The 144,179-nt window shown below is 42.2% G+C and overlaps 1 protein-coding gene and 1 long non-coding RNA gene across 9 annotated transcripts; both read left to right on the forward strand.

Annotated features, from left to right (window-relative positions):
- Positions 1-17,324: 17,324 nt before the first annotated feature.
- On the forward strand, positions 17,325-72,916 carry pcdh19 (protocadherin 19). 8 transcript variants are annotated; one of them, XM_053878496.1, is made up of 5 exons: positions 17,325-20,285; positions 23,292-23,637; positions 47,597-47,655; positions 50,837-51,009; positions 70,290-72,916. In XM_053878496.1, the coding sequence occupies exons 1-5, from the start codon at positions 18,139-18,141 to the stop codon at positions 70,841-70,843; spliced, it is 3,279 nt and encodes a 1,092-aa protein (XP_053734471.1). In that variant the 5' UTR covers positions 17,325-18,138; the 3' UTR covers positions 70,844-72,916. The 8 variants fall into 8 exon arrangements, with proteins under 8 accessions (XP_053734471.1, XP_053734470.1, XP_053734475.1 ...); XM_053878495.1 differs by having other exon boundaries at positions 47,597-47,654; positions 50,824-51,009; XM_053878500.1 differs by having other exon boundaries at positions 23,292-23,424.
- A 5,885-nt stretch (positions 72,917-78,801) lies between these two features.
- Positions 78,802-82,729, forward strand: LOC128767533 (uncharacterized). The gene is made up of 4 exons (XR_008416130.1): positions 78,802-78,963; positions 79,047-79,091; positions 81,284-81,350; positions 81,794-82,729. It is a non-coding gene; the product is annotated as an uncharacterized LOC128767533 (long non-coding RNA).
- The last annotated feature ends 61,450 nt before the right edge of the window (positions 82,730-144,179 follow it).

Here is a 144,179-nt window from a genome sequence, read left to right on the forward strand (position 1 = left end):
TAAATACACAATAAGACACACATCCCTGAATTGTTCTATTAATTTATTATTTTATTAAAAAAATATATTTATTTGAAAAAAGAAACCATAACAAAAAAGGTCATAATTCAAATTTTGTGTTTTTTTTATGATTTACATTGAAAAGACATCAAATCATACTTTAATTTTGATTTTATTAAAACAAAGCAAACAAAGTGGAAAATTAATATATAAGTGCTCCTCTCTGCTCGTGCTACTCGACTTCTGATGTATCTTCACTCCTCACAAAGTGAACTCACAAGCCACCTGAAGAAGAACATGACCTGAGAAATACGCAGTGCTTTTACGTCTGTAGATATTTTGCCTACCCGCGAGTCAGTAAGACGGTGGTTACTGTGCTGTATATAACACAGCGCAATACTTCCCCATTAGAGTAGGGTTCAGGACCTCCTCATATTGCTCTTTCCACCACTCATTTATGTTGTCAGTTTAGATCAAAAGTAGAGTAGAAACCTGTTTTTCATGTCACTGCTGTTGTGTATTTCTCAACACATGCATCTGCGTGTCTGCAACAGCTGAAGACTTTACACACAGGCATAATCGTGCGTGTTACATGGACAATAACAAACTATACAGAGTGTCTTTGTAATAATTAAATGAGTTACTGCCTTGTTTTATTTGTGGAACCCAGGGAAATGGAAAAAGGACTTTGGATAATAAGCCTAAAGAGCAAATCAAGCGGTGGTTTCTAACAAGTGTGGACGTCACTCATGCAAGCTCCCTTCCCTGTGTTTATCTCCGTCTGCAGCCGAGTGAGAGCTGCACAGGGAAATTACCCAGAAATGAAACAACTGTTGACTCAAAGACAATAGTTCTTTCTGCTCTTGCTCGACTGAACAGGCATTGGATTATGAAATCTTGTGATCCATTCTCAGTCCTCGGGCATCAGCAAACATTAACTGACACATGGGGGAAAGGAATCCCCACAGCCTCAGGGCCAGATTGCCTTTTGCCAAAATAAGCACCAGCACCAACGCACTGAAATAGTGAGACGGGGAATGCATCCGAAAAATGTGAGTTGAGTTGGCAACAAATATTTCTCAGTGAAGTTTACATCAAAAAGAGATTTTATTAATTTCCTTTATAATGTAGGTACAGATACATAACCAACACAAGTCTGGTGAAGTCACTGTCAGCGCTTTTACCATGGAATATGGCAAAAAATGGTCAATATTTACGCCAAGCTGCTCTTTAATTTATCCAAAATGCTTGAATGAGGTAGAGTCTGCTGTGTTTACCATGCAGGTACAAGCTTTGCCTTATCATAAAACTAAATCAGTTGTGCATGTTCTCAGTGAAATAGTGTTTTTAGGTATCAGAATAACCATAATTTCCGGACTATAAGTCGCTACTTCTTTCACACGCACAGAACCTTGAGGCTTAAAGAGCATTGCAATAGTATATGGATAAGATATATAACATATGGATGTCTATTGGCTACAGAGCTTCATGACGCCAAGATTTTTCGCACTGCATTTTATTTAGATGAAACACAGTTTGCTTTCAGCATTATTCAGTATTTCTGCTGGACCCCAAATCCAAAACTAGTCATGTGTCCTTGCACATTTTTGAACCGGTACAAAGAAATCACTGACCTAGCTGCCTATATTCAGGTGAGGTCAACAGTCCAGAAGTTATGATACTTTCTGAGTGGCATGTACCGGATGGGAAGAAGTGCAAAGCCATCCCTTGTTTTTATGAGCACCAAAGCAATAGCAACAGTACCATGGAGATACCGTGTCACATCTCATTCGTAACTCTTTTTTTTTCAGCTCCCATCTCACCTGATCACAAGTCATCCCCACAAATATGCATCACACTCATGGGGCCAGTCTCAAATTAAAATGTGTTAGATTAATGTGTCCTTAGTGTTGAAGCATCCCATCATGCATTGCAGGACAGAAAACCTGCACTGTTTTTCCTTCACTGTGGTTGTCAACTTATCCTACTGCGACTCCATACATGCCAACATTCGCGTGTCTTGGTGACAATAGACTTTTAAGACAAGCTTTGCTTGCATTTGAGGCTCAGTCTCGGGGCCCCAAATGCAAGTTTGAGACTCCTGCTTTTCATCTTTCATATCAGTTAATTCACTCATTCTCTTCACTCCACCCATTTCTGGGATAAAACCCATTTTCAGCAATTACAGGTGTAAAAAAAGACACTGAATAAAGTGTCTTTGTGCTGTGTAACAATTATGAAAAATCCGAATATGAAATTTAAAAAATGTATAAATTGAGATCAGGGAGCACATACTTTTTAAACATAGCTCGTGGCATTGAAAGTGTTTTAAAGCCCCCACAGGGTGCTGGTCACTGAGTGGGTGGACCAGATGTATAGAGAGAGTTTTGCTGAAAGTTCAGAAAGGTTTGAAGTTTTATCGTCAGATGGAATCTTCTGCGTTATGCTTCCATCAGGTAGCAATGGTCACATACTCCACAATATTCTTCTAAAATTCAATAGAGCAGCTGGTCGGATAAGAGCTAGTTGATGTGTTGGAATTCATTTTGCTTACGGCAAACAACTCCGTACAAATATTTCTTTGATGTTTCATTTCCATAATCCTGCATTGCAGAGAGGGTTACTGTTCTCCCCAGCAAGCCAACCTTCATATATCCCTGCTTTTCACTTACCATGATCCCAGTGAAGGGTACCGCCACCTCCTCATAGCGCCGTCCGCCACCTCTAACGCCAACGGGATGGAAGAGAACTAATTTCCATACTAATTTCTTTCATTTCTCCCTCACGAGACGGCATTTCCTGACCAGGCGCCAGGTAAGAAGACGTGTCGCTTGATCTAATGGCTGGAGACTAATTGCATTCTGGGATACCTCCTCTGAATGGGGAGTATTGTGTTGTGCACACAGCCCACATGCAACATTAGGACAATTCATTGCGTTTCCTTCCGAGCACAAATTTCGGCTGTTCACTCAGGAGACAGCGCTGCTGCTGCCTTTATTGATATCTGTGGCTGGAGAGAGACAGACTCCACCAAGGCTCCACTGTGACTGGACTGTTACGAGGCCACCGATCATACAAAACAACTGCCGTAAATACTATTCTTCACCAGCATCGACAGCGGTTTGGCAAATTAGCAAAACATTTTTTCCCCCCTCCTCACGCTTAGTATCTCTCTCACTCAGCTTCGCCATCAATGTCTCGCTCTCCCTCTCTATTTCTATCTGTTATTTGGAATTCACAGCTCTCAGAGGAGGGAAAAGGCATTTCAACACATGCTGACAGGCACATTGCATCCATACATAGCAGCAAGAACACAAATACAGCCCAGCACTTACACCTACACTTACTCTCACCTACGCTCTTCTCCGAGTGCAGGCAGAAAATCATTGTGAGTTGTGGGAATTGCGTGTTTTGTTTCGGGGTTTTATATTCAGGGCAAAATGTTTAATCTTTGGCTCTAAACTAATTTCTACTCAGGCTGAAGGGAAATATAAATTTATTTATTTAATAGGCTTGAGGCATGTCGTCCATGATGAATACATGATACTATGAATACAGTTAGAACATTTCAAACAACACGTTTGTCTGTTGGAATCACACTTACACCCACAAATGGAACCACAAAAGAAGCAAAGTAAAGCAATAAACAAGTGCATTGGCATAACATGAAGATGGCCTTCACATAGTTTTGTCTGTTTCCACCCACTTTACCGACATAAAAGAGTGCTGTCGGCTTTACTCCTGGCGCTCCAGCTGTCACAGAGACTTCAAGAAAAGTCGTACAAATGATTGCATCTGTCACTTCCAATCCGGCTTTTGCATTACCTGAATCAATGTTTTTGTTTTTGTTTTTTGTTTTTTCCAGCGCTGCGTCGGATGGATTTGATTCTCCTAACAAGCATAATTACAGTGAAAAGGTTCAAACATCAAAGTGAAAAATCCTCATTACCATGACGACCCTGGTGACACTTTATGAAAAGCCATAAACACGACCCAGAGGCAGCGTGGCAGCATCTATCCGACAGCATACGGTGCCCACTGGGGTGCCGCTGCCTGGCGTTGCCTAACAACAACACTGTCATGGTCAGTCTCAAAATGCTGATGCAAATTTTTGTACACAACATTATTTTCTTCACCTGTTGGAGCAAATAGACGGATGAAGGTGTCTGTTTACTCTTGATAGTTTCTTACTTTACAGGGCAAATTCTGGTCGTGTCATCCCCTAAAATTAACCACCACCATCGAGAACAATCTACTTTTTTCTCTCTCAGTTGCGTCTGTTGAGAATTCCTGTCGCTGCAGCGCCGCTTCTGTAGCTGCCGAGGTAACTATGTTAGCTACGTAAGTTCAGTTGTGAATAGCAGCTACGGATTATTGCACGATCTGGAAGTGACTGACAATGTAAATTTCAGTTCTCTTACATGTACTGTAAATAGTCATCGCGAACTGTCATTGCTGTGTGTGTGGTGATGAGGGCGGAGCTGGCGATGTTCACTTCAACTATGGTTCGGCTGCTTAGTTCAAGTTACGGAGCAGTGCAGTCCACATTGCTGTGTTGCGCTGTGCTGTTATGTCTGCGTCCCGTGGAGCGGGGTGAGACATCTGCCGCGGTCAATATCCTATTCACCAGCAGTCACAGGGTTAATGCCCAGCTCAGTTAATGCAAGTTTACTCTGCCTTACAACATCACATATGATTAAGAAGCCTCCCCTTTCCACAACAATTTGGAACATAAAATAAAAACCAGACATTAGATAAAAGAGCGAGGTGAGACAGCACAAAGTGCCAGTCTGCCAGATAAAAGCAGGATAGCAGCAGTATAACTAACAATGAAATAACTGAAGGAATAAAACGGCCGTCCGCTGAAAGCCAAATGACAACATCACATAAAAACTGGTCTGACAATACTTGTTTTTTAAAGGGAATTAAAGAAGGCACAGACATGACGGCACGATTCGGGACAACTGCCTCAATTCTGGAACTGAGTTTCTGGGACACCTGCTCCCCTTTATCGCACGACATTAAAGGGGCCCCATCGTGCTCATTTCATGGGGTTTTAAAATGATATTGGACACCAGTGATTCTCTCAAAATAAATACACGACAGATTTCATAATGTGAAAGTTTGGAAATAGCTTTCTGAGAAAACACACTTGATTGACATCTTTCTCTGCTCAGATAAATGTGGAAAAACTGAACAAATTTTAAGGGGGCTCTTCTGATTTAAAGCTTGTCACTGATCCCAATTGTTGCCCACATTGTGTGTGACTTTTGGTCGCATCACCCCTAAATCGGCATGAACCATAGAGTCTGCTTTCTGTAAAATTTATTTCATTTCATATTTTTATTTGGGGTAAAAATACATTAGAGACCAAGATAAGACTGAGACCCTAAAAAATTGGTCTTGAGACCAGTCTGGAGACCAAGACCAATCTTGAGCACTACAACGATAGCTGAAACAATAAATAACATTCACTCCACCATATTTATTGACTTACTACATGACTGCCGCCAGCTGATAACTCTTCTTTCAATGCATGTTTTCTTTAACTTAAGGAATCAGTTGCGTGATCTTCTCATGGAACACGGGCTGCTGCCGATGTGCGAGTGGTCACACCACTGTCAGCATCAACACTCACAAACGTTTCAAGCGTTTTCATGCACTCAAGTGAGCTGGTTCCTTGGGACACAGTCATGCAGCAGCACCCACAACCCTACATGAAACTGGTGGGTGGTTTTATGTTTGTACTTCATGAGAGCGTGAAGAAGACCACTGCACCTTCATCACATTCGATGAAGGTGCAGGTTCAAACGGGCCGCAGCCACCTGCCCTTCATTCAGGACATACCCACCAATGGACTGAGAAAAAAGGGCAGGTGAAATCTCTCCAAAGGCTGCTGCTGAACTGTCCATCCCATACCAACCATAACCAACGCAATACACACTGAACATTCTTTGCACTGGTATGCAATGTTGTGAATGCTGTCAAGTGTAAAGCCACTCGGTCGACTGCCAGGTTTGGGGTTCCACTGTGCCCATGACTCAGGGCAGGTGTCGTATAACCACCGCCATACAACAATATGTCACTATAAGGTACTTCAGGAGAATGGCGTCATTTTCAGGGTATAAGAAGCTGTGTATATCTGGGCATTATTTAATGGCCATTGTTGTTTCCCTACGCCGATCTCGCCGCGTAAGAAAGACACCTGATTTTACACACTGAGGTAATCAGATCAAAATGAAAGGGTTTGACAAGAAGACATCATGCGTCCTTTGTAGTCCATGTATTAGAGGCCGGAAAACATGGCTTCATGGCACATTGAGTTCTAATTTCCAGAAGTGGAGCAAGTGTTTTTCAGTTATAATATTGTTTTTTGGCTTACCTTGCAATTTGAGTGGATCTTAGAATGTCGCAAAGATGCTGTATATTTCAAACTACAGGCGTCAGGCTGCATTCACATCTTCTTCAGGGTGAAACCGCTGCGTGCATGAGCAGTTCATCCTTGACATGTTGACCACACACCGTCTCTCTTCCTCATGAACAAACATAATCGCTCCACGATTTCAGACCAGGGATATATTTGAAGGACGGTGAATCATTTCAAACCTTTCTGAAGGTTTAAAATGAAAGTCTGTTTAAGTGGCAACCTGGTGGCACCAAGTGTAAAGGCTGATGATTGTTCTCGGAAAAATGGTCAATTAGATTCAAACGTATGAAAAGAAAGTCACAGTCGCTCTTGTGCCTCCGAACCTCATGAGTGATCGAGCAGCGATTTTTGCAAGAGAAAATCATAAATCACACAACAGTGTGTTCATGATGTGTTACAACCTCCATGACAGAGCAAACAAAGACCCTTTAGATTTCGTTTTATAAGAGCCAAACAAGAGAAATCTGCAAACAAAATCTGATAATTGCCCTCTCGCAGCATCAATAGCAGCACCCATTATGCTCAGGCTTAAAAAAAAAGAAAAAAAGGTGGGGGGGGGGTCTTTTAAACATGCTTCGTTTCAGAAGCAAATGGGTCATTGGTTGACTAATTATTAATTGTTTCAACATCAACAAACTGCATTTTAAATCAGCGCGGCGTTTGATGATCAGGGTCCCCACCAACCATGCAACTTTAAACAGCCACTTTCAACCGTCGCCTAAATCATTTGCATGTGAGAGCGCATGAGGGACCACATCCACTCAAGTCAAGACCATCTGTGTCGATCCATCGTTCCTGTCAGGAGGAGCCAGTCGCTACAGGAGTTTGAACTCAATGGACGAGAAAAAAGGGATAAAGAACATCATTAAAAAGAAAAATAAATAAAAAATACAGATGCATAATGTATCATTTCCCAGTGCTTGGAAGCACAATGCTGAGAGAGTTCAGGTTTAAGGTTGATCACCAGTGCTTGTGAATATCTTGCTCCACCAAATCCATCCATCCAGACAATACTGGTTTATTTAGAACAATATGAATCCATATGATTCAGTGTCCTGAAGTCGATTCTGTGTCTTCTAAATTCCAAATTCAATGATGTTTAAGTCTAAAACTGAATTATCAGGTTTATCCTCAACTTCAGTTTTTGTTTTTACAAGGTAAATACAATACAAATATCAAAATAAAGTGCACGATTTTTCAGGATGAATTGACAGTGACGCTGCTACTACTCTCACTTTAATGAATAAACAACAGAATATGAATATCATATCTGAATATTGAACAGCAGTCACGCTGCTGGAGGTGCATGGATAGTTTGTGTTGCCACTGTATTGTACTTCACATATACAAATCCAACACACCGCAACCCATTTAGAACATCTCTGTTCTTGCAAAAGCCAAACATTTTCCAAACATTGGAGCGCAATGATTCCTTGATCCCATCTCACTTCACTGCTTCCACTCCGGACCTGCCATGCTGCTTTGTTTTCTGTGACCACCAACGTTGACTGAATGGAGAGAAGTCTGAGGACTGTATCATGACAAATGTGCAGCATAACACACCTATGTAAAGTCTGCCGTGTTGTCATGTAATGCATCATTTTCTAATATTGATACAATTGAATGATTGAATTTCAAAACAATTTCAGGTCGATATATGATGTTCAGAAGGCCCACCTGTTAATGTAGTTGGATGAATCATTACACCCATAGCATTCATTAATCAAACCATATTTGCATTTATCAAAGCTAAAATGATGACCACGCCATCTTATTAAGTCTTTTTTGGTGGCTTATATCTGACCATCGGCTTTATCTTATGCATCTCTTGATCTGCCATAATAAGAAGTCCGAGTCCTAAACCCGCTAAACAGATCAAGACTGTATACCGTGGAGTCTGGTAAAGCAGGCTTGGATGGTTTCCCGGACACAACTAGTTGGAAACCCGACCAGGCAGTGGATTCATTTCCATGTCTTAAAGAGGCCACACACATAAGGATTTTCCAGATTATAAGCATTTTCTATCTGTTAGAGACGACACATGAAGATAGAAACTCTACTGGCCGGACAGCGGGAGGAACAGACCAGGTGAGGACGGCTACAGATTCGAGTGAGACTCACTTCTCATGAGGAAAGACTTACTTTTATATTGGCATCAGTTCAAAAAATGTCAGAACTTCTGTATTTATCATGTCTTCATGAGATACATTCTGCTCCACATCGCAGTTCAGGTTGGGAGTGATCAGCTCTCCCCTCACATGGAGATTTTGGGCCCTAAATATTAAAACTCTTATGAGTTTGAACTTAGATATGTTTAAGAGTTGCCAATCGCTTGTATGACCAAAAGCCCTTTGACTCCCGATAGTTGTTATTCGGCTCAGAGAAGCCAACCCCAGACCTCGCACCGCAGTGACTCATGCCCGAAGTTTAATTCGGTCTGGTGTGTGATCAGGCGTCCACTGTCATCAAATCACAAATACACTGCAACACCACGGGGCTGTTGATGCATTTAGAGAGACACTTGTGAGAGAAAGAATGTCCATTGAATGTGCGATGTTGATGTATGTGTGAGTGAGGCGCAGCTGCGCGTGTGGCGAGAAGAGAGAGGTGGTGACCAGTCATGGGAATTTTGGCTCTTTTAAGGGAGCCGGCACTTTTTGCTTGGCTCTCTCTAAAGACCCGGCTCTTTTGGCTCCCACGCGGCTCCTCAGATATTTACCAGGTTTAAATGGATTCATTACCAAATTGTGGGTGAAAGAATGATCAGGATGGGGCGGATAGCTTTGTAGGAAACAATTGGATTCTCATTCTCACAAGGAAAATCGTCGATATTAATGGGAAATAAAAGTAGATTGAAAAAAAAAAACTTTTGAAATATTAAATAAAGCCTTTGAATTGTTTGGACAGAAGTATTAAACATGTTTTCCACGCAATAAGTAGCGGAAACAGTAAATGTTTGTGTATAGAAGGTTCTTCACGAAGAAGGTTAGGTAAACTGGCACCATCTTGATATTACAGTCACCTCTCAGCTGTGCATTATGATTGATGCTGGTGACTATATGTCAAGTTTGTTGGCTCTCAACTGAAATAACTGAAAAATATGACATACTTAATCCAGTCATATTTGATCATTGACATTGGTCTCAGTTGTCTGTGGAACATCCTTGGTGTGACATGTTAACTTGCATTTTCCACACAGAGTCCAGGCTTTTGCATCATGTTAGTTTCATCATTTTCTTCACTTTTCCATCCTCAAGCCTCTGAATCTGAGAATCTTAGAGGCGAAAAACAACAAGAACCAGGATACGGCTGCACACTTTAATTATGTGTTCACACACCGACCATCAACAACCCCACAGTGATGTCTGCTCCCCTTTTATCCTGGTCCAAGACCCTTAATAATTATTGGACCTTGCCAAAAATATTTCAGTGGAGGTGTAATCCACAACCCAAACCCTCACAAAACATTTAATTACATGATGACTATATATGTATAGTGTCAATAACATGGAAAAATAATGAACCAGCTCAAAGAGCGGTGACAGAGTTGCAACAGTTTTGTATTTAATGTCTTGAATTTTGCATCTCTGTTACACTGAAACCAGACAATAAATCAATATATGCCTCAAAAGCTCATCGCGCTTCTGCTTCTGGAGCACTGAAACAACAGGAGTTGAGCCCTGGAGTCCACAATCCCATGTCCACCCAGCCTCCTGTGTCGTACAACTTGGTGAAGATGATGGTTCCATGACTGATGTCCCAGACAAGTCTTTTTCTGCCATACTTTGGACATGAATCACTCTAGATGTTGTTTTCAAAAGTTGTTGGAAATTGTAATGTGACCTTGGTACGTGGAAACCACCGACCGACCACTGGTGTCAAGCCAGAACTGAGATTCAGCTGACAGTCCTTCAAGGGGAGATGATACAGTAGTTCAAAGTCGGAAAATAGTGAATTAGTTTCATCCATGAACGAGGCCGTATACTCCGATTTAACCGTCAATGCTGCAGCACGCAGCAAAAATCTGACTTAAACCTATTTTATGTGGTACGGAAGAGGCGGCGAGGGATATGCCGGATTTGGTGAGAGTGCTCCGATTGACTTGCATTCATTCTATTCCCCACGGTACAAAAACAGCAACAGCTTTTGGTGTGAGTCTGGGGTAAGTATGGGTATTGGAGTTTGGTTTGTTTATAGGAATCACAATCAGCAGTTGTGGCTTTTAGCCATGCACAAAGTACTATAACAGGGGTTGGACAAAATAATGGAAACACCTTAAAGCTAAAAAAGATTTCCATTATTCTGCCCAACCCCTGTATCTTCACCTGAGAGCCAAAGCGGGAATCTCAAACATCTAGATCAAACTGGAATGGGCCGAACCTCCTGTATGTCTTCCTCAGGTTTGTAGTCAATGGTAAATCCAGCATTCCTACAACTCTAAGTCAACATTTAAGGTAAAGTTTTGCAAAAAAAAAAAAAAAAACTTCCTTAGAGAAGCTGTGAAAAGATGACTAGATATATACAGTAATATGGTCTCCAAGTCTGACTATTCTTTTGGGACGATTATCTATGCCAAGTAACTGAACTATCTTCCATGGTGCAGGCAGTATATCTTTCAGAATATTTGACACATTGAGTACCTGAATTCACAGTATACCAATGAAAAAGAAATGGAACGTAGCACTTATAACAGGAGGCCATACAGCCTTCATGAAAGAGCCCCAGCACTATGGCAGCATCTCTGTCGGCTTCAGAGCCACAACTTCCTCTGTAAACACCAAAATGCATGTTGCCGTGTTGTTCAGCTGTTCTTCAAATGAACAAATGCAGGCTGAAAAATAAGTGACGCGGTTTTTCATTTACATGGAATGAAGTCTATTAAGATAATGTACAGCATTTGTCTTTCCTCCGCCACAAAAGAAAAATGGCGCTTTTGATTTGCATTTGTGGCCATTGGAGTGAGCCCAGGGGACTGTGCGAAATGATACCGAGCGTTGATGTTAATTGATGTATCATGGACAGGCGCACTGTGTGGAATGAAGTGGAGGGCGTATCGTCATTGACTAGAGGCCATACATTAAGCCTGTCAGTTCCCCTTGGTTGTCAGCGCCTCTGGCCAGGAGCGTGCTAGAAGAATGGCCTTCTGGGAAGTGTAGATGAGGCTCATACGACTACTTCTACTACTACTCCTACTACTACTAACACAGTCATCATCAGCCTGAGCCAAGATAAGCCCGGCCATCTTGATCCATGTCAGTGCAAAAGCCAGGAAGCACGACTGGCCAGGACATGGGGGCGATAACGCCAGCATCTGTCAAAGGAGCTTTAGATATTTCTTTCCAAGCAAGCAGCAGGGACAGACTTCAGACGTGCGCTATTCCTTGGCAGCAGAGGAAAAAAAAAAAAAAAAAAACCTTAGAAATAAAAACAGCAATTCTCTGTGTACTTTCAACCCCCTGCTTCAAGCTTTCTGCGGCAAATGTTCTGAATATTCTCTAAATCCGGAATTCAATGGCTTTCATTAGCGGTGCTCCAGACGAACAGCAAGAAGGCCCACGTTTCTGAAGTCAAGTTTCAGATGAACACCTACATCCCTAGTGTGGGAAGCTTGTCTGTCGGTCAAACAGTCCTGCAGCCTCGACTTGCCCAGACAGTTTGGTACTTTGCATTTCATTTCATCGAGAGAATTGACTTGGGCCCAGACATCTCTATGCTTGAGATGTTTGTATATATACATATATACAAGAACCTTTTATATATACAGCCTTTGCACATGGAGTGCACCGGAATATGAGCCACACCCGCTAAATTTAATAAGGAAAATTGATGTTGTTCATACATTAGCCGCACTGGTCTATAAGCTGCGGGTGCAGTGGTGCTGTCTGCGCTGTAGTTTTGAAAACTGGGTCCTGCATCAAGACTGGCTCAACTGTTCTGAACCTGAATCATGAACTCTTCACATCTTTTACTTACATTTAAGCACTCAAAATGGGCTGTTTTCGCCTGTGTGTCATAAGTTCCGACACTACTGTCGGCCTCAGATGATGCTTCCTCTTTCCTGTCCAGCGCTGCGAAAACAGCTCATTTTGAGCACTTTAAGGTCCGTAAAATGATGTGACAAGGCTCAATGTTTTGGAAGCATGACGCTCTTTACCTTGTAAAAATCCATATATTAGCCACGTTGTTGTATAAGGCACAGGGTTCAGACCACGAGAAAAAAAAGGAGCTGTTCATAGTCTGGACATTATGGTAATTGTGCAGTCACCTCACCCTGTTTTTTTTCCTTTTAACTGACTAATTTGTTGAGTCCCACGAGACTGGAGTGTCAGTATTCAGTTTAGGTCCTTGTTGTAGTCATGAATTACCTTGTTATTGGTTGGTTTATTTGTTTTGGTTTTAATTCTGTTATTTCCATGACTCAGCTGCCAGTCAATAATCCTGTGCTTCAAAGTGCTTAGCTGGGTGCAACGGTCCATATTGCTGACTTACTCCACTTGTCTCTACAAGCTCATCATCTTTCCAACCAGTGAACACCCACTCGCCGATTAAATAAAACTTTTAATGGCCCATAATAACTTGGAAAATCACCTTTAATTCATTGCGCAGCTTTTCATGCTGAATTGTGAAACTGAAGTGGATCGACCACTTATTTTTGGGAATGTCTGTGAATGGATTTGACTCCCGACTTCGTGGATTATGAAGAGTTCCCCAAAATGTGTCCGGTACTTTAGAGGGCAAGAGAGGACACCGCTAAACACGGAGAAACAAGAAGGATGTTCGAAAACCATGACGCTGTGGCGACCCTTTATTTTGAAACTTCATGCCGGTGATTCATCATAAATGGAAAGGAAAACAGTGGCAATCTATTTAAGTTATTTGGCATGTGCTCCACTTATTCATGCTTTTCCAGCTGTGACACTATTAATCATTTTTTAAAGTGGGCAGTTGAAAATGTCACATTATTTTCTTAAATACTAGTGTAGCTAAACTCACTCATGCGTTCAATTGAGCTCACAGAGTGAATATAAAAGATTTCTCTGATACGTTTCTGTCAAAACAAACATCCTTTGTGCGACCAGTCTGCAACACAAAAAAAAGGTATTTCAACAATGATGCAGTCAATATTACACTCAAGGTAGCGTCTACAGCAGGATGTTAAGCTTGATTGTGGCTCATAACTAGAAAAAAAAATGCCGCTGTTCTCTCTGTCTCTGCGAGAAAGAAAGACATTGTGGTGAAATTACTGCACTAGTTTGATCAAGTCTGCAGCTTGAGGCGATGCTGCCGCCTTATTTTCACACTGAGCTCAACTGCAGGGGAAAGTACATCTGCAACATTCTTAACCCTCCGAGTTCTCCACTTATATGCAGCATGTACAAATTCGAAGCAAACTTTCAGTCCCAAACTGGCCGGAGGATGTTTAACTGTGGGCTGGTTTCATCTCAGCCCATTTTCAAATATATTAAGGCAATAATTGAAGTGTATTATGCATGGGGATCATTAAGTATTTATTCTGTGCTGTTGCTGATGCACTGATATTTGACGATGATGCCTACTTGATCCACAATTTTCAACAAGGTCAGAAGAGTTCAAATAAAACGACGATGGAAACAGGCTCGGGGAGAGTCGGTCAGATTTGATGGCGTGTATAAAACATGCGTCAGGAAATCCCATTTCTTTCTTTTTTGATTTAATAAATAGGAGAAGCAGTGCTCACACTCATCTACCTGTCTGCAGTTCTCCGCATCCCTGTCACTGTTTTCCCTTTCTTTCTGTATTTTCCATCAGGGGTCGCCACAGCAAGTCACGTCTCTCTTCCACAATGACCTATCTTGAGCTCCCTCCCTGGTCACGCCGATCCCCTTCATGTCCGCCTTCAGCACGTCATTGTAGCGCAATGCTTCCTCGTCCTTCTTCATCTTTTTCTGGTGCCTCCATTTCTAACATCTTCATCCATCATGTCCGCTGTCTCTCCTCTCAAATGTGTCTGAACCATCTGAGGCGAGCCTCCCGAACTGCTCTTCTCCAGAGTACCTCAGATGAGATGTTTTCACAGTGAGCTGAGTCTGGGAAGGCAGTATTCACTTGTAGCCTTCAGGGTACACGGTTTTCTGGGAATCACAGACAAACACGAATAGGCTAAGTTTAAAAAAAATAAAAATAAAAAATGGAACCCACAAGTACTGGTGCTCCATGTAATCTAGTGGCGCAATGGAAGCCGTGTTCTGTTTTATAAAGCTTGACACAGTTTTCCGCATATCGGAAAAAAACAAAACAATTGCTTGTTTGTTTGTTTTATTTTATTTTCACTCATCCTGACAACTAATCCAAAAACTGGCACTACTTATTCCTAAAGAGCCAAGAAGACCCCACGGTCAGTCCACAAGACAGCTGTCAACTGTGTGTGTGTGTGCACTTGTTTATCCCTCCTTGTCAAGACCAGTTCTTGACAAAACACTTGTAGGGACTTTATTGTGACCATTTGGCACGGCAAGGTTAAGCCTGAATTTGAGGATAAAGCCTTCAAATGAGGTCTGGTTAAGTTTATCCTTTTGTTTTAAGTGGTTAGGTTTAGGGTGAGAGGCTGGGAAGAGCATTACGTCAATGAGAAACCTCACAATGTCACCACAAGGATCGCAATACATGTGTGTGTGTGTTGGCTAAAGTGTCCAACACATAATCATTCATTTTAATATCGACGCTTGACTAACTATTGCAAAGTGTTGAGCAACAAAAAAGAAGCAACGTGGAAAAAAAACAAAACAAAGAGTCTTGTCTTCGCCTACGGTTGTTTAACTTGCTGGCATTAAAAATGGATGAGCTTAAAGATTCGTCTCTGGCTGTTGTAGTGCAACTGCAACACGTCTGGAGAGGAGGATCCAAAACTGCTGCGTCTTTGATTCACTTCTAGATCTGCTATTATTGAATCTGACTTTCATATTTGGTGCGTGCGATTAATTGGCTTGAATGAGATGTCACTCTTTCTCTATCGCCGACGAAATCCACGACAGTCACCTCATTCTTTCCCTTCATGTCCATAAATAGTTCAATACTCTCTCATTCATTAGGAATAATTGTCTATGACTCTCAGCTAATTCACCTCTGGACAGCACATTAAACTCCTGACTTCTATTTCAATATAAAGAGGAAATTGATTTGCCTGCGTGTGTGTTCCATTGCCGTTCCTCTGGCACGCGTGTTTTTAGGGAGTGAGTGTGAGTGGGTGAGCTGCAGGTTTGAGCTGCAGATCCGGACACTAGGTGTCACCCTTGTGACTGGGAAAGCGTCTCGCCCTCCTCGGGATGTGACTCTCCGCACTCAGACGTGGTCGGGAGGAGGAGGAGGCGCCTGCATGTTCGGTCAAAGATGTGTGAGAGGAGGCTGGAACAAGCCTTCAGTCATATTTGGAGTATATGAAACGTCTTTAAACGCCACCTAATCTTTCGGAATAGTCAGATTATGATTCAGATTTTCAACCTGATGCCACAGCATTAACTTGATTCTTTTGTTAAAACCTCAAAGGGGATGAAAATAGAATTTAAAACGGCAGTAAAAACTGCACAAACAAACGGACAAAAGAGGCTGCTCACTTTCTGAGAATAAATTATGGACAGAAAATAATGCCATTGCAGTCAAAGACAAAGCAAATATATTCAGTTTCAATATTCATAGAAGGATAAATTAGATGGATTAGTGATATCAACAATGCTGAAGTGTCATTGATAACTGACGAAATGAGGGCTCACCCAGATATAACTTGTAACACTTTTTTTTCAGCCATCATTGTACACAAGCTGCTTCAAAGTTCCACTTGAAGACGTCTGGCTAGAAATAACTGTTAAACGTCTAAAGTCCTTTAAGTACAATGAGCTCCAACCCTCATTGTGGGAATAACGTTTGCTTCGTTGGCAGATAAAGTTTTGGAAAAATAATGCCAATTGGTGTGATTCACGGACCACTTTTCCGATTATATTGTGCTTATGTCAGCTTTTAAAATGAGCTAATATGGTGGTGTATCCAAAATGTCACCCAGAAAAAAAGCAACTGGTTGTATAAGAATGTACGTGAATTCACAGCATATTATCAAAACAATATTCCATGAGGCTCAAATACAGCTGGCATCGAGTGTTTCACATGCATACAAATATTTTCGTCACCATGAGAACACAATATTTCACTATATAGTTCCACGTTTATCATCCTTGAAATGGATATTACAATTCAAAGTCTGTTATTATGAGATGTTGCCTCACCCATATGTTGCTGTAGGGAGACCTATAGAAGGCCATGATGCAACATAATCGGTTCAGTTGCATGAACTCATGGCATATACGTCCCATGCGCAGAATATGATTATTAATTCATCAGTAGCTATTTCATCTTTACTTATTGGTGTATCAGAAGATGTTCCTTAAATTTAAATTGAGCCTTTCTAATGTGTTGCTTGTGTTAAAAATCAATCTGCCTTGTTGCATTTTGGAGATGCACGTGGAGCACATGAAGGCACCACCTGGACCACACTCCCCGCAGCTTGCACTTGTATGCATTTTAAACATAAGTTTTGCTATGTTTAAGAAGGAGAGTCTCATGTGGGGGGGTCATTGTTGTGTATGAGCAGCTGATCGGGTGTTCCGCCCAGTTATTTCCCCTGAAATATTGTGTTTCATTTTGTGTTTTCAGAACCCACATCTAATTCCGCGCTCCGCGTTGTGACTTGTAGACTGTAATTGCCCGTTGAATCATCCATCTGCAGGAGAGCAGGTACTCTGGCTGTGTTTCATTGCTGCGCATTGCCCCGCCTCCGGACTGCTCGGCTTTCCTCATTGGCTGGCTGGATTGCGGGTCCAGAGACGGAGCTCCTCGCTTGGAGCTGCGCCTCCTCCAGTGTGCACCAGTGAAGCCTAAGGAGCGCTCGTTTGGAGTCAACTAGGAAAGTGTGTGTTCCGTTTTTCTCCTTCTCTGCACCAGACTGGATACTGGCTCCTGTGCACTTAGTTTGCAGCAGATTTCTCACCACTGCCTCCGCGCGTGCATCGGATTTTTGCTTGTTTTGGTCATCCACAAGGAGCAGCTTTCTGGATATCTACTGCTTTTTTTTTTTTTGAAAGTGAAACAAGGAACTTATTTGCCGGAGATAAAGCCAGGACACCGCCGATGTGCTCAGAGATACCGATTCAATCAGATACACTCGGACTTGAAATCGTTTTCTCAATGGACTTCTGAAACGCACCGAGAAAGATGTTGATCCAAGAGAGCGCAGCCGATTCTCTCCAAGCACCAAGGCGGAGAATTTGACTTCTTTCATTTTTCTTTAAGAAGACTGACAGTCGCAGACTGTGGACTCGCTCTTCGGATTTTATATATTTTTTCTCCCTCCCTCTATCGGACATATGAACCTGTTCGGTGCGCGCCCGGAGGATTTCTCACGCGTAAAATCCGAGTTCTGAGAAGGTTCAGCATGTTCCTCCCGATTCGTCAGCCCCAGTCTGTGTCTCCCTGCAGCGGATCGAAGACAGGAAAGTCTAATAAGCAAAGGGCACTTGTTAGAATGATCTAATCGAGACGGCACCGATTGTCATTCGAACACTTTTTCTCCCCTGAACAGTCAGACGGCGCGGTTCTGTCGGAATATTGATCTCTATGAGCCCAACCAGCGTGCGTAATTGTTAAAAATCTGTGTCTACCAAGCGATTAAAAACTCAACAGGTACTATGTTTGCCAAGGAGATGGAATTGATACACTTATTGTGTGTTTTTGTCCTGACTTGGGTCGGGGCGGAGGCTGTTATCAACCTAAAATATGGAATTAACGAGGAGATGAAGCCCGGCTCCGTGATTGGAAACGTGACCAGGGACGCGCTGAAGCAAGGATTCCAAATCGCACCGCAGCCTCCCTATCTGAGGGTCATATCGAATTCGGAACCACGGTGGGTGGAACTGAGTCCAGCCGGAATCCTTACAACTCAAATGAAAATCGACCGGGACGTAGTTTGTCGCCAGAACCCGAAGTGCATTATTTCTCTGGAAGTCATGTCCAACTCGATGGAGATCTGCGTCATCAAAGTTGAAATCGAGGATTTGAACGACAACGCGCCCCGGTTCCCGACGAGCCACATCGATATTGAGATCTCAGAGAACGCCTCCCCTGGTACCAGGTTTCCCCTAGAGGGGGCAAGCGATCCGGACTCCGGGATCTTCGGCGTGCAGTCCTATTCCATCACGCCAAACGAGCTTTTCGGGCTAGAAATCAAAACAAGAGGGGACGGATCCAAAATAGCAGAGCTTGTTGTGCAAAAGTCACTGGACAGAGAGACGCAGTCGCACTACTCCTATGAGATCAGCGCGGAGGATGGGGGAGATCCTCCTAAGATAGGAGCAGTCCAGCTGAATATCAAAGTTATCGACTCCAACGACAACAACCCTGTGTTTGACGAGCCGGTCTACACGGTCAACGTGATGGAGAACTCCCCCATCAACACATTAGTGATCGACTTGAACGCGACGGACCCGGATGAGGGCACGAATGGCGAGGTGGTGTACTCATTCAACAGCTATGTCACTGAGAAAACCAGAGACGCGTTTAAGATCGACCCCAGAACCGGCATCATCACCGTCAACGGCGTTCTGGATTACGAAACCACCCAGATATACGAAATCGACGTCCAAGCCAAAGATCTGGGTCCAAACTCCATCCCGGCTCACTGCAAAGTCACCGTGAACGTGATGGACACCAATGACAACCCGCCTGTCATCAGCCTGCTCTCGCTCAACACAGAGATGGTGGAAGTGAGTGAAAACGCTCAGCGTGGATATGTCATTGCATTAGTGCGGGTGTCTGATAAGGACTCTGGGGCAAACGGCAAAGTGCAATGCAGGCTCCAGGGTAACGTTCCCTTCAGACTGCAAGAATATGAGAGCTTCTCCACTATACTTGTCGATGGCCGACTGGACAGAGAGCAGAAGGACACTTATAATCTGACGATTCAGGCTGAAGACAGCGGCATCCCGCCTTTACGGGCCACTAAATCTCTGGTGGTGAAAGTCACGGATGAAAACGACAACCCTCCTCATTTCCTGAAGCCACACTACCAAGAGATGGTGATGGAGAACAACCTCCCTGGCTCGTGTTTGCTTGCTGTGTCTGCTGAAGACCCAGATTTGGGGATGAATGGCACCGTTACTTACTCCATAGTTCCCGGTGAGATCAAGCACATGGATGTAAACACGTACGTGAGCATTAACCCAACAGGCCGCATTTACTCAATGAGATCTTTCGACCACGAGTACACCCGAACTTTTGACTTTAAAGTCTTAGCCCAAGACAACGGGAACCCCTCTTTGTCAAGCAATGCCACGGTGCGGATTGTGGTGCTCGATGTCAACGATAACACTCCGATTATGACCAACCCGCCTCTGGTCAATGGCACCGCTGAGGTGTCTATCCCTAGAAACGCAGGTGTAGGCTACATGGTGACCCAAGTGAAAGCTGATGACTATGACGAGGGCGAGAACGGTCGCCTGACGTACACCATCTCAGAAGGAGACCGGGCTTTCTTTGAGATCGACCAAGTTAATGGGGAGGTGCGTTCCACGCGGATGTTTGGAGAGAACGTCAAGTCCACCTATGAGATCACCGTGGTGGCCAGAGATCACGGCAAACCCTCGCACTCCGCCTCGGCCTACATCGTAGTGTATCTCTCCCCGGAACTGAACACCCAGGAGTCCATCGGACCGGTCAACCTCTCCCTCATATTCATCATCGCCCTGGGATCCATTGCTGCAATTCTTTTCGTCACCATGATCTTTGTGGCGGTGAAGTGCAAGAGGGACAACAAGGAGATTCGTACATACAACTGCAGGTACTGACTCTCTCTACTCCTCCCTCCCTCTCTGTATGTGTCTGTGTGTGTGTGTGTGTGTGTGTCTCAGAGAGAGGAGAAGCAGACCTCCATCTCTGTCACTTGCTTTTGTCATGCTGCTTTTGAGTGCTTGAATGTCGTAGCCCCAGATTCGGCTTTCCAAAAAAAATATCATTCATAGTCCTAAATCTTATTTTTATTCAAATCGATGGACCCCCCTGTGATTCGTGGCCTCAAAATTCAGGGTCAAAAACTCAGTTTCCCTCGAGAGTACAGGCTGGAAAGGCTACACAATAGGAGATGAGCTGATGTGTGTCACAAATGAAAGCTTTGTTTTGTAAAAATGGACAGTACAAGTGGTACAAATAAGAACACTGCACATCGGAATATAATCCAATATGCATTGAAGTAAGGGCCTGACAAAGAAGCTACATGTGTATGAGCTTGGACACAAAAAGGTGTTTAATATGGCAGGTTTGTTGTTTCATTTGTTGATCTTCCCATGCAACAACTGCACCTTTGTGTTGTGTGAAAGTCTGTGCACAGCAGCATCCTATGATTTGAGATGAAGTCAAGAGTCAAGAGTGGTGCAATGAAAATACATACAGTCTTCAGTCCGGCAAGCAACAGTGCCAAACGGATGCCACAGTTGTTTACGGCGAATCACGGACTGTGAGTTCAATAAATAATGACGATAAAATCCTCATTCCCTGTTGCCTGATGTGGCCCTCCCATTGTAAGCAATTGCCCCGTAAATAGAACGGTTCAATTGACTCATAAATATGACGGTTCAACTGTCATGTTCAATTTGCAGAGTGTATTGCTGGACAATTAACGTCCCGCTGGTTCACCATCTACCAGACATTCATTCCTTAATATCCGTGGCTGATTGACTCTTATCAACATTAATCTGCGGTGAATTTGTCGCCGTCCTGATTACCCTTAATTCTCCACTAAACAACGGCTCAAGACGTTTGGAGTCTAGCGCTGTGGCGTGTCATTAAAACGTGTTGATCAACCCACTTCCCCAAAAGTGGCTGATCATTTTCATTATCATTCTGTTTTGCTTCATTTATGAGGCCGGCTTTTTATTTCCCCGTGCTTCATTTACACCGACACATTTACATATAGATTGGATTGGAGAGTTTAACCTGCAGCTATAATCGCGTTTTGCTGCAAACATAATTTTTGTTGATTCCAATTCTCCCGGTTTTCAACAGACATATTCTTTAAATGAGTCATCGTGGTTGTTTACGTTGCCAACTGAAGGCACAGGAACTTTGGGACTGACATTTTAGTCAGACGCTTTGATGCAATGATCACATTATGTTATGATAAATCTACTAATCTGGAACCCAAGAAGCCCACTTGGGCTGAAATGGATATTTATATGGCAATTTTTAGCTCGAAAACAAGCGGTAATGGACAGCAAACGCACTCCAAACTTCTCTCAGCAAGCCACTTTTTTCTGCTGTCGTAAGAGACTCCTCCTGCTGTGTTCTTTAATCAGCGCTGATGTCTCCTCCACTGTCACCACCTCCAATATGAGGAGAAGTAATCTACAATTTATTGCACGTCCTCCATCATTCTGTCTGTCTCTTAAGACGTCTTGCTCTCAAGTTGGACCCTAGAGGTCAGAGACAACATGCTAAGCTGATGAAAAAAAACAGACTTTTCTTGTAAATGTGCAGACATGGAACCTGGTGGTTGTTTTAAATGACAACAAAAACACTTATGGTATATGTTGACAACAAAATTGAAGGCAAGCAGGCCAACCATTGACTGCATCGACTGTCAGTGGTAACCAGAAATGGAACATCTGCGCCATGCTATGCGATTATAAGGGGTTTCATCTAGAGTTGAAGCTATCTCACGTGGGTAAAAAAAGAGGCTCAAAATATGAGAAATACGTCTCGTAAAGTTTGTAGTCATCACTATCGAGCACATAGCATCTGTTCTTCCTTGGAAAAAAAAAAAGTGGGGCTGTGCAATGAAGAGATATTTCACTCAGCCTTTGATAGAAAAAAAAAAGTGGCCGTGCTGCTCATTTTCTCTCATTTAAGTCAAAATACTCAGTGTGAGTTTGCAGCAGCCACAGAGAAGAGCTAAGTAAATGTGAATCTGCAGTTCCTCTGCACTCCTTATTGCTGTTGGGCTTCCGTGGAAATGAAAGGAAAGAAAATGGATGAGTGTGGAGAGCGTGCTTTGAATGCGATTGCATATACCGGTAGTAGTGATGTGTACCAGCGTCTTCTGCTTCGCTTCCGTGGTTTTGGCATGTTTGCATTCTGCTTGTTTGTGACATGTTGATTGTTGAGCATGCAAAGATAAACAAATGTGAGGTGACCACTCCATCGCAAGTGTATGGGTGTCGGGCCGGGGTGGTGAGACGTGAAATGAATATCACATTACAGTTCAAACAACGTTGTTGGAAGAGCTCATAAATAGGTCTAAATATAAGGCCTGTTACAGTCAAAAACAATGCTCCATTCCTAAGTGAGGAGTATGCATTCGAGACTTGCCACAACAGAATGCTAGTGTCTTAGCATTGAGGGGTAAAAGACGTACAAATGATAGCGCCAAGAGCCAAATGCATCAGAAAAACACTAATTTCCGTCATGATCTTCCAGTTTTTAAAACGTTTTCAGTTAAGAGGCATTTGATTGTGCCATTTGGTAGAGTACAGATTCTGATTTTAACATCATTTTGAAGAGGCACTGAACCAACTGTGCATTAAAAAAATAAAATAAAGATATTAATAGTGGTGGAAAATGACGATTAACAATGACAAAATCTATCTCCAAGATGCACACAAGGGGATTTTCGATGATCACAAGTAGGTCTCACTGGTATTTAAGTATGAGTCGCACCACCCGCCTGTGGACCCAGCATGTCATCTGTGCAGTACTCATGGTCGAGGAGCGCCCAGGCTGGCATGACTGGGCAGCTGTTTGACCACTGAATCCGGAAGCAAAGGCAGGACACTGCTTTATTGAGTCTGTTCAGTTTCTTCTACTTGCGCAGGGTGGCCGAGTACTCATATGGCAACCAGAAGAAGTCCAGCAAGAAGAAGAAGCTGAACAAGAACGACATCCGTCTGGTACCACGCGATGTCGAAGAGACAGACAAGATGAATGTGGTGAGTTGCTCATCTCTCACCTCCTCGCTCAACTACTTCGACTACCACCAGCAGAGCCTGCCGCTGGGCTGCAGGCGCTCTGAGAGCACCTTCCTCAACGTGGAGAACCAGAATTCACGCAATGCAGCTCCCAACCACGGCTACCAGCACCCGTTCACCGGGCAGGGCCACCAACAGCCAGACCTCATCATCAACGGCATGCCACTGCCAGAGGTGAGACTCTACCAAGCTCTGTCCTAAAACTTTGGCTGCAGGTTTCAATAGATACATCAAGTGAAACGCATGACTTATAAGCGGAAACTTTCAATGTCAAAGTCGGATTTCTTTCATGGCTTATTCTCAATGCATCCTTTTATTCATGAGTGATGTATACTGATTCCATTTCAAAAAGCTCTTCAAAGTAAATATCACTCCCCTTGTCAGGTGAAATTTGCCTCTCCATCACTCCCCAGTCACTGTCAGTGGAATGTCTATCTTCCGAGACAAAGCTAAGTTATTAAGAATGGCGTATGACTTTATGTCAGTCAGTCTGAGATAAATCCTTCAAGACATTTGGGGATCTATTGAAGCCGAACACGAGCACAATTGACAAGTTCAATACAATTCTTAACTTATTTAATAAACTTTTTTTACGTCCTTGTCAAGGGCTTTTGAAGATGACATCCTTTTTATTATTTTTCATTCAGATGAGTGAGGACTGACTGTTTTGGTTTTTTTTTTTTCTAAGGCCAAGGAGGTCAATGTTTTGGGCCTCATTCATCCGACTGTCTTCTCATTCTGTCTCAATTGTTTCGCAGTATAACTCAAAAGGTTTTGAATATATTTTTATTAAAATTTCAGGAATTGTTGACGAACAGATGATTACCTTTTGGTGGTGCTCTGAAGTTCCATCTGCTGCTACTAAGGTTTTGATGGTCACTCAGACAACCTATTCCGTTCAGAATGACCAAAAAATAAAATCAGAAAATGAGACTTAAGACACAATGTACAATATCATGTGTCTTCGCTGACAAGATGTGCTGTTTTGGGTTAATATTTTTGGTCGCTGTAATGACAGCTCAGCTTATGCCAAGCCAACACTATTCTTGGATGTTGTATGAAATGGGTTTGTCAGGGAGGTCACTATTGTAGTTATTTAATGGGGGGTGTGATATTTTTTTTTCTCTCTCACCATTAGATTCAAAATCGATTTTGCAAATCCAAAGGATTTATGATCTGATCAGATGAAATGGAGACAGTTAAACCTGCTTTTACTGGTGTCTGTTCTTTTAGTCTCTAAGTAAAGACGTACCGTGGCCGTCTTTAGGTACAGGCTTGCTGTGTCTCAGATCTCCGGGAGATGCCTAGCAATGGTGTTGTCGAATTGCTGGATCTTAGTTTTGCAGCGCTTGCACACTGTTTGCGTCGTCCAGCTCGGTGTTTCCGGACATTCGGTAAAATCCGAAATTACGTCAAACTTTAGTGAAGACAGAGGTAGAATTTTCTGTGTGTCCAGAACGGGCTGCGTGGTGACGTCAGGACGTCGGACGCATTTACAAAATAGCGGACAGCAGCAAACATTTTGGGACAATTTAAATGAGTTATGTATGGAAGCAAATGAGAATCTCAATTCTTCCACCTTTTTGGCACTACCTTTTATGTAATGGTTTGTCTGTAGTCATATGCCATGAACCCAAAGTTATTCTGAACAAGTTACGTTCAGAATATCGTAATATTTTTTTCAGTGAGAGAGCAAACGTGATCAATGACATAATCTATGCACAGCACATTTGGCAGTTACCAAGTGTTGGCCGCTCAGCACAGTCAACCGCTGGATTGATCTGACGTAGCATGTAGAGGCGCTCGGCCAAAAAGGAAGATTCAGGCTGAGTGGATGTGGACCAGCTGATCTATATTTTATAGATTTTTGGATGTATGAACTGGGCTATTGGATTCCTCCTGCAATCTCTGTCCTTCGCTTCATGACCCACTTCTCCTTGATCCCATGGGCGGAAGGGGCACTTATTTTCATCCTTCATGTGTGTACGCGTGAGGAAAAAATAACAGAACCAGGTCTTATGTAGACCAACGTGTTGCTGCATTTGACAGAAACAAATTGCAAATGCGTAACCGAAGGCTCCTATTTTCTGTTGACGAAAAGGCTCTACTGAGATGTGAAGTCTTAAAACAGGGAATTGATTTATCCGGTGGCACCAAATCATTCATACAAGACGCAGCTTCAGGCTTTTTATGGCTTGGTTGTGAGTGACAAGTGTGTGAATTACGTGAAGGCAGACAGGACAGGTTGACCTGTGGACAGGAGCAGTGGAGGCACGTGGAGAGTGCTCTTACATTTTTCTATCCTGGTCAGCCGCTACATTACATCAGCCCAAAAACAGGGATGAGAATGCTCATAAATCAATGTATTGAATCAAAAAAGAACATGTCGAGGTGGCATTACGGACCAATAAAAGCATGTTTGCCACAGAATTACTCAACGCTTGGCTCAGCTAATGAGAATGTGGATTGAGGATTGATTGAATGTGCTCAATGTTTAAAGCTGGTATATTGGTGATGCTTCAGTGCAAATATTGAAATTTACCCAGAACAGAAAAAGCATTAACGCCTCTTTTGCTGCTGTTGAAAACCATCTGTCTGCCTCCTCTTTTGCTTGTTTAGAAAGAGAGTGTGCGATTCGCTTTTAAACAACAACAGACGTTTTGGAGGAATACATTTGTTCAAAAGATATGGACGATTAACTTTTGCTTTTCGACTGTTGAGGCTACTGACCGGTCGCGTAGTTTTACACTGAAGCCATTACCATCTCATTGGAACAATGGCGAATCATAATACATTCTCATATTCATGAACACATCAAAAGGCAACCTCCAGCTGACTGATAATTGTGTTGTTACAAGCGGCTTTGTAATTTTTTTAGATCATGGTGTACAACGCCACATCGACGCGCTCAAAATTTAGATGCAGCAAGTCAAGATCAAGGAAGGACAGGAGGGATTTTTGACATTTATTGAATTGGAGACAATAAAAATGCTAGTTTTTAATCTTGGCAAGTAAACTGGCAGCCGTCCTCACACATTCTGCCTCTTCATATTCACACAACTTCACTTCCATGAGCAACATATTTGAGTTTTTATGATGCTCTGTTGGCGATTTTCCTTAAAAAAACACACCAAAAACCACCATAATCGTGTCCACCTCCATGATGCATTATGCGTTTTCTGCTTTTTGCAGTGTTTTCATCTTTAAAGAAGATGATTAAGAACATTATTCTGAAAGCATGGCGGCTCTGTGCGGCGCACCACAATCGTTCACATGTAGCGGAAAGCCTGATATTGCCACATACCTCTGTGCCTGCTGAGGAGTGTCTCCACTGTTGTGATTACCTTGGTATGTTTATTTTATCCGCCAAAAACCTCATCAGTTATGTGTAATTCAGTCTTGCCTGGTGGAGCACGTGTTTGTATGACCCGGGTGTGGGGATATACTTGTGTTTATTGCTCCACAGAAAATCGCAACCATTAGTTATAGAGATCTGTTTGACCACCAGGAAGAGCTTTGTTAATCGACAATTTATCTTGCTGTCAAAAGACGCTAAATGCTCTGAATTGTTCATTTTTGAAGGGCAGCGAGCGTTGTGCTCACGTCAGAGTGGCAAGGATAAAGCTGTTCCTGCCTCCAGACAAAGCATGCTTTAGCAAAAAACACACATTCTCTAAAAGCGGACTGAACAAAGATAACAGTGACAGGTCTCCCCACAGGCCTTAGACCTGAAATCGCGTTGTGTATATTGTGTTGTCCCCAGCGAGAATTCCTATACCTCCTGGAACATCCCTGGCCATTGTTTTGAAAAGCCTCAGCTGCATGATATTTGCTAGACCTGCTTATAGCAGCACTAATGTGAGGGGACACATGAGACTAGAGCTATGGCTTCATTATCACATGGTGGTGAGGCAGTTACATAGGAGAGGAATGGCCTTTGGCTAGAATGTGTTACATGATCGTAACCAGCGAACACCTGTGGTTCCTGGTCGTGATGAACATAGCAGGGAAATAAGTCTGAATTTATTGATAAACATCGTAGATTATGCCTTAAACCTGGTGTATTGAAAAGAAATCAAGATGAATGATTTATAGTGCAGGGCTTGTTCCGTGCCAGGTCGAGCGCTGGGTCGGGTTCATTCTATTCAGCATGCTCTCGTGTTGTGAGTAGCTTCTCTTACTGCAGTAAAGCGTTTCTGTATATCGATGAATGGCGAAAATGAAAGTTGATGTCCATGTTTTGTTTGTTTATTCGCCGTTCAGCTTCCATCAAAGCAGCCAAAATGAGAAAATTGGAACAAAAGAACTGTCAAGGTATCGCGTGGTGTCAGTTGCTCATTCCCTCAGGAACACGTTTTGATATCATCAGCGCCGGAGAAACAACAGGGAGTGGTTCCGGCACAGCTTCAAATACGCTGCTATCACTGCACATCAGGACAATATGCATGGGCGCATTCAGACGTGTCATATTGAGCATGCAAAGTAGATGTCATGCTGTCAGTGCATAGACAGATCTGTTGAAACTGCCAATCTCCCCCGTGGATGTGCTGATGAATACCAACCCTATTTCTCATGGAATGCCACATTTATTTGAAATATGAGGTGTGACATTATCATCTGCATCATTATGAGCCAATTGTGGATTTCACAGGAGGACTGGAAATGAGCGGGTTCGAGTATCGTGGAGCAGTCTGGCGCTTTTTTTTGGGGGGGGGGGAAAGGTGACGCTAATGAGACATTTCACTGTTAAAATTCTTTAATGACTCTGAATCAACTGGGAAACAAGAACGGATGTCAGGCTACCTTTTTATTGTTTGAGTTTTTTTGACACGCAGAGAACAGTAGATCTACGAATGAGGGAAACGAACAAAGGAAGAGAATGGGCTTATGGATTCTACGGTCCAGTTTGGCTTCCTATGTCATACCAAGCTCAGAAGCGTGCCAGGCTCCCGTCCTTGGATTCATGTTACACCTCGACTTTAAAATGATGACGCCTGTACTCCAGTATTCTATTCATCCCAGTCACAATATTGAAGGCAATGAAGCAAAACACTCCTTTTTCGGCGCTTTAGCAGTCTTCCTTAATACAACTCTGGATGCTGAGAGGGAAAATGACAGGCTTTTAGATCCATTGTTGCCTGCTCGCCATGTTTTGCAGGATTCAAATGTTTTCTTTGTACTCATATTTTCAATGGCATTTTGCATTTGAAAAGTGTAAATGGGTCGGCAAGGCGGAGTAAATAATTAATTAGAAAAGTGTCCTGACTCATGGCTTTTCTATTTGAATGACAAGAAGGGACTGCCATTAAAAAGCACCTATTTTGCATGTGAAGTTAAATCGAAAATCCTTGGGCACCACACATTCTTCAGTGAATTTCTCATGGAGCACAAATTAAATAATGTTCCACCATGGTTAAACATCGCTGTTAATGGCTTATCTATTTATCACCAGTGTTTTGGAAGCCGCTCTTCTCCTTCTCGAGGAGCCGTTTCATCTCGTAATGCTTTGAATGGGCACTGATGGAGTGACAGTTGAACCTGTTAATTACTTGGCAACAGTATTAACTTTCATAATACTCTGCTTTTCAAGTGTCAGTGTTCATAAGGCAGAGTTAAACAAAGCCTGTCAAGGCGAAATGAACATCATGACAGTGCTATTCTCAATGCCTTCATGCAATTTGTGTCTGTTTGTTCCTTCACTGGATGGTTCCCTCCCACCAAAGATGGCCGTATCAGAAGCTTCCGACCGACCTCTGTTGGTTTTAGCGGTGCGGTAAAACAGTGATATAACACAACAGCTTCAGGCAGAAATAACCAACCTCAGGGCATCAATCAAAACAGACCCCTCGCACCTTGGCTGATGGCTCAAACTCGATCTCAAACCCAGTCCCATGTCCCATACTGGACGTGTTTACTGAGCTTGGGGAAGTATGAGCCCCTTCAGTGCCTTTTAGTTAAGTGAGCATGAAGCGTCTCTGTGTTTAAACTTCAAAATCCAAAACATAATAATTAATACCCGTCAAAAACGCACCGCATCATGGCGTGAAACAGAGAGGCTGGTGGATGGATCTGCAAGCTGCCAGATAATAAATAACCCTGCGGGTCCAACTATGTAAACAATGAATGTCCTGATGTGAACTCTGGCTCCAACTAGTTAATGAGAAGTTATGCTTGAATTTGGGCCAGTTAATTGCGCACAACTTGGAAAGTCAAATTCACTCTGGAACGGCTGGAATGCATCTTTTTAAAAAAGAAGTACAGGCTTGGATCCTTAGTATGCTATTTTTTTGTTCGAGTACACCAATAATTCTGACCAAAAATAATGTTTAAAGCAGAAAATAAACCTAAAAAAAGGCATAATTACAGAGCCTGCTCGGCGAAAAGTAGTTGTTTGTCTGTTCGATGTGTTGATGTCTGAAAGCTCAGAACATCACTCTGCCCTCTAGTTAGACCCTGTGATCTATATAGTGCTACCAGTATTGTCGGCGCTGGTTTGTTGTGTGCTCGCTGCTAGTCTCAAGGCAGGCAGTTAAAAGTAAAGGTTGTATAATGTCTGTGAACCTTTATGGTTGGGGCGACACGTAAATGAGAAAGGGCTAAATGGGGTGAATCAAAGGGACATTTGGATGATGTTTATGGCTGGGCGACCAGGACATCATTATGCACCTTGTTAAGCCCTACAAGAAGTGCATGGCTGTAATTACCCATTTAAATGAGTTTCCAGCAGTGTTGTTGTTGTTTTTTTAGCCCTCAAATTAAGCTCTCTGACTCAAATATTATTCATCATAAAATTGCGTTTTCTTTTATGTAAATATGCGGAGGCTTTGAAGTCATCCCCAACTCCAAATTGTTATGTAGGTCTCTCGCCGTCATATGGAATAATAAGCGGCGGCACATTCCACAGAAAACTGAGGGAGGCGAGGGAAATATGAGCAGCCAGATTAAGCTCTATATGTATTTTAACATAGGCTTTAATAGAAAACACATTCCATTATATTTGTTCATCCTTGCAGAAGTGTAATATCAGCAGCACATTCCTGAGCATTTTATAGCTAATATTTAATGAAACTGAGTGCCGGCTTATACTTGGACGGCTGAGGTCACGGAAGTTCCAAGGGCTTTTTTATGTGTGGTGCCGATCCTGCGCCTTTTTTCCATGACAGCAGGGAAGTGGGGGAGAACTCCGTCTGACACAACAATGCTCAGTGAGAGGGGAAGCTTTTCAAAGACGCTAGCTCCAACACCGGGGAAGAGTGACCTTTCTAAAGGACCTAAAACAAAGAATGGGCAGGAAGATGTTAGTTAGCATTCACCCGCCCCCCACACCATCAGATTAAATGTCAACTTCTGCATGCGTAATTGTGGAAGGAAGGGGGAAGACTTGGAGTCCACCAATTTGCTGGTGGATAAATGACCCGCATTGCAGTTGTGCAACTACTCCTCGAATCATTGGTCAATGCAGTCAACAAACAATAATCCAAAGTGAATCCAACGTCTTCTGTTGGTGTCACCTGTTGCCTCTCTTAGTCTACCGCCATGCTTGACTGAATCCAGCACAAAGAGTTGCACGTTTGAATGTCTTAAATGAAATCGCCTTTTCGTCTCATAATAATGTTGTGTCTCTTCAAAACCATAAATGTGTCAAAGGCATTGGTCTAGCTTTGGATCCTCTTTTCAAAATCTCTCTACAATTAAACAGGTCTGGAGATGTACATGACAATCCTTCTTTAAAAATCCGACCATGTGTGTGGAAAAAAAAAAAAATTACAGGGACATTTGGAGACTTCTTTAAGTCCTTTCTGGATTAAAACAAAAAAGGATTACGCAGGACATGCGTGGCACTGTGTAGTTGGATGAGTCTCTGACATGTCTTAAAATATTTCTAATGCGGAACTAGAACGTAGCGGGGGATTTGACGGATAAATCTGGAAAGTAATTGTAATTATAAAAATAACCGCAATTGAAATATAAAAGAATCCCCTTGTGTCCTATTTCAAGGAGGCGAAAACAAGAACTTAAAGGAGGCAGGGAAGACAAAAGCAGCCAAACATTACATAGACAATTGCTGTTTATACCAGTGGATCTGCTTCTCCTCTCTCTTTGATTTGAGCAAACTCCTACAGCGCTTTTGTTCTCGACATAAACCTGGATTTGCAATAGGGAGTAATGTATGGGATGTTTGATGAGCGCCGAGACTCTTGGCAGGCAGGCGACTATAGCAGCAATATCGGCTGCCTCTGAGGCGAACACAGCGGTGTGGCTGAAGGAGCAGCAGGGTAGCGTAATTGTGCATTGTTCATCCACAGAACAGAGGTAGAGCATGTAATGAGCTGTAGCGTTTTCACCCAGCCAGCCTAATGGGCTATGACCGAGTATAGGCTTCCCAGAGCCCCCGTGCTCCCTTTGCCCTGTGTGGCCACTGTCTCAAATCCTTTCTTTTCTTTTTCCCCCCATTCTGCCCAATTTCTCTGTGTCAACCATTCCTTCACCCTGTTATCCCCCTTCTTTATCTCGGAGCCCTCTGCTTTTGTCCCCCTGTCTAAGGAGACGGTGGGACCCCTAATGTGTTCCCTGTGTGGCTCTTTTTTCATTCATGATGTCTGCAAATGCTCTAAGCAGTCACTTCGAATTCAACCTGACATAAATCAGAGCAGCCTATTGAAAGGGCTCCGAATGCCAAGTGATTACACATTCAAAATCCCCCCCCAAAAAAGATCATAAAAATAAGTTTCAGCGGAGAATTGCTGATGTTAGGTGTCGGGGATTTGTCGGTAGAACTCATTTTTCAAGCACCATGCTATTTTGCATTTTGATTATCTAGGTTTTCTGGAAACTATTCAGCTAGAAATGTTTTGTTCAGACTTGTTTTCCTGGAATCAAGGCTTCCCGAGTATATTCTTCACACCTGTATGTTGCTTCCAGCATAGCATTCCTTTGCCTGAGCAACATTAGGTCAAGATGGCGATACAAGAGCCGGGGAGTAATTTAGATATCTCCCAAAAAGCCGAGCAGCGAATTTGAAAAACATAGCAAATGATAATGACTGCAGGGGAATTGGTAATGACTCCACTTAGATCCCTTGGTTCTCACATAGCATCAAAACACAATATTCAGCCGCTGTCTGGCTGAGAAGCACAATGGGACGTCCGTTTTGACTTTCTCCTCACGTCCACCGTTTGACATAGCACAGCCCAGGCGGCCAATTTAATGAATGAAAAGCACTTGGCCTCTGTAAGACTCCTCCTAGTGCACTACTTCCCTTAGTAACCTCTTTAGTTTGAGATTACTTTGCTGTACCTCTATTTGAGATTTGTCTCAAGTTCAGTATACGGTTGCGGAAGGTCAGCGTGTCTGTACTTTTGTAGGCATGTTGCGTTTAGTCTCTAATGTGGGCTGACTGCTTCTTTGGTGAGCACACCAGGGGAGAAACAATGGAGTTCACATCACGTTCATGAGGTTCCGACACTGAAGCAGGTGGTGAGGACTGTTGCGAGACAAGGCGGATGTGTTGTGCTGCTATTTTGTGGAACGCCTGCAGTGGGGACAGAGCCACCCTGTACTACAGTACAATTGCATGTCCATAGTGCTGTTGACATGTGAATATATCATCAGTCAATACAATAATTCTTCATGAATGACCAAAGGGTTTTAGTGGAAATGGCAGAGTGCGCCGCTATAGGATCATTTATCTCGGACCAAACTCCCCCATTTTGGCGGTTTATTTTAAATGCATTCTTTTCAACCCTGGCCTTTCAGCAAGAGTATATAAGCTTCTCCATTCAGCCCCACCTCCGCTCGGCATCCAGCTGCAGGCTCTGATAAGGGGAGGGGCGGGTTATTTGCTCATCACCCCCCCGCCCCCGATTCCAGGCCCCTGACCAGATCCAAATACCTTTCACAGGGATTGATGTGGTCAAACTCTTATCACTGAGGAATAAACATTCCCATGCAAGTCGAAAGTAACATGAGATAAATTATTAATGATCATCGATCCAGGGCCGCGGTAATTCAGCTGATAATGTCAACATTACAGGCCTGGAATTGCATTTGACATCCCCCCCGTATCGGTAACACATGTATGATAAGGTTGATGAATGTCACTCTAATTGATGTCTATTGACAAAATGCATTCGCTTTTCCTCCCAGATGCTGGCTTTCAATGGCTCGCAGTTTGAATGCAAGGCAGTTTCACTGTAGACTGTAGAAGATTTATAACTGTAGCAGCTGCTGGGCAATAAGAAAAACTAAATATGGCTAATGAAAATGTATTTTGGAGTTTAAAAAAGGCAACTATTCTCTTCTCTATTCTCTAATCTTTAAACTAGTGCTGTAATTTTATAGCAACGTCATCATATTCAGGGCAGAGGTTGAACTTTCCAAATTTTATTCCGAGCATTTCTGGCCAGCAAGGACTTTTGCGCCTAATAAACATTATTCTCCAGTCTTGTTGAAGTATGAGTTCGATATTTGAAGTTGAATAAATGCTGCTTTCTGGTCCGAGCATTGTCCATTTTCGATGTTAATGTTTAGCTCACCCCCTGTGTGTTTGTAGCCGCTCCAAAGAGTGTGGGGGTTGTTCAAACACAGAGTTGTGTCCTGGCCATTTTATTTGTTTGCTACCCAGTAATGATTATTTTAGCCTCTAAGCTCCAGATCTGGCCTTGTTTTGCTTTGGGACACAGTGTCAGTGGGGACTGCGCTTGTCCTGCCTGAGAAGCTTGTCTGCAGCTAAGCTGGTTGGCTTTCACAATCAGGTACATGAAATGGAAAAACATTTTTAGTGCGGACAACAAGGCCAGTGTAGCGGAAGTGATAAGGAGGGTCATATGGATGTGCAACACCCTTGGAAGCGCAACGTTCAGATGTTGCCTCTGTATATTTATTGGCTCGGTGGACGATGAGGAAATGTTCTAATTATAGACCGCATTTGTTCGCCTTGTAGCATTGGTAACAAGCCAGTCACCAGCCTGCATGAGCAACTGCAGAAAGCTGACTTTTGGTTTAATTTGGAAGACTAGCTATAATCCAGACTAAGTCTCTTAAAGCTGAAGCCCCCTCCCGCCTCCCACCACCGTTGGATTACGGGAGTGTCTTTAAAAGGATAAGGACTTGCTTATCACTGCTTCCCTCAACACTGGTTTGGGAGTTTAGATGTGGGGGAGGATGATTCATTGTCACCCAGCGTGACCAGTGTAGATATGAGTCAAGGAGATTAGGCATCTGACAAGCGATATCTGCGGCGATCATGATGTTCGCTTTCTCAAACCGAGTCAATCAAAAAAAACCGACGTGGATGCCGAGCACAGACGGTGAGCTTGAAACATCCAAATCATGTGATCGCTTGTGAGTGGTTGTTTCCATTAGTCTCTTTCAGTCGGGCAATTTTCTGTAACTCAAGCAGCTGTGTGGGTGTGGAACTGCCGTCTGAGAGTCAAAAAAAAAAAAAGTTTTCAGGCTCGTAACTGTAAAAGCATTGTGGGTTAAAAATGTAGCTGGCTGTCTGGTAGGTAGACTGGCCTGATACTGGCTGAACTATCCGACTCCGTAAACTTTCAAAGTCTTCATTTATACCGCTTTGACTGAACTCAACCCGTCAATCTGTTTTTGAAAGTTCAAAGCTAGCGGGAGTTTTGTCACGTAATGGGCATAAACTAGCATGTGCCTGCACCTAGAAAAGCCCTTTAATCTGAAAGGGCAGGTAAACTCATGTTAAATGAGAAGACAAGCTGGTACGATGTCCTCAAGTAGAAGCAGTCCTTGCTTGTTATTTTCATAGGGAGCCGGTGTCGCACCAGGGAACAACAGATCACCAAAACACACGCTTGTGTTTGCGCTGCCGTTTGTTTACGTGTGGCTATTGCTTCATCTGTGTGACAGTGGCGAGGCTGGGGAGGTCTGAATTCCTCAGGGGTCGAAACTGTGAAGCCCTGAGCTCCCGATTTAGTCCTGATCTGGGAGTTGCACAAAGTTCCGAACATCAGGGGAAATGTTGAAATCGAAGCGGCCTGGTGTGAACACTTGTTTACCACGGTGTCGATATCCCTGTCTCGGCTCGCTAACTAACGTGCTGGGCTGGAGCAGCAAATCTCTCCCTCTCTCGCTCCCTCGTACTGCTCTCGTCGCAATTAATAACCAGCAGTAAGCGTTAACACGTTGGACACATGATAATGAACAGATGCAGCGTGACGGAGAAACTATCACACAACGAACGCCAGTGAATCGATTACAACCAGTTCAGCCTCCAGCACTTTTCTCAAATCTAATCAGGGATCTATGTCAATGACATTACTCTGCAGTCTACCACCATTGGAAGCTGCTCCAAACCCACACCACAAGTAGATTTCTGTCATTTTTCTGGGATGTCAAAGGGGCATGGACAAGTTTTTTGGTTTTACATTGAGACAACCATCATCCATGTTGCTGTTTTATAAGCATTATCGAGCCAGTTATCGTTGATCAAAGCTCACCTACACAAAACAAACATCTGACGCCTGGAGGCACATGAAAAGAGCCTCTGACTAACAACAACAGAGCCACCCTGAAACATGGGAGTGGCTATTGTTTTTTGCCTCTTTCACTTACACATGCAGCCTGCGTCCTGGGACCTTTGCTACTGTGGCTCTTATTATGACCATGGAAGGCACACGGCTAAGTACGCCGGATTTATCTGAGGGGACAGCAGGGCTGTCTGTCACTGCAGGTGATCCGAGCAAACAAAAAGGTTAATTTAGATAATTCCGTAATAGTCATTGCAATACCAGTAATTACAAACATAGATATAATAACAGCAGAGAGCAGCCTATTAGCACCGAGGCCCCAAATTAACTTGCTTAGGCAACTTGTGTAATTGAGAGGAATGAGCTGTGCCGCGCAATTAAATAGACAATTTGTTGCAACGTTTCTCCCCGACACTGCGAGTGCATGCTGACAAGAGTTGGTCAAAGATGTATATATTTCAAGGCACCGTGGGATCAGCCATTAATGGCCGTCGTGGGACCTCCAGTCCGTGCGTCTCAGAAGGACTTGTTTCCAGAGGAAGTGATGGTTTTCAAAGCTCTGACATGAATGAAGCGGGGCAGCTGGAGCCATCTTTCGGCTCGCGAGCAGCCCGTGTAATGAGCCTAAGAGGGTTCCAATTATTCCACTTGCCATCAAAAAAGTGATGGAGATTACGCTTTTTTTTTTTTTAAACGCTTGACACTTTACACACTGATTGGGGCTGGAGTGGAAGGGGAAATGTGAGTGAGTCCATGATAGTGTTTGAATGGGTGTGTGGCATGTGTGTGAACTTTGGTTTCGCACATTTATTCTAAGATTGTTGCTGACCAGGAAGTGAGTTTCCTTGCACTGAACCAACACATCTACTGCCAAACCAATGTCCCTTTGAAGGATTAGTGATGGAAGTTCAGACGTGTCTGTCACCCAATGCGGGTGTTTCATTTAGATGCAATTGCAGTCGGTGCAGTAGCTGAGCAAGCTGTAGGTACAAAAGGACGCTGATATTGAAATGAATTTTCTCTCAATCTTTACCGTTAAAATGTAAGTATCACTGGAAAAAAAAGCAATTTCTAAGACTCAAACAAATCCTACTTCCCCTTTGAAATGCGACACATGTTCTAATCTCACTTATAAGAGATACTGTCTAAATGTTTTATGTGTCTCAAACTGATAGCACTTCCTTTACGATCACAGATGCTTTTTATTTCCGCGGAGACACCTTCACTCATGCTGTGGCTGCTCTTGTTGCGAGCTCCCTCTCTACTTGTTTGAATGTGCGGCAATAAAACAAGTGCTGTAGTTCATGGTACATTAGCTTTGTCCCAAACTCTGTCACCTGCTCAAGAAATAAAGGAAGATTTCACATGACTGCAGGCGACGGCTACAGCAGACGAGATGGCTCACTGCTGCCATATTTCTCCGCAAAGCTTTTTTAAATGTTGTGTGGCGTTGCCGGGTGCTCGCTCACACAGTGGAGCTGTTTTTTACTTTCTACTTAACAGTGTCAGTCATGCTCCAAGACAATACAAACGTTGAAGTTGAATCATTTGATTGCACACAGATTAATTCCCCCTTGTTTTCCTCTATCAAATTCCCGGATTACAAGTAAATACCCAGCGGCTCCCCGGGGATAACTAAAAGGATTTTTTTTTTCCACAGTTTATCAGCCTTGCAGGAATAAATGATGAAAAAATATTATTATGTCGCTCCACTAAGACAATTCCAATCTGTATCAAGCAAGATAAACATCAAGTCGGAAGATAACATCTTGGCACGCTTTGAGAAGCGCAGACAAGTATTCCATGTTGTGAACGAATGGATTCAAGGTCTCCACATTAGCCAAGGAAAGGTAGATGTTCAACCGTGGACGCGTCGCAGCAGGATGGATTTGAATAGAGACGTAATCACCGTGAGTGTGTGTATTTATGTGTCAGCGCTCTGGGAATCAACTGGCTGGCCTTTCCCTGTGGATCCGCTACCGAAGTGGGAGGCGGAGATCCACCGTCTGTTCCTGTTTTCCATGACCCCATATATCCCCCCACAGTGAAAAATTATGTTTGCCCCGAAAGACAGCCCTAATACAAATTCAATTAAATGAAGTCAGTGCGGCTAATCCCTCTGTGTTTCAGCGGCTGAACCCCCTCCGCGCTCCCCTTGCCTTCCTTACAAGCCGGTCAAGCTTGCTGCATCTGGCCCTTCTCACCACTGACTCTGCACTCAAACTGCCAGACTCCCACTCCCTGTTGGAGATGACGGAAGGCCTGGCGCCAACTTTTTTTTTTTTTTTTTTTGCTCCACTGTGACTATTTGCGTGTAACCATGCGCTTCTCGCTGTACATTTATGTCAACCTCCCTTCGTCGCCCACTCTCATCTCATGTCTGTAGAAGGGTTGTGACCTTCCTTTTTGCTGATGGCGGACCAAACCTAACCTCAGATTTAGGAATGGTTTCTATCTCTTTGATTGTAGGACACATTGACGTCTCGTATATCCCATTTTCTTCGGTATTAAATGGCTAATATTATTGCATTAAAAGACTGCACTTGTTAAAATGTATTTTTTGGTGATATAAAGAAAACATTGCTTTACATGAAAAAATATTGAAAAATATTCCGCGTAAATTCTGACATTTAAATCAAAGAAATGAGTGAGATAAATTAATAAATACACAACACAGGAAACAGAAAATAAATTAATAAATCCCATTAGTTTTCAAAACTAAGTTTCAAAACAAGCAACATAATTATTCATTTATTTATTTATTAAATCTCATTGCAAGCTGCATGCAAATGTGTGCTGACACATTTAGGACTTCTGAATCACTTCTGGACTACAGTGTGTTTAATATTTCTTCCTGTTAACAAACAGGCTTTACGGATGTCATGGTAACGTAGCAGCAGTTAATGCTCGGCTGTCAATCCAGGCAGTGACATCTGCAGAGGGAAAACAATCCCAAATATCTGCACCAGATGTACAAATCATTGGCACGCCAGCAAACAGGATCAAAAGTGAGCCATACATCCGTGGCCGGGTCATTTATAGGATCTCATTGGCCCATCTGTTACAATAACAAAAAGCCTTTTCTATAATTTACACTTTGGCTTCAAGCCAAACCAGATTTGAACGCCGACTCTATTTTTATTCAAAACATTGACTTAGTTTTAGCAGCGGCTTATAGGGGTAGTGTGGGTTTTCAACAGAGGGGTTGTTTTTATCATCACCCGTAGTGAAGATGGTATCACAACACAGATTTGTGACTTGCATCATGGAGTCTGTGTGCCAAGTGTGTAAAACAATGAAAGATTTTATGGAAAGCATGTATGAAACTAACATGAGAACAAACTGCCCCAGGAAAAATCTGGCAATACACACATACCTTTGCGCAACATTTGCCCACACGGCCTTTGACTGGCAGTGTAGCTTCTCCATCCAGCCAACACAGAGAGTAAACATGGTTTGTTTGAGCAAGTGGCCTGGGGTAGTCGGATTAATGAACGCTGATGAAGTTCCACTTGTATCCTAGGCGCTTCCTCCCTATTTGCTGGAGTGGCTGCGATGTGCTAGTATGTCTGGAGGCGGTGACTCATTCCCTTTACCCACTGTCAGATTAAGGCATGTCAATAAACAGACCCTCTCAATCCATCTCTGAGCGACTGCATCTGCTCACAGAGCTTCCCTCTCTGTAATGAGCTGCTGCGAATCTCCATCCAACTAAAATGTCTGCAAAGTCGGCTTGTCACTGGGAACAAGAGAAGAGAGGCGGGAGGCAGGCACAGTGACTCAGAGGTGACTGCAGCTTGTCATTAAACGGCCCGAAAAACTGATTTCTGATCCTTCTAACGTCTAATTCGGATGGAGTTTGCGACGACGCATGGATGCAAATTTGGTTTCCGTTTGGAGCTCAGCATTGTCAGATTGTGGGTAGAATGAGCTGAGCCATAAGACAAAGCTTTCAGTGTACAATTGAATTTCTTGTCTTCTCTTCAGGGCAGGGGTGTCAGACTGTATCACACATGGGGTCCAATTTTTTTGGCCCAGTCCGAGTCATAAGCCAACCAATACATGTATTTGCGGTATCGTAGTCGAGTATGTATTGTCACTCCTTAAACAGAATGTAAAAGTCCCAAAATACTATGGATATGTTTCTTCATCTCCGCTCAAGATCCAGTGTCTCCAGCTTGTATTGAATTCGTAGCATTTAAAACTGTAATGTTAGTCGGTCCCAAAATGAATATTGAATTACATTTTTGACCCCCATATGTTTCTGATGCTTTTGCGGGCTGCGTAATATGACATATCACAACCTGGATTTGGCTCCCGGGTGTCTGTCCTTAGAAATAAGGAAGCCTGTGGAGTCGTCCTGTAGATACTGTTAGTCATCACTCTGGAGTAATGTCATTTAAACTTAATAGATAATAGTGATTTGGGAGTCATAAGGTAGTGAAAAATGTCTTTAGGGACCTGCATCACAGGATTCTGGATGACTCCAAAATCATTTTCAAAATTTCTTCCCAATATTGTAAGGTGTTTTGGAGGTGTCCACATGCTCCACGTGGATATTTTGACAGAGCAAATCTGACTCCAGTTTTCGACCACTGAACTTTCAAATCAGCAGATATGAGGGCAGGCAGTCATTGGTTTATTAAATCAGCTCTCCTCGTGTATTTATGAATCAGTGGTGCTTCTCCATGTGTATTCTTTAAGCCCAGCCCAGGGGAGAGGGAAGGAACCTTTGAGATTTTCAGAGCGCGCTAAATGAGTGCGCCTGCATCTCTCCCCAACGCTGGCCGATGTAGGGCAGAAGCAAGAAGAGAACACGCTTTCTAGTAAGTCTCCTCAGAAAAAAAATAAATAAATAAATAAACGGCAGCTAAAAATATATTTGTAATGCTTATTCTCCGAGGAACAGAGGAGAGAAAAACACACAATCCAGCTAAATTAGATGCTTTGTCCTCAACCTTTCCGGAGAGTGTTTAAATGATCGACGCCTACCTCTCTCATTTGACGGCGTATACACATATTAAAAGATTTAGGGATGTGAGGAGTGTGAACACTCCTAGGTCTGACATCCAAATTAAAGGCAATCCCTCAAGACTTGCCCAAAGGGGAAGTTCCTGCATTTTCGGTTTGATTAGGCTCTGCAGGCTTTGAGGAAAATAAGCCGATTTCTGCCGGAGTCAGAGAAGATAGAGGAGTCTTTCTCTCTTGCCTTTCAATATGTAAAACCAGGAATCTTAATCTCCAGGCGATACTCAGGTTTCTTTTTTGTCTTGAAGATAGAGTCTGAAGATAAGCGCGTGTAGACAGGCCCCCGCTGAACAGGTGCTAAGTGAAACCCTAGCCACGCTTCTGTGCTCCTTGACCTCGCAGACCCGTATTCATTGATGCACGGTGACACTATAACTCCATTTGAGATGCTTAAAAGCACCGGCTTTGTCTCTTAAGACGAGACAAAACAAAAACAGCGACTCAGGAAGTCATACGGTCGCCAAAGTTTAGAGACATGTCAGGACCGGGCTGTGATTCCCCGCAAAGACAACGGCTCCGGCTTAAGCCTCTTAAGCGCCGGTCGACGATGGTGGAATGCAGATGTCTGCAGAGGGGGCCTATTATTTAAACCCTTTTCATCATGCTGAAAGGGAGGGAAATAGCTTTGACGTTGAGGAGCTCATGAATAATGAATGCCATTTCTATCAATGTATGTATAATTAATCACAACTCTACTAACTGGACCTGCGTGGAGCCTGAAGGACTGAGTGACATGGAGACTCGTGTGGACTTTTTTTTGAAAGAAAGTCTCTTACTGCTTTAATGGGGTGCCATTCAGTCTACGCTGTGACACCTATAACAACCTACATTAGCGGGTCGACCTCCAGTGACTGTGCAAACAAGAGGGCAAAACGTGAAATTCAGTGGACTATGGAAACACAATTGCAAATTTATAAGCAATATCTATGTTGCCATCAACTCCAAATAATTTAGATTTAATACAAAGCACATTCACAACCTGAAATCTGTTGTGTTGCTCGAGTTTAATGTCCTGGGGATCTTCATGAATATAGTGCTTATTGAGAAGTATTGATCACCACTCAAAATTATGCATGAAAAACGTCGTCTCCAAAGCGAATATAAAATTCCACACACACACATTCGTGGCATCTGAAAAACAAAAGAGAAAGATTTGTGTGAATGACAAAAAGGCCATGTGATAAACATGTTTCCTGTGGGGGTGATGCACAGGTGGTTCACCTCATGAGAAGCAAAGTCATTGTTACATCTAAAACGGACAAGTATTTGTCCCCGTTCACATGGGAACCTAAAAAAAAAAAATAGAGGGGGAAATGCAAGCAGGAAGTCACGTTTACATGTCATTGTGTTTACGAACGTCGTTCAGCTCTCTCAAACAATGTGAACGAGTGTTCAAGGTTTTTACTGCTGTTTAATCCGCACTGCTCCCGGTCTCAGTCCTTGCTTTTTCGTGTGAGAATATTCCCTTCCAGCGCAGGATTGATTCTCAGACCAGCTATGGGGGTAAATTGATAGGTGATAATGTGGAATGATGTTGAGAATTTGGCAGGTAATTTGTCACGCACACGCTCCCCCACTGTGTTTCAGCTGATTGAATATAACTTGAGTTCGCTGGGAAGCCGGTTGATATTAAATGGAAATAATGCACATATTCATCATGGCCGCCTGCTTTTACCAGGCAGAAATAGAAAATGTAATCTCATCCACAACTGTGGATGCGCTTAGGGCACTCATTCACCCCTCTTTTTTTACCAGTGATCCTCCCTCAGGGGCTCTGCCCTCGATGAAGAAAGATGAATCTATAATCTAGCAGATGGCAAACGATCTATATGAAATTCTGTAACACTGAAAAGGGTGTCCATTTGACTGCAGTGTTGAGGCCTGTGGGGCAGGAAGAAAGGAGTTGTAAGATTTCCAGATATAATGCATGTGCCATTGCTAAACAAGTTACTGGACAAGCCTGCTGTGTGGCGCTGTGCTTCTCTAAACCTCAGCTAGCATTTCCACTGTGATAGCTGATCTGGCATTTTTGTGAAAAAGAGGAGGAACATGCTATTGGTGAACCAACACACTGATGTTCTGCTCTGCTTCTGTTAATACATTTAAATAAATAGCCGTAAAAAGTGAAGCATCATAACAAAATGATGTAAAATAATAGACCTAAAGAACAACTTAAGTCATGCCCGATCATCTCACTGGTTCATTTATGAAGCCATGTATCTGGGACGGGTCAGTGTCGAAGGTTGCGGCGGGGGGGGGGCATTCCCAGATGACGGCCAAGAGCCAAAGGTTACACCACACGAGTCCCCCATGCTTTTGTAGGTCAACAGTGATAAATGATCAGATTTCTCTGATAACCATTAGCTGTGTGCAGACACCGAGCCAGGTTCGATGGTAGAAACCTTGTCGTCGATGAGACTCAACATCACTTGGTTTTATATCATGCGGTGTTATCAAAGTGACAGTCAGGTTGCCTGCCAAGAACCTGTCACGGGGATTCAAACTCACAACTTCCTTTGCCGTGACTGCCACAGCCCGAGGGCTTATCACAACCAGGTGGCATCTGGGTGGATTTATAGTACTTCATTGATCAGTTATTGTATGAGAATCAGGCTAAAAAAAGTTGTTTCACTGGCATGCGTTTCCAAGTCAATCCCTTCCATCCTGGAGCTCCGACCATTGGCGCATGCCACGCCTTGGCATTGTTTCCCGAACTGACAGAAGTCATTTGTACCCGCGTACATCTGCAATCGATTGTATGTATCTTAAGGCGGACAGACTTTTCATACAAAGCAGTACATCCATCTGAGAGTTTGTGGTTCTTTCTGACCCGACTCCCACTGTATCTCCAGTTTCCTTTTCTCCATTCTATTTCTTCCAAATTGTGCCGCTCTTCTTTTAGCTCAAGAAAACATTGACTACTGAATAATTGCAATTGACTTGCCCCTATAAACCTCCTGCGTCTCCTTTTGCTTCAGCCCAATGGGATATCAATAACAAGGAGTATTAAGTGTTACATTTCTTGCCAGCACCGAGGGGAGGCCAGGATGGCTCTGTGGCGCAGACAAACAAAGACATAGCAGAAAGCGTCGGCTGTTCAAACACAGAGCGAAGCAGCACAATTTGATCTGACAGTTTTAATTGATTGTGTCTTCTCTGTTGTTCTTTGGGTTTAAAATGGAGCAGTTTAGAGCGTCCGGGAAAGCATTCTGTTTCCACGGCAAACATGTCTGTGAAGTTTTTGTCATCTAAATTGATCACGTTGAAGACCTGTGTCCAGGACAGGCAGTCTCTGTGGTTGTCGTTGTTTTGTTGTTGGGTATTTTTAGATGCTTGCGCTTCATCTTAAATGTTTTCCTCGTGCAAAAACTTGATCTTATGCTTCTGTGTTTAGAACAGTGACAAATAAATTACTATCTTTAAATATGTCAGCCTTTTGCCCAGTCAAAGACGCTGCCGAAAAGAAGTTGTCATTTCACCCTATTTTTAAACTCGGAATGGACAAATACAAAGCTGGCGATAACTATTAATGAAGATCTGCCTTGAAAACAGCATTTTATTTTATCTTTTTGTCAGCCACAGAAACGTGTGGCGTTTTGGCTCTTCTCTTCTGTGTGACATCTGCTGGGCTTGTCGGGTGTTTGCTGGTGTAACAACTGGTGTCTTCACTTCCCCGGCCCCTCCTTATCGTCTGGTGCGCCCCTTACCCTCTGAACACAGTGCATACACTTGCATCCAGGCTCAAGAACCAATTGTCACGCTGGTAGGAAGGCAAATCAAATCTTACGGCTGCAACTAGCCGAGGAGATTGCTTTTCCTCTCCGTTGCAGAGTAGTGAGTCCATCCTCCGTAAACTGCAGGCTTTACAGGGGAAAAAAAGGGGGTGGTCGTAAGGAAAAGCTTGTGCTAGTGTGGGATACTTTGCCTGTCCATGCCAACCTGTAGTACCGTGTGTGTGCCTTTTTATTTACCCAACTTTAGTTCAAAAGAATGGATATATATATATATATATATATATATAAACTCAGAGTCTCACCGTGCTACTGGTCAGGTGGATGGCAGCGAGTCAATTCTGCCCCCATTTCCGCTCATCTTCCGCCTCCCTCTCCACTGATCTTTCCACCTTCCCTTCCCACACGCTCTGACACTACCTATCCGTCACTCGCTGACACCAGAGACAGCATTCCCGCCTTCAGTCCTCCAGATGAAACAGAACAGCAATTAGGGGGATAGGGTGGCGTTGGTCGCCAAACTGGGGCCGCTTGGATCACAACAACACATTGCCCAACCTGATTAAGTAGCCATTTGCGGCGTCCTAGAAGTAGTTAAGCTGTTCCCATCCTCTCGGTGTAACGTAACCCCTCTGGTAAGACATATTGACATGTCCTCCAATTTGAGGTCGGCCAGCACTGTGGAATCGGATGTTACATTTCTTTACAGGAAGCCGTTCTTTAAGTGACACATACGAGCCAAGGTTATACCCTGTTATGTGTTCTTTATGTTCCGACATGCAGATAGGTGAGGACATAAAGAAGGCCTTGCATTCATTAAATCAACATCTAGCAGTGTAGATAACGGAGGTAAAAACCACATTTGCTGTGAACAAAAACCCAAAAAGAAAGAGGGCTGGAAAAAAAAGTTTAGGTCTTGAGCACCATTGCTAATGATGGACACAGGTTCCACAATTGTTCTATCATGTTTTGATGGAGTTCATCTGCCGAAGCCTTGAATTCCCATTACACTCTTTGTGGAAGTGCATGTATTGTATGGTGACATAATACTAAATTACTTTTTGTATGAATGGAAATAAGGAATTGATCATAGATGGTGCAGAGCTTTTGCAATGTGGCTTGTATTTAGTGTCCAAGGTTGGAACTTTATTCCTACTTCAAAGCCTCATCGCACAAAGCGCTTTCAACTGTTAAAATGGAGAAAACCTTTGGACACACGTCTTTTTGAGACTTGGATAATGTCGTTGTAGCATTGTTACAATTGGAAATGATAGTCAAAGAGAAGCATCAATAGGATTTTCAAATATTGACCAATTATCAACAGTGTGCTAGATTGTGACCATTGCCTTCAGATTGATAGCAACCTTTTTTTCTTTCTTTTTTTGTCCTTCACAGGAAGACAACCTCTTCTTCAGTTCTCCTTTTTTCTCTTGTATGTCATTTGTCCACATTGTGGTGAATGCAACCATTTTTCTTATGACTGAAGTGTGTGTCCTGTTGCTGTTGTTCATGTACTAGTTGAGGTACAGCAGTAGAGTTGGGAATGCTCTCAGGTGTTTCCCGGGGAAAGGGCCGCATGGTTGTGTTTACTTCATGTTGGAATGTCAGGATGAAGTCGCTTCAGATCAAGATCATCTGGATAGTTCAAATCACAGACTGAGCTTAAGTCTGGCTAATTGAATCACAATTCATTTTGTTCTTACCCCAAGTCAGCATTGCAAGTATTTGCAAGGTACACAATGTTAAATCCAATTTCTATTGTAATTGGATAAGCACAGATCCTAGTTTTAATCCAAATCCCTCAGTTGAGATTTTAATAAAAGATAGCCTGCTTCAATCAAGTGAACTGCTTGCTCCACATCAAGCCAGTGTTGCTACAGTTCCTTCATGAACCTTTTCCTTATCAAAGCTCTGGCTCTTTTTTTCCCCCTCCAAAGGCTCTGGGTGTTCACCAGAGCTCTTTCAGAAGACAACCAGTGACTCGCAGCTGTTATCAGCTACAGCATCTGCATGTTGTGGAATGTGAAGTGGGGGCTAAGTCTTCCTGCTAAAGAAAGCACCTGGGTCTTATCAAATTTTATCAGAGCGATTGTATTCCGTTTTTTTTTTCCCAGAAGTCCTTTGATAGCCTTTGGCCAAGTGACATCTAAGTGAATGTAAGCGGGGCTTTGTAGAACTACCTGCTTGGCATATACATGCTGACATGCAGGCGAAGACTCGCCTCTTTTCTTTAAATTATTTTGAAAAAAAAAAAAGAAATGTTAATGTGGTTCCTTTGAACTGTGTTCTCTAATGTGGGTCAGAGATGTACCGCATGCATATTCTGAAAATCTTTTCATCTGCAATTGCAGAGTTAACATTCCCTGGGTGCGCTGCTAATTTCATCTTTTCTCGCAGTTATTTATTTAATATTTGCCGGCATTAACATCTCCTCGAACCATGTAAGAAGTGAAGAGTTCAGGAAGGGAAACTTCTCCTCGCCCTCTGTTTGCGTGATTTTTCCGTCCTCCCTAATGATTCCGTTTTTAAAGATGGTGGTCTGAGTGGCTGTAGAGGGAAGCGAGGCAGGGAGGAAGGAGTGGAAGGCACGAGGGAGGGTGAGGAGCGGGGAGGCTGAGCTCACTGCAGTGCTGGGCTCAGCTCTCCAACTCCCAGTCAGTCGCTCGGTGTGTGAGCTTTGTAAGCAAAAAGGATTGAACCCTTTGAAAGCCAGGGCGGCTCACCAAGTCCCCTTGTCAAGAGTACCATTCCCTGTAAAAGCCAACTGTGAACAGCATTGTTTTGATTCCCCGGCAAATGAATAAATATCTCTCTCTCTCTCTCTCTGCCCCCCCATCATCTTCACCCCCACCCATCTTCCCCTTTCTTCTGTTACAGACGGAGAATTATTCTATCGACACGGGTTACGTGAACAGCAGAGCACACCTCATTAAAAGGTATGTGTTGATTAGGAATCCGTGCAAACACCTTGTTACCATTGTTGTGTGTAATTGTGCTATCTAATTAGACTTGGAGTTACCTTTGCTGTGGTCTTTGTTTTGCTAATGGGGACGGGAGGATAAAGCGTTGGAATTAACTCGGGTACTTGTAGCTTTTAGGCAACAAGTTATGCTTCGGAAAGAGCGGTTCGATGGAAAGAGCCTTCTCCGCTCATGTACAATGCAATTTTTTTAAACTGTTAAATGCAAATAACAGGCGCCAATAAAAGCTACCGAAACATACTGACACCTTAGTGGATAATCCATCATAAACCCGCAATATACGAAGATCATAGCACAATAATTTAGCTTTAAACAGGCCAAACTGAAAGCAGTTGACAGCAGGATTAAACTAGAAGGAGCTAAAAATATCTTTTGAAATAAGCACCACGTGAGGCAAAATTGAACGCTAGCGACCCCTTTATTTTTGTCCACAATGTTTTGCTAGTTGTCCACAAAACCACGACTCGATGTTCGTGCTCATCGTGTGCACAGTGGTGGGCAATTCACTTTCCCACGAGGCCACATTATATACTGTAATTGTTGTTAAGAGCCATTAGAGTAAAGACAGAAGAAAAATGTTAATAAAATATGATAAACCAAGGACAAAAGAGAAAAACATCTGCCAACTCCACAACAAAACATGTTCTTTGGTTTTGTATTATTTCCTTTTACACATTATTATTGATATATGTTGAATATAAATCATAAATATTCTGCGCTCCTTTAAAGTGGTGAATATCTTGCTGACAGTTATGGGTAAAAGCACATAAATGTCATATACATGCAAAAAAAAAGTTAGTTTTGCTCTGACCTCATGAGGGCCACAGACATACAGGCAAAGGACCAGATGTTTCCCCCAGGCTGAACTTTACCCACACCGGTGCTTGTAGGACTTTCCATTATATTACTGTAATATATATTACTATGACATTTATGTTACTGTGTAAATGCTATTGGCACCAGTCTTGTGAAAGGTGACAAAATAAGGGTTTTCAACACATATTAGTATGGCACAAAATTGACAACGTTGCTGCACTGGTGCAGTCGTTGGTGAATTTGTATGATGCCTCACATTTTGGTACATAAAGAGTGATGGAAGAGAATCAACAGTCACACGGTTAACAGTCCATATAAGACAAATGTGTTCAGCAGCTGCAGTTCTTAAAGAGAGATTTGGCAACTGGACAAAGTCGTTTTGTTCGATGATCACTGAGCAAACTTTACCTCGGTTCAGAGACCGTAAAGTAGAAAAGTTTCTACCCCGCAGTATTCTCAGCTACAGTTAGAAACAAGGGAAACAAGCTTCAAGTTTAATGTCCTGGGTCAGAATAACCCCCACCAGCCAGGAGCCTTTGTTTCCTTCTTCATCACACACTTTTCTCTTTTTTGCTTTTTCTAACTGTCCACCGCGGAACAAACCCGGCTTTCTTTTGTTTGACGCCATCCTCGCCTTTTGAAATCCCATTATGGCAATTTCCCCCCCCAAATATTTCCTGCATAAATGTAAACAAAGACCATTCAAGAGCAGAGCTCTGCCGCCTACTACAAAGAAATCCCCTCTGGTGCCGGAGAGCCCATGGTCTGGGACAGGTGCAATTACCGTGATAACATCAGAGAGCTAGCATTACCTTCCACTGCAGTCTTACCTCACAGGACGGAGAGTGTTTGTCCCGTTTTTGGGGAGTGTCCTTCACTTTCCTTTACTTGCCCATTTTTGCTCACCATCATTTTCCCTTTGCTCCTTTGCGCTGGTCCCACAATATTCTCTCTCTTTATATTCGATCTCACGGAAACACATGTTCATATATTCCCTCTATTTAGCATTGTTTGTGCGGAGGAACTTGTTCCAGTGGGATGGAAATCAAATGAAGGGAAATCACACTGTTACTCTGCAGCTGTTGATGGTCCCCCTTCCTCCTTCCCGTCCTCTTTATTGACTGCGAGCCCCAAACAAGACAGATGCTAAGTTTGCATGCTTCCAGTGTTTCCTACATCCATCTTCCTTCCAGGAATTCCTGATTACTGCAGTATTTGTTTGATTGTCGTGAGTAAGTGCCTCCTGTTTGCTCAGGATGCCCTTGAAGTCAGGGCATCAATCCAAACTGTCTCCAGTCTGTGACTATAGCCAGGCTGCTGTGCTATCTGCGATGTTGAAAAATGTCCACTTTGAGGCACCTACATCTGTGAAATATACACACTTTTGGTGACTTTAAAATGACTTCTGTCTTCACACTGCATCCGGAATGGACAGTTACATTTGCAGCGGGGGAATATCATACATTGTCGGTGACATGAGGGGACAATGAATACTATACTTTCAAGTGGATTTATCACGAATGTAAAATAACAAAATAATAAAGGGAATTAAATAAATAAATAAATGGACAAAAAGAAATATTAGAAGTATTATTCATCTATAATTAAACATGGAAAAAGTGAAAATATTACAAATGATACGCTTTTTTTGGTTTCACTTTGACCTCATGAAAGGGTGATATACAGGTACAGGTCTTGCACTATTTTCCGCTGAAAGCCATTTACCATACACAACAATTTGATCATGTAAAATGCAACAAAATCTGATGGTGCTTTTCATGTAAATTCAAAGGTAAACTCGGGGTTCTAACGTGGAGGCCATATATAAGTTCTGAACTCAAAGCCAAACCGCGGTGAGCTAAAAATAACTCCAAAGCTATGAGTTATTCCACCATTTATGCTCGAGTTGTGACTTTAAACAAGTGAAAGTAATTGGCAGTCAAACACTCGGGTGAGCCTTCGTGGTGCTATAAGCGATGTAATTCAGCGATAAACTTGACGTGATGGGTCTCTGTGTGATGTCAGGTGAAAGCCTAAGATCCAAAACTGATGGACAAAATGAGAACTGCATGGGATCAAAGCCGACAACAAAACCTGATCCACCTACAACCACAACCATATAAGAAGTGCTTGAAAGTATAGCCTCTCAAATATCACTTTTAAATTGTACCACAAAAAAGGCAAGTGAAGGACATGAAAAAAGAGGCAAGACCGCCGCGCTCACCACAAGCACCAGGGAGAAGCAGAGAAAGGCATGTGAGAGAAGGTGATGTGACAGTTAATCAACATTTCCCTGTTCTTCCTCCTGGCCCCCATGTAGCACATCGACATTCAAAGACCTGGAGGGGAACAGTCTGAAGGACAGCGGCCACGAGGAGAGCGACCAAACCGACAGTGAACACGACGTCCAGAGAGGACACTATGTTGACACGGCTGTCAATGACGTACTCAACATGACCGTGCCCCCTAATGTTTGCCAGCTGCCAGACCAAGGTAAGACTTCGCCTGTGTGCATGGGAATGAGAGTTTTGCTGGAACCATGGCTGGTTCAACATTTTAAATACATGAAACATGGGGATTTTGTTTAAACATAAATGTTGCCTTAAAATTCAGAACCATTTTATTTCTCAAATTTTTTTTTTTAGTTTTTTTTTTTATTTTTTAAGTTGAATATGGAATGGACAAATCGATTTGCTGCCAGTCTTGTCTCTTCTGCCCAGAAAAATCTTTCTTAGCCACAGTAACTCCACTCCCAGGCCTTAGATGTGCAGGAATAAGCAACGTTACTGGTTTGGTTCTTTGAAGTCTTGCTAAAGCAGATCAAGTGAGGGATTCATGACAGCTAAGTCTGCCCTTTGATTTGAGCTCAAGCAACATTATTGACTTCAAGTCAGGCTGTATGTCCGTACGTGAAGGCCGACTTTAGACACGCTTGAGTGGCAGCAATTACGCTGATCAAGGATATAAGGTGGAAATCTACATATCGGCACGTGCCTTCATCCATTATTCACAGCGATGATGAACGTTGATGTTTCATCCCGTTCGAAAAGACATCCACTAGGTTGAAAGGAGTCAGAGGTCATTCTTGAAAGCACCTAACTCGGTAACTCGTCGTGCGAGCGCTCACCCCGTTTCGCTGTTCATGATTCAGTGTGAAATTTTAACTCATAGCGACTTTGCTTTTCTGACCACCATCACCATCAAAATAGTTTTTTTTTTTCCTACGCTGGTTCTCTTTCATTCACACTGTCCCAGTTTGGTTCTTGCAAACGGATGCAAATACACAGGAAACAACAAATATGTCTCATCAAATCCATTGATGCTGCCCCCCTATTTTTTTTATTTTATTTTTTTTTCATCAAGAAGATTCACACAAAAAGTAGCGAATGGAGTCACCGCCATTCAGCAACTGTGACCTTCTCTAAACTGTCAGCAGGAGTCTTTATGGAAGACTTGTGGCTTTGTTGGAGGCTCAGATTCACTCTCCAGTCGCCTCATGCATATCAGTTATATTAATTCATAAAAATACTTCATCCACTGTCCTTGTCTAAAGATGTTTTCAGCCTGAAATCATCATTATTTCAGCAGAGTCTTGAATTGGATGGCGTTTACGGTCGCCAGCGTGTCATTCCAATAAAGATTTGGCTGAGAAACAAAAGTCAACGCGCAGTGTACACGGCATCCAGGAAGTGCGCTGACCATTCAAATTAACTTGTACTTGCTCCTCCTTCAGTGACATCAGACTGTAATGAACAATGAAAATGGAATTTGCTGACAAGCGGTGCCAAGTGTAATTACATTGGCAACCAGCAAAAATCCACCTGGCTTAAAAAAAAGACGCACGTCGACCGGCCGGCTAAGAGTGGGACCTCATTATTGAAGACAATTGGAGATGATGTACATGAAGAATATTACACATGGTAAAATCCCTGAGCAGTAGTTTCTTTTTCATTACCATTTCCAATTATTACATTAGGGGGAAAAAAATGGAGCAAGAACTGCTGAATATACAACATGGAGTTGGAGCTGGAAGGAAGGCAGTTTTAATTTAGAGTCCTTTTATGATTTATAAATAGATGAAGCTCACTGTTTGGCCAAACAATTTTTCTTCATTATTTTATGACGGATTTACTGAGAAATTTCACTTCTCAAATTTAGTTTGTTGAATGTGTTTGATAAGTGGCACAGCAAATTGAATTCCCGTTAAATCGAAAAAGACAGAGAAAGTGTCAAAAATACCTGGGTTGTATATATGCATATAACCAGGCCGAGGTTTGCTGGTGTCCACAGGTGCCAGTAGGTCACCCCAAGTTGACATGAGAACCAGCTACACAGCACCAAACTGTAAAATTCATCATATATATTGGGAATAGAATTGAAACTGGGGACATATATATATATATATATATATATATATATATATATATATATATATATATATATATATATATATATATATATATATATATATATAAAATGGTGAATGGTGCTTTTTTTACTCAATAGTATTTGAATATAACAGTAATAATGGTATTAGATAGACAAATATTTTACATATAATAGGTATAAACTTGTGTTAAAAGGGATTAACCAATAGCTAGATCCGTTTGAGGGGGCGCCGCATGTACTCATAGAACTGGAGTTACATTGAGGTAACATCCATTATTTATGTCCTGTCACCTGCATTGTTGCTTGAGCAAACCTTGCGCAACCAACTTCCAAATTTGGGGTAAGATTGAAAGCTGCTTGCCAGGTTTTTTTTTAAGCTAGTTGTCAGAAAGAAATACACTGAATTCGTACACTTTGGCACGGCGGAAACAGTACCGACAGTTACATCCAGTATTCCTCCCTAATCCCTTTAAAGGCTTCTATAAATGGCCAATAGCACTGTGAAAGGTTGAACTGTGGAATCTGTTTTCTCCGCTTTATTTTGTGAAAACATCTTGAAGTCTGGCTTTGAGCAGAAAGCTGAATTCACACTCCTCTTCTGTGATTGACAAAAAAATGAACAGTTTGTGCTAGTTATGTTCAGCGGAGATGTCTTCTGGGACTAACTGTGTTGTAGTTTGTGCTTATGCTGTCAGCCAAAGTATGGAAGAAGTTTAGAAACTGCCATTTGCCAATGAATAGCAACCACAAAGATAGAGCAGATTTTTTTTTTTTTCGTGGTTGTTTTGTTCTGGTGTTTGTCTGTTGAGAACAAAGGCAGGTGGTGGGAGAAGGGTTGAACTCTCGGGCTTTTACAGAGCTAATGTTTACCATTCCCAGTGCCATGTAAAGGTGATGTTTGCCCAGCAGACAACCATTACATTTCCACGAAACCTTGCTGGGATTGTCTGAGCTTTTATGCTAGAATCCATTTATGTGGCAAGAGTTTTATACTTAGCCTTCTACTGTATCACAGCATGCTTTTTTTCTCTTTCTGCATCAATTTAAGTTTGGTATTTGGCTTTTAGCCATCGTTGCTTTTTTTTTTCTGTCTTTTAGCTGTGCAACAACACTATTCATTACTCTTACACCAGTCAGTACCAAGGTAACTTTTAGTAGAGAGCCGTGTTTTTTTTTTTTTTTTTTAACTCAAATGCCTTTCCATTGAATGCCTGCCAAGATTCTTAAGAGGAGTATGCGCATATTTTTAAAAGTTGACCTGAAACATCCACATTCAGCAGATTATATTTGTGACGTATTTGAATAGCGAAACTGAAGAAACCGCCTTGGAATCAATGAAAGAGTAGCTATCATTAAACATGGAGTGACTGACATGGATCGGGCCAAATTGAAGCGGATGATACAGTGGGAGCGGTGTGGGAGCTCTATAAAAGGAAATCCCCTTTATCTTTATGGGCACGTCTGTGAAGTTGTGAAGAGAGATTTGGCTGAAATGTGTGGCATTGTAGATTTGCCTCTGTAGAACCATTAGTGTCAGGGGAGTCGACTCCGCGAGGGCTGATGAAAAAGAGCGAATCCTTTCTGTTTTTTTTTTTTTTCTCTTCCCTCCACAACTTCATTTGATTGTCATAGCTCCCGTTTAATTCCACCCGGATATGGATGAGCCATGGTTTTTGAGGATTAAGATTCATGTATTGTTAAATTGCTCGAGTTATCTCAGCGGGGGAGAATTGAAGAGTATGATGTCTTTTTACAGCTGCGATTTATGCGCTTAAGACAGTTGTGCTTTTTTTATGCTTAAGGAATTATTTCCAGGTCACTGCCTAAAAAACCCTTTTCTCCTGGTTTATTAAACTCAGAGGGACCAGGATTGCTCAATTAGCCAAGGCAGCGAACAGACCTCTTTTATTTTTGACATATTCTTGGCCTCCACCTCTGGAGAGTATCTCTCATCTATCCGTTCACTCCCAATGGGCGCGTGCTTGAAGCCCAGGAATGGAAGCTCCCCCCTCTCAGTGGGCAGCGCGTTCCTCCATATTCCCTTCTTCCATCAGCAGATCCACAGGGTTTCACTGTTCCTAATTGATTTCAGATACCCACTCCCCCACCTTCTCCATATGTCGTACTCTTTTAGTCTTTTCACATCTACTGACAGCAAACATTTCCGACTGACATCTCGCAACTCCATGCCAGTCAAGCACTTCCCTCCTCCTGTTGGATTTAGAGAGAGGAGTAAAAGCATCCCACATGTTTCTGCTGCAAAGTTGCCCTAAATTCAACACGGGAACATTTCTAGTTTGCACTTCTCTGATCTACTAACAGAAATGCTGACAGGTGTCAGAATTGGGAAACAGCGACGGGAACAGCGCTGTGCTGACAACACCAGAGAAGAGATGGAGAGATGAGAGTCTAGTAAGCAGCCGCGGTGAAGGGAAATAAAAAGAGGAAACAATCTGTCTGACAGGTGAAACCGATTTTTTATTCAGTTCGCTCGCAGATAACTCCGGGAATGCAGATGTGACTGATCACCAAACAACAATTTGATTGGATTTGGTATCAATACTCAAAACAATGCATGTTGCGTGACAATATCTCTCTCATTAGATTTGTACACAAACTCCACACAGCTCGCATCAATTTTGATTTGGATTTGCCTAATCTAATGCAGAGCCCGTGGAGGTAAAATGGCTGACAATGACAAAGAGCTTCGGTGCTCCACACACATTAAGGCAGGATAAAGTGTGCACACTCGCCATTCTCGCGCTCACCGGAGAGTTCTCCCAAGCAGGTGTAGTCAAGTCTGTACTGCACCGCTGAGATGCTGGTTTTTGGTTTGCCAATGTAGGAACATGAGGGACTACAAAGAAATGAAATGTCATTTGAGCCGTCTGCTTTTTTTTTTTTTTTTTTCTTCGTCTTCCATTGTTGTTGCAGTGTATTGAAGAATACAATTGTCTGGCTCTTTGTAATCGACTAAATAGTAACATTATTATTATTATCATCATTCGGTCTTGATGTGAGGTGGAAACAAAGACACTGGCTTAGATTAATTATGAACAGCAAAAAACGATTAAAAGTGTATAACCTTTTGTCATGCAATGTCGTGTCAAATCCAAAACATCAGTGAGGAAGGAGACTAAATGAGCGAATGGAAATTTGAAGTTTAAAAACATTCGGAGCAAATTTCACCATTCTGGTATCAAATATTTTAATCTGATTTATGAGTTATAAAACCTCTTATTTTCTAACCAATAATATCAAGTCCCTCTTCTACTTATTATGTACATTAAGAGCATGTGTTTTGTATAATTTTGATGACAGAAATGAGCAGAACTGAATGATTCATGGTGGGATTATGGAAGTACATGTGGTGGAGTAACAACAGTGTCTAAGGCAAGACAACGGGAACTGAATAAAAACAGTGACCTTGACAGTTGAACTCAACTCGGAATGCGGAACTGGACTACTGTACACATTAGAAAAGGCACAGGTGAAGTAATCGCACTTGCAACCACAATGCCACCTCTTGTTTGTGACGTCGCCTTGTTCTCAAGTTACCATTCATATGATCTGGTTATTCTCATGTAGAAAGCCCTATATTCAATTTCTTACAGCGCCAGTATGGCTCTACATGGTCTGATATTTTTAGTCGCCTCTCAACATCTTTACATACTTAACTACAAATCCGCTCATTATTTCCCTGCAGACTTCTTCCGAATGCGCCTTCGTTTTTCCTTTCAATTCAGCGGCAAACTATTTAGGTCTGTTGAAATCTTCCGATGACATCATCTGAACTCTCGTTCAAACGCCAGCTCCTCCTGAATATATCTGTTGTGTTTAATCAGCTCAAGAGGGAACTGCTTATCTCCGCGCGCTTGTCACGGGTAGCACATTGAACATATCAAAGTAAGAAATGGGAATAGTTCATTATTTTCCGGGACTCACAAAGAGCCTGATGCATCTCGTTGGCGGTGCCCTCCACTGACAGCTCATTTTCGAGACAATCCTTGCATTCAGTTCACAACACGGCAGGGCAAGACGGAGCGAGGGAGGAAACACAGACGCAGCCAGAAAATAGCGCTGTGGATCTGCATTGCTTATTCATGATGCAGCGGCATGCTAGGTGTGTTAATAATCTCTGCAGAAACCAAGTGAATCACAGTTGTTTGTTGAACACCTCACCAAGCTGGGCTCCAATCGACGGCAGATGGGAAAACAGGGGGATCAGGATGATCCCAGACAGAGGGAGGGAGATTAGGAACAAGTAATGTGCCGAAGTTGATGGGGGCCGAGTGTGTATTAGCACAAGAGGAGCGGCGAGGAGAGAGTGCCGGAATTTTAAAGCTGTGTGAGAGTGTGTACACACCGTTTGGAGTGTGTGTGTGTGTGTGTGTTTCAAGTCTCTGTCTTTAAAAGTTAATCATAAAAAGAAGCGAGAGATTGTGGAAGATAAAGCGACGGCACCAGAGGGAAATACGAGAGAGGGAATATGGTGAAATATCAGAAGCAGCAATATGTTGCTCCAGTCCACTAACCAAGTGTGAATCCAAGTGATTGTGGTGAAGAATGGGTGGTGAAGGTAGCAGCTCTTCTCTCCGCACAATTCTTGGTCATGAAGTACACGAAGAACCTTGAGGAATCATCTTCGCCGCAATATCAAATTTAAAACGTGCACATTCTATTACTCGCTCGGGAAGGATCATTGTCGACGTCCTGTTATCGCGTCGCCATAGAAACACTTGAGGATCCTCCTTCAGAGAGACAATATTGCGGTGTAGCGCGTTCTCATCGATGCCACTTTAATCACAGTAGTAGTACTGTCGGACAGAAAGAAAGTGGAAGGAAGAAGTTTTTCAATGTCATATTTTTGTGTCTCCATCTTCCCTTACAACTCTGATGGCACACTCATGAAGTAATTGTTCTTCTTTGTGTATTGTGGCACGATCATTCAAAGTATATACACCTCAATGGTCAAATATAACTGCATTCGCCACAATCTACATATTGGCTTAAACATCAATGTGGAACTGCAGTGATGAGAAAACTCAATGCTACATAAAGTCACCAATTTTTGTGCTTCTGTCTTGAAGTTTTTAGCTTCACTTTTCCCTAAGTAAATTTCAGTCTCCTTGTTTTGGTTATGACACCACGTTGTATCATGCGATGCACCTGGACAATTGCCCATGCAAAATAAATTATTATTTTATTATAGGATTTCATTAATTTCTTTGTATTTTATTTAAGGGTTGCTTTATAATGCCTGTTTCTTCTTGGTAGTTTATTTGCAGGTGACGGTTAGTCACTTGCAAATACAGCAAATTTCGAAACTCCAAGTCCATTCTGCGAGACATGAGGGTTTATGAATTCAACTTTACCAAGGTTTTTGCAGTGCGTCTCACAGCAGGCTCGATAAAGGGATGCGCAGTAACTCGGGGATGGTCACATGATCTGCGACCGATGAACAGATATGATGCTGAAAATGAATTTGCGATCGATTAGCCGCAGGTTTCAAGATGCCGTGGCGTTTTAATGTGCCTTCTTCATACGTCTTAGCAGTTGGCTAATAAACAGTTGAAGAACCTCATTACCAAATGACTTTTAATATCCAAAAGATAACATGGATTAGATGATCTTAATTAACAATAGATGCAATCTGATGGAAGGCGACTCCCGTGGATGTCCTGTGCTGGCGGAACACAAATTGTTTTTTCCCGCTGCACCGGCGCCTGGTACTGTTGCTTGGCTTTTCGGTGTCAGACTAATTCAGTGTAATCTCGCTGAGCTCAAGATAAAGCGTGTTCACTGTTATTGTATCAGTAATGGGATAATGTTGTGTTGATGACGGCCTGCTGCACTCGGCAGGCAATTCTTATCGGAACACAATTTGCATTTTAGAGTGATAATCTTATCTATCCCATGTAACTATCACTTAAGTCGGTGTCCTCTGTCGTTGTTTCCTTTATTTCACTGCTGTTTAGTCATATTATTGGAGCTGCCAGGACCTGGTTCAGGCAGCAGCAGTAATTGCCTTTAGAGCGGTTTATCATTGTAAAAATGTTTTGCTTTCACTCTGTGTGGAATGTATTGGTGTCTGTTATTCATCTCCCTGTGGCTGAAAACAATATAACAACATGCGCTCTGCAGTGGCGCGCTCGTGCCCCCCCCCATTGACCGCCTGCCTTGGATGATTTTTAACACCTAACCCGTGAAATTATCCGCGCTTTTGAGTTTTTGCAGGTGGGCTGGGAAGAAGCAGAGTCAGCCGAATGTCTGGCCAAATGATGAGTCAGTGCTGTCCATCATGTCAGTTTGTTTGCTTAACAGTTAAGTTGGCTGCCAAAATTCCTTTGCCTGCTGGACGAACCCGGGAATAGATCCGTTTTTTTTTTTTTTTGTCGTCACGTGACAGCTTGAGCTACTTATGAGATTCCTCAGCATGTCGACAGCAGAGTGTGGACTTCTAGAAGAGTATTTTTTGTCACTTTACTTTTCTTAAAATACAGAGATAGGCTTTCTATGTTCTGAAAATCAGGTTGTGCAATGGGATGACGCCTCGGTTACTGTGTTGACGTTGCAGTGAAGATGTCTCTGACTTGGTTCCGGTGGATGTGCATACATTTAAACTCCCATGAAAGTCACAGGATTGTGTTCCAGCACACATTTCATTGTCGTTCAGTTGGATTTGAGTCTTGACATTGAGGATCTTGACTGTTCACACACTCTGCTGTGTTCAAACGACTTGCTGCGAGGCTGAAAGTGGGCAAGACAGTCACAAAGCTACTGCCAATGCAACTAAGTCTTGTATTCCAGGGATCCCGGGATATCAGACACCAGCCGGACTGAGCTTTCTGTGGGCTGCGTTTGGCAGCTGGCCCGCAGCCCGGATAGCTATAATCAGCTCCATTACGTGTAGAACCGACTGCCATTCAGGAGCTGTTATAGTGGAGCCGTGGCTCTCAGGATCGAATCCAGGTTCCAGGGAAGGAATTAACATGCGAGAAACATGCCATCGTGCACCTGCTCACCTGAAAACATGGCCACCACTGTTTGTCTTGTGTGCAAATTTGTTTCGAGCTTAAAATATAACAATAAAACCCACCTTGAATCGGGTATGGTTTGCTCTCAGACACTCATAGTGAGCCATTAAGTTGTAATATGCTGTGATCTGTGATCTGGATGCGAGGTGACATAACTGCACGTGTGACACAAATAGGGCAGAATTAGAGAATCCGGCTGCGACAGACAGGCTTGGAGTCAGCACATTCACCCCGAACGTGTCCTGGCAACCGGGAGTGTTTCAAATCCGCTCTGGGGCTCGGGTACAAACAAAATAAATTCCTTTGTCTGTTTGAGGTTCGCGCCGTACCAGTACTCAGCGGATAGATTTTTATGCCCAACGTATAACTTACAATTATCTTCTCTCCTTCGGAGGCAAAGGAACATGCGGCTACGCTTAAAGGGAAATCAGCTGTCTCCTGACAAGTACATTGTAGATCCTAGTTCTCTGTCCAGAATACAAAGAGACATTTATCACTGCAGCTGGGGTAAAAGAGGAAGAGCGGGGCGTCTGTGGGGGTCTCCTGCTCTGCAGCAATGTGCATTTTTAACCTCTATTGCTTCCTTTCCGGATGAAAAATAATATACCTACATCCCCATTAGTCCGTTTGAGATATCCTGCTCTTTGTTATTTTTGCATCGCATTGTCTGCGTAGATAATCTGGCTTGCTTAATTTGGCTTGATCCTGGTTCCCATCACTCTGTTCATAAACTAGACAGAACATGTAGGCAGAAATATGTTAAAATCCTCAGTTGTTGCCCCGAAAAGGTTGCTTCCTCCGGCATATTGTGATAATATTTCCATATTTTCCCTTCTCCTCATGTATATTCAACACAAATGATTTCTTCTCAAAATGTTTTGTCGAAAGGCATTTTTTTCCCCTGCTGGTAGAGAACCTGCCCGTGCTGTAAAACACTGCAATGTGCTCCCTGTATTCGGGCTCAGCAGGAGTTCAAAAGGAGATAAAGAAAGGTCATCCAAACTACGTCCATCATTACAATCTTTCATTCGCCAATTAGTGTCAGTGTTCCCTCGCTGTCCCCTTGATGACCTGGCAGCACAGAGCAGAGCTTTATGTTGTAATTCAACATTTTCATTAGGTCTAAAAGTACGGGGTCTGCGAGTGACCCATGTTATAAACTATTGATGAGAGACAGGCGGGACAGAGAGAGAGAGAGAGAGAGGAGCGGTGCATGTATAAAGAGAGACCCCTGGTGTTCCAACACACTTCCCTACAAAACCCTTGTGTTTTTCCCACTTGGTTTTTACTCTGCAACACCGCTGTTATTTTGTGGAGAAGGTTGGCGGTATTCAAGTGGATTACTGTCTTAAATACAAAACCAGCACCTATGAGTCCATATTTTTTGCGAGCGGTTGTCCTGAGGTGTTGTAAAACTGTGCGAGGATATTGCGTGGGAGGTGAGATGAATTAGGAGAATAACCTTTTTTACCTGCTGTGAAGAATAACTACTTCTTCACCAGGGAAAAAAAAAAAAAAAAACTCCATATACTCCCAACCTAATTTCAAAAGTCGCAGAAAGAAGAGCGCATGCGCCGAGTGAGAAGTGACACAATGTTTTGATCCATAAACACCTATTGCCTTCCAATATAATCTGCGTCAGTACAAGCCGCTAAAAGCGCACCTACAGCTCCAGATTTTCTTTCACCAGGGGCTTCGGCTACACCTTAAAAGACTCAACTTACATAATTAATATAATGTGTCGTCTCATTCAGTCACTTTCACTTTGTGTCAGGCAGGACTGTGTGTTTTATATTCCATTTTATCTTGTCACAAGAGCGCCAGTGCCGGTTCCTGCGCCACCTCACTCCCGGATCCCCGCTTGCTTTTAATCCCATGCTTTTCCAGATAATTTTAACAGCCCCCATAAGTAGGACATTGTAATGCGGCGGGATTGCTGGAAAGAGGAGCAGGTAAAGATCAGAAGAGATAGGGGAAGAAAGAGTGGGTCACATCGGGATAAAAGACACTGTGTATGAAGACGGGTCCCGGACAAAAGGAGGACATACATAAGGAAAAGACTCAGTGCATTAGGATCTGACTTAATATCAGAGAGTCAGAGTCTGCAGCATTAGCCTCCCACCTGCTTTTTTGCTTTTACTTCAGAAGAGACTGACAACGGTGTGTGCGGGTCCGTGAGCTGAGTCGCTGCTCATATCTGAGACACGCAGGTTGAAATGGTGAGAGAAGAAGAAGGTTTGAAGGAGAGACAAGGAACTAATAGGCATATGCTACCTGATATGAGGAACTATAGCGTACATAAGGTTGATGGCTGGGGTCTGATACAGTGGAAGTAATTGGATTTTTCAGACCCCGTGCCCACTCATGATAACATGCTGAGCTGTGACATGAAAAGTCCTTATGTGTGGCAGGCGAACAAGGTGCAGCAGAGTGGAAGTGACAGGTGTCAAAGATCCAATTCCCCTACTCCCCTTCGATTCTCCAGTCCCTTTTCTCTTGATACAGTCCAGGGACAACCTGCTCTGCGGTGAAGCGCGAGAACAAGCCGCAAATCTGAGCCCAGTTGGAGGCGCGACGGCGAGCGCGAAGCGGCCGACGGAAGAGGTCACCGCCTGATTGCTGGGCGTATTTATTTTCTGATGCTAATGTGAGCTGAATACTCGAGGAGTGGAGAGCGTTGGCCGCGCATTGCAAAAAGCTACAAAAGGAGCCCCACAGCAGATCGTGGATGTTGGGGGGTAGCGTGGAGTCTGGCCACAGATCCTCCCCTGTCCTCCTGCATGCTTTATCTTTCACGAGGACTGCATGAGAAGAAGCACATCATTAAAAAGAGCCATTGAGACTCTTTCCTGTCCGCCATTAAAATAAGCAGCCGGCCTCTCTAATTACATTTCATCCTCCCCTTTAAGGAGCCAGGCGACATCGGGGCTTTAAAAGTCACATTTGGCTGGCGGGGCGCATCGCTGAGCGTATCCTTGCGAGTCTTTTCTTCGGCATACATTACAGAAAGTGCAGTAAACTCATTGTGCATCTTCAAAATCTCATTGCGTTGCACAATTACACTTAAACTCATACAATTCACACAACTTGATTTACATGTATTACTTCTATGTGATATGATAATTATGTAAATGCATGGGCCTAAAGGAAATGGCGGCACCATATTATATGTAAAACAGGCGCTTGTGAGCAATCTTTATAATGTAAATGAATTAACTTAATTTCCAAAGACAGCGACAGCGCGCTGCGGAGTCCCTCGGTGAGCGCGTTCTTCCGCCCATAGAATTCTGCTCAGTTCCCGATACATGATGAGAGAAGATCAAACCATGGATATTCTTTGGTTGTCCAGCGTGTGAACAAGTGGTCCTTTTGTTTTTTGGCTTGATCAGATGATAAAGAATTTCAGTGCAATTCAGAGAGAAATTCCCAAGTAGCAAAAATGAATTTATCCATTGAAGAAGGAGAAATTAGATGCAGATCAATTAGAATTTCTGCTATTCACATTCGTTGTTAAAAATGTATAAGTTGACTCATATTGTCTCGCTCTAGATTATTAAAGAAAAAAATGCACTTCATAAGTTTCTGAAGGCCACTTACTTTCACCTAGAGGACACTTAAAAAGTGGCCTCATAAAAATCTCTATGATCAAATTCCATAGTGTCACTGTCATCCGCTTGCCGAACCCCCCCTCCACTCCAGAGCCCCCCCATCCCCATTAAAAATGTAATTTAAAAGTCTGCCTCTGTCCCCTTTTGCGTCTCGACTCAAGGGTTTAGGAGAAAATTAGCGTGCTAGCTCGGTCAAGCTTAAACACAGGACTGCTGCTTCTGTCCCAGTATATTTAAAGATGTCCTTTGCCGAGGTGCAGATGGAATAAGCCTGCCAGAAACAGGCAGGCGGTCCTGGCTTGGGGTTGGGGCTGGGTCGGGGGGGCTTTAAGGTCTGTCAACCGGGTGCTAGAATCCTGCATCGTGGTGACCTGGGAATGATCAGAAAGTTTCCTAGAAGTGGGTCTCGGATTGAATAGTTTTGGGGTTTTTTTTGTGGGCGGACAAAAATCATTAAAGATTACCTTGTCTTTACTTATATTGTTTTATGCTGAGCTGTATTTCAAAGTGCATTTTGGCATCTCAAATTCCAATTTAAACGCTGGCCTGCTGTATATCAAGGATTTTGCTCAGAGGGCTGTTTTGTTTTTCACTTTCTTTATTGGCTAAAACCGTCTAACAGTATGAATCCCTTTCCCTCAAGCGCGTGTCATGAAAGTCAATAGCAATGTCTTGGAGCTGAAGAAGAAAAGTGCTTCTCAGGCTCTGTGACCTCTAGGTGCCACAGATGGTCAGTGTGATGCACAGTAAAAAAAAAAAGAGAAAAACCACAGTGTTTGTTGCAGGGGCACAGAAGCCGCCCACGTATGTCATCACAACAACTAGATCGCCACGACGGCACTACATCAAGCGGCCCGTTGGCTAGCAGCGGCGCTACTTAAACAAAGTTGTGCTTCACGATGACATAACAAAAAAACAAAACAAAAACATTCTTTTTTTTCTCCTCACAGCTGTTTAGCAGATGCTGTTTGTACCAATTTAGAGGCAAGTGCCTTGTTTGTCAACACCAGTTTGGATAGTTGTTCTTCATCGTGGAGCCTGCTGCAGAATGCTCATGTTTAGTGGGATGAGCCTGCGGCCACAGAGAACACAGAACAAAACATTCCAAAAAAAAGATCTCTATATAGCAAATCTATGACTGACACGACACGAGTAACAGTAGCTTGTACAGCAGGGTGGAATTAACCCTTGCTCATGAGCCGAATCGCCAATGTTTAACAATCGTCCTGAAAATAATTGATTCTCTTATCTATAATTTTTATATTCAAATGCTAAGTTTTCCAGATCAAATTAAATTCTGACCACAAGTCAGTCAGAAGTGCAGCGTTTATTAAATGATCCAGCCATCGAAACATGGTGCACTGATGCAGGTTGGACAATTTGGTAGTGAACTGGTGTTTTTGAGCTAGTTTTTGAGACCACATGGTTGCACCAGGTATATTGAGGGAAATAATAATAATAGTGGGGCATTCCGGCAACATGCTGCTGTACTTAGGCACCCGTGATCGGTCAGACGACCAGTTGGTAAACCCGGCCTTTAATGCTATTGAGCAGATTTTTCTGAATAAAGAGGTGTAATGCCAAGTATGCGTGTACAAAAAGAAGAAAATCTGGAGGTGACACTTTTACACAAGGCTTCAAATTCAACCATCACTGTTCATTTCTAGCCTGTTGCAAATGCCTCTAGTTTGCTGAAGCGGCCGCTCGAATCTCCAGTGCTGTAAATAATTCATATTTAACGGGTGAAAATGGTTTGAAAACGGATCCACTAGTTTCCCCCAACTTGCTCACTGTGGTAACAAGACTGCTGAGCAGTGAGTCTAATTTTCATGACAATTAATATTTGACTGCTAGAGTTGAATAATTCCGCTCGGATTGGCTGAGAAGTGCAGAGGATTTTCGGCTGAAGGATACATTTAATTACACTGATGTCCACAAGACAGCAGTGCTGATGAGAGGAGAAAAGAGGACAGAAGGAGGAGAAGCATAAAGAATGAGTCTCCACACTGAGCTGCAAGGGATGGATCTGAGGGTGTCGGAGGGGGGAAGCTGGATGTGACTGAAGCAGATGCTGAGGGAGAAGGAAAGCGCTCACCGCTGTATAGAGAATGATGGTTTGTGGCACAGAAAGGGTGCCCCTCTACTGTTTGTAAAAACAAGACCATCACACTCCATCTTAGCTCTCCCGCTAGAGCCAGACCTCCAGGCTGATTTATAGCCCACAGACCGAATTGGCTGGCTGAGATGACAGCAGTGCTTGGGCTCTCCCCAGTGAGTAGTAGTGGATTCTGTTTGGCCAGAGCCGAGCCTCATCTGGTCGGAGAGCTGCCCTCCGCCGCAGTTTAACCCAACTAGACCGCGATGTATGGTGTCGGGATCACGGCCCGACCGTGCGCTTGCAAGCGAAGGAGCCGACTGTCATTTGCTGTTCAGTTTGTGCCAAGCCACATCCCACTCCAGCGGCAATTACAGATATGATGAAGGTATTATTGTGTCAACATTTCACTGAAACTGCTGCTGGAGTGATCATAGAAATGACTGTAAAATGAAACTTATTCTGCATTCCATCTGACGCCTCAGTGATTCTCCTAATAAGGGCGAACGCACTGTGGAGTTGCTAAGTTTACCGGCGCCGCGGTTGTACCGTAGAGTGGGCAGCGCGAGTGGATCGGAGCGTGACATCCACGGTATGTCATACGGGCATCAGACCAGATTGTGTGCAGGCGATATTAACAGTGATGAATCCCACTATTTGCAGATTCACACCCTCCTTTTTCTCCTGGCCCATTTTTTTTTTCTCCTGGATTCTGGTATCAGCTATCAGCATCCGCATCACAGGCTCCATCTAGATCTGTGCGGTACCAATTTAGATTTAATCAATCTCTGCCATGCGACTACCAGAATGGAAAATTAATTTGGAGAGCAATTAGAAAACAACAGTTTCACTGTCAGTAATAGGAGAGAATACCAAGTTGAGACGAGTGGAGGATCAGACTCCACTGGGAGTCTTGCATCCGACGGACCGTTGTCAGAGATAACACCAGTACAGCAATACTGTGAATAAGGATGGTGTCGAAACATCACATCTTGAAGAAATAAGTTCATGAAGCGCATTTTATTTTAATACCACCGTGATGAAGAAGATGGTTATTGGTGGCATTTCATTTGCCATCTGTGCATGGGGAACTTATATTGCAATTGGGATGCTGGGTTCACCGCTTCACACTTTGGAAACGGCACTGTCAGCGTTGTTGCCCGAAGTCGGGAGTGTTTAACTTCAGCGCGAGTCTTTTCATTTGAAAGATTGGGTTGGAGGAAGTAAAACATCGGATAAAAGGGCCGGTGAGTTCTTTGTACTGCGTTTTTTTTCTCCTTATTTGTCTTTTTGCTGATTCACGCCGGCCACTTTAGAGATACAAAACAGCACCTCCAGCAGTTTGACTTGAAGAAGTGATTATACGCGGTGCACAGGGGTAAATTGAGCAATGAGCTTGTCAGGCTACGGGATTCCCAAGCCGAGGTAGGAGATCTGTAAGCTATCGCGGTCGGACACTTTTATCTGATTGAGGGAATGTCAGAATTGAATCAGTCTGCTGCCAGACTGCAAATTGGTAAAGGAGTGAACACGGAGCCAGAAGTGTTGCTCTTCTTGGTGAGCGATAAAATGCTGGGAAAAGACGGAGAACGTCACAGTCAGGTATTGGTGAGATTAAAATGGAGTCAAAGTTTCATTTGAACAGAAACAAATACAGAGTATTAGTGACCGTATGTGGTTTGTAAATGAGATTGTGTGCCATTAAAATAAAGTTCGCCACATTGATGTCTGTGTTTACACTGAAACCTTTATTCATAGATCAGCATCTACTTGTTTATGAAGAAAAATAAATCAGACTTTGTCCATTGAATGTTGCCCGATAGTTAAACTGGCTGCTAAGGTTTCATTTAGGGCTGGAAAGAACCGAAGCAAGGTGGTAAAAACAATGGTGTTTGACTCAAATACACTACATTTATTTCAGAAATGTAGCCTCTTTGAGTGAGTTGTCTCATTGTTTCGTGTCCACTTGCTCTTACAGCCAGCCATTCGAGTCACGAGGAATCCATTGAAATACATTGTTTCACTCCAATATCTGAAATTCTGAATGAGCTCACAAAACAGAGGTGACAGAGTTATTTTTGTAGTCAGTAATTCAGTTACTGGCAGCCTTGTAGCTTTTCCAAACAGCGTTGACTGCACCACATTGAACAATGTCTTGCCGTCTGACCATATTTTAAATGTGGAACATCACAGAAAAAGCTGCTCCCCCACTTATTAATGCGTACTTCATGGATCGGATGTAATTATAGCGACATCCTACTACATGCGCTACTTCAAATCTTTTCATGGGGGGTGATTGGCAGCTCATTTATTGAGATAATTCTGAATATGCGCTCTCAGCAGGGTGTTAGATTCGTTCTCTCTTCTATTAGATATAGACAAACCAGGCTGCTAAAATCCTTCCATTGATTCCTTACATCATCGGTTTTTAGGAAGCAAGGAGTGAATCGCATTTCAGAGGTTGATGGCCTATTTTTTTTTTTTTTTTTTTTCAAATTCAGATTGCATCTCTCCAGTCTTTTTGAGAAGCATCTGCGTTTTATGAAGCTCCGAGCAGAGGCAGGATGCATGAGCGTTAATGGCACTTGGGATTTTACAACAATGCCATTTACAGCACAGTTGCTCCTCGAGAGCCTCCGAAAAGAAAGCTAAAGAAATACAAAAACACTTCTATATTAGACTCGAATCTATGGACTACTTTTTTTTTGTTTTAGGTTTGAAGCAGTACATTTTTATTCCATTAAAATTCAGTAGCAAGCTGTGCTAAGAGATGACAATGAATTCTTAAAAATCACTCAGCTGTTTTACGATGTGAAATGTTGTCGTCCTCTCAAAACCACAACTTTCTAAGAACAAGGAAAGTCACCTCACAACATTCAAGGATGCGAACGACTAGTTCGCTTTCTACATTAAGTAAGCTTAGCTACGAATGTTCCGACCTCACCATGTTCATGCCATGGTTCATGCCATAGACAGCGCCCAAGCAGTTACGTGCACATGCTCCGCCCACTTCACCGATTTCTGCGAGAGCAATACAACGCCACACACAAGCCTGGCATGTGTCTTGCGTCGTTGTTTTGAGTGGGGTTTTGCGTGGGAACATTTTTGGCCTGACATGGATTACAGATTTTTTTTATTTTTGTGCAAGTGCAAGAGAAATAGATTCCAGAGTAAAAGATGTTTTCTGTGTGTGTGGATGAGGCCGAATCAGGGAATGTATCAGGGAATTTCTATCCAGCAAACATGAGTATAAGTCGTCACTCACGTAGAACTAATCTGATGGGGTTTTTTTCTTTGTGTGAAAGTGCCTATCAGTACCTGAAAGCCAGTCGGCGATCTTTGAAGCATCGATCCCTGGGGTCTGTAGTGTTGCCTGCTATGAGAGCAGCGAAGAAAGGAGAAAAACAGATCATTAGTAATTTTAATTAGGTGATCTGTCAAGCAGCAATTGCCAGATGTAAGCGTATGCATTTAGGTCGATGGCAATCCCTTCACACAATCTCTTCTTGTCACCTTGGGCCTCTGGATGGGGGTTGGCTCCGGCTCAGAAAGACACGACCAGCAGGGGAGTTTAAAACTATGTCATTGCGTTTCACTCCGGCAAGTTGATCCTCAAGATTTTAAAGCTGCTGGAGTCAAATGTGATCGTGAGATCAATTCTTGACGTCGAATGTCTTGGTGTGATATTGTGATTCTCACAAGAGTTACAACTTTTCAAAAGGCAGTGAAAGAATCCTGATGTATAGACTATATATAATAGGATTCATAGTTGTTGTTGAAAGTGCTTTCCCTATCAGCATAACCAACACTGAAAGTGAAGTAGTTGTACGCGCCAGAGACAAATCTTACTTTCACTTCAGCATTAAACATCATTACATATTTATAAGTCGGCGCCAGATGACAGAGAGAGGGAGTGAAAAGAGATGAATAAGGCACCCAGCTCCGGATCATGTCTGGTGTCTCCCCTCTGTAAGATATCGTATTGCCATGTTTCAACCTGCCTTTCATGTGCTGCAGAAAAACTAATTATACAAGTGCTGCAAATGGACTTTTGATTTAACAAGACATAATTAAATTGACATATTAGAAGGGCCCCAACACTGAGCTCCCATTATCAGCTTGTAATCCTAAACTGGAGACTCGATGCAGATCCAGGGATGAAGGGGAAGTGGGCGTTTCATCTCCTAAAAGTGGGGATGTGCAATAGACAGATAAGGCGAAGACATTAGCCTTATTGAAACCTCTCTTCCCTTCACCAACCTGCTGAATTTGAATGGTATCAGAGAGCTGAAGACAAAACAAAAACGTCCCTCTTTTCTCTCACCTATTGAATCTGGGTCAGAAAACAACTAAACACAAGTAGCCAAATGGGTCTTCTGAGGACTGGCTTTTATCTCATAGATTAAATGAGGAGTTTTTTTTATCCACCTGAGGCTTTGAGCAGACCTTCTGCGAGGTCCTCTGGGAATAAGCTAGTAAAATAGATGTCACCTGGCACGTCCAGCTCACTTGGAGGCAGATCATTTAGCCCTGCTCTACCTTGTCTCAGCTTTATGAAGAGAAAGTTGAAGAAGTTGACCATCTTCTCTGTTACGGCTGCAATGCAATGATGCTAAAAATATCCTCTTTCTTTGTCCCCTGCAGATCCCAGTGAAGGCTTCCACTGCCAGGATGAGTGCCGCATACTGGGCCACTCTGATCGCTGTTGGATGCCGCGGGTCCCTGCGCGTGCTAAATCACCGGAGCACGGCCGTAACGTCATCGCCCTGTCGATTGAAGCCACAACAGTCGAGGTGCCACATTACGAAGACGGCACCACCAAGAGGACTTTTGCCACCTTCGGCAAGGACGGGCCGGAGGACATAGAACGAGGAGAGTTTAAAGGAAAGCGGACTCAGGAGTCTCAGGTGTGTAGCCCGAAGGCCAACGGAGGGGCTGTTCGCGAAGCTGGCAACGGTCGCGAGGCGGCCAGCCCCATCACCTCTCCCGTGCACCTGAAGAGTCCGCTGTCCAAGCCTTCATCTGCCTACAACACCCTTAAATGCCGCGATGCCGAGCGGATCGCCAACCACAGCCTACTGCGGCAACCGGAGGGAAAGGACAGTGAGCCGTCTGTCAGGGAGATCAACACGCTTCTGCACGACAGCCGCGACAAAGAATCTCCCAGCACCAAGCGCTTGAAAGACATCGTGCTTTAGTGAGCTTCTCTATGAGAAAACATGCTTACACAAATGCAGTGTAAACTCACGCATATACTCCTGCAATAGTTGTGTGCAAGAACAGTGCTGCTGTGGAATAGAAAGAGACACTATCACACTTTTGCAGTGCATTCAAGAATCAGCTCGGACTGACGTTCTGGAACTTCAGTGTGCTGCAGCTAAGTGTGTGCTCATGCCAAGGTAGTGGATGTGGCTTTGTTGTAGTCGCAGTGCTTTTTTCTTGTTTGTTTTTTGTTTTTTTTTCCTTTTCAATCAACCTGCTGTGGACGGACAGGTGGGTCACTGTTGACTGCGAGGACGTGGCCAGCGGAGCTGTCCAGCTCTTCGCGCCAAAGCAGGACATGTTTGGACACCCGCGGTGCCAATTCAAAAGTACAGTTATGCCTTTGAAACGACTTTTGTACCACAAATTGCTATTTGCCTTCTTTGGTTTTGCAGATTGTTGAAGCTGCCGAAATCGCTTTGTTCCTTTGTATAGTGAGCTCTGTCATGGTAATAAATAGTCATCCGATATCTGTTCATCTTAAAAGCTATTCTTAGTTTACTCTTTGACATGTTTCTGTGCAATCGGGAGGAGCAGAGAGGGACCTCAGAGAGTCCCTCCTGACCTGCTCATTGGCTATTAAGGGAAATTATTCTGCGTTTTCCCAAGGGAATTAAGTTCTCCCCAGACTGTGAGGTCCATGCAGTATTTATATTTCATTGCAGACGGGAGAAAAATGAACTCTTGTTATCCACCTAGTCGCTTTGAAAACCGGCAGCAGGACAAATTCTTGTGTTGAAATTGAGTTGTATGGAAAAAAAAAAGACTTTTGCAGTTGTCCTGTGCCCTATCTTGATTGTAGCCACTGGAGCACAAATTAGGACTTTAATGCTCTGGTCTTGTACTTTTTTGACTTTTGATCATGGGGCTAGGATAGAAGGGATCGTCACTCTTGTCTTGCTATGTGAAACTCTGTATAGGGTTTATCATTTTTAATAACCTGTTGTTATGTGACAATCCCTTTAATGTTTAGTTTCGACAGAAAAAAACAGACATTGATGTTCAACTGAAGCTTCAGCAGAGTTTGTTACACAAACACAAAAATACAAAAAAAAAAACATATGCCAAAATATATTTTATAAATAATTTAAAAAATGTATAATGAGAATATTTAATGCTGTGTGGTTATTTTATGAGTAAGTTATACTTGAAATTAACTTGCTTCTGTTCATTTGTCTATTGCTTTTCTATTGAACCTGATTTGATTTTTTTTTTTTTTTTAATCTTTTTGAAATGAACTTATTTTTGTTTACTGTGTGACCCCTGGCAACTGTTGACTTGCAGTCTACCTTGTTGTAAAGAGTTTCTTATTGGTCAGTTCTTGTGCCATCAAGTTTCTGTGTGGACTACTAGAAAATGTAAAATACATTTTAAAAAAAAATCCCTAAAAAAAGAAAACAAAAAGAGAAAAAAAAAATACACAACACAAAAAAAGCGATTTCAGCACCAACATCAGTGTGTCAGTGAGATAGAGTGAGATAGCAAAAGAAAACCAAAAAGATGCAAACAAAACCTTAACTATTGCAGGAGCTTGCATTAGCTTCAGCGGAAGGAGGAAAGCGGAAGGTGTTCATGATTCCTGTCATTAGCTTTCCAAGTCAAGGCTGGTCGAGACAAGGCCTTTCAGCTCCAACTGAGGGTGAAGGATGACCAGACTAGCTTTGCACACAACTGCAGTCTTGCCGTGCCAACTATGTTCAGTTTGTCTTGGCGAAAGGGTCAACAAGCCACAGGAATAGTCAGGGCTCCCTCCGCGAACACAAGCGCTGCACGGCCGACTGGGTCCCAGTGGGTTGAATGAACGCCTGGAAGAACAGTGTTGCACATCAGCAATATGGTTTTGATGCTACGCAGTAACATGTGAGAAACTTGAATGGGAACTGTTGCATACAACGAACTAGATCTTGTAGCTGAATGTTTTGCTGGTCTCACCCTTGGCTTCTGGCGACATGAAAATTGGAATAATCACTGAATGTATACAGCAGCTTATAATTAAACTATTAAATGTGCTCGGTGTCGTCTCCTCGTCTTTTGTTCCTGAGAAACCATCATTGAAAGAATTACCCGAGCGCCGAGCAAATCCTCGCCTACTCAAGTGGCATTGTGACATCATTAGCTGAAACGTTGGGCTGACTGTTGCCTGCCGTAACCTGGTGTACAAATATCTACTCATGCCAGAGCCTGGAGGCGCCCAAACTTTTCCACTGCATTCTCGCCAAATTTAATTCACAATAAATATTGAGTTGTTTATATTTAGTTTTTACGAATAGTGAAATTGCATGTGGTGATATACAAGTGTCAAGGTTTATCAGTAGGATGTTTAGGTCATGATACTCATGGGATATGAGTGTTGACGTCAGTTGCTTTGTACACGATTGGTATGAAGTATTCAGCTACATACATGTACATAAAGCACAACAACTATCTCAGTGATAAAATGCAAGTGGGCATGTTTTTTTTTCTTCAATCTCATTTGAAACATCATTCAGTTCAAGTGTTCGTATTTGTAACATGATAACTAAAGTCTATAAAAAGAGTGAACTCGTTGGCCACCAGGGTTTTTCAGTGAAATATTCAACTTTGATATCACTATTTCAAAGGTCAGAAATGTATACTCTAACTGAAAAAAAACGCAAGTTACACCCAAATTTGGGATGACAGTAAATCCACTCATCTGATGTGTACATTATGGTGTCATCAGGCGCCAACCATGGTGAGTAATATCCCTTTAACAAAGGTTGATCTACTCTACTGCTGACACTCTTCCTCATTTCAGAAGTAGTAGATGATGGCCGGGTGTCATTATTCACTCTCTATTCACTCCAAACTTTGATTGAAACATGCCCACAAATGTTGCACAGACTGAAGTTACAGGCGTCCACCATCTGTTTGTGCAAAAGGACTGGCTGGACCAGGCTTCATATTTGCAGCTTGGCATGGTTTAAATGCCGCAATGTTGCCTTTAACAATTTTTCGACAATTGTTCCTAAAGGAAGAGCAACAAGAACTACAGTACAAAAACAGCCAATGGCACAGCCTTCCGAAAATGCCACAATCTTCCAGTGTATTCGTTCAAATTTCAACAAATAAAAAATGTTATACATCAAAGCATTTAAAATGCTGAACGGAACCCGTTAATAAAAACAAAATTCACCCACAAATCATCTTGGAAAAATGTTGCTTTATATATATATATATATATATATAAAACGCTTCATCCGCCTAACAGTATAGCAAACTCTACAAACATGGAAAAGCATAGTCGGGCCCTTTAAAAGAGCTGCAATGAGATTGTTGCCAACAAAAGCATCTCTCTGCGGTTATCATTGTCCGTTGTAGTGTTTCGTCTTTGTGTTTGTCTTACAAAGGCCAGCAGCTTGAGACAGCTGCTCAAGATTTATACAAAGAAACATGATAATGACTGGAAATGATACTTTCTCAAGATAAAGACATCTTATTCTCAACCATCTACCAGAGGTTGTTGTTCACAGCTCACTCAACAGACCTAACAGCATGAACTTATTACAGAATTTTTTTTTTCTTGACCTCGCAGCAGCATTAAACCACATTGGAAATAGATCCGTTAGATGGTGTGAATGCTCAAACCAATAACTGAAAGGAAAACGGGGCCACATTCTTTTGCTTTGTTGCATTTGCGCCTTATTCTTGCCATTAGAAATGAGGCAGACGATAGATGCGGAACAGGACACATCGCCACAGAAGTGAGTGTGAAGCAAAAAAATGAGAAAGGCACAGTTGCCCTGTTTGATGAGACAAGGAGGTTGGCTTCATTTCTATAATTAATTTGCCATTCCCTCTGTACCCTCTGGTGGAGCCAACATGAAAGCTGGTCTGAAAGTGCTCTTACTAACATATCCATTAGACTATGAGGAGGATCTTGTTTCTCCCTGCTTAGTTTTGCTCTCTTGGGCAATAGCACTCTTCCAGCCTTGGCCCTCACTGATGAATTACCCATGCCCTCTACCAATGTACCATGGGGACCCCTGGGTCCTCATAACTAAACATACACCCCAGTTGGAAGGGATGAATTTGTACTCCCTTTTAAATGCACCCATTTAATTATATTTGGCTTTGGAAAAAAAAAAAAACATTTTAGAGAACCAGTAGCGCATCGAAATGGTGTCATGCCCAGCGGGCAGACGCTTATCTGGCTAAAAACAAATAAAATTCTCAGCAGCGATAACATTCCGGGGTAAAAAGTAATGATGCTGATGATGATGGATCAATTCTGACAACAAGAATTCTGATGTGCACACCTGCTAATACATTGGGAATACATTGGGAAATAACTACTGAAAGGTGACTTCTGATAAATTCAAGGGAGATTTGGACGGTCAACGCCAATCTAGACTTGTTAGTATTCATTTATTCACTCATTCCTTTTTTCAGAGGTTTGGGATCCAACTAGGGGACACAATGGACAGAGGGACGGCCGGGTCATGTCCTAACCAAGACACTTGAGACTCATCAGTTGACCTCTGTGTGGGGGAGGAAAGCCACCCATCCATGAGGTTCACAACATTGTATTTCCAATTTCACTCAGAGTCGTGTATAATACTGCTGCTGCAACACCGAGTGTTTCACTACGCTGCCCCATGCTCCTTTCAACGGCAATGAGAAAATGAATTGTATTTTGATATTATATGTGTTTCCTGAACCAGAACATGATAATTCTTTTGAAAGAAAAAAAACAGGGTTTGGGATGTTTTAGCTTCACAGAGAGTGACGACTTGTTTTATAGCAAAGATATGGTCGGAATGGGCGGCAGGCCATGATATACTACAGTAGCAGCCTTTTCTCCAACTGTCTTTGATGCATTTGCTTGCGGAGAATCCATTTGATGAGATTTATATCAAAGGTTATGAGGACACAGAGGCTATTAACAACCTATTACTGCTGCAGATATCATTTAATAAAGTGAATGCTTCTGAAAAAAACATTTGGAAGAAAGGCGAGAACAAGTAGAAGTCTGACATTCTCAACACAAATAAGATTTCAGCCACTTCTACTGAGGACCCCCCGCCCCACTCCCGTGCATCCAAGCCCCTATCAGACCCGCTGATCTCTGCCTCCCACATGACCTCATTCGAACAGAAGAGCTTGCAGCTGCTCCTTTCTCATTATGGCCAACTATTCCCATTCAAAACCCTCTTGTTAGGTTTCAGCTCTGGTGAGGCTAACATTATATTTCATGAGCAAGGCCTTGTGTTTAACTTGGCTGATTTAAAAGAGAAAAAAAAAGGAAGAATGCAACCAAATTGTAGATGATACTAACCAGTTAGATCGGACTTTATTTAAAGTTAATAGTCATTACCTGTATGGCATGTTAGTGACAACAATTATTATATATTTTTCTTATTCATATTGTTAAATGTTTTTGTATGGTGAAATAAATAAACAATCGATGCATTCCCTTCCAAAGTATTGATGATTTATTCTCATATTTTCAGCCAATTCATCCTCTTTGTCTCTACTCCTGCAGTTATTAAAAAAAATAAAATAAAAAATAAAATAAAAAAAATATATATATATTACTATGTATTATTATATATTAACACTTATTGGGGAGTAGATATCTTGTGGACAAAAAAGAGCACTATAGCTGCTGTTTGAACAGACCCCTTTTTGAAATGTTCATTTATTGGACATGCTTCTTTATCATGTTTCTTTTGAGGGAATAAAAAGAAAACCCTGGTGAATTGTTACAGCCAAGCATTTTCTTGTGAAATGTACCTGGTGTCTATTGAAGATTTGCTATTGTGCTCAAGGACTGAGACTGGAGTACCACCACTACCACTTGGAAGAGACCTGCAGAAGTGGGTTTGAGTTCATGGTGTATTGAATAGCACCAGTTCTGTCAAAGGGGTAGCATTGTGGTAATCCTAATGATATCCAACTACTGAATTATAACTCTGTGGTTTGGGCTTCAACGTCTATTTTTACAAGGGTATTAATTATTGTCTTAATCATGTATTTGTCATGTCTGCACTTTATGGTCTGTTCCTTTTTGTATTTTTCTCTCGTGCTTTTATTTTGTTACCCCCGGTTGCCTTTGTTTCCTGTTCCTGCTTTGTCTCCAGCTTCACTGGCAACACAGCTGGCGTTAATCTCCTCAGTCTCATCCTGGATGTAAACCTGTCGACGTCAGACCTGTTTGCCAGATTGTTGCTTCTTGCTACATCAAGGTAAAACTCTTTCAAGACTCCCGTGTGTTTGCTTTACTCCCTGACCTTTTCCAGATTTTTAATCCGTGCTGAACTCCTATTCTGTCGCCGCCTTTTGTTCTTCCTCGCTACTCCTGTGTTCACTTCCCTACTCTCAATTCAGTCCGCCTGTGAGCTGTTTATCTAAGCCTCACTTTTCAGTTATAGATCCGTCAGTTTACCCCTCGTGTGCGCGAGTGTGATTAGCCGCCACCACCAAGCGCTTTCAGTTTAGTGCCACCACCACGTTGAGCTTAACTCCTGTTTTCTGTTCTCCCATTTATATAGCAGGTCGTTGATTCTCATCCGCCTCTCTTGCTTTCCAGATTCACCCCGTTCCCTGTGTGTTGTTCCCGGTCCGCGTTTTGGTTCCCGGCCTCCTTAGTTTCTAGTTATTTGTCTGTATTTGTTCCTTCCAACGAATAAATCTTTATAATTTAACCTCGTCCCCCGTGCCTTCTGCCGACCAACGCTTCCTGCACTTGGGTCCATCATCCAGAATTATGACAGTATTATTATTATGATTCATTTTAGCTTAGTTTTCAAGGTTTCATACGCACATGTGAGTGGGGTTCTCTGAGAACATCAGCCCATATTCCCGTCTGTTTCCATAACATGGATTCACACTCCAGCAAATGCAGTAATATGACTTCAGACTGTGATACTTGTTCATTCAAGAACCTGATTGAAAAGATGTCCAACTGAAGTGCAGCGTTAAAAAAAAGAGTCATGAAGTACCCTGGACAAGTCGTTTACTAGCTGAATAGCGAAAAAGATACTTTTGTTTCCCACTTGATATTGTCATGAAAGGTGTTATCTGGAAGCTCAATGGAGAGTGGGCTGGTCACCCTCTTCCTGTCCTTAAATCACCTCCATATCTACTGGGCTTTTGGTGAAAGGGCACTTCCTTTTGTGGAGGAACTTTGATCATTGATGAATTGAGCGGCTCGAACAATGGCCTGCATTCACGGAACGCTGCTGAGACCGCAATGAAACGGGGAGCGGCAACCGCAGAATTCCTCCCAGCAATCTTTAATTGGAAGCCATGCTAGACAGATCATATCATAACCATTAGTGATGCCCTGATAAAACTGACCTGGGAGCCGCTCCACAAAGCTTCTTTTTGTCCGAGAAGGGTCCGAAGAGCCCCGGGACCCTTCCGTCTGCCATCTCCAGCAGCAATCACAGCCTGACCCCGGCCACCTCTCTCAGCTCTTAATGCCCGGGCTACTGGCTTGGGGACTGTTCACCAGGGCCAGTTGACCTCACGCTCTCTGGAGGATAAAACCGCTGATAGCAGGGACAAGAAATTAAACACTGTGGCCTTTCAAAGCCTCCATTATTGTCAGCTGAAGCACTGCAATGAATCTCAACAGACCTCACCATGGGCGTGCGCTATTGCAAGGGTGAGAATATGACCTACACTCCCCGCGTACAAATAATTTATTTCACGCCACAGGTACATTCACAGGATGTCTATATAAAGAAGCATAAAAACAGAATATAGCTCCAGTCTTTCTGACACAGCAGTGAGGTTATCATTTCATGTTCTTCTGGTTCTGAAACTCCATCGTTTAATGCTCCTACTGCGAGTTCCATTAGATAAAAGCATCTTTTGTTTGGTCATAATGAAATATGGGTTTGTCTTAATAATAACTTGATGGTACACAGATACACACAGCACTAAAGACTGATCACTTTTAGTCTTGTGTGAAAGCTGGGCGTGGCTTTGCTTTTGCAGACCTCACATTGCTGAAAATGAAGTTCTGGAACGGCGCTGATAAAGACCCTTGGTAGGATAGGAGAACCTTTGGTGTGCAGCAGCGTGTACTGTAAGTCACTTCTGTCTATGGTTTGAGTCAATGACGGCACGCGGTTTCATCAGCTCTACTGAAAACCATTCACTTTTCCCTAGTGTGTCGAGTGCGATGTGGCTGTCGGCTTATGCGGGAATTTCAAGGTGAGCCCACACTTGAATGGCAGCTTTGTCTTTGGGCATTTCCCATATGACCTGTGAGTCAGTCTATGCGGTTTCACCTCTACTCCTTGTGTCATCCATGAACCTCATTATTTTTCTGCATCGTCCTCATCTACCTCGTGCGTCCATCCCCAACATTCTTGGTCCAACATGTCCCATGTCTCTCCTCTCCTCGTGTCCAGCCTTGCTTAGCCTCTACACATGAGCTGCCTCTCTGAGCCTTTATTTCAAAGGAACTATATGCTGTATCAAAGTAAATCTGACAGTCCGGTTCTTTATTGTCACTTGTGATAGCCACTGCCTGCCTAGGTTACCATGACAACGATAGCCCATGGTTTGGCCATTATTACTGAGAAAGAATACATTAATTCATTCAATTGTTTCTTCACTTCCACTCATTTCATAACCAGTGTTGTGAGGTTGCTCAACCCGAGAGGCGGTCGACACTGAACATGTCAATCACAGGGCACAGAGAGTCACACCACCACTCTTGCACCAATTTAGAGCCACCAGTTAACCTCTCAAAGTTTCGGGAGGACACTGGAGTGCCAAGAGCGAACCCACGGAAGCCTGGGGAGAACACACACACAAACTCCACAAAGAGAGGACTCAGGTTCTTACTTTCTACACTCATCAAAGTGCCTTGTTTTAAGGCATGCATTGTGCCTATTTTCATGTTTATGTAAAGGAAACTTGCTCGGTCTGTCGAGTGAATCGGTCAGGGGTAGAATTAACAATGTGCCTCTGAGGTTTCTGTTTGATCATCCTCCGAACCTTGCCTTTCTCTGATAAAAGGCCAGGCGCGGTTATTATTCTTGTGTCTTTTGCAAGTTGTCTGTAATACATCTGTTGTCATCCCCATGTATTGAGTTTCCCACAATATGCTAGGAGGTTTGTTTACGTCTTGTAGCTACAGAAAGAGACACCAGTACTTGCATCAAGGTCATTTTCCACCAGAAGCATGTGCGAGAGTTGTACATTAGAGGACGGGTATGGTGAGTTACGTTTAATAAAGGCGGAAACTTCATGATTCTGCCGCTAAAAACAGTGAGGTTGCCACATTATGAGCGTGCTTGCAAACCCCCCCACGAGTTCAACCACTGGCAGGATTTTTGAAAAACAAATTCAGATTTCTCACTATTGAACAGGGCTTAAATAGTAAACCTTTATTGCATACTGCATGGCATTCAAGCAGTGTAGCGGTTCTCTATTTGGATTTGGTTGGTGGGCCAGCAAATGCTAAGCAGGCGAGATATTTTTCCCCAGAAACATACGCTGAAGACTTCGAACAATCGCATTATAATTCCACACAATAATATGCATCTTCCTGGCGAAAGCTGCTGTAAAGCTTCGGGCAAAACAAAACCACTGCATCCTCACCTGTGACCTTGTTTATCAGATGAATGCATTTCTCCTCGTCTTCATTATTAGCGCTTCAGGCCAGGTAATATGTTATTGACGAAAGCAGTATTGTGTTTCACGTGCATTTATCCACTTACAGACCAACACTAGCTCATTAAAACAGGAAGAACAGTCTGTCGGAGAGGAGACACTGTCTCTTTCCTTATGAAGAAAAACAAAGTGAATGAACCGGTGGATAGATAAAAGACAGCAAGATTCTTAAAAAGCCCTTGTTTTGCCCGACATGTCATCTACTTAATTCCCTGTGATGTTCCAGTGTCGCAGAACAGAAGTGATGTTTGTGTGATGCTGCGGAGAACAAAAATGTGCGACACCTGACCCGAAAAGGAGTCATAAATTAGTCAGTGCTGTTTTGGCGCCAACAAGAAAGGTTACTTTACTCACAACGTGGAGAAATAAGTCGTATGCTGTTAGGTCAAATGGTATTTGTCGGTGGGTTGATAGCTTTTTTGTTGTCGTTTTTTTCCGTAATTTAAAATGTATTTTCTGTCTTTAAAAAAATATCACACAAGCTGATATTTACTAGTTTACTTTACATAGTAAAATAAGCTCAGATAATGTTTTATTTAAATTTGAATTTGAATTAAAAACTGAGGTAAAAAGTCTTGTGGCAGTGGTTGATGATGACATTTGAAAATGAATAGAACTTTCAAAGTTTCAACAAGTTTGTGGTCCACAGATCAGACAGAAAAAAAGAGTAAGCATGTAATTAATTTGTTTGACAGTACATTTGTGTTTTGTTTTTTCTCCAGCATGTGCTTCTTCTACTGTCCTCGACCTTTGAGGAGCTACTTCTGTTAAGAGTTCTGCTTATCTGTGGTAATTAGCGATTAATGTATTCACTGGTTTGTTTGTCTTGATCCACTCTATCTCCCATATTGTCCATGGAGAGACCAAAGAGGAACAGTATGCATTTTTTAAGTGCTATTACTCTTGAGTGTTTTTCTTTCTTGGCTCGCTCTGAAAAGATTTTATGTTTGTTTTAAACGTCCTCCTGACTTGTGTTCTCCTAGCAAATTTCAACTCAACGTTCAAGCCACTGTGCAAACTTTGTCCGTGCACAGTTGCCTCCGGCTGGATTTAAAGTGTTTTGTCTGTGTTTGGATCACGGATGCTCAAAGAAGACTTTGAAAAAAAAAAAACTTCATTCAACATCTGGTTTCCAAATTCTCCACGTAAAGTGGCAATTCATTTTAATTCAGTAAGCTTTCCAATATGATGTTTTCATCTGACATACCGCCATTTTTTTCTTCTGCCACCAGGTATTTTAGAATCTGGTACTGAAGAAGACAAAGAAGAAAGGGGCGGACTTGCTGAGGCAACTTCTGATGGGGAAAAAACCCCCCGATAAATAGGCAAAGGCAATAGGCAATTGGAAATGGGGAGCAAAAGGAAACTCAATGATCTCACCTGTGAGCCGTGGATCAAATAATGGGACATCTGGAAAAACACACCTTACGTTCACATTTAGCACAGTCAGGCTTTTCATTTCTGCTCTTTTCATTTCTACTTTAAAGTTCACAACAAATGACTTGCAGTTTCATCAAGATAAGTACAAACCAGCCCTCGGACCTGCCCTCTTCAGCATAATGGGTTTCTTGTTTCACACGCAGCCATGACTCATCAGAGGCCTGTTTTAGACGTTGTTTTCTCTGGCCATGTAACAGTGAATTCAAAGCTTTGGGTATGAACTTATATGTACTTCTCAGAACCGAGCCGTTTCTTTTATTTCTCTTTAAACTGTTTATAACTTCATTAGAATGCGGTCGCCACCTGACTCCCTTTACAGTCTGTTGTGTTTGTAAAGAGGGTGTCAGATGTGGACTGAATGGGCTTCACAACTCAGCAGGAGAGAATGGGTGTTTTTTTTTGAAAGCTGAAATTTGAGCCTTGTCCGGACACACGCGGCTGATTGTTCTCTGGTATTTAAATCTCTGTTCAAAAGTGTGCCAATAGCTCAGAGCTTTGACTACAGGTGTTTGTTTGATTCCAGCGCAGCCGTTTGAGAGATTTATTTCCTATTGCGATCTGATGGCTTAAACCGCGGCTTTACACCAAACAAAAGAAGCATGTGGAATTTGAACTTGAACATGAATGTTTTCGAAAGAGTTTGCCTTTGATGTTGTGCGACCAGCAGAACCACACCGGCTCGTATTACTCGTGGGTGGTTTATGTAATTCCCGGCTTCAGCACTGAAACACTCAGAAAAGTCGAGTTGTTTCAGCAACAACTCAAATGGATTCCATTCAATAAACAAGTCAGCTTGTGTCACTGCTTTTTTTCTCAACGCAGACAGCCACAGCCAGGTAATGCTATGCTTTTCAAAGTCATATAAAACCCAGGAGAAAAGTAGCATTTTTCTATAAGGTGACCTCATGAAGGATAACCAGCCTGGTGTGAGGTGAAATCCTGAACAATGGGAGGAACCTTGGGTGATACCACCAACTCTCAGAGGTAATGTGTTGAATCGTTTTTCCTCTCTCAAGCTACTAAACTCCCAGTGAGGAGCAGTTAGCACTCCTCATTGAAATAAGCAGTCTTAAAGTCGCAGTCTTGTACACCAACATTTACACATGAAAACCTTCCATACGCTGGTACACTGAATGGTAGTGATGGGCAGAAGACACATCATGAAGCAGAGCACAGTAGGTGGAGCATGTTTTGACATCGAGATCAGTGCGAACATGGACCAAGACCAAAACTATGGCTGAGACAAAACTGAATACAAATCCACAAGTTTGTTGGTCCTGTCGACAAACTCATGTATTTCTTACTGCAAAAGAAACCTGTCATATTTTGAAAACGAATCAAGAACTGAAATGCTTTCAATGGAACAAAGTAGTAGTTTGTTCTGTATTCAGTACGGTCTTGGTCTTGACTTGGTCACTGGCCCACAACGTCTTTCCCTCAAAAATTACCTGGCACTGAAATGTTGAAAAATGTCTTAATGACTTAAAAGTTTTGAATTTTGTAAAAAAAAAAAAAAGCAAATATAAATTTTGTAAAAACCATGTTTGCTCCCTATTCCACGATTTTGCTTGAGAAGAAGCCCTTCTACTTTGGGATTCATATTCCAACTATGCTCACCTTCACTGTGACCTTCAGTTGAAGACAAAGGAAAGTACATAAACCCTCACTATGTTTTTGGCTATAGGAGATGTTTCCTCCACCACAAATGAAGATAAATCTTAATCACACTGTCGAACTCTTGGCATAACACCATGGCGATAGTTTGATGCACGGTCGAACACAGCCTGGGAGGAGCTCGGGGTGGAGCCGCTGCTCCCCGATTATGACTCCGGTCTGGCCTGGGAACGCCTCGGGATCCCCCGGGAGGTTTGTACAGATCGGGAAGTTTGGGCTTCCTTGCTCCGAATGCTGCCTCCGCGACCCGACCCCGGATAAGCGGCAGAAGAAGGTGAAGGTGAAAAAAATCCATGAATATGGATGTGGAGCGTCATTTGTACACTGCGTGGCAGAAGATTAAAAGAAGTGAACGTAATTGTGCAAATATATGGTCACGAGTTGTGGAAAGCCCACTTCAGCAGTACTGCAGAGCGCAGCCAAGCTGTTGCAGACGTTCATTAAAACTGCTATTGGGTGTGATTAATGATACTTGCAACTTGCAAAGGAACATAAGGGCTCCGTTGCTGTTGTGAGGTGAGGACGGCTGCGTTCAGCTGGGGATGGGTGGTCCTCCTCTCTGTGAACTTGCTCTGCTGCGGACCATTGTGCTGCAGTGCTTTCAAGCGGAACATTACTTCCACATGCTGAATATTTTTCATTAGAGATAATTAATCTCAGCCTGCGTAATGATGTGATAATTACATGATAATCGACATAATCCTGCTGAAAAGCAAATTTGTCTAATGACTCTTGTTTGGATAGTCAAAGTCGATATAGTCACATTGGCAAGTCATGCTGTCCACAAAAACACGTGAGCACTATTTCAATACCGCTCGCAGACCGAGCCTCATAATGAAGTAGTAGTTGCCTGCATCTGCTAATATAGTACATGCATTACTTATAGAGTAAAATAATAAGTACTGCCATCGAGAGTTTGCACTCAACTGCATAATACACAAAGAATATAACACCTATTTTTGTCACCTGGCTACACTGAGAGGCCTTGGAGTCTCTTTACAATTCAAATGTGTACAATTCAAAAATGGCTTGACCAGATGTGTTATATTGTAACCAGTGTTTATGAAAGTTTGTAACCACTTTGAAACTTTGCTTCAGGTATCCACCAGGTGAAAGAGGTACTGTTAAATCAAACCATGAACATAGCTATTCCTCGAGAGAAGGCATACGGTGGATCATAGTTTTCTGAGATGAAGTTGGAAGTGCAGACTCAGTGACCTGACTGTCTTGAAGCAAAAGATTTGACTGTTACAACCATTGGTGAGGTGACAGAAATTGAGTACCGTCTTGTTGTGCAATTTGCCACAAATGGTACCAACACACTGTCAAAGTGTTGCACGAAAGCCAAAGTTAACTCAAGCCTAATCTCAAATTGATTGTACTTTTTGTATCTATTCTTAATATAAATTAAATGACGAGTTTATGAATAAGAATAGCCAGTAATGCTTTACCCGTGTGAACATTTGTCGGCTGCAACAACCGAACCTATATACTCTCGAGAATATTCTTTAGAACAACCTGGCTTAACAGACTCTCCTTTTTCTACTGAATGTCATAATATAATATAATATAATATAACCTGACAAACACTAAATATGGAAGGCCAAACACCCCGTTATAGTCCTTCGGTAGGATTTTATTGCATACTATCTGTGCATGATGGCTGTGCAGGTACATTAGGTCAGATGAATGAAGTTGACAAGCGTGATCTCTGTGGAGCTGATTCTGTGAGAACCGCCAGTACCCAGTTTCACAGACACAGAAATGATAGAATTCCCCATAGTTCAGTGTCAAATGCAGTGATCGTTCCTATGGCAAGAGCGTCTGCGCTGCTTGAATTTGACAGCTTTTTGAAACCGAGTCCAAAGTGGAAACTTCGGCAATGGTGGCTTCGTAACCGTGTAAGTACATGAGACTTGACCTGTACCAATGGTAACTCCGTTCACATCAACGGTAACTGTGAATAACTTCAGCCTTGACAAAAAAAAAAAACAAAAAACATTCCTTTCCAGCTAATTTTGCCATTGAAAAGACCATGTTGTTGCCTGACCTGGTCCGCTAGCCCGATATTTTCTGGAAGTTAGTAACGCACACGCTCGAGTTTGCATGTGCTTAATGTGCTTCCCAACCTGACCGAACCTGATATGGACCAGAGGATAACTGCATAACATGCCCGAGTGTTTACTGTGACGTTGTCTTGTGCACACTTGTGTTCATCTCATAATGATGTTGTCACGTTGTCACAGTCGAATCTGTCGCTGCCTGATCTTGTCTGTGGTAGCAAAAACCTTGTTCAGCAAAAGCGCTCACTTCTGCTCCTTTTGAATGAATGTGAAATAAATGTAAGGAGAAATGTTTCCCATACACTCGGTCACGCAATGCATTGTGCAGGTCAAGCGTATTGGAGGAGATTGGAATGATTATTGATTCAGTAATGCCGGATAAAAAAAATAAAAAGATTAAAAAAATCTAGATCTCCAGACTAAACTGTTACATATCTTTAAAAAATGTGATGTGAAAATGTGAGTGTGTGATATAACAGTGTGTGCATGCGCTAACCAGTAAATGTCAGTTGGTAGATCTTACGCATGCGCCTTACTAAGTTTCGGCTCCAGCACCGGACCACATCAGGCAAGCGGACCAGATCAGGCAGTGACAGACCGTCCCCTTTTCATCTCTATTCTTGTGTCACTACAGCTCTTTGCTTCCTGATGTTCTACGGACGGCACGGAAGGTCGAAATCTGGATATCATAACCAGATATCTGGTAATGCCCTTGTAAAATTATATGGCCACCGTGTATATGTAACTTCAACTATCTCTAAGGAAAAAGGAACACAATAGATACATGATTCAAAGCCATATCAGATTCAACATTCAGACTTTGGAAAGGAAACTTTACGCTGCCAAAACCTGGTGACTTTTCTTTCAGCTGCTCAAATAATGGGGTGCCAACAGGTCAGCTTTGTGAAGGAAAGTCTGTTTTGTCGGCACTGTCCTGTCGCATGACAAATATCACTGACTGGAGGTGGCGAGCCGTGTGCCACAGCCTCTGTCATTTAGCTTCTTCAAAGCAACTTGGAAATTAGATTTGATATTTTGCACCCACCAGCCTGCCTTGACACAACTTAGATAAAATCTCACATTCATCTTACGACAAGTAACTCTCCAGTCTCTGTGCACCACATGTTTTGCATTATACTGTTACAATCGCCGTTCACGACAGAAGGATAGTGCCTTTGTGCAGTGTACGATCGTGCTTCTTTTCAATGTCAGACCAAAAACAAATCCATTTCTCCAACAATGAAGTCACAGGTGAAAGACTTGGGGCAGAATAGAGGAAGGAAAACTGTATTCTATTCTAAAGACAACTCTTCAGAAGGTTCATAGTTTCCACCTCATTGTTGTGACCAGCGTAATTATCTAAAGAGTGTCTCGCAGGGAAAGTGCTTGAAGGACAACCTTGAAGAACAACGTCTTTGTTGGAGACGTGACACAGGACAACGCCGCAGAAGTGATGGAGAGGAGGACCAGCGACAAAATCGACGCGATCCTGCAAAGCCCATCCAATCCTCCGGATGATGGCAGATTCAAGAAGGTTCAAGAAGGATCAAGAAGCTTCTGTAAAACACATTTGTGGCCTTCTGAGCCACAAATCTGTCTTTAAATAAACTAAAAACATTCATGCAGCAAGGTGCAAGGTGAGCGCAGAAGTTTTTAGTAGAGCTTTTTCCCGCATGACTTGGGCTTGCCCTCAATTCCATGACAATCTAAACCTTTGAGGACCGTGTTTTGAATCTTTCCATCAAGGTCATGATCAGATCAGCTAGGGCTTCCATGGGCTTATCTCTTCCAGAAGAGTGATGAAAGTGAAACATGAACGATTTTCTGAAATAAATAAATGAAATGATGGCGTTCTCATTGACTGACACGCACATAGCTAGCTGACATTCGTTCTGTTTACTGTGATTCACCTCAGCTGTATAAGGCCATCCACTTCAGGAAAAACACTGATATCCTTCTAAAAGTAAATGTTTCATTTGCTGAAGGTTGCCTGACAATGAGGCATCATTTGAGACGTTGAATGAATGAGGAATTGAATACAAACAAACCCATTGCTCTGCCGTCGAAGATGCTGACTTATCAAAGAGGTCTGAGAGAGGAAGTGTGGTGCTGTATCAGGGTGTCAGAGAGGTATGTGAGGGTTGTGTAGCACATGTATGAGGCTAGTGAGACAGTAGTGAAGAGTGATGGAGGGACTCAGTCAGGGATCATCAGTATGGACAGATAAACAGATGAGTCTCCGGGACCAACGCTTGCTGACAAGATAGTGATCTGCAGTGAGAAAAAAGGTGAGTTGGACGAGTTGTCCAGAGCTAGATTCAGACAGTTTAGACACGTGGAGAGACATGTTGGACAAAGAATGTTTGAAATGGAAGTGCCGAAGGAGCAAAAGAAGAGAAAGACAACCAATGAGTTTCATGGATGTGAAGAGGGTAGTGGTGACTTGTGAGAGACAGTCATTGTGATGCAGTACAGAAAGATGCACTGACCTAAAATGAAATTCCAAGAAATGAATCGGACAGTGATTTAGACTCAAATTTCTAGTTGTTAACTGTTCATTAGCCAGACATTTTGTGAGGCCCATGACCTGGACTGAGTTCAGCAATGTGGCATGCCAACCTGAGTGTAACGTCAACCAAAACTATCCATGATTTCATCATGCAAACTAGGGATGTAACACATTTTCTAGGTCCGATATTTTGCAAAATAAAAACAAATTATGAAAAAACTGGAAGACATACGAAATAAAAACATTTTCGTATGTCTTCCTTTATTTCTTTTTTATTCTTCTCAACTGATTTCACCAGACCTTCTATTATCGCTTTATTGCTGACACTTCCAGCCGAATACTCGATGGTTTCTTCCAAGCCCTGCATTGCAGTAAACTTTGGCGAGAACCGTCGGAGCTGGCAAGTCAAACCAAATGCACTTTCATGAAGAACTCATTTTCAAAATTTGTCCTGGATTATAGGTCTAAAATTTGTGTTAAAAGGGAGCACAGATTCATATATATATATATATATATATATATATATATATATCCATTTTGCCATTTGTTTTAAGCCTCTTTGAAATGAGCTTCAGAGTTTTTGTAACAAGAAGTGATAAAAACATTTGAAGAGCCAAACACACCCACAAGATCACACTGTGCTCATTTTTTGCCATCAAAGTTTTATGAAATATTGTTGTTTTTCCAAAAGATCTTAATAAAATACATATATATCTTGTGAGTTTTTCGTATGGTGGTCTTTGTATTGTCATATCGCGTCCGTTCCTAAGGTCACCATTTTGTTCCTTCAAAACATGCTTCTGTTGAAGTAACACTATAACAATGATCGCTGGGATATTCTTCATGATGAAGCAGGTGATCGCCTTCTGTCTGTTGTCTCAAATGCTCCACAGTCTTCTGAAGTTTATTATAAGTGGAAGAGCATTTGGAGGCTTCCTCACTAACTACGCGCAAACACAGACACACACTTGAAATTAACCCGGGTTTGCACACCACCTTGTGAGTCAACATCTCACAGGTGCTGAGAACGGCTAAGAGACGACGCACCTCCGACTCGTGAATCATTGCTGTGTAGACCGGTGGAGTTCGCTGAATCATATTGAATCAGTGAACACAAACCTCCAGAGGCTTGATCTGCCCTGAAAATGATCCAGATAGCTACCTCTCAAAAGCATATTTAATCACAAAACTTCACTTTTAGCCAACAAACATGTTCATTTTTACAAAATAAAACTTCAGATTTCTCTTGAAATCCCCCCCACCACCAATGTTGCAACCAAAGACAGGAGAGTTCCAGATCACAAACGTGACCGAGCGCTCACGTGTTGTCGCCGACTGTTACGGTGTTGAATCCCTGCTATGCCATTCATCACCTGGAGAGTGTTTTTATTTGCAAAGCAACAGTAAATACTGTAGCCTGCGTTTAGCCCAGCAGTCTAAAGGAGACGTCAACCTCAGCTAATGAATGACTTTAGTGCGAATAATACAGAAAGCCTTTGGTTTGGCTTCTTAGAAACAAAAGCAGTCGGAGAACAGCACAATGGTTTCTTTTTCAAGAAACCTATAATTGAGCGCCGGCAGTGGAAGAAAGAAAAAAATCCATGAATGCAGTTTGTGTTTTGTTTTTAACAGTAGCAGTGTAGCTTTTCAGATGTCCACATCCAGCTGCGCAGCAGACAGTGTCGCAGATACTGGGTGGTCACTCATTACGCAGCTCCCGCACACTGCCCTCCCGCCCCCCTGCCAGACGACTGTGCCATTTGTTTGTCAATGTTTGCGCCAAATAAGGTGGCTTATTGTGTTTCTTACTTCAAAGGAGGCGGGTCATTCCGCTATTGGGGTCAGGCCCCATTAACCAGTGGGGTCCGCATTGTGTTCATGGAGCCACAAATCACGGAGGAAGTTAAAGGAACGGGCTGAAATGCCATGCGTCATGATGGGATCACAGTCATCCTTACGCTTGCATGCACAATGGCTCTGACAGCGAAATGGTATCACTGCCACAACCGCACGTATCAGATATTCACCGACTATCAAGTGGAATAAATTGTCTCTGCTGATTCTTAACTGCCTGCGTCAAACCGGATTAGAAAAGGTGAGTAGAAAGATAGACCCCAGATGGTTAATTGAAGTTTTATTAATGCTGTAGAAATTCAGCCGGAAAAAGAGCCGGGATGACCGCGGGGCTCGGAAGAAGCCGCTAACGTTGCAGCGCTTTAAAACCAATTACAGGTATTTCTCACTGTCTTCATCCTTGCATACTTTGCAGAGAAACCTATTTCATTTGACCTTCAACATCCCTTTGTGGTTGTCTGCTGTGTGGATACGGAGTCGCTCCCAAGTGAGAATTAAATGTATTCTATAATTAATAATTCAGCAGCTCTTTGCTAACAGACAGCAGCCGGATGGCAGGGCGGTTGTGTAGTTGAGGTCAGTCTCTTTACTCCACCTAAATGAAGTGTTTATAGTTCATTAGATGACAAAATTGTTTCCACGCTAATTTGTTTTTCTGTTTTGGGATGTAGCTGAGGTTGTTCTTTTTCATAGATAGATACTTGTCTTTTGTGCTGCTTTAAATTATAAGGCAGACATATTGGAAAACTGGCGCACGTTTTTTTTGTTGTCGATCCTGAAGGTGTGCACTGAGAACATTTGCTGGTTAAAAACACAATCCCTCCGTACCCTTTTAAAGGTGTTATAACACAGAAAATAAAAATGACACACAGTGCTGAACATAATTTCCACATTTGTCTGTCTGTCTGGCTTTTTCTGTGATGCTGGAATTTTACTCAGAAGTTCTCTGAAGTATTTTCCTTTTTTTGTCAGTTAAAAAATAAAAATAAAAACAATGTAAGAAAAAAAGATGTCATTATTAAAAATAGAAGTGAGTTGAAGCCAGTTAAATTCATGTGTGTAAATGAGAGGGAGTCAGAAGGAAGAAGGGAGGACAGGTAGTAGAAACTGTTGTGTTTTATTATTTCATTCAAAAGGATGGTGAAGAGGAGAGTGCAGGCAGGGTGGAGAGGACTGTTGGGGGTGATCTGTGGCAGAAGAGTTGGTTCATGTCTATGGAAGCTTCAGAGACATGAAGATACAAATGTGTTCATGGGGAGGAACAAGATGTTGGACAAAGGCTTTGAGACACAGATGAAGAAGAGAAAGAAGACCAATGAGGTTCATGTATGTGACGAATGAGGACATGACAAGGAAAGGCGCGACTGTGGAGAATGATCCAGATGAACCGTCATTAGAAAGAGTAGATACTTCACACCCTCATCATCATTCATGATGCAAATGATGTGATTTGCATTATTAGTGAAAGCTGTGAAAAAATCTGAGGCACAAACTCGCAAAACAATGGATCTTTTTTTCCCATTGATGCCTCATTGAGAGACTTCCTCTGGAGAACGATTTTCCAGCGGTTAATATCTGCCATATGTGATGGTGAGAAGAGGTAGGGGGAAAAAAAAAGTCACGTTAAAACGATTACTGACAATGAACTGTGAGGCAGATGTTTGCGAACACATGTCGATTGATAAATAAACTCCACATGTTTGGCAGGCTGTGTTGTCGGAAAGCGTGTTGAATCCGATTGGCCAGTGCATTCCAGATGTAGGGTTGGCTTCAGAGGCAGCGTGTGAAAATCCAAAACATGCTCCCAATTATTTCTGCTGTGTATTAGCGTCACAGGGATGAGGAGAGGGACTGGGACCTAACCCAGATATAAAGACGTGGACATTTTCGGCAGTTCATTCCCCAATATGCTTTTGGACTCTGAGAGGAAAGTAACTACCCACAGGAGGACGGCACGAGGACCCAGGTTTGTCTCTGGTCCAGACCTGCCACCCTAACCTCCTCCCCTTTTGGTCATTCATTTCCGCCACCAAGGATGTTTTCGCTCATGTCTGTCAGTTAAGAACATTCATTTATTGTAAGCTTCAACCAATCCATCTTTCATTAAAAACAAACCAAAACAAAAAACAAAAAATACTTTGGGATCAAGGCTCTGTTTGCATTGTTGCTTTTCCATACATTTCCAAATCTAACAGTGTGACATTTCAGTTCAGAACAATGCATTTCCAGAATCACTGTCACTACACTGATATTACAAGTATTACTCATTTCTCCAGTAGTCAGCCAAACCTATATGTCTGAATATCATTCTAAAGAGATGGAAACAAAAACACACTTCATCCATGACAAGAAGGACTAGATTGAACATATACTTGCATTTTTCGTCATATGCATGTGAATGGCGATTTCTAAATGGCTTCATAAGGGCATAACTGACTCAAATGTTTCCCAAATTCAATGACTAGTATAAAGTGAAAAGCATACAAGCAAGAGAATAGAGACAGCCATTCTTTACAACTCGAAGTCAGTCAAATGTAAAATGTAATCAGAATGAATTACAGAAATAAACATACATTCATGGAATATGAAACAAAACGATTGAAAATACATGACGTTGCTTCACTGCCAAAATGATGGACCCCAAAAATGGTGATCTTGTCTGTAGATGTGTGTCAATGTATATGTACAAGATAATGCCGTGGAGAGTTGAGGTGTAAGGCTTCAACATGTCATGAGGAGAACAGGGCGTGTTGGCGGTGCTAAAGGAGAGGAGGGGGAGAGTCCCAGTGGCTTGTGAGGATGGGCGTGACTCAGGATCAAGCTCAACTCCTCACCCCATCTAAAACAATCTATAGTTGTCACAACTTCCCCAGTAAGTAGTTGATCCTGCTCTTAAAGCAGCATTTCCCCAGTTCCAGTTTCAGACGATTTCATTGCCATCGTGATGTGAATTCCACTTATCCTTGTCCATCCTGCTTGTACCTTGGTTCCTGATCATGACCTCTCGACGCTGTACCGATTTTGAGAACTGCCTGTAGACTTCAACGTGTTTGGACTGATCTACCGGTTGTTGACCTTGGACTGAATAAAGGCATTGATTCCACACACAACATTCAAACAAACGTTTGAATGTTGTGTGTGGGTTCCTCAGGCCAACAGAGAGGAATTTTCACCCTGGAAAAGCAAACCAAACTGAAGATGCAGTACAACCACAGCTTATTCGACTGATATGTTACAAGTAAACCCACAACATGTTGAGACCAAAGCTACATCTTGCTTCATTCTAACTTTATATTTCAGTGGGGACACGACTCAATGTCATGTTTGAGGGCATGTTTATGCATGATAATGTCTGAATTACTCTCATCTATGGATGACTGGCGACAGATGGGGTGTGTGTTTTTATCCCTCAGAGCTTTACACACTTGTATCAAGTCATCTTGCACGTTCATCCCCCATTGCGGTGAGCGAAGTGTTAAGGGCATGAAGGAAGGTGACAGACACAGTGGTGTAAAGTCAAGGTGTGGCTGATATTCCTGCGGAAATGCTCGACTTGGGTCAGTGTATATCGCAGGGGACACTTGCACGACTAGGCTGCAGCACTGACTTCAGAGGGGCAGCAATAACAGGAAGACTTGGCCTCCCCCGTCAGCTACTAAAATCTATCGATTCCCAACAGCAGGTGCAAATGAAAAGTGCCAGAGGAATTGATCTATCATCCTGCAGTTCCCTTAATAATGAGCATCAACACAATCCCATCCAATTTAAAGCAGTTTAAGGACACTGGAAGCTTCTGCAGCGACTTGCCACGGCATCACTGCCGCTGGAAGGTATTTGAGTTCATACTGCTTATTATTTCATACAATGTCATTCATTTAGGTTTTGAAAATCACTTGGCTGACTCGTAATAGGCCGATCATTCACCTCCATCTTCCAACACTTATTCTCAACGAGGCTGCAGAAGAAGCTTTTTAATGGGGGTTTGTGAAGCAGCAAGTGAAGCCTGACTGAAAACAACATATGAAGCAACTGTTAGCCAACAACTTAATACCAGCAAGGTTCCACATGGACAGATGAGTGATGTCACTGCTACATAACCGGAGCGCTGAGACTCATGTGTCACACTAATGTGTGGAAAACTTCAACTTGAGACTTCGTGCATTTGTTTACAACAAAAGACTATGAAATTTCCATGCCTTTTTTATTTTTCCACCATGAATGTTTTCTTAAACATTTCAACTAGCTTCTTTATTACTGTTGAAGGTTGCCGCATATTATTTTTATTACGATGATTGTTTACGTTTAATGTTATCTAAACAGAAACCTGTTGAAGCTGCACCTTAGAGTCAAAAGAGAAAATACTACATTTTCATAATTCAAAATAGAGATGTTTGTGTCACTTGCTGGAGCAAGCAAGTACCTTTCAAAACAGAACCTGTTATGGTTCAAGATGCGGGGCGGGACCCAAGTGCAGTGTTGAAAGAGTCACAGGAGGCAGGAGCGAGTCAATCCAATAATTTAATGACAAGATACAAAATATATAACAAAAGGCATCACTGAAACCGGGAGTAGAAAACAGAAAACAATCCAGAGTGTCACCAAAACCGGGAAGAGTCCATAACGGAATGAGTCCAAACGAAAAGCGTCACCAAACCGGGAGAAAGAATGCAAGAAGAGTCAGTAACAGGAGAGCAAACACACAATGAGCAGTAAAACACAAAGTCAACTATCGAGGTTGTCAACGCAAAAGCGCGAGTAAGAGATTACAGAAAGCAAAACAGGACTCATGTGACCAAAATAAAAGCAGAATCATGACAGAACCATACCGAACCAATTTTTTTGGGGTCTGTCAGTTACACCCCTAATAAAAAGCAAACAAGGCAAAATTACCAGAAATAAGTTTGAGAGGCGATTCAACACCTATGGCTTTCAAAACTGACCAACAAAACACCTTGCAAAGTCCACAACAAATCACTAAGAAAAAACATGAAATATTTCTGAAAAAAAAAAAAAAAACTTGAGACCATTGAGAAAAAACACTCACCACCAAAAAACAAGTTACAAAAAAGCAATAGACAACTACTTAAAATGAAACAGAAAGCAACAACAAACACAGCAATTGAACAAGCAACAACAAATGAAACAATCTGTACATAGACCTCCAATGACAGTAAACCAACAAGGTTAGACAGTAAAAATGCTGTATAGTAAATAGGCTGAGGGAAGAGCAGGAGCATATGTAGGCCACATAGAAAGCACGAGGTGTGGAAAAAAAAAGAGATTTTTTTAAGGCGTAACAACAGCAGCTTTATTTGTCGAACAGTACTTACCTGTTTATAACTGAGCTTAACACAAAACTTGTTTATAAAGCCATAATATATATATATATATATATATATATATATATATATATATATATATATATATATATATATATATATATATATATATATATATATATATATATATATATATATATATATATATATATATATATATATATATATATATATATATATATATATATATAGTGATATGTTTTTGTGCCTGAGTCTATGAGGTTTGAAACATTTAAGGCCATCATTTAGGTGCACATTTACCAAGGCATTTTGATACATTTCATGACAATCTTTCGAGGAAGAAAAAAGAAGCAGGAAGTAAGAGTGATGTTAGCAAGGGGCAAGCAGGTTTTGTTGTTTCACAAAGCATGTATCAGAGCACCTCTGAGCTGTCTCAGCTAAAACAGAGTGCCTGGATAAATTGCTTTAATATTCTTATATTAGGATGGAAGTGCAACAGTTGCCTCCCCTTGAAAGCTCAGGGCGACATCAGGAGAAGAAATCAACCTTTGGAAAGCAGCTCCGCAACCCTCTGCCCTATTTACCCTGAAAGTCTGTGACCCAACGACACCCAGAGGACAATGAACTTGTGGCACTGGTGGGAAAGCCCGAGTACAACGGTGGAACAAAGACCAGCTAATGCACTCTGCTCTCTTTTCACATCACAGTGGGTGTAATGTGACCTCCTGCCTCTTGTTTCAATGCAGTGAAAGCAGCAGCACCGAGACCATGACCCCACGAGTCATGTCTTCAATGGCAAAGCTACTTTATGGACAAATTCATTTCTGAGCAAACGACATTCAAGATCTTCTTCTATTGCACTTTAAACTTATCTCCAGTTGCTGGTTATAAGGCAGTGACATAAAAATAAAAAATAAAATAAAAAAACATACACTTGCATTGAAGCCGTAGCTTCACTCTTCTGACTGAATACCTTGTAAAGAAGAACATGTCTTTTCTCATGATTATTATTCCAGTTTTTATCATTATTTTCCTGCAAATCCCCCTTCTTTGTGTTTGCCTCCAATGGAAGCAATGTCTACTGTGCGAGTTTTCATGCTCACATATCGAGTTGCTACTCACGCTCTAATGTTTTTCTCTTGTTGAGCTGATTTACCTCACCTTCATCTGTCAAATAAACCATTTTTTATATCCCAAATTATGACTTTATGCCCGCATTAGTAATGTTGAGCAGTGTAATCTGAATTCATTTCCTTTGGTGTGTAGTATGCAGACAGCGATTTATGGTTGGGGTTAAGTATCCGCAAGTGTGCAGCATCCCATAATGATCCCTGATGAAATTTTTAAATGGGATTAAATGTGTATAGTTTCCTCAAGGATTCATGAAGTTGTGCAAATTATTTTGACCATATAGGAAAGTTTTTTGGTAAACATTGTCCATGGTGAAATATTCATATGTCCTTGAATTTAATGTTGCATAGCAACGTATAAGGCTCGCACGTAATAACAAGATATCACACTCAACGTGTGGGTAAAGAAGTCACTACGGTGCTGAGGGCAGATCAAGACAACACATTACAGCATAACAGTATAAAATGGATGAAAAGAAACATCTGATCAATTGAAAAATGCGGCACCACAACCACTGATGGAAAAAGATCTATGGCATTTGAGTCTGCTGAATGCCTCATAGATGAATCACAATGAAGGAATCTATAGAAATATGTGAGAATATTTTATGACTATTTGACTTCTGGGAACTGGCTATGTGCATAGAATACGTGTATATACATTATGATCTGTCAGTAATGTTTTAGATTACAATAGTTATTATTACTATTATTGTTATATTATTCTTATTACATATTATTCTTTATTTATGGAAAACATGTCTGTGAATGAGAGGGAGCCAAGTGGACAGGTGAAGTTACAGGGTGTAGAGATAAAGAAGGTGGGGGGTTTTAAGGGTCAACTGTCCGGGGAAATGGAGAGTGTGAGAAAGAGGTGAAGAAGCAGGTCCAGGCAGCGTGGAATCATTGGAGAGAAGAGTCAGGTGCAATGTGTGACAAAAGGGTGTCGGTGAGGATGAAAGGGAAAGTGTCCAAAAGGGTGGTGAGGCCAGCAATGTTGTATGGTTTGGAAACAGTGGCACTGAGGAAAAGACAGGAGGCAGAGCTGGAGGTAGCAGAGATGAAGATGCTGAGCTTCTCTCTGGGAGTGAGCAGGATGGATAGGATCAGGAAGCAGTAGATCAGGTTCAGGTGTTTAGAAGACGAAGTCAGAGAGGCTAGATGGAGATGGTTTGGTGTAGAGGAGAGAGAGCCAGTACATTGGTGGATGAAGATGTTGAGGTTGGAACTGCCAGGCAGAAGGTGGAGAGGAAGGCCAAAGAGGCGATTTATGGAAGTGGTGAAGGAGGACATGAGGTTTGTAGGTTTGAGAGAAGAGGAAGCAGAGGACAGGGGGAGATGGAGGAAGATGATCCGCTGTGGGGACCCCTGAAAGGAGAAGCCGATAGGAAAAGAAGAAGATTATTACACCTTTATTTCTGACTCAACAAATTTCTCCGATCTGTTCTCCACATCTTATCTGTTATTGTTTTTCCTCAATATTAAAATACACCAGGTTTATATCGGTCACAGCTAACCGTGCCGCACTTCACATCAGCTAATGTGCCGTCAAACTCAGATAGACTTAATCAATTAAATATAGATGCATTTGAAGGAGGTGAAAATATAATTCAGCACCAGTGTCTGTTTCAGTTTTCTCTGAAGCAACACGTCGTTCTCCACCCCATGATTTAATCATTTGAAACCACATGTGATGCCATGTCAATAAATGATGGATTCTGAATCCTTGTCAATACCAGCGAGAGCCGGCGTTAAAAATGTATCATCCAGTGAATCACAGAGAGCGGCGGAGGGTTCCAATCTCAGATTTTTCAACTTCTATATCGAGGTATTGACACTTAAAAAAAGTAATCTCAGTCATCTTCCACTTTCTATATAACCTCCATCGTTCTCCCCGTTTTTCCTTGACAAAAGATGGATTTCACTTGTTCGAGTGATAACTTGAGTGATGGCCATCTTGGGAGATGAAATATTTGCTGAAACTCTGTGCCCTTGAAAGTTAATTCACAGGAACACAGTAGGTATGGTGTGAACTGTGAAGGAAATCTGTAATGGCTTTTCTTTTCTACTTTGTCATCCTCTCTGGGCTTCGCCCTCCGGCACCATCAATTACAACGGTCGGGATATATGCTCTGTTTTTGTAAGTCAATGAAGTCGAACATTATGTTGATAAAAGTATAAGGCACAAGTGAAAAACATCCATCAATCTATGTCAGCGGAGAAAACACGCAAGTGTCAGCTACAAAGGAGTGTGACCTAAGAAGTGTTTTTGAATAGACCTACAGCGTTCAAACAATAAATGGTGCAGAGGAATATGTGTCCTACTTGTTGTGACATTTTACACTGACTATGTGGTCCAAGGCCTGCAGTGAATTTTGCTTACGTACACCAACTCAGTGCAAAACTAAATGAATTTCAGAAAATACACATAGGTCTGATACAATATGAATGCCTAGATTATTTGTTTGTTGTTGACAAAGTGCATTGTTAACCTTCTTTCAACCTTCAAGACATGAGTGTGTCATGTATATGTTGACATGTAAAGATAGGTATATTATTAAGAAATCCCTAGAATGGTGTAGCGCACTTTGGACACCATCGAAATCTGCTTTATTCAATTGTTTGTTTGCTGCAGGGTTGTCACATGAACCGATATTTGAGTATCAATTTGATAGAAACGCACAGAAAATACATTGATACCAGCTCATCGTACATGTCCGTTCATGGCGGAAGTGACACCGAACGATAAGTCTTGAAAAAAAATGGTGTCAGCAGGTGTGGTGATTGTGTGGAGATACTTCGCATTTGAGGTAGTGCACAGGTGGAAACTCTTTGAAACTGGCAAAACACCTCAACGATTCAAGGTGAGTGAGTTTCAGAATCACTTATGTCACGTCAGACTGTTGCTATATCCAAGCACATGTTCTGATATTTAGATGCGAGAGCTCACTCTACGTTTCTTGGAGAACAGGATTTCAATTGCCCACTCAACCGTTTACATTAAGTTAACACATGGTTAACGTATGACAGGATCGGATGATCTCTGAACTTGTCAGTTTCTACTAAACCTGATATTTTATTATTCCTTCACAGGATCTGACAAAGGTCAACTTGTTTTTGAAGTCAACAAAAAAAAGTTGTGTGTGTTGGAACGAGGCATGACCAGAATATCAATGCACTTAGTGCTTATTAATGTTTCTTAAAACATCTTTTTACAGTTTTTCTGCTTTATACTGGTAAAATAAGTACCTCAGTAAGTACTTTGAAATGGTACATTGGGAACTACATGGGTTCTTTTTTGTCTTGGGTGTTATCAAATTAGTAACAAAAATCGGTGGTGGTATGCACTCTCCCAGTGCCTTTCTTGCCATATATGCATATGTACTGCTGTAGCGTTTGACTGTCATAGTGCCCCTCCTTCATAGAAATGAGCGTCTGTTTCATTCCATCATTGTGAATGTCTGCCGCAGAAGGCATAAATACGACAGATGTATATTAATACTGCCACACTTCATCTGCATCTGCAGTCAGTTGACCACACTTGAGTAATTGTGCCATCGAGTCAACTGCAAATCAAACCTGGCTCTCCGCTAACAACTCCCGCGGATGCACCCGAAGTGTGGTTTTCTCTGCGGTAATTGCGAGAGGTGAGAGGGGCAAGGCTGTCCAGAAGGAACAAAGGTAGCGCAGAGGTGACTGCAATCTGTACAGTTTGAAGTGGTGTCTGCTTGAAATGATGGCGGACAAGACAGACGTCTGCTTTTCCTCGTGGGAAGCAGCAAAAGCATGAAGGTCACTCAAGTCAGTTTTCTTCCAGTGACCTCTCTAGACCTTGCTGCCTTGGTGCCATTAAAGGGTTTTATGCAGCACCGACAGCCTACAAATGATGTGCTGGAGGTGGAACGCTCATATGTGAGATCAGCTGATCGGTGAAAGGTGACAAGCAGAGTCTGTCTTCAGGACTTTATAACAGTTCAAAGTCTTAACTGGATTATGTCGTGACTCGGATCGCATAAATGACTTTCTGAAAGAACTATATATATATATATATATATATATATATATATATATATATATATATATATATATATAACACAGTGGTACATCGGTTTTGGAACGTCCCGAAAATCGGACTTCGAACAAAAATTTCGATATTTTTTTGCTTCGGATTTTGAACGAAAATCCAGAACTCGAACGCCCCGATCAGCTGAGCCACGACGCGCTTTGTTATTGTGTATAACGCAGCCTCTGTATGCAGACGTTGTCCCGTTAGCTACATTTACTGATATATATATATATATATATATATATATATATATATATATATATATATATATATATATATATATATATATAATTTCTTAAAATCTCCTCAGGTGTTGAGCCACACAGCATTGCTCACACATCTGTTGTGCATCCGAGTCAAGTCTCAAGTCTTTGATGACAAGTCCATGTGAACTTCCAAGTCTTTGACGATGAGTCTAAGTCAAGTCTCAAGTCTTTGGTCACGAGTCCAAGTCAAGTCTAAAGTCTTTGGCAACGATCTATCCTATCTATCCTATACCGAGTCTGAGCAGATGCGACCGACTCGGTCTCTGTGTGTACACGAAGCTAGTTGACAGTTCACTGGTGCTAATGCTAATGTTGTACCCCATTATGTGGCTCACTTATCTGGATGCATTTTGATATGTCTGATAAACTTGACATGGTTGATGCAGCATCGTTGACTCTACTGACGTCATAGTCGGCCACTCGCCGTTTTCGTTGTCGTCACCAAACGCAGAGCACCGCAGCAGCCACCGGTGGCTATTGTCGTGGTGGAAGGCAGCGGGGTGTGCACACGTCAAGAATGCTGGTAATCAGTATGGAAACATACTAAAATAAGTTTTGTCCACGAGTCACAAACCATGAGTCCAAGTCAAGTCTATAATGCGACTGCGTCAATAGCGTGACCTGAGTGGGACTTGAGTCCTCGTATCTGACAGAAATATAGACATGTTCTGGATCTCTTTTTTCCTGCATTCGTAACAACAGTCCTCCTTTTCGAGAAAAAATAAACAAATAAATAAAACTTCTGTAACCTCAGTTTCTGCTTGTTTTCACAAGTTCTCCACCCACACGTTCTGCACATTATCATTCCAAATTTGGATGAAACGCTTGCTCAGCTTCCTGCTAGGAACATATCCTAAGGTGTAAAGCACCTCTTGACGCCCGAGACTCAGATGCAAAAACTCCAAAAACAAAGAACGGCTGTATGTAATTCCTTGATGAAGTCAACCCAACACCTCTGAGGTCACTGAATTAAAATCATGCTCCATGACTAGCATATTCGTGAAGATTTAAAAGAGGATAAGTTACATAGCATGAATATCCGATAGAGACAAAACTGACTCACATTGGGGAATCTACACATTAGCCTAAGATTCTTCGATCATACATCCATATGTAGAATGAAAATGTGTACCAACACGTCCACTAAAAGAAAACAGAAACTCTCTTGTTTATATCAAGAACATAGAATAGTAATAAGATGGTAGGCAGGCATGTGCAAAGGATTGTCAGAGCTAAAAAAAAAAGCCAGAAAAATGGTCACCTATCGCAAAAAAATGTTACTGTTTTTGGGTGAGTTAGTCACTGACCTTTGAGACAAAAACATGTGCATGTTCATACTTCAGACTACCTCCATATGCAACTGTACTCTGTCATAGTGGTCAGAGCTCGAGACGCAAGCATTTAACATTTTTTTCATTTTTCATTTAGTGTTTTTTTTTTTTTCCAACAAGTCAATAAATAGTGTCTCCACAAGGGGCACCTTTTTCAATGTGGGAAAAGGGCTGGATGCTCAAGCACTACAAGGTATCTATCTGTACATGTCCTTGGTGGTCAGGATCAAATACCATAATTTCTCGACTATAAGACATTACTTTTTTCTTCCTGTCTGAACCCTGCAGATTATACAATGGCTAAAGGGATTCAAGCTGCCAAAATATTGAGCCTTGTCACATGAAACCTCCAGGCATTTTAGTTCCCTTAAACCGGTAAAAATGCGCTGTTTTCATCAGGTGTCTGCTGCTCCACCAACAATCTCCTGGAGGACCGAAGACCAGAAGCGGAAGCTGAGACCAGCTGTGGTGTCGGAACTTCAGACATGGGGGCATTTTAAGCACTTTAATGTACATAAAATGTGTGACAGGTTCATGATTCAAGTTCAGAACACTGCTGAGTGAGTCTAGATGCTGGAGCCTGTTTTCAAAACTAGTGTAGAAGTGATCCTCTTGCATTTTTAAGCCTGGTGCAGCTAATATTCCAGTGCATAGCCTGGAATTTATGGTACTTATTCCATTAAAATTATATATATAAAATGCTTAAAATAGTGAAACTGTAATCACCTCCTTCTTTTTTGGACGTGCATTCTGGGGCACTTATACTGAAGTCCTATCGCACACTAAACTTTACAACGTTAAGTTTCCCAATTGCCAGATATTTCATTACTTTTGTGAAGTTTATAGTTAATAAGGTTGCAACTTGCAATGTGTATAAACCGTATCGCAGACCCAAGGGCCCGTTCTGATCTCTGTATGCTAATTTCATTCCACGGAATATTTTGCGAAAACAAATTAAGTTTCAAGGGAAGGTAATTTGCTCTCCCTCATGACAATAAAAAGGTGATATAAGCATATTCTCAATAACTTAACGTCCCCGCTCAGCTCTCGCACGGTCTCACCCGCACAGCTTCACTGGTCTCCATCCAGAGTCAAGGCATTACACTGTTTCTTTACTCCTCTTTTTTCCTCTTTAAATGCAATATATTTGTTATCAAACACATTTGTTTGGTTACATTTACAATCGCCTGTCTCTTTATATACTGACTCTGTTTGAGAGTGGAATCAGTTCTTGTATTTAATAGCCCTCTGTTGAAAATATTACTCCTACCGTACCTGAAAATCTGCCTCAGTTCCACCAAAATATGAACATTTATAGGCAAAATATTCGAGAGGTCAGATGAAGGAAACATGAAATACAATCTTTACTACCTGACCAGTGACATGGCTGTTTATTTTATCATCTCTTTTCCTGGTTCTCATTCGCTGGTGTCTGCAAAGGCACAGCGTTGAGATCAATTTATTCGATTGCCAGTTCCAATCCCACAACTAGAAACCTGCCACTTTTTGTTGCTGAGGTCTAGTTGAAATAGCTATTGATTCGTCGTGATTAATTAGGTTAGGCCACTTTGGTCATTTAAGGTCTTGGCAGGGGAGAGTCCAACTGCTTTTTCTCTAACATGGGGAACTTCCACGTCATTGTATTGAGAATGAAACGCTCTCCACGAGCCAAAAGTAGTGAAGACAGACAATGGAATATCATATCATCATCAATATTCATAATACATTTTCATTCATGAATTAAGTTTTTGATATGAAAACATTTTAAATCATAATTTTATTTTAGTTTTGTTTGAAATAAAGGGCTACTTTAACCTCAATTGACTTGCAAACCGCTGATATGTTTTGTCACAGTTGAAAATTCAGAGTCATTCATACATAGTCTGAAAAATCAAACGTGATCAAAAAATGTGGCTCCTATCATTTTTTGTCATTTTGAAATCATGTATAATAGGACACAATTCGTTGCCTGGTTCTTCCTCAATCCTCCATCACAAGTCAGAATTATTGAAGTAAATTAAATGTCATGTCACTTGTGGAAGGCAGGCATCATTTTTTCACTTTCAGTTTTGGAAAATGTATTAACTTGTAAGGTAATGTTTTTTTTTCTTTCACTTCTCATGGCCTGTTCATCAATCCCAGGGCTATTTGAGATTGCAAACGCTGGGTGGTTTATTAAGTTGGCTACATGCTTCTTTCCAAACCTCTTACACAAGACTTGTTCAGTGAGATTCTTAAACAATAAAAACAAATCAGCCTAACCCACAAAGACCTCTGAAGCTTTTGCACAACTTGCACACTAACACAGATATTATCTTGCTTTTATGGACTGTTCACTGTTTTCTGAAGTTCAGTGCTGGAGTGAAGTGTCCCACTGCAAGAATTAAGGCCTATTTATGCTCCCTTTACATACGAAATTGTACCTGTCCCTTTCAAAAGATGTCACTGTCTCTGGCCACATACTCCCAAGCATCCTTCAGATTGACATTGCTGCTCACCAATATATACCAGGGAGCAGCCAGGAGGCAACATTTTATGACAACGACAAACTCCAAAACAAACGTGGTGTCTATGGAAGAAGTATTGATAATGTGCCTCTTGCACAAATGACGAATCGGAAGCAGCGTTGTGGGAGGCTGAGGTTGGTGAGTCTGTTAAATACAACTGGAACCCTTGTTACGTCTTCTTCGTGTCGCAATAGAGCTACGTATCGAGTAGTAGCAGCAACACTGCCCCTCATGGTTTCAGGTGGTACTGCTCTGTTTGGTCTGTAAGCTTTGTGAAAAACATGCAGAAATAGGGACGAAATGAAGGCAGAGCACGTGTACATCAACTTTAGGTAGTGATTTATACACTGAAACATGCCCTTTTTTACAACTTCATAATTGAGGCCCTCGCAGAAGAGACAGTTAAAGCCACAACTTGGCTTGTATTTGACACAAGCTGGGATCAGTAAAGGTCTGAGAAATTTTTTGTTTTGCTTTCCCCTTTGATGTAAACAGTAGCCACTGGGTTTTCATCTCTCCAACCATAAAGCCATTTATCCTGATGTCATTAAGCGTGACATTTGATAATTGTCGCAGTGCTCTCACCCAAACCATTTTTCCGTCACTGTGTCACTACCAAGATGTCACTCACTGTTTTCCTGTCATGTACGTACATAGACAGCGAACAAGCTGCTGTCGACTCCCCTGCCAGCCCATGAATCACCGTGTTGTATATAAAAAAAATCCATTTATAATAGAATATTCATCACGTCAAGTTTGAACAAGCTGACCAAACATTAACAGAACATTTATTTTAAAAAAAGCATTTTTGCGGCAAAGCATTTATCTGCTTTATCTGCACGCAATACAGGAAAGAGGGGCAGCAGCCGCGGCTTCCCACCGGCAGGAACCACGTGCTAGCAAGTCAGAAAGCAATCATCGGTGCACAGCAGTGCACGTAATTGTCTAGACTTCAAATATAAAAACAGGCCACAAACTGATGATGAACCAAATGAACCGCACAAGAAAAACACACGACACATAACCTACTCGGACGGTTGAAATGGGAAAAAATACATATATACAGTATATGGGTGGCTCATATCACAAAGACCAACCAGTGTGCTGGACTGACAGACAACACAGAGGTACTGGTCCTGGTCGCGCAAGAACAGGCCCGACACACCGGAGCGATGGAGAGAGGGATCTATCACTGTAGAGAGTTGACCCGAGGTGCAGGCTTTCTGGTACAAGGTGAAAAAACGTTGCAAATTATTCTGGGTCATGACATACCATGGGAAAGTAAGGTTACATATTTGGGAAATATTGGACAATATGTGAACAAAAAAAAAGATGTGTACTTGTTGAGCATGTTGTTTGCATGCAATTACAAGGAACTGGTACAAAGTAGAGGGAACCAACGACTGGATAAATATTGTGAAGGAAATATATGACACGGAAAGGACGACCTTTAAACTCCAACTGAAAGAAGTGATGCTCATGGACACTTGGAGAAAATGGACGACTTTTGAAACTTCAATTCAGACAGGAGTAAATTGGTCATACTTGAGACTGAAGGACTCTGACACACATGCACAGTTCATGTAACAGTTGCAACTTTTTACTCCCTGCGTTTGTTAATTTTATTTTCTTGTCTTGGCTATTATTATTTTTTACCGTGTGGTTTTACATATACAGGAAAGTATACTGTATTTATATTGTCAACTGTTATATTTTGAAAATTTGATAAAAATGTCAGTATTAAAACTGTCTCAGAAACAGTCCAACATGTAGTAGCAGAGCGTAAGATGCTTGCACTATACATAGAGACACACAACCAAGTGGCTGGGATAGTGTACAGGAACATCTGCACCCAGTATGAGTGGTTGAGAACAACAATGCTACTAGATACTGTGGGATCTCAGCTTCCAGACTGACAAACAGCTGCTGGCTAACCCACATAGTGGTGGTGGACAAGGAGCAGAAGAGAGCGGTGGTGATAGATGTGGCAATACCAGCCAACACCAATATCAAGAAGAAGGAACACAAAGGCGGTTGAAAGAACAATTGGAACAGATGTGGAAGGTCAAGACCACCGTAGTCCCCGTGGTAAACTGGGAGAGTGGCTCCGACAGATCCCAGGAACAGGTGACAACAACATATTGGCACCTCTACCAGACAAATTTACAGAGAAACAGTTCACTTGCTCACACGAGGAAAAAAAAAAGTAGGACAGAAGCAAGTCCTGAACTGCTTGTTCTGGAACTCTAAGTGACTGAGAATAAATGGTGGCAGATGGTGTAACAAGAATCTTAGCCCAACCTCATCGTAGCCAAAGTTTCCAGTTACGATACAGTTGCTCTGCCATGGCATATTGTTCTTGTGACTTTCTTCTCTCCATGCTCACAAGGCCTTTTTTAATTATGATTTATCTGCACTACAAGAGGCGTCGTTCAGCGGCCTTGCCAGCCGTACTCCTTCATTGTTCATACCACATTTCTTCCACTCGTATCGCTGCATAATCAGCACAACCGTCTTTGCTGACTTTATTAATTACCTCTGGCATCCTGCTTAATTAAAGCAGTATAACGTAACATTTTGGCGCAAATATTTTCTTTCCATGTTGCCAATGTTGATGGGTTTCAGTTTGACTGGTCATAAAATGCCATAGTCTGGAGCTTGCTCTACGGTGTGACCTAGGAAAGCAAACGCACCACTCCACCGCTCTAAAAGAGAACTCACATGTTCCTTGTTTAAACAGTAACCTTTCCTTGTATTTTTTCTTCTTTTTTTCTAGTTTTCTAGTGTTCAGTGTCTTTTATACATCTGGTGAACATTTTCAAGACTGAGGCAAGACCACTCAGAGACACAAGTTTGGGTCCTGTACTAATGCAGCATCCATAACAGCGAACAAAAAGTAAAGATTATGCCAAGTAATATCCAGCTTTCAGGGATCCTTCCAGTGTCAGGTGAAGCAGGTTTGCCTTGTGGGCATTTTTCAAAGAGATGCAAGACCAAGCTGTCATTAGCATCTCCGCATGGGCCGCGGCCAAGGATACTGTGACTCTAAAAAGAACCACGCAACAATCTTCTGTTCAAGTCTCCGCAGTAACCTTGGAAATTGCCTCAATCACAAGGAATTAATTCCAGTCATGCCCTCCTCCTCCTCCTCCTCTCTTCTCTCCCTCTCCTTCCTTAAGTTGTATCGTGAGGAGGCCAAATGATTCTCAGGTCCCCAGATACCCATTGCTCTGTGTCAGTTTTTATCTTCAAAAATAGGCCCAGTTCCACAGCATCTACTTTTTAGTCACCAGTTGTGTTTAATTTAATTGGCTTGTTCATTTTTCCTCCTAGTTTTAATTGATAGTCTGCTTTTAATTTGTGTTTGGCACGAGAACATACCTTTGTATAAAAAAGAAATAAAAAAACACTATACATAACACTATAAATCAGAATGTTCCCTTCCAAAAATATTTGCAATTGTCTTGCATTTTGTCCAAACTAAATATATTTCCGTCCATCCATCGTCGCCCGCTTATCCGTTGCCGGGTCGCTGGGGTAGCAGCTTCAGGAGGTCACGCCAAACGCCCTTCTCCCGAGCGACATCCACCAGCTCCGACTGGGGGATCCCAAGACGCTCCCAGGCCAGAGTGGAGATATAATCTCTCCACCTGGTCCTGGGTCGACCCCTCGGTCTCCTCCCAGCTGGATGTGTCTTGAACACCTCCAAAGGGAGGCGTCCAGAGGGCATCCCGATGAGACGCCCGAACCACCTCAGCTGACTCCTCTCAATGTGGAGAGGCAGCGGCTCTACTCCGAGCCTCTCCCGAGTGACAGAACTTCTCACCCTATCTCTAAGGGAGACACCTGCCACCCTTCGGAGAAAACCCATTTCAGCCACTTGTATCCGGGACCTTGCTCTCTTGGTCATGACCCAAAGCTCATGACCGTAGGTGAGGGTCGGCACGAAGATTGATCGGTATATAGAGAGCTTTGCCTTCTGGCTCAGCTCTCTCTTATGGACAACAGTGCGGCAAAGGACTACTGCAATACTGCCCCTGCTGCTCCAATTCGCCGACCAATCTCCAAATCCCTAATCCCCTCACATGAGAACAACACTCCGAGATACTTAAACCTCTCCACTTGGGGCAAGATCTCAGTCCCTACCTGGAGAGAGCAATCCATCCGTTTCCGGTTGAGAACCGTGGTCTCGGAGGTGCTGATCCTCATTCCTTATAAATATATTTCCATGTACCAAAATTTCAGAGCAACCCTTTCATTGCAGTGCCATACAAAAAAGAGCAAGAGCTTTGAAATGGAAAATGCATCAGTGACTTCCATAGTTTGACATGAAATTGGGGTTAATTTTGGGTCAAAAGTGTTGTAAAATTGAGGTATTTCCTTTGTGTCAGTGGTCAACATGGTCAACAGATTTAGGCAGAAGTGAGGATACTGTACAAATTGGAACATCTGGACCATCTGCATAACAATTCTCCACCCCTAATGACCTCAACAGTCCGAGTCCAGAGAATGGATGACTTGGTAATTGAGAACTGAATCAGATAATCTGCTCCATCATGACGGAATCAACAATTAACAAAAGAGCTCTTTTCCCACAAACAAGCCCAAACTACTTTTTTTCCCCATTGGATCTCATTGTCTCTTGTAGTTGGACCGTTCCATCTGGGAGGACATGCATAATGTATAGCTGCAATAGATTGTTGTCACAGGGAAATGATGCATGTTGGCTCAGTCAAAGCGATGGAAACTGGGAAGAGGAGGGGGTTAAGTCCATGGTGGGAGGTTGTCTTGGGCCAAAGGCATCGGTCCGGGAGTGGCTGTAATTGGCTGCACTGTGGCATTGTCTCATTAATATGGAGCCCAGGGGAAGGAGAGTGCTCGCTTCCTCCCTCTTTATTTGGTTGTTTGACTGTATCTCCATTGATGCTAAATGCACTGGTCCCAGGGCAGCCCTGGCCTGTTGCCTGCTTCATTAAAAAAAAGAATATTAATGCTATATAGAGTCAAAGGGAGACAGTAGAAGGGATGGTTCGATGACAATCCTGGGTGGATTAAATGTGATATATTTGGAGGATCCCATGAACAATATGTACCATATACCGTCTTCCTTTGTACTTTAAATCATTGCAAGATGTAAGAAGTGACTTGAGGGTTGAAGCTGATCAGGACTTGCCTCTGTTCAGAGGTGTTCTGGTCATATCAAACTAGGAAAGGATTTTTTTTTTTTTGGAAATGCCTCTCTATTCTTGTATTCTCGTATTTTAGGTATTGAGAAAAAATTGCTTGGGCGTTGCTGATGACACCGTTATTGGCACCGTTGTAGCACGATAAGTCGAAAAAGAGAGTTTTGATCATGTTGTTGACACCAAGGCATTTGAAAACTGAGTGGTAAACTTTAGTTCCACCCACTCCTGGTATCTACATATGTCTGGAAAACAACCTGCAAGCTCCTTTAAAGGGGACCTTATTTGCACCGCCTTATGACCAGGATCGGTTCGGACCAACCGGTCGTAAATCAGGTTGAACTTAAGTCAAATGCCATTCAAAATAGCTGATGCGAGGGTTATAGGTACTACTGTAGTGGTAGATCACTGTGTGAGAGTGAGATGCTGGGATACTGTGCTGCCGTAGCTGTCGTACGTGTTGCCGGGCTGCTACTTGCTGTGGTTCCAGACATCTGCTAGCGGTAGTTGTAAGTACAGGTGGACGTAAGTCGAGCGGATGTTACTTGTATCTCCAAGATGAAGCGTCACCTTGATGATGAGGACAAAACAATGATGTCCATCTATTCACGAGTAATGTCCTTTTAAAACTAGGCCAACACGATATGTTACCCTACGTGATCCGTCTGCTCTTGAAATATGAAGTAATGTGTTTGGAATAATTAAATTTACAGTATTTCAAAGTAGATAGTCAACATATTTACTGCTGCGTGTAGCTGTTATGCTACTGTTGCCATCCATTATGAAGTGGACAACAAGTTAGCGGTTGTTGGTTGTTGTAGCTGGTGTTTTTTTTTTTTTTTTTTTTAACGCTTTGTTTTACAGCAGAACTGCTGTCTCTACTCTGCCTGCCATCCAGTGAAACTGTGTTATAACAACGGTGCTTTGAATCTCACAGACCAAAATTTAAAATCTGTAAAGGTCTATTTGGTGTCTTGAAACTGAACTGAACTGCTGAGAAGGTGATCGGTGGCAGCCTGCCACCTCTTCAGGACCTGTATGTCTCCAGGACCCAGAGACGTGCAGGTGGGATCAGAGCCGACCCTTCTCATCCTGGACATGGACTGTTTGTTCCTCTTCCCTCTGGCAGGAGGCTACGGTCCATCCAGACCAGAACCTGCCGTCACAGGAACAGCTTCTTCCCCTCGGCCGTCAGACTGTTGAATTCGTGAGCAGCCTTGTTGTTATTTTATTTATTAATTTATTTTTAATTTAATTTAATTTAATTTCATTCATTTTTTATATATTTTTTTATTTTATTTATTTATTTTTAATTAATTAATTAATTAATTTTTTTAATTTACTTTTTGACTGCACATTATTCCAAAAATTTTCCTAGTTAGTGGGCTCCCCACTGACCATGGCAATAAATTTGATTCTGATTCTGATTCTGAAAATATATTTCCTCAAAACTAACTAACATATTCACTTCGTTTATGCTTGACTCACTCAAGGGAAGGGGAAAAGCCGAGGATGTGATGATTTTCTATGACTATATAATAATGTTCCTTCATAATATCTGAGAGTTGTGTGTCCAAAAATAACAGCAAGAAAACTCTCATGTTTCTGTAAAGCTTAAGAGAATAAACCATTATACAGGACACACTTAACTTTACTGTTGCAGAACTTGTTTAACTTGTGTCTAGTTTGTGTTTTTTGGTTGGAATAAATGGAAAACAGGGCTCAGCTCCAGGCTAAGCTATACAGTGTCTCTTTAAAGGAAAAGGAGGTAATTTGATCGGAATATGGAAGCGCACCGAGTAATGTCATCGGGTTCAGTACAATTTTAAACTGTGGCGCATCACATCTGTTTGCAATACAATGCTTATAGGGGACCTTTCTGAAGGTCGCTTGCGCCGGCCGAGAAAGGAAACAACAATAAGCCATCAGATCTTGAAACAGAGAACACACACACACACAAAGGAACAATGAGAAAACGTTGCCTCTGGCCTGTTTTGGATGAAACTTTTTTACAGCAAGTTGTCAGACTCCCCAACGCTTGCAGACACTAATTGAGCCACGCAAGACTTTAGCCGCTAGAATCGCCTGGGCTGAATTAGCCTCTCCATTTGAAATGGACGTCTCAAACATGGGCTTTATCCCATTACGGGAATCAAACATGGATTGTTTCTTCCTCATGATGAGAATAACTCAAAGTGACGCCACCCAGTGATTACAGTTGCGCGCGGAATGGGTTGCTCCATTTGCTCTGGATGATTTAGCCAAACACAAACGTTTTCCTTTGCTTTGTCAAATTTAATTTAGTTCTCAAAAGTGCTCCATAAACAAAGAATTTGCTGGTGGAGCTCATTAAATGGGAAAATAGTGGTGGAAGACGTGAGGCTTTAAGTGGTTGAGCTGGAATCTTCAGTATTTACACATAATTTGCTGAATCTATATGATGGGCATTTTAACTACATTCATTTATGCAGCTTAAGCAACAGAATGTAGTTTGAATAGTAATTAACGCATCAAATTGTGTTATAGCTACATAATATTATCCAAAAAAAATCAAATGTTTATGTAGTTTTATTATGTGTATGACCAAAATGGTCCATTTTCTATCTATACTACATCATTTTTAGCCGTTTTCTGGGTAGCATTTTCTAGAGACCAGAAGCCTGTATGAATACTACTCAGCTGTGAACAGTCTTGTGGTTATGTTATTGTCATACCACTCTATTACATAGCTTTCGCCCCGTGGTTCCTCAGGGCAAAAGGATCTGAGCCAGCAGTTCCATTGACAGAAACTGCAGCCTAAACCATGCTATCATCCCGGCTGTGTCGATGTTTGCAGCGGGTTACACACGCATCAGTGTTTTTGTGTCACTCTGACTCCGCCTGACTCTAACCAAAACTTTGCATCTCTTCTTTTGCTTTCGCGCTGTTCATCTGAATGCATTAGGTGTGGCATCGCAGAAAAACATGCCGGCGTTTTTACACTGTTGTTTATTGGCGTGCGCGAGTGTTATTGCTGTGACTGTACCACCGGCTTTGTTTTCTTCAAAGCAGTTAACTGACCTTGACTCGCGTAGTTTCACAGATGCTTTTATGTCGAGGTCCATCCCCTGAGACTGCAGTCACCAGGGACAGGCCCTCCATGACTTAAAACCAAAGCTTTGGGAAACGCACGGGTCCCTTGTGAACTGATGGAGGAGGTTGACTTAAGGACCCGTCTCCCTTTGCTGTGGAAATCATAACAGTGGAAATCCCTGAGAAGAAAGAGGCATAAACATGTAATTAGGTCTATTAACACTATGCAAATATGAGAGATCAGGCTGTAAAACAAATAGACGTATTGATGAAAATTATATGAATTATATATATATATATATATATATATATATATATATATATATATATATATATATATATATATATATATATATATATACATATATACGTATGCGTATGCGTATGCGTATAACCATGTTCATCTATTTCTAAAGATGTTCTGAGTGAGTGATATGTCACTCTGTTTGCTTTGAGACGTCACCAAACGCATTCTTATGACCCGCAAAGGATCATGGGATTGATGATGCACCGCGCACTATGAACTTACGGACCTCACAAAGCCATTTTTAACTGCTGCTAAATATTGTCTTGAAAGCTGAAGAAGTGTTTTTATCAGTGGGGAGCAGGAGGAACATGTATTTGCCACTGTAAAAGACAGAGATTGTTAGAGACGGAGGCGACTCACAGGCACGATTCATCACCAGATGTTTGTAGTTCTTTATAGTCCTTGTCAGCCATTCAGTGAAACAGAGGGAGACAAGCATTTTGCAAACTTTAACTTGTTATACCTTTGAAATTTGACACATTTTGAGGTGACGCTACTCTATCAGCATGGGAGATTTAATTACTTTAGATTAAAAACTGGATCCGAGGGCCCCCTTAAAACAACTCTGCGTGTCGACTGTGGATTGCAGATACTTGCCCTGGGCTTGTGTGTGTGTGAGCGTTTCCATCCACATTCCAAAACCTTACAGATGTTAGATGTCTCCAGATCGTCTGTAGGTATGAGTGTCTGTCTATTAGCTGTGCGTGGCTGACCCAGTTAGCTGGGATAGGTTAGCCTACATTATAAATATTAATAAGACCCAGAAGTGGAATGTGTAGGAGCCAAAATTACATTCTCAGGCTTCTGAATAAATATTTATTTCAATCCCACAACCAAACAGACATACAACAGCACTCCATCAACTTGAGGCGAGGGATCGAAAAAGAGGTGAGAGATGAACATTTTTGAGAATTACTGCACCTTTTTTGGTGTTTTCATTTTCCAGACAGATTAAGGCATTTCTCCGTGAAGTCCATTTTGATTTCCAAAGTCCTGTAAGTAAACTTTTCTGGACAGCATAAAAGCACAAATGGTCTTCAGTTTTGGAATGTGAATGACTCATTTTTCACCATGTTGTTACACTTCTTCTTCAGAAGTTTCTGACTGTGACTCTCAGTCATTAGTCCTCATTGCTTGCTTCCTTTGGTGATGCAGCAGTGGGCATAATTTGCAACCCCTGGGTGGTTGCTGGATGTACCGTGTTGGATCTGAAATTTCAGCTACGCAGGGACAAGAATGTGTGCCTCTGCTGTCATTGCCGCTTGCCTGTTCCTGTCGTGATAAATTGCAATACAAAGTGGGTAATAGTGGTCGAATGTAATGCTGGATGGAGACCAGAGTTGCTGCCAGGAGGACCTTGGATTTCACTACTGCCTCCCGCTAACAAAGATGGGGTGTAGCCTGGCACTCTCGCCAGGTATCCCACCTTGTGCTTGTTTATGTTCTTATGTTTATGAGCCTGAGAGCATCAACTTCCATCTGGCACTATAGTATATAGTACTATAGTCACCACGTGTTCGGTTTTGCTTTGGTTTCCAAGTAGGCGTGTCCTTAGTTCTGCCTTTATTTTGACATTTTCTTCCCTTTATTTCATCTCTGAATCTTTCAACTTGACTCTTTCCTTTTGTTGTGTTTAATTTTTGCATTTCTTCCTTCATTTCTGAATTAATCTGATCAATTTTGGTCAAAAGATATAACTGTAGTTTGCATTTTTGCCATCAACTCATCTGCCGTAATGTTTCTTCCATTGGACTTCTGTGTCATACGCTTGCCGAGAGGAAGCTGTTGATTTTTTTGAGCTTCTCCGGCATAATAACAATGACTCATGATTCTCTGATGAGCTGTTCCTCTTCCTCAGAGTTTCAAACAGTCTCTGTTCTCGAAAACGCTTACGTCAGACCTTCGTTTCTGGTGATATAGCATGCTTTCATTCCGGAGCACCGGCTTTTTCTGACTGTCCCATCTGGTGCTTTTTTAAAAGTCACATATTTAACCATTTCCATGCAATAATGTTCACTAGCTCAGTGGTAATTCTCTATAACAGGGTTCATCAAATGGTGGATCTTGGTCTGGTTCTGGATCAATGACCTACAGCTGGTTAATACAGTTTTACTCTCCTGGATGCCACATTCACAAATGGTGTGTGCAGCTTTATTCAACATTACAGTAGCTCTCTCAACGTGCCACGGAAGACTGAATACTGGTGGATATTTGTGGGATTGGTGCTATGGCATGCATCGTCTCTGGAAGTTGACAAACCATTGCAGCTCATATCGAATGAGATCAAGGCTGTGATAAAAAGCTGAAATATTAAGCAACACTTCCAAAGTAAACACAGATTCTTGACCAGACAAATCCACTGTACTTGGACACGCGAGTGTTATAGAGAATGGAGCTGAGAGTCCAGTACAGTAGAGCCAGATAACAAGTCACTCACTCCTTCACAGCTCAGCAAAGCACACATCATTTACTTTATTCTTGTTGTTATTGTTGTTGTTGGCTTCAAAATAACATTTGGCCTTGATACAGGGGTCTAATGCCAGTTATCTGGATATTTAAGTCAGTGTCTTTTGCTTAAATGTGAACTGCTTCGGGGGTTTAGATGTGCGGTTTAAAAGCGAGAAAAAGGTGAGAAGAAGTAGAATCCCATGCAAGCTTCCTTCCTTCCTTCTGTGAGGCTGCAGCACTACAGCATTCAATTGTTATATTTATCTCTCTGGAGGAGTGTTGGGTCATTGAAAAAGCAACTCTGTTTCTCTCCCAATTCGCCTCCAGAGAAGATTAATAACTTGGAGAAAGAATGTGAATGAAATGAATTATGTAATTTCACAAGACACCAAAGGCATGTTAGCTTTGTGACTGCACAGATGCAGCCATTAACCAAACGTGAATCTGCCCTCTCACGTATCCAGCGCTTGTTCTAGGAAGCATCTATGTCGCAGTGTTATTATTCCTCGTTCATCTGTGGAGAATGCACCAAGACAGAATGGGGTGGCAGATTGTTCCCTCATTACGCTTGTGACAAAAGTCGTTCCAGCGATGCATTGACGTCTGTGTAAGTGGAAGGGATGGTGTAGCAGAACATGCGCAATGATTTTTATGTTAAATGTCACACACACTCATCCGTGTGGAGGAAAGTGTAAAGCTCTTTGTGCTGCCACATTTTACCTGCTTTTGTTCTCTGAGTTAAACAGGAGTTATGTCCAGCTGGAGGCCTGTATCTTCCCATAGTGCGTTGCTTATAAGAACAGCAAGGCTCTATGCTCTCAATATCTAAAGTAAATCTGAGTGAGATTAAGTATATTCATGTTTTCTGACCTCTGAAGATCTAGCAAAATTTGAACCAAGGTTGGGCTGTAGTTCAGGTAGCAACTGAGCACTACATGTGTTATGGTCCACATCTTTTGCTCAGAAAATTCCCTTTTTTCAGTCATTAAACACTATGTTATTAATTTTTATACTAATCCCAGGTTCGCTTGATGCAGCTCAGGCTTTGGACTTCTGTGTGTAGAATTTGTACATCCCCCATTTGCTTGTGCGGCACTGTGGTTTCCTCCCACAAGGCAACCACATACAAAGATTAATTGGCGACTAGAAAATGTGCACAGGTGTGAGCCTGTGTGTCTATAGGGACGAGCGACCTGTTGCTAGGATGGGCTCCTGCGACACCATTCAGGAAGTGGAAGACCAATAATGAATGAATGCCTCAATGTATTTATGGCAAATACTGAATGAATTTACCGATTACATGACTTCCATTATCTGCTTCTTGTTGTTTGACCTTGGTCTCAACTCGCAAGGCACCGCACAGCGAACTCACCATAAGAAGCAACTCTTAGATACCAGATTTATTTGTTTTCAAAAGTGTGTGCTCGAGTTTGGATTTGAGGAATGGCAGAAGCCCTTACAGCGGACAAATAAATGCAAAATGCGAAATAATTATTCGGCTTGTAGTTAGAGGCTCATTCATTATTCATTTTGGGGTTGGCTTTCTGACTTCCTTGCCGGGATGACCTTTAGTTTTCCAGCAAATTCTATCCATAAAACAGAATACTGATACCATGCCAGCGCCAGAAACCAAACTGCCAGCTTGGCTCATACCCCCTTTGTCGGTACATTTGTGAGTCACGACAGACTTCTAATCTGATTTTTTGTTTTTTTTTCGTAATCCTAATGAGCCGTCTTTTCACATTATGGGAGCGGAATGAAAGTGCACTTCCATTTCCAAGATGCACGCCCATCTAGGAACTATGATTGGATGGCTGCAGGAACATTAAGCGAATGTTTAACTAAGTAATTATGGGGCATTTCTGAGCTGGCTATCAAAATCCTCCTGCAGGCATCAATGCATCCATCTGACCTGGTTCGATTGTGCGGCCACATTAATGAGCTCTGTGATGTCCTACATACAGCCTCACCTCGCCTGCGCGTTTCACCAACAGCAAAGGGGTGTTTGGGGGGGTGTTTGGAACAGCTGGAGCGTTTTAATAAATGGTAATAAATCAAGCAAGCAGCAGTTTATTGCCCCTACTGGTGTTTAAAGGTTAACTAGTTGCACAAATTGATTGAAACTTCCAGATACTAAATATTTTTCTGACTGCAATATTTAGGAATGCGAGTTACCTGCACAGACAAAAATAAAATAAACAATGAGTGCATTCAGTCGGTTTTGATCTCGTGTGTTTCCTTTGCTTCACAGGAAGTCTTTCTCTGTCGAGGGATTTGCATGACATTTTAAATAAAGTTATTTGCACAAATAACCTCAAACTTTGCATGGCAACAACATGGAAATGAGTCTAAACTGGGTGTCCAGCCTTCTCCTCCTCCTCCTCCAACACTTTATCATGAGTGTTAAACTGTGTGAAGTGAAGGTCTTCCAACAGTTTGGGAAATGGATCGATGAGGCTGCGTGTTTTACTCATCCTGTAGTCCAGACGGCGATGTTATACCCTCCGTATGAATTCAACCCAAGTGCAAGAGGAGGAAGATTCTGGAAGGATTATAGTACCTGTATGTCTCGGCTCTTGATTTAAACTTTTCATTTTATCTATCGACTCCCTCTTTCTCAGAATCCCTTTGCTGGTTAATGTCAGAGAAATTCACCCCCCTCTTGTATGGGAACAACTATGAATATAAATAGGTGAGATCTTCCCGGTATTACAACTCGTCCATGCGCTGTCGCTGGCTCAGAATATTAATATCAGCATAAACTATGAAATGGAATTTTCCTGCAGATGAAAAGACACAGTATAATAGCATTGGTATGATAAACATCAAGACTCATTCATGGACTAACCGTCTGAACCACGACTTATTCCGAGTAGTTTAAGCAAAATGTTTGAGAAATATTCTCGGCATTTAAGAAAGGTGTTTGCATGAAAGCCACCATTAGCAAGAGGTATTTGTTTTATGTGATCGTTGACACTTGCGGCCAGATGACAGGGAGGTTGAGCACATCAATACGGTATATTTATGTAGCATCCTGTGGGTGTTCTTGTACTACACTGAGTCCCTCACTTGTACGCGTGTTCTGACAGCAATGATAAGCCAAAACCCATTTTCCTCTTGTGCAATTCTAATATATTGTCCAGTAGCCCACAAAACAAGGTAACACAAAGTAAGCCCAACTTCATTCCAAACTGTATTTCCAATTGCACTAAAGAAGAAAGGGAACCTTCCAGATGCTGCAGATATGTATAACTGCCCACATTCAAACAACCCACACCTGGCCAATATAGAAACTACACTCAAAACAACAAAAGATGCAGTGAAAACAAAATTATTATTGTGTCTCCAACACTGAATATAACTTGAAAAGCACCTTGATATGTCCACCAAAAAACTCAAAACAGAACAACTTCCATCCATGACAGCCATACAGGTCAATGATGAGTACTTCTGAACCAGTCTGAATGCAGATGGAACTGCAGAACCACCAAAAAAATCAAAATAAATTAATAGATTTCTTATTAAAAATGTTTCCTTTTTAGTTACACTGCATACAGAAGGACAAACAATCTCTTTGGTAAGTATTTCAATGCAGCATATTGTTGAACAACTGGAAAGAATTTGGGGTTTGAATCATATTCATTTCAGAACTTTTAAATGCCTCTATTTAATAGAAACACTGTAATCTAGTCTGAACATTTGCGACTTAAAGCAGTGTCGTTTAAGAATATTTGTTTTTGGTGGCGCCGCTGGTAGAAGAGTGTAATTGCAAGTAGTGAATTCATTTCAATTGTGATTTAATACGCGTGTGTGCTGTAAATAAAAGGGCACTTTTCACCTTAAAGCCTGAGCTGTTCGAGTCACTCCAGCATTTAAGAGTAGCGCATCTTATGACACTGAAAATAGCCCAGCTCCGTATATTAGCCAGCACAGTGAAAATCATTCCTCTGACTACCTGCCTGGAAAGTTGTGCCAATCTGTTATGAGATGGGTAATTTAATTCACATTTACTTTGCGAGGAATATGACGACTATTTCAGAGCTGTAGCAAATGAGTCATGTTTCCTTCAGTGAGGCCGATTTTATGCATTTTTTGGCAAGCAGACCACCGTTATGAAAAGCCTGTTATTTTGCGTTTACAAAGTAGATCAGAAAACATTGCAGTTGTTCATGACCAAGCCATTAATATGGCATTTGAGTCGGAGCAACCAGCAGCAGCGAGAAACTTCAATGCTTTCTGGTGCATTGAGCCCCACGCATGGACCATGTGACTCGGTTCTCCTGTGAATTCAAAAATGTTGCTCCTTTCTGTGATCAGTCAGCCTCGGGGCAAAACTGGCACCACTGGACTGCGGCAGAGTGGGAGAGAAAGTGACACCGAGTGAGAAAAAAGGATAAGAGATAGTGAGAAGAAAGAGGAATGTTGGTGTTTGTAGCTCTGTGATTCGCCCTTCAGGCCATGGATGCCAAACTTCCTTTAAACCGCGAGGCCTGGGAGGCCGGAGTGGTATTTGATGAAAAATAGATGCCTTTGATGAGAAAATTATTCTGGTATAAAGTGAACATTTTATGGTTTAAAGTGGGAAATATGGAAAGATCATGGCCAGGGTTGGACTGCCTTCCTGCATTTTTTCCCCCTCATGTTCATGTGGCAAAGTCAGTGTCTACACAGTTGCCTACCGCCTAACAAAAACACTGAACAAGACTATGAACACAACGTGTGAGATGATCATCCAGAAGATACTTTTTTTTATGGTCAGACTGAGCCATTTTGGAAGACGTTTTATTCGAGAAAATCCTGAGGGTCAACCACACGCGTCTTCCAGACATGCTCAAGCAGTGTTACCACTCCTTATAGTGGACACTAGAGAAAATGCTGAACAAATGCGCATTGCTCCAGAGGCCACAGATGCCGGCAGTTGGGAGGCAGCGTGCCATTGGCACTTCGGACAGTTGATGGGAGTCTAGGTGTCCACTATTCAATCATTCATCGTTCACGGAGCAGTTTCCCTGTGGCCTACCAGCCATTTTACCATTTTACCTGGTACACGGTACATTGTTTTTCTTTGTTGTTTGCCTTCCATAATGAACCACAAATATGTAGGGAAATTTTAATGTAGTAAATTATAAAAATACATTTTCAAAAAGACAGTTATAAAAGGAAATAGTCTGTTTGTTTTATCACTGATCACTGCGACATTAATACTCAGAAATTTCTCATATTCCCCAAGTAATGCATTGACAAGGATGAGGTCAAATGTCATATTTATACAGTATTATTATTATTATTACTAGTATTAATTTATTAACTTTTGAGGGCGTGTTCATTCATTAAATCACTGCACTTGTATCAATTGATTTATTGTTATTTTTTGTTTGCCATCCAAATGATTGTTGACTTGAGATTCTTAAGTCAACGGCGTGTTGTCTCAACAGTGCAGGAAGTAAATAATATAAAACAGACCGTTGGCAGTAGCAAGCTCCCGGGTGATGTATGCCAATGTGTCAATGCTCTCATCATTTCTGCTTACACCGCATCCGCTGCCAAGTGGGGCATATATCACCTCCTTACAGACGCCCATAGCTCATCCTTCCTTTACCAAACTACAATACACTCGGCGCCGTTACCTGATGTTTCACCTAAGATTGATTGGTTCGATTTTTCGAGTTGAACAACTGAGTGGCTGTGGATGAATCAGCGCTCACTTCAAACGTGGAAATCCATTAAACTCAATATTAATAAATCATTTTCCCCCACAGAGGAGTGAATTCGAATTTCGGAGACTCAAGTAAACCAGTTGGTATGGCGAGAAACGCTCCGTCCATATGATGCCGTACACCCTCAACAAGTTTTCCCAATAACCAATACTCATAATGGTGTTGCCTAGCAACTGCCGAGCGCCATAACAGGCGCTGCTACTGCAAGCAGGGTCCATCTTGCAGGTTTCTCTGTCTTCTAATTGGCCAGGTGGATAAACACTGATCCCTTGCCCTCACCATCTTCCCATTTTCAGCCAAGGTCTTAAGTGACAAATCGCCCCAGCAATATGCATAGCCTGCAACAAGGGACATGTGCGAAGTTGAACCCCTGCAGGGCTGAGTTAAAGTGACAGCATGAAATATGACGATATGTTTTCCTATAACTCAGAATTCCATGCACTTACAGGCTAAAGTGTCCAATATTTCAATGACCATTCAGTGTGTTTTGCACCAATAAATCCGCATGTATCCCGGTGTTAAGTGATATCATGTGTGTTTTCTTCACAAAAAATCCTAATCCCATCAACAGTTGTTGTTCCAAGCGACAAAGTTCCCCAAGAAATTGTACTATGAATCGCAACAGACAATTTACTTTTCACATAGCCAATGGGGTCACATGGCAGATTCTTGGTAACAAAGATTCGTAGCTCAAAACAAGTCACTCATGTCACTCAGGACATGCACATATAGACTCCAAGTGGTGCTTTAGCAACGGCCGTTTTCCTCTGCAAGAGACAGCCTGGGCTGAAGAACCTCTGCTATATGTTCTATTCCACAGAATTAATGGAAAAATATAGCCCCAAGGTTTTCATAATAGGATCAACTGATATTGAATTGACATGGAAAATAATAATAATTTTGTAACAGGTGCGTGTCTTCTCAAGCCCCCCCAAAAAAAGGTCTGCGCACGTGCCTGCGTGTGACGTTCGGCTTCAAGGTTGTTATTTCACAGAGGCCTGGCAAGGCTTCATGGAATTTGGGGATGTCAGCCAGAATCTGTGGCCATGTTAAAAATGTGGCTCATCATTGTCTGATGCACTCTGATGTGCTGAATCACCACTGTGACTCCAGTTGAAATTGCAGCCGACACGCAACAAACCTTTTGTTCTGAACTCAGAGAGTTCATTATTGATAGATAGATATGTATATATATATATAAATATACACACATATACACGTCCAGTGGTGCCTCGGTTTTCGATCGTCTCGGACTTTGAACAAATCGGAATTCGAACAAAATTTGAAAATTCAGAACTCGAACGCCCCCACAATAAGCCGCAAAAAACATAACGTGCGTGGACCGATCAGCTGACCCACGACGCGCTTTGTTATTGTGTATAACGCAACCACTGTATGCAGACGTGTCCCGTTAGCTACATTTACTGACTGTTTTTTCTTCACATTGAGGTGTAAAACCTTTGCTGTCTCCACACTGGACCGTGGTAGAGTGTCACAGGGGAGGTGCTCGCTCTCCACACCTCCGAGGCTGGAGCGCACTCCAGGGTTTGATGTCCTGTCCTGACAGGGATGAGGGGAGCGTTACTTGGTTCATGACTTTGTCACAGCCAAACTGCACAGAAGCGCACATTCAGAGCTGGACACGCACCGGGCACCTCTTCACTTCTGGAGAGACGTCACTCACTCGGCAACCCCTCCCACATGCAGCGGCCACACACATAGAGGAACAGCGCACCTGCAGCAGACACTCTACATTCACTCCTACAAAAGACTATTTTAAGGCTTGGAACGCATTATTTCTTTTTCCATTCATTGTAATGGGAAAAATCGATTCAGATTTCGAACAAATTGCTTCTCGAACGGCCGTCTGGAACGGATTGTGGTCGAGAACCGAGGTGCCACTGTATATGAACACATATATAAACAAGTATATATCATGTGAGGGTCACATTATGCTTTTAGGGTACTTCCCATTACGCACTCTTACAAGTCCTATATTGCACTGCAACAGTCAGAGCTCTCATCTAACAAGCTCTCAACATTTAACATTCAAATTTGTATTGCACACTCAAAACATGAAAAATGCTTATTGTGTTTTTGAGTTTGACTTAAGTTCCTCAAGGGAGACATGTGATCAGTTCACATGTATCTTTATTCATTCATATGCTAAAATATAAAATATTTCAAATGCATTCATGCAGTATTGCAGTAAGAATGGAATTAATTCCTAACGGCATAAAGTCACTCCTCAAATACATTTTGAAATCATTCATCAAAATATCGCTCTTACATGGAAGAAAAAAAATACATTAAGATGTTAGAAATGAAATCTCTTGTGTAGACGACTGCCTTATTCTTTTCTATCAGAAAATATGTCTTCAAGTGAGAGGACAGCGATAACCAGAGGACGAGTTGCCTTTTCAAGGTCAAAATACCTGACTTCAGAGCAGCAACAGTCAAATGAACTTCTATAAGTTGTCTTCAATAAAAGACTCGGCTAGACATTCCTCTACCATAAATCCACTCAATGTCTTTTTTTCTTTTTTGCCCTCAACTACTTGAATGAAGATGAAAGACTTTCTTATTAAGCCACGCTCACGAAATCGTTTGTGAAGCTTCAAATCTTTGAACCAATATCTAGAAACATGAACGGTGAAAAGCGGAAATGTCAATATGTATATTTGAAGAAGCAGTATGTTACAGTGTAGTCAGGGGTCCACTTTACCAACGTAAATGTATTACGCCATGGGTGTGAGGATGTGACAAAAAGTCCGTCAAACACACAACTGCTATCAATGCTGGGATTTCTCTATGCTGTTTTTTGTTTTTTCAGATGAACCTCTCCTCCCAAGCGAGTCAAATTTCATTTTGTGTTTGCATCTCCCCATGATCGGATACAGGAAATACATGCCTCCATATTGAGTTCTGTACTGAATCTACAGTTGGGTGGCCCAAATAATTGAGCCTTTGTGTGTCTTCTCACACACACATCACAACGTGATTAAGCCTTACCAAAAAGTACACAACACCAAAGAGCAGAGATAAGAGGGACACTTGTCGCCACACAAAGAAACTGCACTTTCCGTCGGTCAGTGGTTACAAAACAATTTCTCTGAGAGAAAGACAGACAACATCTTGAGTTGTGGTTGGATGATGCCGTCATGATCAAGTCAGGGTTCAGGGGCGCTGTACAAAGTAACAACTTTGTTCCTCCGTAAAACTAGCTTGTTTGAAATAGCGTTCAAATGAGCTAATCGTTTCATTTTGCCTTTCATCTCTCTCGCCTTTAATCCCTTGTGGGAGTTGCAGGTGGCTGTCAGGGGCGGAAGGTGGGGGACACCCAGAATAGGTCGCCAACCTGTCACAGGGCACACAACCATAAACAGCCATCCACAAGCACGCTCACATCGACACCCTTTTAAAGTCAATCCGTGTACGTTTTTGGACTGAGGGAGGAAACCTGCCTCGAGTAAGTGCATGAAAATTGAAAACCTCTGATGTTTTCAGGTTTGCTGTTTGTTTGCTGTTTACTTGAATTATGTGTTTATGTATTCACTATTGTTTTTGTTTTAAATGTTATTTTATTTGTATGTTTTATTTCAAGTCATTGGATGTTTTTGAAAGACATGAAACTGATACTGAATCTTGTCTTGGTAGAAAACATGGACTGTTGACTGTGGGGCACGTGTACAATCCTGTCTGACAATTTATCAACAGCCTGCCACCTGCATCACTGGAAGTAAGAGGGATTCCACGGTCATGTGTCATTGAAAAGACAAGCAATTGTTGGTCGGAGAATCTCAGTGGAGAGTAAATTCATTTGCTGTGGAGCTGATGATAACACAGGTCATCTGTTAACACCGTCTGGCTGGCAGTCCCAGCAGGTGATGAGAGCAGTGGAAAGCAGAGGTGTGGGAACAGCGCACTGGGCATGAAGAGGCACATCGGCTCTCTTCACACTGGGAAAGCAAGTGTCAAGGGGGAAAGAAGCCACGCCGGACATGACCGAACATGGCTTGGAGACTTTTGCAAAAAGTAATGAGCGGTGAAACATAAACATAAAGGAGGCCTTACTGGACAGTATTTTACAGGAGACACAAGGAAGTCAGAGATTATCTGACTTCCTTGCGTGGCGACATTTACAGCAACAGAAAACACAAATGTTTCAGTTCATACATGCACACTGCCCATTTTCACTTTTCTTTAAGCAGGGAACATTAAACATCAATTTATGTTGTGTTTTCCGCATTCATGGTGTGTCTGTTATTCAACAATAATAGCTGTTACCTCCTCCTTCCTTCACCTTCTTCTGCCGCTTATCTGGGGTTGGGTCGCGGAGGCAGCATTCGGAGCACGGAAGCCCAAACTTCCCGATCCGCACAAACCTCCTCCAGCTCTTCCAGGGGGATCCCGAGGCGTTCCCAGGCCAGACCAGAGACATAATCTCTCCAGCGAGTCCTGGGTCTTCCCCGGGGTCTCCTCCCGGTAGGACATGCCCAGAACACCTCCCCAGGGAGGCGTCCAGGGGGCATCCGGATCAGATGCCCGAGCCACCTCAGCTGGTTCCTCTCAATGTGGAGGAGCAGCGGCTCCACCCCGAGCTCCTCCCGGATGACCGAACTCCTCACCCTATCTCTAAGGGTGCGCCCAGCCACCCTGTGGAGGAAACTCATCTCAGCCGCTTGTATCCGCGATCTCATCCCTTCGGCCATTACCCAAAGCTCGTGACCATAGTTGAGGGTGGGAACGTAGATCGATCGGTAAATCGAGAGCTTCGTCTTGTGACTCAGCTCCCTCTTCACCACGACGGTCCGATACAGCGACCGCATCACTGCTGCTGCACCAACCCGTCTATCAATCTCACGCTCCCCTTTTCCCTCACTCGAGAACAAGACCCCGAGATACTTGTTACTTGGATGTAATTCATTTTCTATGAGTACACGTTTATCCCTTGAGTTCAACTGTTCAAACCTCCCCAGCTTAGTTTAGCTTTTTTGCAATTTGACTAAGGTATCACTTAGAAGGAGTAATAACTGAACTTTGTTTTGTCAGGAAAGTAGTTTTTGAAAAGACAAATGACCTTATTTGTGCTCAATTATTATTCACAATGCTGCGATCATATGAAGCTGGAGACTTTATTCTACATATTGCATGTACACTAGATTCATTCTGAAAACTGGAGCAGAATGTTCTGTCTTGTTTGGTTTGCTCCACAAATCTTGAGAGTGTTTATGTGCTTGCTTTCTTTCTTTTATCTCTTCATGTTGTTGTGTCACTACAACATGGTGTGGCCAGTGTCCCATCCACATTTTGAAAAACAAAGTGATGGCAGTGAAAGATAAAAAACGCCACAAATGTGTATGGGGGACCAGACTTAAAAACTAAATAGAAGAAATACAAAAACACAATTCGGATTAACAAGGTGACATGAAGGTGACATCGTTCACGCACGTTAATGAGTTATACTTCAGTGTTATTGTCTACGCAAAACCCACCACCAAAGAACCCTGGTGCTGGGCGATCAGAAGTTCGTCTTTTGGGTCGGAGGTAGAGACGACCAAGTCTCAGGACGTAGACTTCTGTTGTGTATTGTCTCTTCAGAACAGAGAGAATACAACAATCGGTGTTGTGATTCACAGAGTGAAAATTGGGTCAATGGCCCTGAAGCGCCGTCATACAGATCATTTATCCTCTTCAGGGTTGGTCCCCATTTCATATTATTAAAAACGTGTTCATGATTAATAAGCATGTTGGAGACAGGATGCTGTGTCTGGTGGAGGGAAGCCAGTAGCGGGCGAAACAACTTGGTGCCCCTTAGCTCAGAGTGGCAACATGTATCGCATCATCGAAGTCACCATGGCCTGTGGTCGTGTCAGACTGGAAAGACATAGGACACATTTTTTTAGGTGTTGTGGTAGTGTAAGATGACTATGTCAAATCATGACTACCCATGCAGGGGCCACAAATAATCTGCTGGTGGATGGGACGCTGCCCTTGCGGGCGCATATTGAGGTCCTAGGATTCAAATAGTAATGACTAGCAAACCATTTCAATGCTGAAATGAAAAGAAAGCAAGAAAAAGGCACCCACTCCTTGGAGAAGTTCGTATAGTTCTATAGCTATGCAGTGAAACAAAACAGTCTACCTCATGAAAGGAAGATATTTCTTGAAATTATGGAAGGAGACTGTCCTAAATGGTCATTTTCAGGCTAAAGCGGTGATGTCTGTGGTCACCTGTCAACAACAAGATGCATGTTTTACAAGTCAGATAAGGACAAAAAGTTACAGAGAGTTTCCTCGGCAGTCAGCTCGCCACAAGACAGAGAAAATGTTGGAGAGATTAGGGTGACACTAGACGGCGGGGCTGACAAATTGACAGCAGATGTGGAGTTAAACTCAGTTTTCATTGCGAGTGACGAAGATGGACAGATAAGAGAACAATTACAGAGTGAGGGGTTTTGTAGATGGTTCGGCATGTAAGAGAGCAGCGAGAGACTTTGGTGGAAGCATGTGGAGGGTAAAGATGGGGAGGCGATTATACATTGAGATGAAAGTAAGAATACACATTAGAAGGGATTGATCGATTTTTTTACCTCAAACCAAAGCGCAAAGCCTCGCCTTCAGTGTGATTCCGCAAAAAGACATTTGAGCCAGGTGACTGAAAGCTTCTGCAGCGACCGGAAACCGAACAGTTTGATATGCGCTTCACTTTTTGCTTAGTTGCATTTTGAAACATACAGAAGTCAAGGCAGCCAAAAATGTTAACCGTGGACCCACTCATGTGTCTTTTGTAAAAGCCTCAGTGAAGTAGAAATACGCAGAACATAGTGATGCCCAACCTTTGCCCTCAATTTCTCTTCATCTCACTGTCTTTCAAAGAAGGTTGTGAAATCCAATAAAGATTTAGTCTCAGATCCTCTCAATAAAACATTCCATTTGCAGAATATTCAAGTCGTGCAGAGATGTATGGAGTCCAATCAATGCCAAACCAATATAAAAATGAAGAGCCAAAGAGACTTTGAGTGACAGTCTAAGTCGTGATGCTTTTATTTTTTTATTTATTTCTAATTTTACGACCAAGTGAACACTTCCAGTAACTGTAATGACTCTTGGCATTTTGTCATGTTAATTAAAACAACCTGTCCATGTCCTATTGGCAGTCATTTGTCAATGGATTTCAGCACATTGGCGAGGCCTCCAGTTTACAATCTGAAGGCTTTATCTTGTCGTGGCCCAGGCATGGATTGTCACAGGTCCCTGTCTCTCCAGGCGGTGAATGATTTATTTGCCTTCCGATTGCCCGAACCATGACAACTTGTCAATTAAAGTCAGCATCACAGCCACTGACACATGACACTTTTCATTTCATTCGCTTGCTACGCTGAGCTACCTCCTCATATTTAATGGCAGTCATCTGTTGGAACAATGTCATTTTCTCTCTCCAAAATGTGTTCCGTTATTACATTTCATGTCATTTTGACCAGTTTAGCAGGACCGTATTTGAAGTTTTGTATTTTTTGGAAGAAACTTTCTTTTGAATAGTCCAAGAAGTTTAAATAGTTAAACTGTTGCAATAAAGTGTATATATATATATATATATATATATATATATATATATATATATATATATATATATATATATATATGTGAATTAATAATTATGTTTTATTTATTTATTCATTTATTTTATCAATTCTTCGTGGCTTGTCCATGTTTTTTACACGGCATATATATATAACCTCAGTACACTAAACTATTTAGTGTGACAATTACGGTTGCACCACTCCCACTGGACTTGCTCTCCACTTCCTTTTCGTTCCGATACTGAAAGGTTTCTTACATTCTTCTCCTTAACATCTGGCCATTCCCTGTAAGTATTTCTAAAATTTTAAAGAAACATGCATAAAAAATGGTAATGTCCGATTTTCATCTTACATTTTTACAAAAAAATCTATGAATGTTGCTTGAGACATGAATAATTTGACCATAAAATGACACTTTATATATATATATATATATATATATATATATATATATATATATATATATTTTTTTTTTTTTTTATTTCTTCTGCTTTATATATATGTATATATTTACTTTTTTTTTTGTCAGCGCTTTATTGCAAAACACCTTCCTATATGTAGATGTACAGTAGATGTGGAGACCAGGGACAAGGGAAACTCTGATTTAAGTCCAGAAAACAGCTTTTCAGTTCAGCTGAACTTACTTGTCCACACCCACATAATGAACCTCCAGCTCAAAGAATGTCCGGGTTCATCGTCAAGGGTAAACTCTGTGTACCTACATTGAATAATGCAAGAAGTATGGGCAGGGGAGCGATATGTGACATCTGCAGTGGCACCAAGTGACGGCAAATTACCGCCCGCAGTACTGTGTGATTGGCACTTAATGAGCAAATGTGAGTGACAATGAGCTTTAGCCCGAGGGCAACAACGGCATGAGTTGGTGGTAGGTCATGAATCTAGAATAATGAAACAGTAAATGGTCTCCATCACTGGCATTGATTTTTCTGAGCCTCCGTCTGTGTTTTATGTCCATGATCATGCCCTTGTATTGGAGCCACGTGCACATTAAACAAGCGGCACTTACAGCCACCTATGCATGCGGTGAAAAAGAAGGAAAAACCCAGGGTGATAAATGGCCCACTGCTTTCTTCTTAAGAGAATTTCAATGGGTGGCTCTTGTTTGATGAAAAAAACTATTTAGTGTGACAATTACGGTTTCACCAGTTCCACTTAACGTTGAAAGAAATATCACAGGTTTGGAGAAATGATGCTCTCCCACTGGACTTGCTCTCCACTTCCTTTTCGTTACGATACTGAAAGGTTTCTCACATGCGTCTCCTTAACATCTGCCCGTTCCCTGGAAGTATTTCTATCATTTTAAAGAAAGATCGTAATTTCCGATTTTCATCTTAGATTTTTACAAAAAAAACCTAAGAATATTGCTTGAGACATGAACAATTTGTCCATAAAATGACACTTTTTAATGCTTTATGTCGACATAAAACGTCCTAACTTCACAATACTGGTCTACTTCTTTTCTGTAACCGATGGAACACACAATGACACCAACTGAAGCTGTCAGTATCACGGAACTATAAAATATTTTTGCTGTTAATAACTGTGTTTAATTGCCTTTCACTGTCCTCAAATAAAAGAAGGTAAGCGCCGTCATACTTCATGTCTCATTGTTTCCTGACTCCAGACGCAATGTTGGCCTCTTAGCAAAATCAATATGGGGTGTTTACTACGCCCTCTGGTTGCCGCAGCCCCAAGTAGTAAATGTGACTGCAGAGGCTGAATTTTAATGGTGTTGCTGAATGTGGGACAGCACCGCATGCATAGATGAAAGAAGCGCTGGATTTGAATATGAAACATTTTAATTAGAGTACCACTTTGCCTATTTACATCCCTCTGCTCTCAATTTTGTCCCTCAGCCGTTCTCTTTGGGTGCTTCACGATCTCACAGAGAAACCCGATTGCTTCAACGCACCATTGGCTTTCAGAGTTTTTGTTAGGATCTCTGCTCTGCTGAAACATCTCTGGCCCAGCGAAGGAAATCAAACTTGAATGCTGTGATTTTATTGATATATTACAGAAACTGATGTTTATACTGCGAGACAGGCTTCATCCCAAATTTCTCTATTTTCTCTTAGAAACAAGAAGCACACAGGAATATATTTGTCCAAACCAGTCGAACACCTTCTGTGTTCCAGATTTGATCTGATCCTCCTAAAATACGTAACAGACTTTGACCTAGTTATTTATCTGGCTTTGCCATTATCCGCCCTCTTGGACCCTTCAGGTCTAAGTTAATAGTTCCCACTATCTGAACAAAAAGTCAGAGAGAAGCCTTGTTCAAGACTACAGAGAGTGTTGACATTTTTAGACGCAAACCGAAAACTCACTTTTTCTGTCTCTTCATCTCCCCCTCTAACAATAATACACTGACATAAAAAAGCCACTTCAACCATTCGATCACAGTTTTCCTGGGTATTATGTGGTACCTCCTTATGCTGGTATGAATTCAGAGCAAACCTGGAAGAACCATGAACATCATTGCTAAGTCAAGAGCAACCGCAACACCGACAAGCAAACCCAAAAGACCTTCATTGGATCGAATGGCAATAAAGCCCTAAACAAACGTAGTATACTTGAGTACAAGTATGGCAAGTGTACTATCGACCATATACTTCTAGTTTACTAAAAGTATACTAGTCATATACTTCTTCGGACTAAATTGGAACCTATTTAGTTTATTAAAGTATACTTTGAAGTATTCAGTAAGTATACAACAAGTATACTACTAGTGTAGTGAGCATATACTTCAAATAATATACTACTATAATAATACAACATCCATCCAACACATTCACCTCCCAGCTGTGTGCAGATGGTCATCTATCTTTGCTTGTGGATCGCCTTGATAATATATTTTAAAAAGTATAGGCTCCTTGAAGTTAACTTAATGAAGTATACTTGGGTATAAGTACATGTCTGCGTGCTACTTTTAAGCATTTCAAATGTAGTATGTCGAAAGTAAACTTCAAGTATAAGTCCTCAGTTTTAGTATAAAATAAGTATACTCATATTACACTTGAATAAATGTATTTTTTGCGAAGGGACATCTTGAAACCTGTGACAACTTTTCAGTCTATTTCAAAGTGAGAATGGATTGTGCCAGCGAATATACAATATGCAAATTATTCACACAAGCTTGTACAAGTCCATCGTGCTCGTAAGATCTGAACCCAGTGAGCTGTGAGGATGGATAATGGAGGACTGTATGTGTCCTGGGATCATGGTGGATGGATCCTCCATTGCGAGGGCGATGAGACCTGAAGGGCGACAGGGAGATGGAGGCATTGAGGGAGAGAGCAGCCGCGGCCCAACGCTCTGTTAAGCACCTAATGGAGAGACATCCAGGAAACAGCAAGCACTACAGGGCCTGCTGCTCACAGAGGAACACAAACTTAACAGACAGGGAGAGAAAGTCAAGCAGCAGGGACTGCTGCAGGACGAGGCTCGGCTTCACAGACATCCCAATCTGCTCTGCCTCACATGAGCTCTTTGAACAAACACCTCACTTGTAGAGGCTAATGAAAGCGTCACCATTTCAAAACAACAAGTATGGCAGTTGGAAATGGATGAGAAGCTTCAGATGGGCGTCCGGTTGTGATCTTGGAGGTAGATGAAGCAGTTAATGAGTCTGGTTCATTGGAAACTGCAACATAGTTATTGTCTGGGTGGCATGCAGAGGTGAGGGGAGAGATGCCTAGCATGGCTGAATCAACATGTCCTGCTGATGATTTTCCGATGTTTGCTCCTGGGCTTTAGAAAGTTGAAGACAAAGGGAACATCAGATACATAGCCAGAGATGTTGGAGACAAAGTTTGGGAGTCTAGATGGTTGGAGACATCGAGGAGAAACAGTGGATTGTCTTGGACAAAGAATGTTGCCAATGAAGGTGGTACAAAGGTGGACCAAGAAGAAGACAACCATTCAATGCATGGATTCAGCAACGGGACATGCAAGACAAAGGAGATTGTTTATTGGATATTCACTTGACTAAAAGTTTGATATTGGAAGGAGGGACCCAGGAGGTGCTGGTCGACAGAAGGCACGGGAGACAAGTGTAATTTACAGAATTTAATCGATGAATGAAACAATAAATCAGACAGACCAATAACGTGAACAAAAGACGCCAGAACCAGAACGCGGACCGGGAGCTACACGCAGGGACTGGGGAAGAATCTAGAACACAAGAAAGGTGAATTAGAATTCAAGCATGAAAAAAGGGAGAACACAGAAACGCACTCGGAGTTGAGCTCACGAGGCTCAATAAACAGAAAGCGCTCGGTGGTGGAAACACACACACAAGGAAATAACTACGTCGGACAGAAAAGAAAAGTGTGACTGGAAAACTGCTCACACACGCACTGAATAGCGAAGGGGAGAAACAGAAACGGAGCAAGGAAGAACGAGGAACTAAGGATGCGACTGAATAGGGATTCAAGCGTGCAGAGAATTTTGAAAAGTCAGGGAATCAACGAGGGCTTGGAAGTCTTAGAAGAGTTTACCGTCATGGAGTGTGAAGCAACCATCTGGCAACAGGAGCTGGCGTTGACGGGTTCATATCCTTGGGAGGCTTAAAGAGAAATGAACGCCAGCTGTGTCGCCCATGAAGCTGGAGAGAAGGAAGGAACAGGAAACGAGAACAACCGAGGATAACAAATAAAAGCACAAGATTAATCACGGAAAAGTACAACAATGAACGGACAAACAGAGAGCGGACATGACAAAAATGTACAAGTATGTAGTGCTGAAAGATTTCTGAGCAGCAGTTTCATCTTTCAAAATGACTTAATTCCATCACAGCCAACTTATCCAGTGTTTACAGGGAGCCCATCCAGCCGCAGGGGGAATGGGATTCATTCAACAGATACAGAGGTGGATTTGAAAAGCTCCAGCCCAAGACGGAATACAGTCGCGGAAAAAAGTGAAAAGCTCAAAACAAGATTTGTGGGAGAAAGTGCTTAGGGAGAGCTAAAGAGATAGATTGATACATATTCGGCGTGGCATCGCTGTTCAACCAGCTCCTCCTTGACGAATGCACGGACGAGAGTAGAAAAGGAGATAAGGCCAGAAGAGATGATGCATTTTTGTAAGATATTGTGTTTGGCCAAAATAGAAAAATGGGCCTGTGTACAGCCTCATTCAGCCTGCTTTATCACATTACTCGTGGAATCCCTGGCAGTAGCACAAAACCTTCTGCAATTCAAATCCTCCCCTTGTATTTCTCTCCATCCAATACATCTCAAGGTCACTCCCAGCCACCTGTAATTGATTATTACAAGCCAGCCGCACAGACTGATAAGCTCCTTGCGCCACCTAAGTGCAGAGCTTATATGACAAAGGCAGTCATCTTCAGCGCTGACTGTCGACAAAAGAGGTGCAGGTCATTAATAGAGCAGATGATGACTGGAACCACAATCTCAGCCACAGATAATGGCACATGTTGATATGCATGCAGAGGCATTCTCTGCCTACAACAACAATCCATCACGCATCGATGGCTCAGTTCAGCGTGGTCAATCGAGCAGTGCGATACAAAGCAAGTGCAAATGTAGGAGGTCAGCGGCGGATGAATGGGGTGTGCAATCAGACTAGCACCAGCGAATTGCCTGGATATGAAACCCAGCGCCCACAGCGAAAATAACACAATCTAAGAGAAGTTAGGATCTCCCCCGCAACAAGTCTGTCTTTCACACAGCAGGAAATGTGTGGCTTGGCAGAACTTTTCAAGTTGAGCATGAAGCAACTGAAAGGGTTGCAGGTGTTGATTAGTCGTCAGTTTCACTTTGGGAGAAAAGATGCGGCGTGAACAGGCATTTTCTTGATTTTCAAGGGTACCAGATACATTTGACTTACTGCCAGAGGTCTGCCTTCCTTCTGCTGCTCACACTGCGGAAGCCGCTAGGCAGCAGCCGCAGCAGAGAAGCCAAGGAATTAGAGGAATGCTACCATTTGTGCATCTCAAAGATGCCAAACTGTGACCTTATGTTTACATCTTCTACAATGAAAAGAGTTCCAGTACAAATAGACGTTATCAGTGAGAATCCAGACACATATCAAATAATGACTTTTTCCAGCAGATCTGCAATGTTGCAGCAAATGACCACGACGATGAGTCAGGTTTACTCGATACCCACGTCCAGCAAATGTTGAGTTGAGATGTTTATCCCTTGAAAGACAGGCATTTACTGGGCACTGTTTATGAAACAGACAGCTACATTCAACTATATTGGGGTCCAGCTCCAGTCACCTAGGAGCAAGAAAACAGTGGCTACAGTCTGCACGTTGTGTCTATCCCCCAAAGTCTACCCCTCCGCCTTCGGCAGGACAACACATACAAAGCTATAGTCGTCTCAAACTGGTCTCTTGACTCAGCTTGAATGGCCTCCAGACTATCACCAGATCTCTATCCAACTTATCATCTTTGGGTTGTGGTGGTATAGGAGAGCCGCACTATTGATGTGGCACCTACAAAGATGCATCTGACGCCATGTCAATGTGGGCCAAAATCTTTGAGGAATGTTTCCAACACCTTGCTGAAACTATGCCAATAATAATTCTTGCTGCTCTGAAGGAGGTTGAACCAAGTCCCAGCATGCATGTCGAGTGGCCTTTGACGCTGGCATCGAGAGAGGTAGCACTTAAGCAAAACTTTGCGTGGCTATGGGGGAATAAGCAACTGCTTTCTGTCTTATTGCGTCCATGCATTTACAAAGGAAACAGACTGTCTATATGCTGAAGTTAGAGAAACACCTGAGTTGGGGTATCAGTCACCAGGTCGCAAGTCAAACCCTTGCAGACAGAAGTAAGTATTTCAATTATGTGAGCTGTACGTAACATGGTCGATACGTTTCATATAAATGAAATTTGATACTTCATATGCCATTCATTGTGAGCAACTACATTTCATTCAATTTTAATTTAGTTAAAGTATTCTTCAAGTCGCTTAAGATTGTGTGGTGGCCTGGATCAGGAGAAATACAACTGCTGATTATTATTATTATTATTATTATTATTCACGAAGTAGAAATGACTGTTGACATTAAACGTCACGACTTTCACTTTCATACATTAGTGAATAAATAAGGAGCAGTAAATAAATTACCATCCCTCGATTATCAACAAGTGTCTAGTCTGGAGAACAGGCCTCTCTCCTGTAATGCAGCGTATTTCTCATCATTCTTACACCACGCGACTTCTAAAGTCCCTGCAATAGAACAGATTTAGGAAAAATGTAGGTCAAGACACAAAAAAAAGCCCTCTCTGTGCCCCCTGTAGCTCAAACCCTGGAATTTTTGAGGGAAGAGGAATTTGAGGCAGGGCTCTAATCCTCCTGGTCATACTGAGTTTCAAATTCAATCTCAGTTCTGTCATTATGGCTTTAGGAGATACTGAGACCCCGTATTGGTGAAGCGATAGTTCCACCTATCTGATAGATTCCTGTATTTAGGGGGTGTGGAGACCGTGAACCAAGAAGCATGTGCCCAGCAGAGAGCAGGAGCTACATTTCAGAGGTGACTCTATGGTGAATAAAACATGGCATCACTGCGGACGGCCAAAAATAACTAACCTTAACAGCAACGTTTCTTTCGCGCCGAAATTGCACTGAGAAGGTGAAGAACTTTCATTATGAGCGTGAGGAAGGAGTCAGACAAATAATGTTGCACTTGCAGCCTCCAGCAAAAATAGTTTTGTTGAAAGTGGCGAGGAAAAATTAGACTGCACTTGTTACCTCTGGCTGGTGCCTGGGAGACGCGGGAAGTCGTTCCAAACAAAAACACACACAAATTTTATTCATCGTCGAGCACGTTTCATTTGACGTGAATTTTTCTCACACTGAAGGAGGCAACAATATTACATGCAGCCATGCATCATTGAAGAAGATCACACATCCCAAAGTTCATAGAGAGAGTAGGTTTCTTAGTCTATTGATACAGTGTCTATTGACAAGTCAACTGAGAAACGTCCAATTTTCTGCGAAGTAAAAGCAAAGTCTACTGTGTACTCGCTTACAGTGGCAATAAAAATCCAAACTATTGGAAATAACATTCAAGAAATTACATTTAAAAGATATAGTTGGTGAAAGAAAATGAGACTACAAGCAATTTTGTTTCCCCTGGATGACGCTTTAAAAGTTGACCTTAACAGAGCCTGAGACGCCTCTTCACACAAGTGTCTAGATATCCTGTCGACAAAAACAAGGTGAAGGTGTTGCTTCTTTCACAAGATTCAACTGCATCATGCGCCGGGCGCCATGTACGGAAAATGTCAGCTGTGTGCTCAGGCTTCACATCATTTAATGACCATGAAACTCCGGGAATTTGAAGTGGAACTGCGGCCATGTTTCTTGAACCGACATGGCTCATTTTTCTCTTTCCACCAGTGTGTGATGTACAGTACATGCATCTACTGCGGCTTTTATTGTGTAAGATTAACAGAGCTCAGCAGAGTTTCCTGTTTGAAATCCTATCATCTGCTGTATCTGTAACTGGTGACTCATAAACATGTTTCCTGAATTAATGAACAGCAAATTTCTATCGTAAACAAAGGAGTGGCCATTGTCCTACAAATACCTGCAAAAGCATTTGTTCATAAATGACGGCTGGAGAGCCGATGACCACACATGTTGGTGCTGGACAGAAGCTTCTAATGGTTAGTAAGCGCAAATCAAGTCGGTCAATGAATTGGCTTTGGTCTCATAAATGACCCGTTTTTGTGTTTTTTTTCCCTCATCTGTCTAAATTCAAGTCATTTTAGGCCAAATATGTTTTTTTTTCTTTACTTGCTCTCTTTGCACAAGCTGTTGCAGTCACCTCCAGCTGGGTTCTAACCCATTTAGGTGAATATAAGGGAGGCATGACGCCTGTCAGTAGGAAGTTGACAGGCCAAATTTCTCTGGAAAAAAAAAGACACGTGGCTTTTCAGCTACAGTTGATTTAAATTATGTCCCAGGCTTTCAAAAAAAAAAAAAAAAAGATGGATAAAAGATGGAAAAAAGAACGAGCACTGTACCAATTTGGCACCATGCTACCAGGCTGAAGACCTCGTTCTGGGCCCATGTGGGCACATGAGCTGCTCTGAATTGGCTGCAGGCTCACAGTGGTGAGGCTGTTTGGAAAAAGCAATTTGAACATTGATTCGTCTTAAATCTCTGTGTACGTCATGCAGATACGAGGCAACAACAGAAAACACGCGGGTCACACAATTATAGATTCTGCAGAAAACAGCGAGGATTGAGGAATAAAATGATTGATTGTGGTGCACGAAACAAAGAAAAATCTCTATTTAAAGGAGAAGCGTGATTTTAACTGTTATCAGCAGAGGTTGAGTCTTGTCTCATGGAATTTCGCCATTCTAGAAGTAGCTTAGTGTTCGGAATGTTGTTGACAATCCACAAGAAAATGAGCATGTGCTTGTTTGATATCAATAATGTCACTCGATATTGTTCATTCTAAGCTGGAAAACAATGCATTTTATCAGTGAACAATACATACGAGTACTCATAGAGTACTCAAAATTGTGCAACAAGGACCTGTTGCTTGCATTGGTTAGTACAGTAAGGGCCCCGAGGCATTGCACAGTGTCTTTTTGGAACCGGACAATGACGAACCGATGCTCCTGACTTACATATATAAGTGAGTCAGGCGCATCGGTAACACATGTCTGAGGACAGTACTGTGCTGTAGGAGAGGCAGAGGGATTTAAAGTATGAGTAGAACAGACTAGTTTAGGTGCAGTCCCTGTGGACTATGTTTGTTGATGATGTAGTTATTTACAGAGAAGGATGTTGAGAAGTTGAGCTGAAGACAAGAGGAACCTGTGTATAGCTAAAACAGAATACACGTGCGCAAAGCAGGGAGAGGAAGAGAGGTGAAGCAGGGTGTAGGGGTTGTAACAACTCCAGAATTGTGGGCACTGATGAGGAAAGTACAGTGAGGGAATATCAGGAAGAGAGAACCTTCAGATTAGAAACAAGTATATCAGAGGGAGGGCGCATGAAGAAAGTTTGGAGACAAAGATAGGGAGGCCAAACGGATGGTTTTCACATGTTGGGAGGCAGGCAACACGTTGGGTAAAGAGTGTTTGAATGCTGATGTCAGATTAAAATAGGAGGAAGACAACCAAACTGTGTAGTAGGATGAAATGGCCAAAGAAGAAGAATCAAATGGTGAAGTTGTAATTACATGATGACGACAGGTGACCGACTCATATATGGGCCCAAATATTGATGAAAAAATCCGCACAGTGTAGTAGCTACTGCGTGCAAACAGCCAGTCATGTGACTGGCGATTTAGCAAATATTTCTGAACAGCAGTTTATCTGTTGGTGGATTTTCATCTTCTGATAAGTATTTGTCTGATATTTATTTATTTTGGACATATATTTTTTGTTTTTGGAAACTGGAGGCCTCAGACCGAATTTTCGTTGCCATGACATAGTGATGTTTTTGTGCAATGACAGTAAAGACAGTCTAAGTCTAAGTTCTTCCAAGGATTTTAATTCATATCAAGGGACAGATTAAAGTCATAGGAAGAAAATCCATAAACAAAAAACATCCCATTATAAAATAATTTATAAAATATTAACCATTTGCCATGGTTAATGGTTGTGTTGATCATTTTCACATGGACGGTTAAATTCTAACCACGGCGTTTACAACATGGCCTTGAATACCTTCTTATTTAGTTCTTTGACAGAACTTTGCCGAGGAAATTGAAATACCAGTGCAGTCATATGACTGACGTACCCTGGATTCCTCCATCTGGCCATTAATAAAGCACGACTCAGAAATGTAATCTGTACAAACTCCCATACTCTGAGAGGCATTCTCTGACATAATTAAATTCATAAATGCCTCTGTCCTCACAGCACAAGCTTGACCTGTTTGTGATGTGCTGAGTGAAGTTAATATCATCAAAGCCGTCTTATTGCCAAGAGGACGGCGGGATGATTAAAGGAGGCTTTTAAGGAAATCCTGCGCTGACATTCACCTGCATTGGAGGCTAATACGGTGTTTATAAGCTACTTGACTGACAGCTGTTCCAGGCCGAGCGTCAAGCTCATCACAAAGACTCCTTCCGCCCATACTCCAGATAGCGCCACGCAAGCACTCTCAAATTCAGGGATGGGGGACCGGTGCCGCGGGGTGTGTTGCACTCCATGACTTCAAGCCCTGCACGCTCAAGTGCACAACTATGGATTAGCGGTTAGCTCTGCAGCACCCCTTGATGATGCACTTGGTGGCGACAACCTAAGCATGACTCTATTATAATTGACCTCCTGTTAAACCGAGCTAGCGCACACTTTTCCATTATTGTCCCCTGGAATAAACCTCGAGGTTATTTACCTGATGCGTAACCAAGTCACATGGCATTTCACTCTTCAATTACCAGACAGAGGCAGACCTCCTGCCCCTCAGACTTTATTATCACTACACGCTGCGTTGGGCTTCCAAATGGCAATTAGCTCACCATGTTCACAGGTGATTCAGCACGAGTTCCATTAGTCTCTTGGTAGTAGGCTGTTACAGGAGTTCATAGCCTCTGGTCTCTTGTTAGTTCGAAGAACCGAATAATGATCACTTGGAGCAAACGGCGACAAAAAAGAACCAAAGCATTTTTTCCCTTGTTAAACTTTCTTTGCCAGACGACCTTGGTGTTATTGCACCCGATAGATCTGTGAGTCATTTAACATTTATGTGTGACTAAGTTTTATACGGCCATTTTTTCGATGGTGGCTGGCTTTTTGATCGATTTTTGCGCTTTTTTTTTAACCAACAAAACAACAAACAATGTGGTTGCCTTGACAATTAAAGCTATATTTCTTTCTGCAGAAACATGTCACATTGGTGGAGCAGTGTGAGCAGGTGAGGAGGCATCGGATGTGCTGCCCATCAAATCTACTGGTCCCCATCAGTAATTCCATGTTGCGTCCCTTTGTTTGATTTTCTGTCAACATGGCTCATTAAACAGAAGCTTTATGACAGCCAACCTTTCTCAAGCAACATGAATTGGTTAAAGGGTGCGTCTAGCAACTGGTTCTTATCTGCAAAATACCACTTAAAAATGAGTCTTAACGCTTAATATAAATTGTCTGAAGACTTATATTTAGCATCTCTGTGCCAACAACTGCCAGAACGAAAGGCAAAGACCTCGAAATTATTCATGCATTCAACCTTTTTTTGCGATTAACTCTCCGAAACGGAAGAGGAGAAACACACCAAAGTGTAATCCAGAGCTCAGTTTTGTTTCGTTTTTGCATGCATGTCAAGGCGAACTATCAACCCAAATACTACTCAACTCTTCTCCAACTACTAAAGCTTGAATAAACTGCAAGTCCCAGTCACATACCATCAACTGTCTTGACAAGTCATTGGTTAAGTAAGTCCATAATGCTGAAAAGAAACATGACTGTAATCCGTCCTCCCTGAATAAACAAATGAATTAATGCAGGGAAGAAGATCACAAGCCGCCATGGGAAGGAGGTTCTTCATGCGTGTGTTGCTCATCTCTGTGATTGATGATAGGGACGAGATCCCGCTGGTCCACGACAGGGTCTCAGTGGACACGTCTCATAGCAACGACTCAAATGTGACATGAAAGCCGTAGCGGTAGCCTATGGCCAAGGTGAAAGCAGGGGCGAACGCATCGCCGCTCTCCAGAGCATTCGCCACGCAGCAAAACATGTTGCTCAGAAATTCCCTTAAAATTTGCCCAGCCCATCCTGTCCTCGCCGCATGCTTAACAACACCCCCAACAGGTCATTTACATCGCCGTTTTGACAGGAATGTACTTCATGCTCCCTTGCCACCCCGAGCCATACCTACTCAAGGTTAATCAGGCTTGCCGCTCGTACATGCTGGGATGCATCTGTAATCTCTTGGAAGTGACCGTATATCACCGTGTGTGTAAGGGGAACGGGAGCACAGCCCCTTTTAATAACACAAACAGTCCTCTTGTAATGTGTTTGGACAGACAACGTTCTCCTGTGACTTGCTGTCAGATTTTACAACAGAGCTGCGGCGTTGAGGGTGAAACATGCGCGTATCATCAGAGAAGAAGGCAACTCTCACACCACCAGTAAACCAGAGCTGTCTCCTCTTCATGCCTGAGAGGCCTCCCAAACATGGCTATGTTGACCTTGTGAGCCGCCATTAAACACCTGGAGGAATTCTCCCTATCTAATTACACTTGCCGTTGCCAGCCCATTGCTGGAAATGGGTCAACCCCAAAATACCTTTATGAATGGGGGGAATAGTTTAAAGTGGAATGTGAATATGGAGGAAGAAAAAAAAGATAAAAAAGCATATTGACGACGATCAAGTGGACGTTTACGGGCGGGAGCTCAAGCCAGAAATAAAGGGGACCTGAGCAAAAATGATTCATTCCAATTTCCTTTTTTAAATTTTAGTTGTCTTTAAGTATTTTGGATTTACAAATGTTCCAAAGAGTTCCCCATTCATTTCTATAACTTCTGGTCATGCTACCGATTGCAGTTAAACACACGGTCGAGCAATAAATGAACCTTCATGTGGCTATGTTGAGAAAATGTCCACATATGGCATTGACAAATGCATGGTTGCAGAGGTTTGTCTCTGGCGTTCGCTTATAAAACATTTTACTGTAAGATTATTCAAAATGTGAAACCGTATGAAGCCACATTTGTGTGCTTTTTATTCACTATGTAATATCCTCATAAGACTTTAACTAAAATTATGGATTACACAAACATTGTGTTTTCCTGTTTGATGCAGCATGTCAGATGAGCACGGCATGTAGAGTGGGAGGGGCCACAGTGGGGGTTAGTGAGAGCTGCGGCGCAGGTCGGGGAACAATTCTCAACTCAAATGCTGTTAGATATCATCCCAGAGTGGTGTGAACAGACCAACATTTTATTTCTGAGGATTTAAAATTAAATGAAAAAATAGACCCCAGAGAAAGGGGCTCTTTTCTCATGGAGGAAAAGGGGATGGTGCTCGAGCACAGTCGGTGCCTGACCCCAACCACTCAGAAATATCGGATTTGATTGAAGCACTTTCAACGCAGAATGCTGACTTCTGTGTCAACGTTGGATGCAAACATCCACATGACGGTTGTCAATATTTTTAGCTTCACGAGAATGTGTGGGATGCGCTAGATTGGGGTAAAATAAAATGTCATATTCTGAAAATGCAGTTCATTGTATTCCTGTTTCACTCTCAACATTGTCAGTGGGTTTACAGTACTGTCTATTACACTAACTTTATGAGAAAACTGAAAATTCAGCAACTCGGTAATGTGTCCTCAGAAGAGTTAAGTGCATTTGTCGTTGTCGTCTTGGGGTGTTTTGTTGATAAACACACTCAGAACAGCTTCTTCAACTTTTCCGTTCTGTCCTTAAAACCAAGGCACTTTGTTTAAACAAAAAAGTTTAGGTCTAATTTGAACAGTGGTCTACGTTAAAGACTGAAATGTATTTAGGTCAGCAATGTTCAATATAGCCTTTACAACTCTAACACCTTGTATTGTGTAATGGTAGTGGAGCCAAAGTGGATGTGAAGTATTCCTCATTTCAAATGCACATCACAATTACAAATGCAAGGAAGATTGTGTGTGATGTGCTAATAAACTTGGTGGAAATGATGTCTCAGTATCTGGCTGTAAAGGAATTTAGTGTGGTTTTTATTCATCAGAAGCCGACCAAGTTTAATGACAAATTTAAATGTACTTTACTGTTATTATAACAGCTTGAAGTGATGGAGTGCAGAATAGGACTTGCATTATGAATGGTGGGCTAATTTTATTTTATTTATTTATTTTTGTTTTTTGCATGGTGCCATCAGTAATAGACATCAGAAAATGATGCCCCAGGCCATTTTCAATAATATTGTAGGCCTTGAGCTTAACATGCTTGCCTCAAGTACATTTTTTTTTTCTGGCTGGCCAACAACGTACATCATCACATTCCAAATGGACAGACTTGAGACCATTTCTCTCCGCTAAGATCCGCTAAATGAATGGCTGAATGCCAATGACACAGTTTTGGTGAGAGTCAACTGAAACGTGAAATATTTAGAAGTTATTGTGCATCCAACACTCAATACATGTCTCTTTGATGACCCAATAAGCAAAGGCCTTGTTGATCTGGAGTCGTGCTGATAAAAACCGCGGTGGG

This window comes from Synchiropus splendidus, chromosome 11 (assembly GCF_027744825.2).
Source record: "Synchiropus splendidus isolate RoL2022-P1 chromosome 11, RoL_Sspl_1.0, whole genome shotgun sequence".
In the NCBI taxonomy this organism is placed as follows: Eukaryota; Metazoa; Chordata; class Actinopteri; order Syngnathiformes; family Callionymidae; genus Synchiropus; species Synchiropus splendidus.

Coding starts and splice junctions, on each gene's coding strand:
- pcdh19 (XM_053878495.1), top strand. CDS start 18,139: ATGTTTGCCAAGGAGATGGAATTGATACACTTATTGTGTGTTTTTGTC. Junction 47,655..50,823: donor CAGAGCACACCTCATTAAAA/GGTATGTGTTGA, acceptor GTTCTTCCTCCT/GGCCCCCATGTAGCACATCG. Junction 51,010..70,289: donor TTGCCAGCTGCCAGACCAAG/GTAAGACTTCGC, acceptor TGTCCCCTGCAG/ATCCCAGTGAAGGCTTCCAC.